Genomic DNA, 112589 nt, shown 5'->3' with positions numbered 1-112589 from the left:
CTCAACGATCAACCTTAGACCGAGGTTTTGGAGAGCTTAGTCCATCATGGGCTTTAATAGGAAATCAGAGCATCCTCATGGGGAGTTGATTCCTCAGCTGCAGATGTGGCGTTTGCAGGCTTGCCCCATGATAGGCCCATCAGTTTGTCATCTATTAGATAATCAAAAATGAGCTCTGCAGGTGATTGAACACTCTTAAATACGAATGTGTTGGAAACGACTCAAACGGTGTCGTCCCTATCTGGACACAGAGATGTGTTAAAAACGACGCAAATTGTGTTGTGTTCCACATTGTTTTCAGAGCGCATAGGGAAGCAGAATGAAAGCCAAATGTGAACATTCCATTCCGGTCTGACTTTTCCAGCCGTAGGAGATGGAGTTTCTGAAGTTATTTCCTCTCTGTCACCGTGTTTATATGCTGATTTATAATAAATGGGAGAGGATCTAAATGCACACAGATCAAAGTGCCACTGAATGCATTTACTACGAGGTGTTGCCCTCTTGTGGTTGTAAGGGGAACAACTCCTCAATTGCCTTTTATTTGGTCAGTTTTGGCATTCCACCAGTGGAGGCAGTCAAGGTTGTAAATGTTTGTTCTGTTGCGACGGCATGACTCTTCAATTAAGGGCCAAATAAATATTAGTGACCCATCCCTAAAATATTTGCAGAAGATATGACTAAAGAAAGCTAACATAAACATTGTGACTGTTAATTTCACATGCAAATTTTGTTTGGTCTAGCTTTTAACACGGATTTGCAGCACAGTGTAGCAAAACAAAATCATAATCCAACTCTAAAGATGATGAGTCTGCTGAGCACTTTAAATCTGCCACTTGACTGGGTTTCTGTTTGTGCCAATGCCAGGAAATAATAGAATATGCAATATTATGATTGAAGACGCTGCATATGCAAAAATGACTTCAGGCAATACCGAAGGACACTCCCAAGTGGAAAATGCGAAATTTATTTCAATTTCAGTCTTGTTGCAGTTGCTGAACCCAGCTAGACTGTCAGACAAAAACAACATTCTATACATTTTACATTTCTCTTCATAAGCTCATCAAAGCAAATGTAAGGGGATTTTTTTTTAAATACAAAAAGGTGGCAAATAACCTTTGAGATTTATAAGAACAAACAAGTAGTATATTGTGTCAATTACATTGTCAAAAATCAACCATTATCAATATGGCAGTATTCCCTTATGTAAAAGTATAGGCAGTAGACACAAGGTTAATTATGAAGAGCCTGCCATTGGAGATAAGCTCTGACCAGTTCATCCAAAACACGAGCAGGAATAACAACCTTCACAATTCACTAGGGGACATTCAAAGGAGGACAACTGCGCCTAAAATCATCCGTTTCGGTCTCCAATCCATTCTAAAGCACTGGGTTCCATTGGGCTACAGTCAACGTGTTGAAGTGCAGCGGCTCCAAACCGACACACGACGACTCCTAAAAAGAGTGGGTGTAAGCCCACCCACCATCAGTAGAACATTTCTCTATACACTCATGGCTTGCAATAATCTTTATTAAAACCTTAGGAACAATCGTTACACTCTCCATCTGTTATAAGACACACATCCCCGCTCTCTGCGTCTTTTAAAGTCTGTCCATCCAACAGGAATGACAGCAATTATAGCAGTCCATATTAAACACAACAAACACTGTCCACCTTTCAAGTATATCCCAGTCCACATCTTTATCCAACAAGGGTCTCTTAGGTTTAAAACAAAGCTACCAGTTTTAAGTGCACTCAAAATAACTATATTTATATTTTTAAAAAATCAGCATAATAATAACATTAAGAACGGTAGACCCTAATTACAATAGTAGTTATCATTATTTCAAACCTTCTGAACAATTCACAATATACATATGTAACCACGACAACCAGAATCCACCCCACCCTGAGTGCATCACCCCTGGTTTCAGGTTACACCCCTGCAGCCATAAAAATACAACATCATTTTGGTCATTTAAATAACAATAATAAGGATGGATGGAGCCACAATATTAATATTAATCATTACAGTAATAATAGCAATAATTACATCTATCATTTCAGCATATTCTCATACATGACCAATTCTTTGTCTTCACAGCCATCGTATTTAAAGCAAAATAGAACACTCTCACTCCTTCCACCTTTCGAAATATTAAGTAGTAAGAGCCACTTGCTCTTTCAAAGTTAGATTTAGAAACCCTCGGCTCCTGCTCCCCATATACGTGCAAGATATCTTCATCAGGATTCACGGTACTGTTGATGTCCCTCCTGAAAACCAAAACCAAACGCAGTGATTACTATTCAGACAGACAGCAAATGGTATTCATGGTTGAAGATTCTCAATGTTGTATGGTCACACTCAGCAAGCATACAGGTATAATCACAAAGCTTATAATTGTGTGTGTGGTAATTGCTGTGTGACTTGAGTTTGTGTGTGTGTGTGTGTGTGTCTATGTAGTGTTGGGTCTATGTGGTGGTGTTGGTGGTGTGTGTGTGTGTGTGTGTGCATGTATAAGGTGGTGTTGGTGGTGGTTTGTGTGTGTGTGTGTGTATAAAAAGGTGGCGTTGGTGGTGTGTGTGTGTGTGTGTGTGTGTGTGTGTGTGTGTGTGTGTGTGTGTGTGTGTGTGTGTGTGTGTGTGTGTGTGTGTGTGTGTGTGTGTGTGTGTGTGTGTAAGGTGGTGTTGGTTGTGGTGGTGGTGTGTGTGTGTATAAAAAGGTGGTGTTGGTGGTGTGTGTGTGTATAAGGTGGTGTTGGCGGTGGTGTGTGTGTGTGTGTGTATAAGTCTGACCTCAGGACAGGGCCACCATACACTGACGACATCTGTACAACTTGGGGTCGTGATTGCGGATATGATTCTTGACATTCTTCTGGCTGAAGAAGGTCTTGCTGCACAGCTATAGGAGGAGGACCGAAAATGACACAAGGGAATGACTGGAAGCGCTAACGACAACACATAAAAGACCCCCTTTCAAGCCTATGATACCAATGATAACACACGTGACCGCACCTCTTCCAAAGGATCTTGCGCTTTCCCAAAAGACAAATTCCAACCTATCCCCCCCGCTGATGATTTAGTAACGGCGCTACTTTTTTTGTATCGTATTTTTTTTGTTGAGATTGTAACCTTGACCTTGATGTGTGACTATGAGGAAGACATCCAGACTTTACTTTTTCAAAGACTTTCTCCCAAAGTTCTAAACTTTTCCTGGCCTGGAGGTGTGCGTGTGTGTGTGTGGGGGGGGGGGGGGGGCGGATACCTACTAGATAGGGTCAGTGCTAGGGTGAGTGGGGGGGCTACAGGACCCCGGGCCAGCACTGAGGGGGCTACCTATCAGATTGGGCCAGTGCTGGGGTGGGGTTACCTACTAGATAGGGTCAGTGCTGGGATGAGTGAGTGGGGGGCTACAGGACCCCGGGCCAGCACTGAGGGCTAGATCAGATCAGATTGGGCCAGTGCTGGGGGGGGGGGGGTTACCTACCGGACAGGGCCAGTGCTTGCCCTCGATGTGGCGGATTCGGTGCATGATGAGCGCGTCGCAGTCCCTGTAGGAGGCGCGGCACTGCTGGCAGGCGTGGGAGCCGCGCGGCGCCTGGGCACTAGGACCCCGCAGCTGCTTGAGCCGCGCCCGCCGGATGGACTCCAGCAGGACGGAGCGGCGGCTGTGCAGGGGCAGCAGCGCGCCCAGGTTCTGATGGGAAACACACGCACGCACAGGCCACACAGAACATCAGCATTAACATCACCGCACCGGAACAGCGGAGTTAAAGTTATTGCCACTTTCACATTACATTTGGCTGACGCTTTTTCACCAAAGCGACTTACAACATGGTAAAAAAAAAAAAAAAAGCTTTGAAGACCAATTCTAACAACAATTTTTACAACAATAAACAACAACCAAAATAAGGCTCATGCCACATTCGGGTCCACACACCTGTGAGTTAAATTTTATCAACCTACCAGGGACTGCAGATGGAAAATAGTCTTTGACTAAATCTGGTGCATTTACATGTTCCATTAGGACATGTTGATTAATGTACATTGTCCCTCTCTTAAATAAATAAATAAATCTTAAATGTCACCGATCCCACCCAATCTCTCTCTTTCACTTGTTTCCCGTCACTCTGTTCACTGTTCTATCAGATTCAAAAGGCATAAAAGCTCCCCAAAAATATATTTTTTTCACACCATTTTATTTGTGCAGACAAAAGAACTGCCTGAACCAAAAGAGGGGAACCTTGGGAAAAACAAACCATTCATGTTTCTCATCCATGGGCTATTCATGCTGAACCACCGTTACCAAGGCTTCTCTCCTTGTTACGACTATGGGGTTTAGGTATGACCACATCAGAATGACGTCTGCGTTATGTTTTGCGATCGAGAATAGACCTGTGCTAGCTGGAGATTTACGCAACCCTATTAAGAGTATAAATCACAGCAAAGCTAGAAACAAACAAACAAACAAGGATAAAGGGACGCTTTGGTCATACGAACATCAAATCAAGTAAAGAAATATTTGTATCTCCTTTTACAGCCAAAGCCTTAAAGTTCTTACACAGATCCCTCTAAACCTTAAATCTGAACACAAAGGCCCAATATTGTGGCAGAGGGCAACACAAACACTTGAGGTGGTTATTAGCAGTTGAAAACCAGACAATCTTCCCTTTAACAGCCGTCAACAGTCACAGTTCTGTGCTGTGCAGACACGCGATTGAAATGTTTGTCAAGAGATAAAGAAGCTTTGGGAAACTTTGAGAGCATGATGCTTCAAGAGTGTTGGGTAGTAGCAACAGCAACATCAGCCAATATAATGAAGGTTGCCATCTTAACATCAGATTAATAAGTGCTTGCTTGCATTTATGTGTAAGAGAAGTTCAGACCATAAGAACACAGCACACAATTAATATGGTGTCTTACCAAACATGAATACAGTTACTGTAGTTACCCCTGATAGTGCTTGCTCTTTGGAAAATCTGTTCAACTGCCTTAACGATATCAAAGGACAAACGATGACAAGGAACTTCCTATAACACAACTGAATTTTAACAAACAGGTCAGTAGTGTGGTGTAGGGTAGCGTTTTTCTGCTTAGAACTATTTCTAAATTAAAATCTCTCGCTTCTGGTAAGGATCTGGAAACAGTCATTCATGCCTTCATTACATCTACTGTAGGCTAGACTACTGCAATTCTCTCTATTATGGTTTAAAACACTCCACTGTTGCTAGGTTGCAACTAGTCCAAAATGCGGCTGCCGGATTACTGAGTTGAACTAGGAAGAGCGAGCACATAACTCCTGTGTTGTCCCAACTACTCTGGTTACCTGTGAGATTTAGAATAGAATAAGATCAAAATCTTACAATTTGTTTTCAAAGCTCTGAATGGTTTAGCACCACAATATATTTCTGATCTCATTAGACCTCATTCTAGCCTTACTCAGATCTTCATCCCAGCAACTTTATCTCCTTCTGAAAAGTTAATCTGGTTGTTCGTTGCCAATCTAATTGAGATGTCTGACCACTCATTTCCTTAAACCTCTGCATTAAGAATGCAAAGTCAGCCTAACATTAGATACAGGTGAATGTAGGCCAGTACAATCCAGTCCAGTAAAGTGGAAGTTTCAGTGGCAACATGTAGACCTGGAAATGAAGGAGAGCAGCTGCCAAAAACAGGGCTGCTAACTGACTCAACTAACACATTTTAAATTTCTCTCACACCACACATTTTTGCTTTTCGCCTACACTTCCTCTGATGCAGGCTACTTGTGAGTTTTGCATTAAAATGCCAAAGACATCCATTTATTAAGGCAGATGTAAGGTGGATTTAAGATATGCTGACAGCTGCGGTATGTATGAGTGACTCTTGTCTCAAAACGAAAGTGAACGAAAGTGTCTCCTTTATCAGGCAATAAATTACCGAATAGATTAATTAAAGAAATGCACCACACCACACCTTACCTTACCTTACCTTCTTATCTGATGTATCAGTAGGTTATCTTCACTCACATTGAGAAATGTCAAGAGACAGACTGACACAAACTAACTTTAGGCTACTTGTAAAGGTAACATGAAGCCATGCTTACAGAAATAATTTAGGAAGTTATACATCTTAAGAAATAAGGGAAAGTCACAATTCATTTTTACTACTTGCATACTTAGTATTTGCTATACCTTTTTCCTTAGCATGAAAAGCCATTTACTGTACGTAAGCATTGAGTCCCTTTGTTATGAACTTATGATGCTTGCAACTGTGCTCTGGTGCATCCTACAGTGTCCTTGGGCACCTGTCTGCCCGAGGCCCGTTATCCCGGATTACTCAATTTGGCTGAGCAGCCAGATCCTAGGAAGACTGTTTGTTGTTCCAACCTGTTCCATTTGAGAACGATGGAGACTACTGTGCTCTTGGGCACGTTCAATGCTGCTAAAATGTTCTTGAATGTATCCCGAGATCTGCATTTTCACATAACCCTGCCTCGTATCTCGTAATCTTGTGGCTTGGTTTTCACTCTGACATGCACCACCTTATAAAGACAGATGTGTGACTATATTCATTTAGGCACAGGTGGACTCCAATCCAGTTGTAGAAGCAGCTCAAGGACCAATAATAGAAGTAGGATGCAGAACTCAATTTCAAGTATCATAATAAAGGATCGGAATACTTATGCAAACCAAATATTTCAGTCTTTTATCTTTTTATGAATTGACAAAACACTACAAACACCTGCGTAGTAGATTAATGAGAAATAAATGAATTGACTCCATTTGAAGATGACAAACGTAACAAAATGTGGAAAACTTGGAATGGTCTAAAAACGTTCCGCTTGCACTGTATATTCTGGCCACTTGTATAGATTTGTAAAAATGAACAGGCAGTCTAAGGAACAATGGTTTCATTGTAGTCTTTTTAAATGACACCAACACATGGACTTGTTATTTTGACTGTTGACTGTTGTCGACTAAGGAGAAAAGCTTCTCCTGAAGAGTTAAGAGGAGAGTAATAATAGCCTTGCTGATATCCTGAGGAGGTGAACAATATTAAGCGATGAAGGCTGTGGCAGCACCAGCAAGACTTAAAACCTACTTTCACCTCTGTATATAACCTGGCATCAAGTTTACAACCAAATAACTTCTGCACTAAACTCATATTTGAACTATCCATACACACTCCAATTAACACGCACACACAAACACACACACACACACACACACACACTTTACCTTTGTGGGTTCTCTCTTCGTGTCGGACCTCTTCTTGGTGGCAGGCGGGCGGGCGTGACCTTGGGTGACCCTCTGGCTCAAGCTCCTCTCCGCCGGCTCCTTCTTCACCTTGCGCCGGAGAGCCTTGGTGCTGCGCTGGAACGCCGCCGCCGCCACCACCGGTTGCGCCGCCGCCTGCCCTTCCCGCCGCGGCCTCGACCTCGGCCTCGTCGTCGTCGTCTCCGCCCCTCTCCTGTCGGCCACGTCCCTCCGGCGGAGCCTCCCGGCGCCGCCGCGGACGCTCCCGTGGGCCGGGCTGCCGGGCGGCACGCTGGCGTGGGCGACCGAGCGGGTCAGGCAGATGTCCACGCTCTCCTCCTCCCTCTTGATGCCGGTGGCCGCCGGCCTGCAGAAGCTGATCAGGAAGCCGGGATCCAGCAGCTTCACCGGCAGCTTGCTCTGCCGCTTGCCCAGCTCCGGCGCCTCCTGGTCGGGTTGCGGGACCGACAGCGGGAGGGGGTCCGCTGGCTCTTCCTTGATGGCTTTGTATAGAGGGTGCTGCTGGAGACTGTGGTGCTGTGGGGCCCATTCCTGGCTCTCCTCCCCCTTTCCCATCTCCCGCAGCCGCCGTCTCACCTGACCCCTTGACCTCTGCGAACAAGACTTGTCCGAGGAGCCGGCGGCGCTCGACTTGGGCCGGCTCTGCTGCATGGCTATACTACACCTGCTGTTATACCGCTGCGTGCGTCCGGTCACGGGCAGCGACCGCGTGTGCACAAACCCGTCGCTCAGCGCGGACTTTTTGGCCCTGGGGGGAGGAGGCGTGAGAGACGCTCGTTGCCTCGCGTGGCCGGCGTTGCAACGCGGCGGGACATGGGCGGCGGCGACGCGAGCCGAGACTGGGCAGTCCACAGGCTCCTGTTTGACCTTGACGGCGGGCTTCTTCGGGGCTCCGGCCGGCCACTTGGCCGACTTGGCCCGGGCGCGCGACGACATCTCTCGGGCGCGCCGGTACTCCTGCGGCAGCCGGTCCTCCGGACGCTTGCACGGCGTGGGCAGCAGCGGCGGGAGGGTCACCTTGCTGCGGGTGTTCTTCACCGTGGACAGCAGGGGCTTGTTGCCGTGGGCGTCCGCCGCCGCCTTCTTCTTCAGCCTCAGGTCCTCGGGCCGGAGGAGCTCCGGGGGTTCCGCCTTGATCACCCGCCGCAGGAGCTCCACGCGGGTCATGTCGCAGAGCGAGAACGTCGGGTTGATCTCGGCCAGGACGCCGATGCTGGACCCGATGCTCGCCCCCGCCGCCAAATCGCCGCCTCGGCCTTTCGGTTTCCGCCGGGCGGTGAGCGAGTAATTGTTGACCTTGGGTTTCCGCAGCCGGTTCTTCTGCTTCCAGCCGGTGAGGGCGTCCGGACCGGGCAGCAGGGACTTCCTCTGCAGGCCCAGGACGCTGAGGAGACGGTACTTCTCTTGAGTCCGCGGGCTCAGGACCTCTTCCTGCGCGCGGGCGCCCTGGACCTCTTCCTCCACCGGCTCTTGCTTCACCTTCGTCGGCGTGACCAGCCCGGCGGCCACTTGGCTATCGACCGCCTGAATCTCAGGAGGACTACTGTGCCTGTGACTCAAACCCTTGGAGGAAGCAGCGGCAGCAGCGGCAGCAGCGGTAACAGCGGTAGCAGTGGAGCTGGTGCAGAAGGAAGAGCCCAAGCGTCTCCTCTTGCCCTTGAAGGAGCTGTCCAGCTTGGGCAAGAGCCGTCGCAGCGCGAGCGCGGCCCCGGGGGAGGAGCGGAGGAGGCGGGCGGGCTGTCCGCGCGCCGCCCGGGGCCGCGGAGGAGAAGTGCGTTTGGCGGCGGACGAGGACGAGGTGGAGGAGGGGGGCGCGGAGCCGGGCGTGGGGGAGAGGCTGCACGTGGACAGCTTCCTCTTGCTGGACGGAGACTTGAAGTCCAGCAGCTTCAGCCGGCGCGTGGGACTGCAGGGGAAGCCGTTCTCCTCGGGCGGAGGGTGGCCGGACTGAAGCCTGTTCTGAGGCTGCGGCAGGCCTGGCCACCTGGAGCACTCCCCTTCGGACTCGTCGGAGTCGTCCAGGGTTAGCTTAAAGTTGCCGTCGGCATGGTGTTCCCTACACTGAGCAGCACAGTTCCGGAATGGTTCTGCATGGTGATGGTGGTGGTGGTGGCGATGGTGATGGTGGTGGTGGTGGTGGGGGTCGTCACCATCATTCTCCTCGCTGCTCAGCTCCCTCTTTCTCTTCCACTGAAACGCGTCCGCTCGTTGTGCAAATGGAGGGAAGGTCCGTCGGCTGTTTGGCGACTCCAGAGGAGGACACCCAGGGGCCAGAGAGAGAGGAAGCCCAGGGCGGTGCACGGTCCCTGGGGATCCGTTGTCCCTCTGGATGGCTTTGCAGGCCTCCAGAGCAGGCCACATGCGGAGGTGTCTGGCCATGGTGGACACCTCGGGCAGGTTCTCAAGCTTCAGAGTCAGTGTGGAGGTGTAAGAAAACTCCAGCAAGGGCATGAAGCTCTCCTCACTGAATCCTGAAAGGAGTGCAGATCATGGTCAAAATGTGCAAAAGGGCCACAAATCCTCAGTATTTACATTCTTAAAGAACTTTACACTCTTGCATGTTGTTAAACGTGAGTTAAACATATCATGTCCAAGAATAAAAACTGACTTGAACAAATATGAAGCTGAATATTTTTACAGCATACAAAAGACCACAAGTGAAAAGTGAACATAAAAATAAATTGGCCATGTCTCACAAAAAAAGAAAAAAAACAAGGCAGGGTTACAAGTTAGTAAGCTGTCAAAACCACAGCAGTGCCTGGTGCTGTTTTTGAAGATCCCAAAGCACCTCTCTAACAAAATAAGTTGTAGTCTCATAGGGCAATACTCTGAACACACACAGAGACAACACAACACTATTTCCTTTCCTTTTGTTCCATTTCATGTTTTTATTAATAACCCGTTTGCTAAACTAAACCACTTTGGGTCATCTAGGGCCATCTAACAACACTGCTGCACAAACATGCCCATGCAGCCACTCATAACAGCAGGGCACTCTGTGTATATACAGGTGTGGTAGCAGTACCTGTGAGATCAATGTATGATTGTGGAACAGCAGCAGAGTCCATTTCAGTGAAGACTTCCTGGAAGTACTCGCTGACGGCAGCCAGAACAGCTCTGTGGGCAGAGAACGCGTGGCCACCGCCCGTCTTCAGCGTGATGTCACAGAAGAGCCCTGCCTCCTGTTGAGCCTTCAGCTTGTTCAGCACTTCCTGGCTGTGTGACGTCACGGTCCTGGACACACAGCGGTCCTACAACCACACCGGGAGGCAGGAAATGAAAACAAACAAACAAACAAACAAACAAACAGGTGATTTAAAGACTGGTCGTCGAGACAGCTGGTGTCTATGTTGCCATGACGTGATTTGAAGATTAACATGCAAATTCACACATGCTCACCACACACACACACACACACACACACACACACACGAAGAGGAATAGCAATGTCTTTCAGAATGAAAATATCAATTGAATAACAACAACAAAATGAGATAAATTCATAATGAACCATTAAAGCTCCATCACTTTGAGCCTCACCTCTTGTCTGTCGGGCTTTCTGAGCTTGCATTCCTCACACCCAAGGACGTAGTCCCTCACCTGAAGGTACATTCCTGTAGGGATATTTTACTATTAATCAAACCCATATATGACACAAATAAGCATGTTCAAGAACTCTGAAAGTCATGTTCAATGATGCTAAAAGCAGACCTGAAAACAAAGTTTAGCATCCAAATAGTTATTCTTCTGTGGAAAACCAGCCATTCATATACAGTAATCTGGATGATATGCTGATCAAATGCCTGGATAATAATCAACAATCTACTATCCAAAAAGGAATCAAAATGCTTATGTGAAGTTTATGTGAAGACACAGTAACTGTCAGGAGGATACTAATAAGTTTCTCCAACATAACTTTAGAATATTAAGTGAACAGAACTGACATTGATATGGTGCTAAGAGTCCTTAAGAGAGTAAACAAGTAGCCTACATGTTCCATATTCTGCATGCAATAGCCAACCATGAAGCACACGCATGCATGTTTTGGTGTGCATGTAGGCTACAAATCCTCTTTTTTCTTACACAAATTGGCACGGGACTTGTTTAAAAAACATGACAAACAGTACCTAGTAGTCAAAACAAATTTGACGCATCAAAGTGTCTTCACAAGAAAGACAGAGCTGGCGGAGCTCAACTGATAGTGTCCTTAAATAACCTATACGCGTGTCGGCGATAAATCACCGGATTTCCGACATTCCCAAAACATCTGGGGGACTTCAGGAAGTGGGCTAAGCAAGTAGCCATCCGAAAGAAGAAAGTGGAAGAAGGACTCTAGACTGCTACGGATACGCAGTAGCCTATACATGCACTCAGAAGTAGAAGTAGATAGAGTGCCATGGAAGTTGCCAGTGAAAAGCTTGTCGACCTTTCTATACCCTATACAGAAGGGGCTGCATTTTTTCCCTGACAGAATGGAACTGCGTAGCCTACACCGCGCATAGGTTACGAAACATATCGGCACTTACGGGTTCATCGTAGGTTCTGGCCAGGAAAAGGGGGGAAACAACACGAAACAAAGAGAAATAAACAATTTACCTTCCCACCAGTAGTGTTCTGCCACGAATCTGTATGTGTCCTCAAGGGTGTGGTGTCTCCTCCCCGGTCGCTTCTGATGGAAAGTAGCGATGGCGTTCAGTCGCTTCTCTTCGGCCAGCACCTCTCGGTACTGAACGAAACCCCTCTCCAACTTTTTGCGGTACAGAGAGCCGCCGATTTCTTCGAAGTACGGTGACGGCGGCGAACTGGCGTTGCCCTGTGCCGCGCGGACGCCATTGACATCTCTCACGAGCTCTTGTTGTCCATCCGCTGACTGTTTGATGGTGCCAAAAGTGTCATCATTAGCATAGTGCGTATTATAGGTACAATCGCCAGCCATTTTTGCCCGGTTCCTTTTTTGATGTGCTTCCTCTTGCCAGTGCTGGTTAACTCCGTCCGAGGAAAGGAGAAACCTATCTATTGGCACCTTCCTACCTTCGGATTGAAAGATGCTTGAAAAACTGCTTGCTACAAACTTTCCACCATCCAAGAAAGTTGGTGATCCACTTGACTCTCCATTGAGATGGCGGGGTCATAAATAGCCCCTTTAGGGACCACGAGCATCACTCCATGAAACTTTAACCATGAAACTTTAAAAAATTAATATGGCCTATCACATAGCATCCAATTACACCAGGGCTATGGTTAAACTAAATTGCAGGAAAAATAACCATGGCAAGAGTCAATGATTCAGCTCTTCAAACATTCAGGCTCCGATATGGCAATAGCCTACCAGGAGTAGGCTTCAATTCAAACAAATCCAGTCAAGTATAAGCTACATGGGTTATTAAAAAATTACCCTATAAGCCTTTTTTTTAAAAAAAATCACACAATACACTACAAAGGATATAAGCACCCGCCATCTCACAGAACTGATTACATTTCTTCTTGAGTATTCCTACATTTCCTTTGTGATGAACGAGAAAAACAAATCTTAGCTAAATCCAACAATAACACTGCACGTGCAGCACAGACAAAAGTCTGATGCTGCCTGTCTTCTTCAAGGGAGTCCACCAGAAACATTCAGCAGGATCCGGTGTGTTAGGCTACTGCATTGATTTTGGCACAAAGCAAAAGTTTGACGTTCAATCAATTTCCAATTGCATTTAATCCGTGGCAAAATGCTGTTGCGAAGGTATCATGTAATAATTCTGCGCATAGTCCATCCTCCCCCGAAGTGAAGTAGCCTTGGGTACCGCGCCAATGCTCAATGTAAATAAGTCCCGCAATTATGCCAGATAGATACTGGTTCAAGCGAAAGGGTTTACAACGTTCTGACACAGTTACAGGAGCGCAAACCAAACCATCGACAGAAGAGGAGGGCTGGGGGCAGTGTGCTGACTATCCAATTTCCCGCAAACAATTCCAATAGCGTGGGGATGTTGCCCACTGTCGAGAGACGGCTACCCTCTAGCTGTAACTTGGGATTTCTTTAACTCGGCAGCAACATGCTGCAGCTATCTATCGAGCATCGCGAGTTCAACGACCTATGCGCGAGAAGGTGTCTCCCTCCAAAACACGGCGCCGTCAAGGTGAACGAGCGGCCTCGGTTTGATAAGAAATCCGTGTCGTTTACCCCTCACGCGTCCAGTATCTCTCGCCTTTACGTGAGGCTAGTCAGATGATCGAATAATCCAATTTTTTAACTCGTAACCTTCTGTTGGTAACCAGATGTCAACCTAACATCGCGCTGACGCCCAGTGTCACTCCCCCTCCCTCGCTGCATACCGATTAGCAGACCTTTTAAAGAACTTTAGCTACCGGCAATCCGATTGGTCTTTGGAGCTGCCACTCTATTGATGCCTACTGTTTTTTTCTCCTAGGTTTTTTTTTTTGTTAGGCTACATCAAGATAGGTTGTTGACGTCAATGTTGCCTTACTTGTATAGGCTACGTCGAGTTGTTCTGTATGAAATGGCAGTAATTACAATGGCCACAGACGCTGTAAGCACTATCCTGAAACACATTTTTTGGCGAACATTACATTATATCAAGAGTCACGCACCACTAGCTTATTACGCGCGAGAATTACGTGTGGGCTGGGCCTATGAATTATAAGCACTGAAACGCAAACTCTTAGGCAATTAGGCTACTGTGTCTTAATGTAGGGTGGGCTGTGCCATATTCTCTTGGACTTGGACTTGGACTTGGGAAAGGTCGTGTGTCAGTGTTCATATGTTTCCAAACACTTAAGCAACATGTTCTGTTTTAATCACAGCAAACCTCTGTGCAGCTTTGGATATAGGCTATAGAAAATGTAGCCTACGCCAGAATAACAATTGCATTTTTGTGATAGAACAGCAAAAAAAGAGGGATAACGATGAAAGCATGTGTAGCCTATGTTACCTCTTGTTTTTTTTTTCTTTTTGTAGAGAAAGGAAGAAAACATATTGTATCATCTAGGTGGCAATGCCTCAATCTTAATGAAATAAGTACGGGATAATGGACGACACGCCGTGCGGTTATTCAAAGTTAATGCACGTTCTAGACGGTGATACGGCCCGACGCGAAGCGGAGGGACGTTCCGTCTAGAAAAGTGCATTAATTTTGAATAACCGCACGGCGTGAAGTCCATTATCCCGCTTATTCCACTGTTGCCACTTGCGTTGTGTTCGTTGCCGGTGCTAATTTAAATGTTTTAATCGCTAGAACTGTTTTGTTTGTAGAACTACTTTTCCCAGACACATTTCAACTAATTTCTCAAACTGCGGTTACTAGTTCTAAATGGATGGTTGCTATGGCCAAAAGCCAGTCGTTAGTTCTAATCTCTCGTTGTCAAGCTGGCATATCCCAAGATTCTGATGAACGTTAACTTTGAAAGATTGCTATTTTTCTTAGCCTACTGCCACCTAACTAGCTAAATGACACCTCTGTCATATGCTAAACGTTACTTAGAACGCAGGACAATGGGGAACTCAACCGAGCAGTGGAATAAAATGTATTAAATAGCTTAGGCCTAGACCTTAAGAACATCTTCCTGGGTTTCAATTAACTCTGGATAGGCTATAATTCAGTTTTTCATAATTGCTATGAAAGGAGATATGAAATAATGAACTGCTGTGCTGGGAGAAAATAGTCAATACATTATGATCAATATGTCACACAAACAAGACAGAGACTAACCAATCAGACTGTAGTTAGTGTAGGCTACTGTATTGCATTCCTGGCAGACATTTCTTTACATTGATTCCATGGCTTCTCATTATGATGGCATTCATGAGCTAGGTACAGCATGGTCTTGCTGAATAGTCTTTTAATCCCACAAAGTAAGTTATACACATTGATTGTTGTATTGATTATTGATTCGCCTTTATGGAAAGACCTGAAGTAGTGGTTTACCTTGACATATGCTTCAAAGAAAGCAGCTATCTACAGTCGGAATGCGGTGTTGCATCCTTGCAGTAAGAGTAAGAGTAGCCTAATCCCATGATGGTTAGGCTATCTAAATCTTGTTTTTTTTTTTTAAGACACTATGGAAAATTTCTCCAGCATCCCAGTCTTTCCCTGGACACTCTAAACATATGCTCAGTGGCTGCCAAAGCTGAAGATTTACAATGAGGCTGTCCACAAACAGGGGGCCTAGAGGGTTTGTACCTGTGGTTTAGTGTGGTGTGGTGTGGTGTGCTACCCTCAGTCATGCCCACATCATGAATATGATGTCATCAAAAGGGATACTGAGAGGGGATGGCTATAATTTCTGGCCTAGTTTAAGCCCCCAACTTCCAAAAAAAATTAAAGCACTGATGCTACTCATCCACACTATATCACACACCTTACTTCACGTCACAAGTAAAAAATCTCTATATAATACAGCTATTTTGTTCTCCCTCTTCCTTGATGGATATTCTGTTGCTTGGATACATTGTCATGGTCTGCTAAAGTCTCTACACAGTCGAATTAGTGAGTAGGAATTAGTGTCTGTGTTGAGAAATTCATGGTTAGGACAGGCGTGATCCTCACTCCATCCCATATCAGACATTGGGTTTCTAGCACTTCGTCTATTAGTGAAAAGGGACAGTTGTGTGATTTGATCGGCTGTTGTACTCAATTATCAACAACCTATAGCTGATAATAGTGGACTCTACCTTTAAAAGCGAGAGGATCTGCAGGTGATTCACTGCTTGTTACCATCTTCAAAGGCCAGCTCATGTGTGATTCAGTCCGACTGCATTTGTGACGGTCCATGCCTTGTGAAGAAAATCTGAGCTCACGGTCATTATGATTGTGCGTTTAAAAAGATACCACTGGCTTCCCACTTTTTGCATTCTTCTCACAAAACCTTTTCAGGCAATAAAGTAAACATGAAACGAAAGGTTGCGGGAAGAGTGGAACTTTATGGGGTACGAGTGTTTGATTTCAATACGGGATGAGTCACTTCCAGGGAAGCAGACTTACCCTCACACACACACTCCATGAGTCAGCCGAGCTCCATCCACGTCTGATGGAAGAGTCGTGATTGGTAAGGCAACAGGAATTTCCTGGTGCACTTGATGGAAGAGCCGTGGATACCGTGCACCACACCATAGCATTAATCTGAGGCTAAACTTTGCCCATGGCACTGATAATCCCCTTGAGCCTGGTTAGACCAGGGCTCAGATGCATACTGTTGAGATGACCTTTACAAGACAACATTAGGAATTAATAAAATTTGTGTTGGGCCATATCAGGTCATCTCTGCAGAGGAAATTAACCTTCAAAATTAGTTAATACAGAGTTGAAACGCTGGCCTCCAACTATATGTGACACCAAATGTAACATAACTTTTTCCATGCAGACATTAATAAATGCTTCACATTTTTAAATATCTTTTAATTCAGTGTCTACCTCGTGATGCGATTATCTGTGATTTATCATAGGCACAATGTGTGACACCATAAAATATCCCATTGGATTCAACTGGCAGCTTTATACACTCTAGTCTAGATGTCCAAACAGTCTGTTTTTTTTTTTATTATTATCGTGTATTCTCCTGATATATTATCCCATAAAGAGCTGCCAAAACATGATTCAAACTGGTTGGACATTACGGTACAATTCTTCCTGTTGCAATTCTTCCCGGGTAAAGATCATACTGGGCACTGGGTCTTCTGGCAAACAACTCTCCAGCTGACACTTCTCTATGACTTACACAGCTTGGAGGTGTGCCTCGACTTATATGGCATTGTCTTAGGAAAGAAAAAAGAACCAATACGAAGCTGACCAGAAGAAGTACCCACATGGAACTCTATATTTGGTTTTCAGTGTATAGTTTTGAGTTTGGATATCATCTCAGGGCAATGTACACTACATCCACACCAAATTCTGTCATCCATGTCTTTGCAGATCTTGCTTTGTGTACTGGTGCACAGGCATGTTGGAACGGGAAGGGGCCATCCCCAAACTGTTCCCACAAAGTTGGGAGCAAGGAATTGTCCAAAATCTCTTGGCTCCTTTCACTGGAAATAAGGGGCCAAGCCCAGCTTGGAGATGGTCCCTTCCTGTTCCAACATGACTGTGCACCAGTGCACAAAGCAAGGTCCATAAGGACATGGATGACAGAGGTTGGTGTGGATGGACTTGACTGGCCTGGCCTCAGCCCAATAGAACACCTTTGAGATGAACTAGTGGAGTGGGGACTGAGAGCCAGTCTCCTCGTCCAACATCAGTGTGTGACCTCACAAATGCACTTCTGGAAGAATGGTCAAAATTCCCATGAACACATTCCTAAACCTTGTGGAAAGCTTTCCAAGAAGAATTGAAGCTCTTATAGCTGCAAAGAGTGTGTGCACCAACATCATATTAAACCCAAATGGATTAAGAATGGGATGTCATTTAAGTTCATATGCGAGTCAAGGCAAGTGACCAATTTCTTTTGGCAATATAGTGCGTCAGTTGACAAACTCCTCATTCTGTCTACAATCAACCCTCTCTGTGTTATCCACTTGAGTCCATAGTGCACATGTTTCCGATCACTGGCAGATGTGTTTCCAAGGAAAGGCATCTGAACATTTTCCCATTTTCCCAAAGAACACAAAACAACTGCTGAACAAAAATGTAAATGCAAGACTTTTGCTTTGTTCCCATTTTTTTCCTTAGTCCAAATCAGATCATATCAACGGAGTTATTGCCTGGGAGATGACTGTAAAGGGAAGTGCTTTACTAAGGCCTACAGATTTGACAATGATTTGAACGCATTTCTGAACAAAATTCTAGAGAAATAAACCTTTTGTGCATTGAAGAAGTTTTAGATGTCATATTGCAACTCTTACAACATATTTACAATTTTGTTCCATATGCATTTGTGTAAAGCAAATGATCTCTCTGGCAATAACAACTGCCTGATATTTTGAATTGATTATAACCAGTTGTGACCCTTAATTTGAAATCATCCAGCAAAAGTATTAAGATTCGCCTGACCAGGACCAAGTTTGATACAGTTATCATCAGGCTACCATAAACTGCATTGAAAGTCTGATTGGTAAACTACCATTACAATAATAATAATAATAAAAAAAATACTTGCAGGTCATGTTATGGATAATGATTTGTTTAACACTTCAAACTAAGTTACTTATAGAGCCCCAATTTCAATGATAAGCAAAGTGCAAAGTCCAACTAAAGCTAATCTAACAACTATAGAATCATGTGCTAATCTCATCATGGAAAAGACACTTCAATGTTCCCATACCCCCACAGTGCGTCACGTGCGAGACCTTTGCCCGTTTACACACTTTGCATTTTGCCCGCCAAACAAATTAGGTTGTTTCCATTATCTTGAAAGCCACCTTTCCCAGGATGCTTCCAGACTTTTGGAGGGTAGTACTACAGATCATACCACATACTGTACAGTTCACACCGTGTTTGGCATCATTATACTGTGTTAATACTGTCAACAGCGATAGCATTTATTTAAGATTTACTTGAGCACTGCAACTACAATCAACCTGCACACCTCCTGGTCTTCAGAGTTTAACAGCAAATATCTGAGGTAATGCCAGTTGTCTATAATACCATCGCAAAATATGACAAAATATTCTAGGAACACCTTACATCAGTAGTTCCCAACCTGGGGTCTCTGGACCCCATTAGGGGTCGCCAGAGATTGCAGAGGGTTCGTACAGCCTGGGCTGAAATTGTGAGGTTACCAAAATTATATTTGGGCACATTAAATGCATAAAATCCCAATAACACACCCAATCGGATAATCAAAAGTCTGTATAATCCAAATTAAAAGATACTTTCGCTCCACATTTAAATTCATGCAGCTATTAATTGCCTCTGAACTTGCGTAAGCAACCCTCAGGTGGGGTTAAGCTAGGCATTGGTAATTCAGTCCCGGATTGTTGAATAAAACAATGTCTTGTGTGTGTATGCGGGTAGGAGTTCGGGTAGGGGGCCCTGGCTTGTCTTCGACACAGGCAAGGAGGCCTTCAAGGAAAAAAAGGTTGGGAAACACTGCCTTACATAAACCTCAACTGCAATTCAAACTGCATGCAAACATCCTTTCGTCACTGTGACCCAACTTGCTGTCTTTCAATGACTCACATGGCTGCAATGCCTGGATTGCAACCACTAATAGCAATACATGTTCATCCCGGCTTCTTCATTTCCAGTTCACAGTGCCCAATTCGACGTCACACTTCTTCTGGCCAGTCATGGTAAATGGACAGCATTTATATAGCTCTGCCATCAGTGTGGGAATGGGTGAATGTGAGGCATGATACGGGTGCCTCTCATTAGTCGTTTATATATCCTCCCTTCCTTCCTCAGTCCTCGTTCCCACTGATCTACATAAAGAATGATGGGGCGGCAACAATGCGGTAGTCTATCCAGTGTTAGTTATAGATCAGTGGCAACGAGCCTGGAGGACCGAGCATCGAGGATGAGAAGGGGCCAATGTAGAGGGCTTTTGGGTGCTCGCTTTTTATGGCTCCTGCGAGCACCCAAAGCCCTTGATATCAACATGCCTCATATGCACCCATTCCCACACTGATGGCAGAGGCTGCCAAGCCAACCTGCTCATCGGGAGCACTGGTCATGCACTTAGAGCCTTGTTTTATTGATGGCGGTGACAAAAGGTGAGGTTGGAGTGAGGTTGTCTTGGTCTGGTACTGTAAGGATATCTTGTATTATCAATATCATATATTTACGGTATAACTCTTTTCAGAAGGTACAAACAGTTACAGTAGCTTCCCACGGCTGGCAAAGATGATGCGATCACTTAGACAATCAGCTTCAAGTCTTAACATGAATTGACTCCAGAGTTGAGTTCTACAGCATATTTGATTTGCCTAGACATAACTGCGACTGATCTATGATGCTGACTTTTTTTTCTCCCTTTGTAAAGCCCATCCTATTGATTGGATGCATTTTGTAGACATACTGAGAGCAAAAATTTTCCAGAAACGTATATTTTGAAAATTCTTTTATATCACTTTGCAGAATATCAAAAATAAAAATGGTCCAGATAGACTGCTTAGATTTTTAGTATAAATGTTGCATGGGTTTTAAAGATGAGGACAGTGAATAGGGGGACCACAGTACATGAAAAAGGAACCTTTCTTTTTTCATTTTTGTGTAGACATCGACAAGTATTGTGTGCACATAGATATTATAATATATACAAAATGCTACCTTACAAAAGAAAACAGTTGCAGGCTTTAACGTTATAATGTAGACCGTAATAATGGTGCTCTGCACGTGTCTATATGTGTGTGTGTGTGTGTGTGTGTGTGTGTGTGTGTGTGTGTGTGTGTGTGTGTGTGTGTGTCCCACATCAACATGATAGTTGCTTGACATTTTAAACCCTTTCTTCACCTCTCCACTCAGAAGGATTCGTGTACAGTACTTTCATATAAGTGCACATGCAAGCACATGGACAGTCTTAGAAGAGGGCAGATGGTGGCATCGTTGAGTCTGAGTGGGAACATGAGGTACGCAGATCCAGAGGCCTCCGTCCGGTCTCAGCCCGTGCTGGGGTCTCCCTGGGCGGGAGCAGGGGCCGGACCCGCTTCAGCTTCAGGGGCACTGGATGCCTTCGGCTTGGGAGAGTCCGTCTTTGGGCGCTTGGACTCTGGAGGGTTGCAGAGAGGGTCACTGGAAGGGGATGGTCTCTCTGAAGAAAACACACACACACACACACACACACACACACACACACACACAGAGACACAGACAAACAGTTTAGCTGACAAAAGAATGAAAAACAATGGCCTTTAGTGACAGAACCTGCTCTGACATCACTTTAGCACTGGAACAATAAAAAACGCTGCAGTGCTTAAAATGCTTGATACACCTGTCTGGAGTCCCGCCCAAGTCCATTGGCATGACTCACCGTGTTTGGCCTTCTCGGTGGAGGAGGGTGTGATGGAACTCTGAGACGGAGCAGGTGATCGCAGCATGACCGAGGTCAGAGAAATACGCCTATAGAAACAGGAGCCAAAAGTCAAGAGTCAAATCTAAGCACAGATAAAAGCCAAATCAGCAAACCATGCTCATTCCCAGAACTAAACAAAACAATACGTTAGTTTACAGTGTATAATATTATGACCTATTTTAGTCAAATCCTTTGTGAGGTCACTGGATTTAAGTGAAAATATATCTATTGGAAAGTCTTAAAATTAAACAAGAGTTGTATTCGATCATTAAATTTGTTTGCATTTATCAAAATTTTATTTTCTGAAGATCTAAATCCAAATGGAAGTGTGAGATGATTAAGCTTGATGAAAATGCAGTCTACACTGCACCATCAGTGCTCAATTCTGCACGTCAACAATGGTTTCTTTCCTGACAACCACCACCACTTCCTTGTGGTAAAAAAGTTTGATATCAGCAATAACGAAAGTGCAAATCTACGCTTAAATGTCAAGCCCAAGAAACACTTGGGACAAGGCTAAAGAAGTACGCTACAAAATATTTGTTGAGTAGTTGAACTGTGCTTATACACTTGCAGATTAGTATATTACAAGTGTGTTTCTAATAAATCACTTTTGCACCAAGGCCCTAGAGATGCTTGAGAGCACCAAACCTTGAAATTAAGTAATTGTAATTAATTTCTAGATTTGTGTAGTGGAGGACCCAGACTCACTTCAGAAGCGAGTCTGATGGAACAAAGGCTACACCTCTTTACTAAGCCAGTAAATCTAAATTAACTGGACCAAAACTTACGTAGGTGTTGATGGTTTCTGCAAAATCAACTGAACAATTGAATTGTGGAGAATCGAATTGATTTAACCATAGCATGTCCATGTCGACAGAAGTTTAGGAACATTTAGGAACTCTAGCTAACATTGTTTGCCTTCAATCAGCGGAACATCTTTATCTGTAGTCTACTCAATCTAAGAGGCATAGGACAAGCTCAAGATGGTGATCTGGAGGGCTTTAAAGGAGAATTCTGGAAATTTTTCACTTGGATTTCCCGAGTACTGTCAGTACGGGGGAAACAAAAACCCTGAAAAATATCGGTTCTACCTAGCACGAGTTACTGCAGCCAGGCATGTTCCTGAACCCTCATATTCATACACACCAGGCCAGTGAAAGAGACATATCGCTTGTGTGATGTGTCTCGTCTCTGTTACTTGTTATATGTGCTGCAGAACAGGAACCTGCTGGAAATCAGCTTCTTACGGAGTCAGGCCTGTCTTAAACTGTAAGGCGGGGATCACACTAGCCAGCGGCAAGCGGCAGGTTTCCGATTGTTTTCTATGGTTCGGCAGCGGAACGGTGACACCGCTGGCGTAACGCTGGCGTTGAGCAAACTGGGAGTTGGACTTGGTTCAACTTTGAAGCGCAACGCTCGGCACATCACAATCAGTTCTACAATGTAGAATGTTTAGGTATTTTGACCAATCAGATGCGTCTAACAAGTAGCAGCAAAGATTGAACTTAGCAACGAGATTGAATGTTTTGGATGTATTATTATGGTCTGAGCGTTGCGTTACGCTTGCCGCTGCCACTTGCCACTGGCTAATGTGATCCCCGCCTAACCCTGTTACTTTTAATACTTTCCTGTATAATCAGTATGAAATGAAAAGAGACCTGTGTCTAATAGGGACTCGACTTTTTACAGTGTTTTCTACCATCCCAACTTCCTTCTCTTCGGTTTGGTCCCCATCCCCAAACTTTGCCTCGTAGCAACCTCACTGCATCACCACTGCAGTTCCGCACCATTACACCACATTTATTTTTAACTGGGAGGGTGGGAATGAGCATATACAGTCAGCTGTCAAGTCAGTCGACAGCATTTCCTCAACCTGTGCCTTCAGGGGCACACAATTGGCTACAGAGTCACTGAGGCAATGACTGGTGTTGTATACAGTACCCTCTCCATCATTCTAAGGACAATGCATGACAATAATGGCAAGAGCACTCAAAACATCACCGTAAAAAGCTAATATTTATATAAGTATGTATTATGATTTTTTCTAAATGAAATGTAGATATATACACAAGTCAAAAGATTTTAGCCTTTTGTTCTGTTTCGGCCTTAGCTTTGACCATACTCCTAATCTGGTCCCTCACCTCAACCATACCTCATTATTTCCCACTCTCCTTCACACTTCCTTGATTTTGTCCATCATCGGTTTTGTCTTAGGCTTTCTTTCTCTCGATAACACACACACACACACTTTCTCCCCTCTCTTGTCCGGTCTCGCAGAAGCCTACTGTACACAAGGACAGACCGGCCATTGTTTTAGAGCAGCGCTAGGGAACTCATTGTTACTGTTCGAGCGGCAGGGGGTCCAACGATCCCCCCAGCCCGGGTGTCCCTGGGCAGCAGACCTGGCCGGGGAAACCAAAACAACACGAGGAGTTCATTGCCAAGTCTGATCCTTAATCCTTTTCATTCACCGCAGCTCAGCTGCCATGCGCTCTGCCGACAAAATATATTTCTCAACTACAAAACCGAGAAACAAAAATGAAGTAGAAAATAGCATTTCGAGTCATATGGATGATCCTGCATCTCACTCACTAGTCTATTTCATTTGACAAATACTGGGCAAAAACAAGTGAAGTAAAGCAGACTTGAAAAAAATGAGAAACAGAGCCTACCACTTTTCACAATTTCTTGGTAAAAAGCAAATACAGCACGGTTTCCAAAAGGTTGGACATTGTGGATTGTGTTGCAGGCATCACATTCTGATATGTTGTTGTAAATCTCAATTAATTATATGATTTACACATATAGTTAATCAAATAGCATTCAGTTTTTTACACAACTTCCTAACTTTTTTGGAATCTGAAGGTTGTGTACACACACACACACACACACACACACACACACACTCGCGGTCGTGCACGGAACGTGAAGTTGGTTTTTTTTCATGATGCACGTAATACGGAAGGGAGGGGCAAACTAGCTCGGTATGTTTGGGATCTTGCTTCAAACACTTCAAAACACCCAATTGTAATGACGTCACCCACAATCGCTGACACAAACTTTAATACAGCAGCCGGAGAAGCTACTTCAACACGTTAAGATAACACAGTAAAATGTTCCTGGTGCTAATGATTAGAATGTCACGCCTACCTCATTTCACCTCACAATAATCCCTATACCTACTTACGGTAGATAACAACTCTCCTTTATGATAACCACATGCCAGTGACGAAACTTACATGCACTTAACATATTTTTATCAGTTGATTGCAACTGCTGTAACAAGGGTTCTCCTGAAAAGAACCAAATTTCACTGCCACTACCAGATACACAGGTAGTCAGATTTCATATAAAGAGGTCTGCTCATGCACACACATTTAGCATGAAAACAGAAAGGCCGGCTTCTCACCCAACCCCTTATTGGTCAATGGTCATGCACCTGCAATGCTAAGCTGCTTGCTTGGGACTGGAGTACGGACCATCTGAAACCAAGCCAACGTCATATAGCTTTATCTACTGTACCCCATCCTTGTGCTTTGGGAGAGCGAGTTAACCATTAGGCTTATATACTCTTTTATTAGTCTTCATAATTTTTCATGTTGTTAACCAAAGCCCTACTGACCAGCTATCTTCCTAAGAGCAGCTTGTTCAGCTGTTTCAACAACTTTGATAACTTTTAATTCAGTTTGATGCAAACGGTCTTCCAAATCAATGTGGAAAAAGGGAGGATGGGAACTGATAGGACTTTTGACTACTCTGATGTCATTGTCGATCAACAGTCAGATTATTCTAATCAATTCGGATCTTATCAATTTTCTGTGTGGCAAAGGTACTCCTTTTCAGCATCTACACAGTTGTCATTATCTCCAAGTCTGAATATAGCGTAGAATATACCTAATATCATTTAAGTTAGATTTTAAAATGTTAAAATAAATGGCAACGCTCCTTTTTAAGGGGATAGAACTTGGAAAAGATTTACAAAACTGATTGGAAAAGTAATAATCTTTCTTTTAAAAATGAACATGTATGGCTGCCTAGCCGCATTGTCTGCATTCAGTAGCCTGATGTATTTGTTAACCCCTCAGCTCATCCAATTTTTGCAAATGCAAACTGGGCTGTTTGTTGCAGTCTACTGGAAAATTATATAATATAAAAAATATACAGCCTGAAACTGCAACACCTTTATTTAGGCACAGACAAGTTCTATTACAGCTTCCGAAAAACACACTATAATTTAGTCTGTTCTACTTTGGTGGACTTCAGTCCCCTAACAGCTGCATAGAATAAGGTAAACCGCATTGGACCGCATTGTGTTTCAATTTCACTTTCTGCTCGAGCCAGAAAGAGCCATTTATCAAGGTCTGAAAAACATTGCAAAGAGGAATTCATAACGCTGGAGGTGTCCAGTTCCAATGGATTGAAAAATCTGGGACCAGTTCCACTCGATTACTTAGTAAAAAGAGTTGCAGCTGTAAGGCTTTAAATCCTCCATGTTCAAACTGTGCAAGCCAACTAGGACTATGCTCGAGATATTGATACTGCAATACATTGTGATCTACATGTAGTTCTTGTTGATGTATCCATGGACTGAAAATGTGATCAGGTAAAGATGTACCCTACATGCTCATCAGATCTTGATCATTTGCCAATATATACTCATCAACTTTATTAGGTACACTATGCTAGTACTGGGTTGGACGCCCCCTTTTGCCTTCTTTCTTGGTAGCAAAGATTCAACAAGGCACTGGAAACATTCCTCTTTTTTTTGGCCCATATTCACATGATAGCATCACACAGTTGCTGAAGATTTGATGGCTGCACATCCATGGTGCGAATGTCCTGTTCCACCACATTCCAAAGGTGCTCTATAGAGTGCTTAAGTGAAAATGTCACGTTGTCCGTCGTCCGTTCTATACAACCGAACTGCAAATGGCACTTTCTATTGCCTCACTGTGTTGTTTCTTTCAAAATGAAAACAAATCCATTTTAAGGGTATTCTTCTGGTGTATTAAAAGGAAAAGTTTGCGCTAGCATGAAAAACAAAGTTTATAATGTAACGGTAAGATGGGCAAATCTATTGATTACATAAAGTTACTTGGATATTGGATTGAAATCTGGCCGCTGTGGGGGCCATTGAGTAGTGAACTTATGGTCATTGTTCAAGAAACCAGTTTGAGATGATCGAGCTGTGTGACATTGCAGGCTATCCTACTGGAAGCAGCCATCAGAAGATGGGCACACCATGCTCATAAAGAAATGGACCTGGTCAGCAACAACACTTAGGTAGGCTGTGGCATTTAAACTATTGTGGTACTAAGGGGCCTGAAGTCTGCTAAGAAAATTTGCCCACATCCTAACACCACCACTAGCCTGAGCCGTTGATGCAAGGCAGAATACTGTAGATCCATGTGGTCATGTTGTTTACTCAGAATTCTGACCCTACCATCCGAATGTCGCAGTAGAAACCTCTGCTTCCTGTTTTTAGCGGACAGTGGTGACCGCTGTAGCCCATCTGACTCAGGGTTCCTCACGCTGTGCATGCAGAGATGCTCCCCTGTACACCTTGTTGTAACATGTGATGTGCTTATGTGAGTAGAAAAGAGAGAGTTCTCTGCGCTTCTGCAAACCACAACAATCCGGTGCAACCAGGGCAGGACAAGACAGTGTAGAGTACAAGAACGCCGAAACTCGTACAAAACACGTATAAATTAAAACACGTGGTTATTTGAGTAACCGTAGCCTTGCCATCACCTTGAGTCCAGCAGTCTGGTCATTCTCCTCTGACCTCAGACATCAACGAGGCATTTCCGCCAAGAGAACTGCTGCTCACTGCATATATGTGACCCTGTAAAGCGGAACCAGTCGTTTCGGTAAAATTTAGTAAATTAAGTTATTGTGCTCACGTGAACGGCCATAAACTAAGCTTTCCAACGATATGTATATCGAGGGTATTACACAAACTATCGCTAAGATAACCGCATCCAAAGTTGACATGGTTCTCCTGTCATGATATGCCAGAAGAGGAGAAATCACCTGTTTAAGCAGCGCGTGCACAATGGGAATGACAGCAAATGTGTTGAATCTTCGCCGGGTTTAACAGTCAAAACGTAGGTTTTTCAGTGAAATGCGTTCACGATATGAAACTGTAGACTGTATACAGCCGAATTATGCGAAAACATGAAATTCAACATTTTAACCCGGAAGTTTGTTATTGTTGATTTTCTCAAAATAACGATGTGCGCAAAACGACTGATTTCGCTGTGAATGGTCACATATTCTCTCTCTCTTTTTTTTAAACCATACCCTAGAGATTAGGGCTGAAATGATCTATGAAATGAAATACTATCATACCACGTTTGCTACCGTGGTAAAAGTTCTGTTGATGTTGCGATCACAATAGAAAGTGGACGAGACATTTTTGTGTTTACTTGTCAACTGTTTTAAATAATGCATTTGAGTGTGCAGCCTACACAATGCACAGAAACGAAAAGACCACCACCGAATTCACAGTCTAATTAAGAACCATCTGTGCTAGAGCCTTGCTAGAGACCCAATGCTAGGCGCACCATACCGGAAAAGCCAGAAGGTATCCACCTTATACTCTTGATAATACATCCTCATGATAGCGGAGTTGGTAACACAAATAATTGAATAATAATCTTCTTCGCATAGAGTCTGGCCTACATCCATTGGCAAATGTTTATTTCCTGGTTTGTGGACGCTTTTCTAAAGATTGAATTCATTGGAGTTCAGTAATGACATATGATAACCACGGGGGACACAGCGATAACAATAGGGTTGACAATGAAATGTAATCGCTCTTGGGAACGTCCTCTGTTCGCTGATTGGACGGAGATGCATTTGCCAGAGTAAACAAAGCTAAAATCGAGCTATACCAGACAGAGTATGAAGAGGAATGAAATTGAGCGGAAGTACGTAGTCAGGCGGGGGCCAGGCTAGTGCAGAGCACCAACCTGAGAAACTTCCACACTGAGGTGCAAACATCCATTTAACGGAGTATAATAAAACATACCTCTAGAATTAACTAGGTGACAATTGTATAGAAACTATAAAGATCTTGTTCACCCTCCATCTACAATCTCACAGATAACAGACACAACTAAGTGCCAACAGCCCCCCCCCCCCCCGCCCAAATAAAAGCTTGATCAGTAGGCCAAGCACTAGAGATGCACGGTACCTGGGAGTGGGCCCCTTGGCAGAGCTGCTGCTCTTCTGCTGCTGGCTAGTCAGTCCCAGGGGGGTGGAGGGAGCAGAGGGACCCTTGCTGTTGCAGGGGGTGGATGGGGTAGTCTTGGGGGTGCTCGGTGTCGCTGATGTTGGGGTGCTTGTCGCAGACACGGCAGGGGTAGTGGGGACGGGGGTTTTAGGGGTGCCTGGTGCTGTAGCAGCAGCAGCAGCAGCAGCAGCAGCAGCGCACGCTTTGGTTGCAGAGGCGGCAGGGGTGGTAGGGGCCGAGTTAGGGGCGCTGCTGGTGTTTTTCGGGGTGCTGGGTTTGCTCCAGGCTGTCGTCAGCGTGTTGAGGGCGATACGGCGCGGCTGCGTCTTGGCCTGCGGGTTCTGCGGCGTCTTCCTCTCCTCGGCGCGGCTGAGTTTGCTGGGCGGCGGGGAGGCCATGGTGGCGCCGGCGGAGGGGGAGACCGCGGCCGCTTTGTCCTTCTCCTGACTGGCAGGGGCGACGGGAGTGCGGGGCACTGACGACGCCGTCTTGCCATTGGACGTCCTCCGGCCCTTCTTCTCCTGGGCGGAGCCGGGCGTGGGGATCTTCAGGACGGGAGGCTCTTTGAGAGGGGTTCCGAGCTCGCCTTCCGCAAACGTGACGAAAGAGCAGTAGCCGTCTGTCGACGACACAGACAGGATCAAGCCATCTTTGGACCTGTAAGTGACAGACAACAGATACAATGTTAATGTCAAAATCAATTCATTTGTATAGCACATTTAAAAAACAACAACAACTGATTTAAAAGATAAAGAGTAGAGATGGGCTTTGAGATAGATACACTGAATACTTTCATTTAGCATTTAGACCCTTTGAGAAAGCCAACCTAAAAACAAACATTTAGGCATTGATAGAGAGTAAAAACAGAGTAAACACTGTTTAAGTGACTTGGACCTGGAATGAGAGGAATCGGAGCAGATATGCAAACAATGTAGAAACACAACAATGTTTGAGGAAGAGGTTGTCAAGTAATTGGGGAATGTATGCAAGAAGATCTATTTGTTTGAGAGGATACACCATCATAATCTTTGTGTTTTTGTTTTGGTTTAGCACCACACACACAGATTCCAAACCAACAGCCCACAGGTAATGAGGTTGCATACACAAGACTCATGTAAAACTAGACCCATCTCTGATTCATTTAATTATTTTTGCCCAAGTCAAAAACAAACAGGAGAAAATAACATATTTTTTACTTGGAGACGAGTCTAGCTTTACAAAGATTGTTTGTGCGCAGCCTCATAAATCTTTGGGTAGTTAGTTAGTTAGGAATATCTCAACTGCGTTTAGGGGGGAAGAATGACATGGTGAATGTTCAGTGAATGGGACTGACCAGCTGAGGTCGCTGAGTGTATGATAGTGTATGTTGGAGACGTAGCCAAATGGAAGAGTCTGCTGGGAGTCGTAGAAGAAGAGGGAGTCTTCCGACGCCACAGCAAACACCACACGGTACGGCAGCTGGAGGGTGTTTGGCAAGGGCTTGACCTCACCATCTGAAAGAGGTTATGAGTAAAAGAGAGAGAGAGAGAGAGAGAGAGAGACGGTCACAGATGCTTCACATCTGAGGTGGAAAGATTTGATTTGTGAACCCAAAAGCAGCTGTTAGAGACAACGATCATATTTTTAAATTTGTCTGCATGAAATGTATGAATGCTGTACAATGTCAATAACACCTATATTGGTCATACATTCATATTTTTGAAGTAGAAAAAAAATGCAGCCATCAAAATAACATTTAAGTGTAGACTATGCATCATTCAAAATAACATTTTGCCACAGTGATTTTCCTCAATCCCTTCTTTGCATCATCAAAGACCACACAAACCATTAGATTACAGTTAAGAATTCAAACTGTATTAAGTGCTAACGCAAAACCAGTATAGCGCTCGATCACTGAGCTGATCACAGCTTAACATCAAAGCTGGTTTTACCTCAAGGTCAAGCTAAGACTTCACTCTCCTCATGTAGGCTCATCAGAGCTTATAGTTAGCATGGTAGTGAGCTCGAACAGTGTATCCTAACTGCATGTGCACGAGCGACTGTCGTGTAGCATTGAATGCTCTCTGTCCATGCTGAATCCGTAAAATACGCCCTTCTCTGGAGTCATATTTCTCATTCAGAATAGCAGAGCAAGGTGAGCAACAGAAAGAAAATAGACGGGTGTCTGACAAAAGTAAAAAAAATGTGATGTGTACAGTTAGGGGCAGCTAGGGAGGACTCGCACTCAGACAAAAAGAAGTCAAGTAGGCCATTTTATGCCTTTATTGACAGTGACAGTGGAGACAGACAGGAAGTGAATGGGAGAGAGAGCGGGGGTGGGATCCGGAAAGGACCACGGGGCGGGAGTCGAGCCCGGGTCGCCGGCGTGCGGTGCAGGTGCCCCAGCCAGTTGCGCCACGGCTGGGGCCAAGTAGGTCTGTTTTTAAACTACGCATCTAATATTTTTTTCCAAAAAATTGTTCAGAGGCTTTTTTACCTAGACTGAGTAAACCCAGCCCGATCTGCTGGCGGTTGTGCAGCTCAGACTGGAAACCTGCACATTTATCTCCCCTGTTTCCTGTCCACGTTTGCTGGAACCAATCACGAACTAGCTTATCCTCCAGGCGCACCCTTGATCGTTCGTCTGATTGGTTGAGGGACGCGGACAGAGTCATTTGAACCATGCCCATTGATCATGCCTCTTATGCAGTAGAAATACAGCGTAGACTCCCCAGACTAACGTTTAATCTTAAAAGGTTGAGCTTAGTCTGGGGATAGCCAGGCTATTTTTTAACCACAGTGTGCAAAAGTGCAAACAAGTGCAAAGGTGCTGTGCAAACATTTCCGTCCATAGAGACTATCCTCCTTTTCTCTGAATGGGGGTCCTCTCAAGCTTCTCTCAACCGATTTCTTGACAACCGATTTCTTGATTTCTTGCGTAAAATGCAAGGCGCAGCTCAACTTAGTGCTTTTTTGATACAGTACAGTACAGTATAAGGACATTTCAATTGAAAACATATTATGTAATCAAACTGATTCTATCACCAACATGAGGCAAGGCATAGTGACGGTAACACTGAACTCAAGGATGTATTGTGAATTCTCACCTTCTCCCTTCTTTGTCCGTAGCTCATAGTAGACTGGGCAACAGCGTACCGCTAGCGTGGCCTTACCAGGACTGGGCAGGTGTGCCACCGGCCTATTCAAAATACAGACAGATTGATTTAGGGCAGTGGTTCGGGTACCACTGGTGGTACACGGACTCTCTGTTGTGGTACTCTGGGAGTCTCCAAGATGTTATACTTCATGAAGACAAAATAATCATTACAAATGATAGAAAATGATATATAATGAAAAATCGCTGTCAGTACAAAAAAAAGTGATTGGTGGACACAGGGCCTTAAAGCTGTAGGGCAGGGAGGCCCAAGTCTCATCATAGAAAACTATCCTGAATTGAACGGTTTAGTCGTCGTCTCATGAGAATACATCAGATTGACTTAAATCCTTTAGTGTCAACTAAAAAGAACCAGGACAAGGGGACGGGACAACTGCAGGACAACTTGTTAAGGGCAACAGAGTAAAGGAGAATACAGACAATGTAATAGCAGGCAAGATGAACACACATCCAAAAAGCTATTCTCACACAGGCGCACACACACAGACACACACACAGACACACAGACACACACACACACACACACACACACACACACCTTTTGAAGCTTTTCCTGGAAAACACATATGTGGTATTGGTGACATTCTCTCCAGCTTCCACACATCCCGCTGAGAACGAAAGAAAAAAACAATCCACACACAAGTCAGTACAAGGAGGTGACTACATTAGAATAATGCATAATGTGAGAGGATGTACGTATATATCCGTATGTCTGTGTGTGTCGTGTGTGTGTGTGTGTGTGTATGTATGTGTGTGTGTGTGTGTGTGTGTGTGTGTACCAGGGGCCAGGAGGAAGGAGCCGTCTGGCGTGAAGGTTAACCGTCTGAAGAAGGACTTCATGCTGTCGTCATGAAACATCCTGTAATTCTTCACCTATATGAAAGTGTGGGTCAAACAGGAAAGCAATGATGAGTAAGCCCCCCAGAAACAATCAAAGTCTTGGAAATAAATACGTATTCATGATATCCTGAAATCCTTTGAGTTAACGGATCCAAAACTGTCTACTACTACCTAGAAAAACGTTATATATCAAGATTGTTTTTTTTTTAAAAAAAAGACATTTTACATCTGTATTGCGTCACCCAGAAAAAAAGTGTAGTGGCCATCTGAGCGCGGTGAGGTTGGCGGCAAGATGCTTCCTCTAATTTGACGGAGCTGGCCCTAGCAATTCTAAAGAAAAATCTACGGTTGCATGATAACAACGGTCACTATCTGAAGGCTGATTGGTCACCATCTAATGGTCATAGCACACACCCCTACTTAATAACTGCTGGGTCTTCTGTTCACTCTCATATACCTAAGTGTTTACCCTACAATGTATTCAGCAGTGGTGCAGCGCCACGGCTGGATTTTCAGTGCCACTGCAACATCTTCACATGATCAGTAATGCTTGACGGACCCTAGCACCACTGCTGGAAAAGATTCTAGGGGAACCACTGTACCTGTATTTTTCCAAGTGAGCTGAGGCTGAGCACAGAGGAAAGGCAAGTTATGACATTATTCACAGGTTGGGAAAGGTGACTCCATTCTGTTGCTCAACAAGGGAGAACACGGGCTGCCAAAGCAGAGCGCTCACTCCTCAGACTGATCGCTGGAGCAGACAGGCAGAAAAGCGGCTAAATCTAGCAATTGCAACATATCCTTACAACCGTCGGCAGTAATCCATTGTGGTGAGCTTGCCTAGAAAGAGTCGGGAGACGGCGCTCAACTTCACATCATTAAAAATCCAACTGTGTGTGGTAGCCTACTAAAGACTGATAAGAAAACGATGGCTTTCTAACATAAAGACGCTGATGCATTTAAAGATGCCCCTCTAGCCTTTCATGAGCTGTACAAAAATGCATTGGGAGCGCCAAAATTCCAAGGCACACCTCACTCCGTTTGAGAACCATTGGTATAGATGACTAGCCTGGGTGTTCCCATCCTGCCTTGCTCAGTGATTTCATTCACGCTGCTAGAAACTACCGCCCTATTTTTTGTCTGAGATAGGGGACCAATCACAGAACAGGGGGGAAAGCAAGACAATGATGAGCTATGCACAGACGCATTTGATAGACATCCGTGGCGCCCAGTGAACGGATCTGGGCATTTTTTTCAAATACGAGAAAATGAACGTCTGGTTGCCAGACCACGTCTCATTTGAGAAGGCTAATAGATGACAGGATTTAGCAGGCACTAGTCTTTGGCGTCAACTCAAACACTTTGAGTTGACATTGATTTGAATGAAAGGGCCAGTCTAAGTCTTTACAAAAAGGATAAAAAGTCCGCACACCAGTCTAGCTCCCAGTGATAGTTTATTGAAGCAACGTTTCGAGCAGATGCCTGAGGAAGAGCGTACTGCTCGAAACGTTGCTTCAATAAACTATCACTGGGAGCTATACTGGTGTGCAGACTTTTTATCCTTTTTGTATGGCCTATTCTGAAGTTCCGGCACCCAGGTTGAATAGGATGTGCGTGGATTGTCTACTTTTTATCCAGTCTAAGTCTTTACCTAAAGTCAACCTGGGCCTGAACGCGAAAATCTGAGCCATATAGACAGTGCCACTTGCTAAGTGGACTTCGTGCTTTGAAGAAGAATACAAATACATCACAGTCATACTCTGCACTGAAATAGGGAATGCATCACAATAGATGTCAACTGAGTTGCCCACAAAGAGTTTCTTTCCATTCTGCGGAGTAAATCTAAGACTGTGCCCTTTGTGTATGTGGTGACAAGTTTCTATTAGTGAGACAAACCGCAGCTGCAACAAAATGTGTAATGAGTCATAAACTCACTGCATTGTGAATTGGTTTGAACAGACACACACACAGTCACACTCACAGCAGCAGCAGCCGATGTCACTCAAAACAAACGTGGGTGAATCAGGGATTAATAAGGTCTACAAATGCGCAAAAATATCTTCTACGTACCTCTCCCTCTGCTGCAGAGCTGGAGGCCATCTTGCTGATGCTGAAGGCCCTCTTTTTCAGGTGGGTATTAAACACACGCAACACTCTACATGAAAGGGCAGTAAACACAACAGATGGAAAGTTGTCATTTTCATCATATGCCGTTAAAGAGGCAGCAGGGAATATTTAGAGTTACATTATGGGCTCTGTGTTTTCTTTCAGCTGCATATTAAGACTATGTTGTGGAGGCAGTTATGTTGGTCACAGGGCTAAATGCTGTAAAACATTATCATCAAAGCATTCTAATCGCACAAATTAGACTATTACAGTGGGTGCCAACATTTTTTACTCTATCACAGGCTTGAATGTTGCCTAGGATGTATTCAGCAGTTAAATAAAAACACCTTGCCAGTGGCTAATGGAGGGTCTCTGTCAAATGCTTGGAGTGTTATGGGATTCAAGAAAAGAAACGCCTAAAAGTGTGCTGCATGTTTTACAATGCGATATCCAGTTTGCCTACCTGTCACAACTTAATGTGCAAATATACTGTCCCAAAGGATCCCAGGTCACACCCTGCACATAGCTTTTGTGGTCGTTGAAGATGCACAACTTCTGACCTGCATATAAGCATCATTCACACACAACATAACTTAGACAATGTTCAGACATATATGGCACAATGCAGAAATTGCATGCCTTTACACCAGGGGTCTCCAAACTTTTTTTCCTCTGAGAGCTCCTTTGACAAAATGGACATGGCTGAGAGCTTTTATGTTAGTAGTAGTACATGCCATGTATTCACATAGCTGATCTCCACCCAAAACCGCAGAGTAAGATTTGAATACTTTTTAAAGGTTCCTTTCAACTCATTTACCTTTTCTCTCTGTAGACACAGTGAATTTGATTTCATAGGAACTTTAACATGTTTTCCTCCCAGAGAGTTACTTAGATACAGGTGGGGAGCTACTGGCAGCTTGTGAGCTACTGTTGGAGACCCCTACTTTACACACACAGCAAACAGAAAAAAAAAAGTTTATCTATATACTGCATATTGCATTCAGAATAAATTAAGAAGCACACAAAACTATACCCTTGGTCACGTCCCACATGATGGCGGTGTTGTCCACAGAACCAGACACCAGGAAGTTTCCATCATTAGTCCAGGATATGTCATAAACATCCTCGATATGACCCCTACCACAGAGAAAACACAGACCGTCGTTAACACTGGCGTGGGCTGAGGGGGTGTAAAGGCATCCAGCACAGGAGGTATGGACAAAACAGGGAAGGATTAGAATAGGGAGGCGGAAAAACACTTCAAGATGTACTACAGCTATTAAAACCTTAAACTACATAATATGAGACAATTCGGGGAAAGTTAATCAGGTCCGGCTCACCTCAGGGTCTTTAGAACATTCCAGCTCTCCTTGTTGAGCTGTGAATCGTCTTCCTCGTAGAAGGCTGAAGCCTGCTCAGCCTCCTTGGTGTCATTAAGCTTCCACAGCAGGATGACGCCATCTGAGTAACCACACAACTCTCATTAACACACTGGCAAAAAAAAACGCTTCTTACTCCACTCAAGGAAAAACCACTCAGCACCAAACAATTCTCATGGATGTTATGACAATTGGCATGTTTATGGAAAACGAGCACTGAGCATTTTTCAATAAGGCTGTGAGACTTCAAAAACGACTTGGATCAGTAAACTCAAGCTAACAAACAATATCAAAGAGAAGTCCAAAAGGCGCGGGTATGCAATCAAATTTCCCAATATTATATATAAAGGGGAAGAGTTTAAAGGAATACGCCACCCAAAAATGAAATTAAGCCAGTCTCGGTCACCCCCAGAGTTAGAACAGTGAAAAAAACCCGGTTAAAATCCGTCCGGGCATTGTCCTGCTTTGGGAGCAGCGTTTTTAGCTTTAGCTTAGCACAGTTGCTGTAAATGAAGGGTGTCAGTTAGCACGTCCTCCAAAAAAGTGACTGAGACATCTAATATTTTTTCTAAATATATCTTGGGAGATGTGTGTTCAGAACAAGTACAAATAATGCAAAATTGAACGAGGCTATTACCTGGGCAGATATTTACTTGGAACTATATTCAGCCTCATCACAGGTGAAGCACCGCTAGTCTCACGTAGCACTTGAAAACTCCTAACTTCGACTGGAACTTCACGGAATGGGATTCAAGTGCTGCTGCATGAGAACCTTGTGCCTATCTAGCAGTGCGGGTAGGAATTGTTGAAATAATCAACCAGTTTCACAAAACCACATCACCACAAACTCACCATCTCCTCCAGACGCCAGGAGTTCTTTGTTGGGGCAGAAACGGACCACATTTACAGCTTTAGTGTGGCGAGCCAAATTGGACAGGAACTCCACAACGGCCTTCCCATCTGGACCCTTGTCTACTCGCCATATCTAGAATACAGGGGGAGGTCAAGGGTCAGTCCGATCTTTGAGTTAAAGACAGTAATAGGCTACTATTTCATAGTGGATCACATACTGCTGACGACAGCCAGAGGAGTCACTCAAAGCAAGGGCATCCAATGCTAAATGTGTACCGATGTTATCCATTTAGTATTGTTGTTCCATCACTTCAAAAATGTTCCCACATCTACATGCCCAATTACAATGTTGGTAGGGATTCATATAATCTGGTCAGGTGTGAAAAGCCATGGTTAATTCCTTTTCAAGATTATGTCCAAACTCTTCCTAAAAATGTATGGCATAGTATCACAAAATGATGTCACACACCTCTGCGCTACAGTCATTTTCTCAAAGGGCTGACTTACTTCTACCTTCCACTAGAGGTAGAATGTAAGGAAGTACTTTGTTACTGTACTTAGGTAGCAGTGTTGTTGTTAGTGGCAACTGTTTACTTTCATTCCCCTACATTTTAATACAAATATATGTGCTTTCTATCCGTCTTTTAAACACTGATATCTGTACTTCAAGCAAATAACTGCCAACATAAATTCAGATGAGCATCTTTGAGTTGAGTATAGAACGTGTGTACTTAAAAACAACAGAGCAACAAAACATACACGAGACACCCTAGGCATAATGCACTGTTGTCCCATCTCCATGTCTCCTTACCCTAACTGTTGTGTCCACGCCAGCGGTGGCCAGTCGGTCTATCCTGGCCTCAGGGTTCCTCTGGAAATCTAAACTGTAGACGGGCTCCTTGTTGTGCCAGGCGATCTCACAGGTTATCACCTTCATCCTTCCTCTTACTAAACCCAGAGGAAGCAAAGACAGAAGTTGACAAGGCGATGTGATCGACTTGAAAACTATGATAGGGACAGCACGAAAAGAAGTGTACAAAAAAAATACATTTAACAAAGCAATACATTAACCTACAACTAGCTAGGTACAGGCAACTTAAAATCCTCACATGAGAGGACCACTAACCGCGTTAACATTTAATGTAACGTTGGCTTAATCGTTGCTGATAAATAAATGATGTTGACGTTAACAAATAACAATTGCTTACAAATTGGGGTTTCATACATTATAGCGGGCTAGCAAGCTAACGGCGTATCGTTAACGTTACCTTACCTGTATGACATCAAAAATGAACGTTTCTGAACATATCCAGAAAACTAACGTCAAGTTACCTAACGTTATTTACCTCTACTTCAACAGTTACACTGCAAGCAAATAACTGCCAACAGAAACTCAGATGATCAACTTTGACTCAAAGTCAAATGGCTGTAACATAGCTTAGCCCTTGAATGAAAGTGATTAAAAAGCATCTCTGGATACATTAACTAGCTAACGTTAGCCTCTTCAGTGCAAGGTATAGCAGCTATTAGCTATGCATTAGCTAGCTGGCTATATCTTGCCAAGTAATACATACATTGCCACTTCAAAGCTCTTCAGGGAAAAGTTCGGTGATAACTCCAATACAGTCACAACAAAAATACTACCACGATAATTAAGAACATGAAAACTTAGCAACTGTCAAAAACAAGTGTTTGTGCTAACCTTGGTGTTCTCCGTTCTCAAAATGTTCACAATGCTGGTTGCCCAGCTAGCAAGTTTCCCGCTCTGATTTTCATTCGCGGTAGAAACAGAAGTGTCATTGGAGGACTACGTCATATAATATGGTCATAGCTGCGCAACTACAGCGCATTCAGAGTGGGCCGAAACAGAGACCAGCCCAATACTAGAAACATTGTTGATACATTTTTAACACACGTTAAGATTTTAAAGTTGCACTTCAAAAACATCAGAAACGCTGAAAACACATAATATTTTCAACTAATTTTATTACTGGTCAAGAAAAATGGTAATGAAATATATTTATAACAGTCTGAAATATGTAAAGTACCCTCAAGTTAACATCCATTTGTACATCAGGCAAACATACTTAATAATACAAAAATATCAGGGGAATTTACACAGAACTTAAAAAACCTGACAACAATAATAACTCACATGCCCGTGGACTAAAGGCAAAAGGAAAGCACTCAGACAGAGTCTAGAAATGCAGACAAACAAAGAAACGTACAGACTGATGAAATATTGAATTGGTTCATTTCTTGACAGCATGTTAACATCAATGACAAAAATGGCGTGATAGCACATTAACCAGTTGTAACTAAGATTTTCAAATTTCTCTTAAGTGTGTGGAACCCAAAGTGACTGATTTCTTCTGTGCGCTTCTCCATTTTACCTGTTAAGTTACACTCCAAAAACAAAATGAACTAAAACATAACAAAAATGTGCAAGGCACATCATTATCTCTTACATGATTAAAGAGATAGGGAAAAGGACAAATATATGCTTTTCACAATATTTAAAAACTTAAGAATAAAATATCTTATGGTGAAAGCTTATGTAAAACACTGGAACATTCCCAGTAACATGTTTACGTACTATAGACTTCAAAATAGATACCTGGTGGTAATGAGTTGTGCACATTTTATTGAACTTATTGAACAAGATAAAACAAAATTAACAAAGAATTCTTATCCACTGGATTGGTGACGATCCAAAATAAAATTACACTTTTTTAACTTCAGTACAGTAGTCAGTGCAAGTTCAGTTTTTAAATGTATAACAAACCAGTATGCAGCAGTACAAAAATATGTTTTTTAAATTATGTACAATATAAAAAAAAGGTACATTCAACAGGGTTATTTTTCTCCCATTTTTTTTAAGATATAAAAGGAAGCATGTCATTGTGAAGACTTTAAAAAGACTTGAGATTTGTTTATTGTTCTTTTTCTACCCCAAAACAGTTTTGGTTTAAACTACGTGGCATCAATCCCATTCTCACTCTGCGAGATCTCCTGGAGAACTTGATCCAGAATTTCATCGATGACGGAGCACTCGTAGTTAACTTGGTTAAGGTCAAGAGCAGGCACAAATGTGACCAGGAGGCGGCCTACACTTCGTCGAAGTTCACTCAGCCTGAGGAGGGAAGGGAGACAACAATAAATGGATCGTCGGTCACAGAAATTTTGTCTAAGATGTTGCGCTCTAGATGAAAGTCTTTTTAAACAGGTGCGTCAAACCAAAAGATATCAGAAAAAGGCAGGAAAGGTTCGCACTCTGAAAAAAATAGTAGACATAAGTCTTTGCTGAAGAAGATTTTTACTAAGGGTGAGCAGACTTTTCAGCCATTAGGCTATTCTCAATGCTCGCACTGGGTCTAAGATGACAGCGCAGGCAACTGTGTGTCCTTTGAGACTTGCCCTCTATTTTTATATAATCTGTATTTTGATGGGGAATTTTTAGGTCCAAAATGAGCGTCATTTTTGTAGACTCATATAGTCTCACAATATTTTTGTGCATTCTATGCATGTGGGTATTTTAAGCCATTATTTGCATTTGTCAGGACAGAAGGCAGCACACTGAGAAATAGAATGTGCCAGGAAGGATATTTGTGACCATTCAAAGCGAAATCAGTCGTTTTGCGCACAACGTTATTTTGAGATAATCAACAATAACAAACTTCCGGGTTAAAATGTTGAATTTCACGTTTTCGCATAATTTGACTGTATACAGTCTACAGTTTCATATCGTGAACACATTTCACTGAAAAAGTTTTGACTGTTAAACCCGGCGAAGATTCAACACATTTGCTGTCATTCCCGTTATGCACGCGCCACTTAAAAAGGTGATTTCTCCTCTTCTGGCATATCGTGACAGGAGAACCATGTCAACTTTGGATGCGGTTATCTTAGCGATAGTTTGTGTAATACCCTCGATATATACATACCGTTGGAAAGCTTAGTTTATGGCCGTTCGAGTGAGCACAATAACTTAATTTAATAAATTTTACCGAAACGACTGGTTCCGCTTTACAGGGTCACATTTGGAGTTTCTTTTTTCTTTCTTTTCGTGCATGTAGAATCACATAGCTGTTTTGTTACTTGTTTTCTCATGACACAAACTTAACAAATTTATTTTTTTTTTTTGCAAAAGTCCAACAGCTACTGCATGGATGCAAAAAATGCGACCATCATTGTGGGCCTAAAGTTAAAACAGATTAGTCATCTTCCACAAATGTGTTGACATGTTTGGGGTCAGACCAGTAGTCTTCTATATCTGTATTTCATTTTCTGACTTCGGCATTGAAACTGTGTAGAGATTGGACAAAGCTGTAAGCAGTCGCCACAACAGAACTTGCTAATATCTTCTAGAATTTTACGCCAGTTCCTGTCCCATAACTTGTGTTAAGTCACTAGCAATTAAGGATCCACAGCAGCATATTCCTAAAATGTTTTAAAAAATTTTTTGGAACTTTTTGCACTTCAGATATTTTATCAGGGAAATTCTCTACAGAAATGTGAACTCCACACATTCAAGGACGCAACAGTAATTTATGTGTGTGTGTGTGTGTGTGTGTGTGTGCGTGTGCGTGTGTGTTCATTTCGTACCTTTGCTTTTCCTCTTTGCTAAGCCGGTCAGAGCTCCCATGTGTCTGGCTGTCCCCCTGAACCTTCCTCTCTCCCTGGGTCTCCACCTCCATCCCACCTCCATCCTCCGTCCCGTTCTGCCGCCGCCGCTCGGACGAGTCGTTGGCCTGCACCTGGCGGCTTGGGGAGGACCCACTGGCCGCGTCCCCTCTCGCCTCGGCTGAACTCTGGCCCTGTGCGCCTCCAGCTGGGTCCCTGCTCCCATCTCTTCTCATCTCCTCCAGCTCTTTCTGCAGCTGCTCCATCCGGGAAGCCAAAGCTGCCTTTTCCACTTCCAGACTGCCCAGCTGTGAGAGAAGAAGAAGAAAAAAAAAAGTGTAAGAGAGAAAAAAGGAAGGTGTTGGCCATCGGCTGCAGTTACTTTAACTGACACTTGCCTGTTTAAAAGCAGCACTCACTGATGTACTTATTCTTATTGCACTCTAACTTTTTTAAGATTGTCCTAGAACTTTTGAGAGTTGCTTTATAAAGCTTTTTACCATGTTGTAAGTTGCTTTGGCTAAAAAGCGTCAGCCAAATGTAATGTAATGTAATATAATGCAAAGAGTGAGTTCTCTCTCACAGGTGTTCTCACTCCCTTTCTCTCTCTTCCTCTGTTTTTCCTCCTGGATCACAGGTTCTTTCTCTATCTTTATCTGCCTTTTCTGTCTTTCTGTTCCATTACATTACATTACATTACATTACATTTGGCTGACGCTTTTAAACCAAAGCGACTTACAACATGGTAAAAACAGCAATTCTAACAACAAAAACCACAATAAGTGCATCAATGAGTGTAAGAAGTGCATCAAGGAGTGCAATTGTAGTAGTGCTATGAGAGGAGATGTCCTCTGAAGAGATTAATCAAATCCGAAGTTTTGGAGAAGAGCATGATCACCGGTTAAGTCATCTTGTAGTGGTGACACAGGCCCCTTTTTTTGTCAACCAACCTAGTTCTACAGCTCGATGTCTGGAACACAAAATCTACATGCAGCTCTGAGGACAAAAAGTGTCCTCTATATAGTGTCCACTCACCTTGGATTTCAGGTCATCCCGGTCCGCATTGCACTGGTCCATCTCCCTGAGCAAGAAGTCCACCTGCAGAGCCAGTTCGTCGTCCACAACGTTAACCTGAGACGAGCCTGCCCCCTCTTCCTCTTTTTGCCCTTTTTTTGGCGAGCTGCTGCACCCTTCTCCTCTGTGTTTCTCTTGCCACCGTTTCTTCTCCTCCGCCAGAGCATCCCTTTCTTTCCGAACCTGCTCCAACTGTTGCTGGAGGCTTTCGAGATCGCTCGCGTCGCTCTCCGGCTTGTCGGTCTGGCACTCCTGATGGGTCACCTCTCGCTTCACAGACTTCTGGGAGAGCTGCTCCAGGTTCTGCTCCAGGTCCTCCACCTTGACGATGAGCTGGTGCACCTCGCTCTGGAACGCGTCCCTCTCCGAGGCCGTCTTCTCCATCATCTCCATCAGCTGGTCCTGCTGCTCCTGGGCCTCGATGAGGATGGCTTTCTCCCGCGGGGTCTGAGCGTCTTGCGGAGGCTGCACGGCTGCCCTTTCCCCCTCTCCGTCTGTCGGCGGGTCCATCTCATTGGCTTCGACCGCCGCCTCACCGATTTCACCGCTTCCTTTGCCGCCCGCGACCTCCGTAGACCCCCTCGCCTCGTTCCCCAGTGGACTTGCTGAGGGGCCCTCCTCGGCTGCAGCCACGTCCATCGGCGACGCCGACGCTGCCTCGTCCTCAGTTGCCTTCGCCGCCTTTTCTTCTGCGAGCGCCGACGTGCCTGCGTCCGTTCTCTCCGCCTCCGCCTCCTTCGCCCTGTTCTTCTCGCGGCCGTCCGCCGTGTTTTTCACCTCTTCCTTCTCCTCTTTGATAGCGGCGCTCGTCTCCGTCTGGGTGGTGGTGCTGACCTGCTCCTGTTGCTGTTCCGCGCTTGTCGAGGGCGAGCGGTTTGGAGTTGCCGCCGACGACGCCGCCGCCGCGGGTTCGGGCACATCCGGGGCCGCGTCGTCGGTACAGTCCAAGAGAAGCCCGGGCACCTCGGTGGTCCGTCCCTCCGTCTTCACTCGGGCGATGTCAAAGGTCGGCGCCTTGGGTTTGGGGGTGCTCTTCGTTTCATCGATGACAATGTCTTCATCCTCCTCCTCCTCCTCCTCGTCGTCATCATCGGGGATGACCACTGTGGGAACCGGGCAGGCTGCAGCCGGGGAGGACGCAGTCGCGACCTCTGACCCCGGAGAATGGCTGGCACGTGCTTGCTTTGCCTCTGCACTGTCGAGCCCTGAAGTTCGCCTCCTCTTCAGTCTAGGAATGAGTGTGTTTATTAGCATATGACTGCGTTTCTATGATCACAGATGTTTAGATTCATTACAAGTTATATGACGTTGTCCTTATGCTAGACAGACAGACAGACAACTTAATAACCCCAAAAGTAAAAGTCAAATTTCCAGTCGCTCAGTGCCACAATGGCACAGCTATAACCGTAGGAAAGCACTATATGCTTTTAGTGGGCTAAAATGAAGGAATGGCAAGGGGTTTTTGCCAAGACTAGTAGATGCAACCCTCTGGCCTGTAGGGCAACTAGCTACAGCACCCATACCGCACTGGGGTCCAAGTCCCAGGTTCAAGTCCAATCAGGGTTATTTCCCGATCCCACCTCATCTCTTCTCCCACTCACTTCCTGTCTCTCTCACAATAAAGGCAAGCAGCCCACACAACAGACTTAGAAATAAATCAATAAATGAGCGTTGTGTACCTGGATGGTGTGGAGAGGGAGCAGACACTTGTGATGATGGGCATCCCCTCGGAGGACGAGCCTGTCCAATCAGAAACAAGTTCAGTCAAACTCAAGAGCACAGGAAAACACCAATCATATAGGACCTGCCAAAGCACCAATCACACACGACCTGCCGGAGCACCAATCACACATAACCTGCCGGGGGAACCAATCACACAGGACCTGCCGGGGGAACCAATCACACAGGACCTGCCGGGGGAACCAATCATATGCAACCTGCCAGGGGAACCAATCACACACACGACCTGCCAGAGCACCAATCAGGGATCCTCTCAATCAGTCTCCTCTCACCTGTCTGACTGTGTCCGCCGGAGCTGCGGGGGGCTGTTGCCAAGGCACTCCTCTGGACGGAGCCAGCTAGCCTGGCAGGCAAATCAGTCTGTGTGGACAGATATGAGAATACACGCACGCACACACAAGCGCGCACACACACACATACACACACACACGTGAGCATTTGAGGTGAAGGTACATAAGCACTCAAGCCATCCATGATTGTCAAACAGCAACAGCAACGGAAACTCAGCCCCTGACTTTTTCTTCCAAAGTTTCCTAGCAGCTCGCTTGACGCAGACCACTTGAAGTAGACCCACTGACTCTCCTGTCATTAGTCACACTTGTCTTGTGAGTCTGAGTACAGCACTTGTGCCGTCAGTGCGACTGTGACCATCTTCAGCAGTGTAGCTCACTGTCTCCTGCTCCCCCATGCTGTGCCTGAGGCAGCCCTCGAGCCCACTCAACCCAACCCAACCCAACCCAACCACCCACCGAATTTCTGATCTGCTGGGTTAGACGTGCGTGCTGCCGTCGCAGCTGTTCGTTCTGCTCCTTCAGTCTGGATATCCTCTCCATCTCCTCCTTCTTCCTCGCTTCCTCCATCTGACAACACACAGACACACACACACACACACACACACACATACACATACAAGAATTAGTGCACAACCAGTCATTTTTTTTTAACTTCCTTCATCTGACAGTTGGATTTGTTAGTGCATCATGTGACACACGCATGCACACACACGCACGCACACGCACGCACACACACACACACGCACGCACGCCAGGGCTTGTGTGTAGGCTTGTGAGGCCAGTACTATTGGAACCCTCCCCTTTACTTGTGACCCAACTATGTTGTGTTCATTCAACAGAAACAGGAAAATGGCAACAGCAAGCATGTGTGCAGTACCAACACCAACACACACGCGCACACACGCACACGCACACACACACACACACACACACACACACACACACACACACACACACACACACACACACACACACACTTGTGACAGCAAGCATGTCTGCAGTAGGCCTACCTGCTGCCTCTGTCTCTCCAGCTGCATTCTGCTGTGGCGTTCACTGTGTGGAATAAATTGGGAGCAACGGTCAGGTTACAGTTTGCATTGTAACTTCATCATCAGCCTAAGACATGGACATGGCCCATCTATTTAAAAGACCCCATACACTAAAATCAGAGATTCATTTGGAAGCACCTTGTATAGGTTAGAAAAACTATTACTGAAGACATGGGGGGAGAAACTGGATAGACTACTAAACTGGACTAAACTGAACTGATCCAGAAAAGGCGCATTGGTAATGTGATGCATTCCCCACAGACCATAAGCGATCCTTAAAGGGATACTCCGTAGTAAAAAACACCCTGGGGTCTATTAATGCTTGATAACGAGTTTAAACTTTCGTTTGGGAGCAAATGAAATGACGCTGCACACATTGCCTTAATTCAGTTCTGATAGTCTCAAATCAGTGGGTGCATCACGCTATGAACATGCTATTTTGCAATGCACTACTAACCATTTTGTTGCTAGTGCAAATAAAGGTCTATCTGAAAATCCCTCTGATTAACATGCATTTGCTCCCAAACTAAATTTTGAACATGTTATCAACCATAAATAGACTTATCCGGAGTATCCGGAGTTGAGTGGACAGAGAAGAACAAGCCAAGTTTAGTTATGAAAATTAGTTCTCATAATTTTGAAACCTAATTTAATATACTTGGCAATGTTTTTAATGGTTCAGATTTGTCTGAGTGGTTCATGACAGATTTTCCTGTGGTGTGACAACCTCAGAACATATTATCTTGGTGTACAGGATAGTAAAGCAGAGGGTGACTTACTGTTGTTTGTAAGTTTTTGGGTAGGAGGCCTCATCGTCTGAATCAGCTTGTTCTTGTGGTACATGGCAACTCCTGAAAAGACAAACAAAGAAAAGAAAATGAATTATTGAGAAGAATACACAAGGTTGAGAGCACACACTATTGTAGCTTATGATGTGTATGGGAGTGGTCGGCGAAGCATTCCGTCTCAAGCTCAAGCCCATTAACAGTCTTTTGCCAGAATCGTGGAATGTGTCAAGAGAGTTTCATTATCAGCATCATAGTTGTTCCCACAAGGTTTCCGTTTTAACATTCCATATGTTACCTTAATGCAGTGGAACAAAACAGAACGTTCAAGGATTGGCTTTGTTTTTCTTGTTGAAAGGATCTACACAGATCATGCATTATGCGCAATATGTGATATGCATTATGTGCAATATGTGATATGCATTATGTGCAATATGTGATATGCATTATTATGTGCAATATGTGACATGCAATATGTGATATGCATTGTCTCTGCAGAGAACAGTGCTGATAAATAATTAACATCATGTGATGCAGCCTCCAATAGCTGGAAAGACTGAGGGATCCATTGTGCTTAATAATTGAGTTGTCTATTACCTCTCCTGGTAGAAGAATATAAGGTGTCCCTCTCGGTAGCGACTTTCAAATCAATATCATGTTCTACAACAGGGCTATTCAACTTCAATACAAAGTGGACCAGCCACTTTCTAAATTACAGTCTCAATCTGGTGATAAAGGCCTAACCATGATATGTTTTTTTTGTAAAAGAGCATCGGTAAAATGGTAAAACGTTTTAACCATGTGTTATTTTATTTTCCGAGAGTCAGATTGAATTAACGAACGCACACATCTGACAGCCCAGTAGGACAGGAGCAAGCCAAACGACAATGTTTACTTTTGCAGCCAATCACTGCTGTCGTTTAATTTTATGGATTATAACAGTCATGAAAGCCATATTTGAAGGCAGTTTACGGGCGGGTTTCACCTTAAATCCAACAGACTGCTAGTTGAATAGCCCTGTTCTACAACTACAAGCAGGCGATGAGGTTACTTTAGATATTTAGAGACTACATTTAGTTACTTAATCTTTTACTATCATATGATCCATGGACAGTAAATTGTGAAGTTTCGCTTTATAGTTGGGTGAATAAATGACGGGAAACACAGCAGACAATATGCCCTTTTGTTATTGCTGTGATGTCTCGCACAACACTTTACTAGAATCCCCACACATAAATAAATATTTTGGAAAATGTCATAAAATAATGCGAAGGGAGGGGTCACCTGAATTGCGGGTCTGGATTCAGGTGGCAGAACCACCGATCGGGGAGTCTGTCTGGGTCGATGCCGTCCGGGAGCTTCCTCCACTGCAGACACTTGTCACACTGGGCCCAGTTCTGATCTGGGCGCTTGCTACAAGAGAACATTAACAGAAAACAAAATGGTCATTCCCGAATTCATGCTCAATCCACACATGAGCTACATTCTCCCTCTGTTCTAATTTCATGATGCAAAGTCACTTACAAGGTGTCCTCCAAAGGAATTGTACAGTTAGGGTCTTCTTGGTCCCTCTTGTGCCGAATCTCTCTCCAGTACTCCTCAAGTTTAATCGCAACACTGTTGATGGTTTTCCTGCAAAAAGATTCACCCACCCCAAGAAAAATCAGAACGCTTGTGTCTTTATGAAAACAGAGGATCCTTATCGAACACAAACTGGTACACAGTGACGCTGCTGCTTGCTGACCTGTATTCATCCGTGTAGTCAAAATCCTGTTTGTTGTGAGTTGGTTTGAGGAAGTTGCACTCTATAACACCTATGACACCTACGCCTTTGATGTTGGCCTATGAGAGATACAGAAAAAAAGCTAGGTTAGACACGCAACACACAAGAACCAAGTACTGATGAAACCAACAGTAAGAAGAGTCGCCATCACCCACCTTGAGCTGGCATCCAACACGCTCGTACGCTTTGATCAGGCGGTTTTTATGGTACATCATCATGCCATAGTGATCTTTGCTTTTGGTGTTGTAGCCAAAGGTGATCTTGACACGTGCGTTCTGTGCTTAGGAGTTAAGGAGCAATGACCATCAATGTGATTCATATACCACAGCTACAAGTGACGCGCAAGATAACCCAAAATAAGCGGATGCCCTCGGTGACTAGCGGTCATCTACCGTAACATGTCAGACAAAAATATTTTTGATGATACTCGAGTCATTACTGGGTGCAGCCAGTCAGTAAAAATACACTTTAAACACACTAGTCAAATTTCACCTAAAAGGCTTTGATGAACGTAATAAGCCCGAACTCCAATCGCAAGCAGAAGCAGCGTGTGCTTCTGCAGGTGCTTTTGTCCTACATTTAACGGCTAAAGGATGCCGTGACCTGGCCCCATGGCCCTACGCGTCATTGGTAGCTACTATCCTCCAGTTTATCAGATCCCCAAAGCAATCGTTAAACCCTATTGTCATATAATCTCACTGTTTAACGCTAATCCCAGATATTCTCTACCACCATTCATGTCAAAGCATTAACAACCAACAACCTGCAACCATTAACAAAACAAGAAACCATGCGAAAGCATTAGTATCACAAATTTCTGAAATCGTCAGACAGCGACCAAGTGGTCAAAAGATACGTGAAAATTGGGCCTGTAGCCGTCATGCCGGCTGTACGCCAAGTTCTTGGACACGAGCTGGGTCTTGACTTTCTGTCCCCTGATGATGATTTGCATCCTTGGCTTCAGGTACAATATGCTAGTATATGCCTGAAACAACAATTAAAACAGCTAATCACATTGAAGAAAAGTAAATCAATAAATAGTGTTACACATCAAACAACATTACAACATATATAGCAAGAGATAAAGAGGGAGGTAGATGTGTGATCGGTCACAGTTCTGACTCACCCGCAGTGAGAAGTCACTTTCTGGGGGGGACTCCATCACCCGCTCTGGCCGTTTGTATGTTTCCCTGTTGGTTTCAAAAACAGTCGGAGGGATCCGTATGTCGTACCGATCTGTGTTGAAGTCAAACTCCATTTGCCCTGTCGTGGTTCTGCAGGACAGAGGGACACAAAGATGAATCACTCACTTCTCTTTGATCTGTTGTCCTTCCGACTCTTTGGAGCACCTAGCTCCAAGTCAGACATGCATACCTAAATATTATTTGACTATCTAAACCTTTTACTGAAATGTTCTGAATTTACATTTTCTTACTGGAAACTGACAGCTCAAGCAAGACGTAGGCATTGTGTGAAACATAAACAAATCAAATAAAACTGCAACTAACTGTCACTAAAGTGATGTAACAATGTGTTTGAACAAGTTTTTGTATGTGTACGGTTCACATATGCTCTTAAAAGTGTAAAAAAAAGTGTAAGAAGTGTAAAAAAAAAAAATGCTCCGGTTGGATAGAACAAAAACATAAAGCTGCGCCAGTGTAAAATGCTTAACTGATTCCAATGGAATTCACAGACAGCACACTGGCACACAGTGCAGATAGTGCATGCAGTCACGTTTTCTAGGTTGATGCTACATCTTTTTGGCTCCCTGTTGAGACGTAACCATGCATTCACTCATTGTGAATTGTCTCTCACTTTCTGAGGTTCCAGATGACGACGCGGGTTCCGGTGGTAGCCATGGTTCCGTGGGCGGTGATGGCGAGCAGCTCTGCATACAGTTCCGACTCGGTCTGGAACAGCGAGTATTTTAGAATGTCCTGCAAACTGGCTGAGTGCTCTGGCGCAGAATGGAGTGGTGTCAAAAGTCAAGGTTAAATGAGTAACACGGCACAAAAGATTCTGTTTATGTATATGTTATATACGTACGTATACAACAGTTAGCTACACTCAAACTATTCATTCATTTTTTTTTTTTTTTTTTTTTTTTTTTTTAGATTATTTTTTGGGCTTTTTGTGCCTTTATTTGGACAGGACAGTAGAGAGAATGACAGGAAGTGAGTGGGAGAGAGTCGGGGTGGGATCTGGAAAGGACCACGGGGCGGGAATCGAACCCGGGTCGCCAGCGTACGGTGCAGGTGCCCCAGCCAGTTGCGCCACTGCCGGGGCCAAACTATTCATTCATTTCTGATTGGACAAGAGGCATTCCAGAATGGGGATATTCCAGGACACCCCAACACGGATTGTTCACTACTAGTGATCACTCCAAATGTGAACTTCTCATTAATTCAAAATGATTTCATAATGTGACATTTGACAGTTATTGAGTGAGAAAATGGAATAAGATGAATGATTGAAATTGGAAATGGGAGTAAATGGAATTGGATGAATCTTCAATTTAGCATGAATATTCTGAAAAGGATATACTGGTTTGGTCCTGTGCGTCTGAAGGCAACGATGGGGACGACCACGTGATTGGCTCCTGTTTGTTCCAGGTACGTCTGAGAGAGCATTCCCACGCACATGGCATCCCGGGTCTTTGACAGCACCATGGCATCCCTCCCCAGGCGCATGGAGCCAGACTTGAAGCCGTTACCGTACAGACCGACGGGGACGTGGCCATCTATAGTCTGCTTATCACTGAAGCCAAAGCTGCAAGACAACAGTACAGAGACGAGTTAGAAAGGGCAGGGTCAATCAGGGTGCTTACAGTAATTTCCTGTGTGGATGTATGCCATGTCATTATTGTGAGAGAGGCTATGTCGTGGGAAATGTCCACTTTCTGAATCCAATTGACAATTAACACTTGACTATACTAATTAGCACTCTAGAACAAGACGTACGAAGGAGACGATGCAGACAGAAGATCTCTGTAGACTGTTGATCTTTATTCCCTCTTTCCAGTCATAGTACAGCCCAACCAGTTTCAGACCGACCGTCAAGACAACAGGGGGCTCCAGCTGGGGCCCCGATGAAATCCTATCCCAAACCTCTTTTAGCCAATCAGCTTAGAGCAACGGCAATTATAATGATGGAAACCCTCTCCTATTACATAATATTACATATACGCAAAGCTGTGTAGTTTTTCTGGTTCTCTACATTTTTATGTGTATGTAAGGAGGAGGGGTGTCTTATCTTGATCTACTGCATAACTGGCGGAGTCCCCCTGCCTTTGTCCTTTCTCTGATCCCCACCAGCCGATGAAATCCCCTCTCCCTTGACTGTCTAAAATGAGGAGTCTGGTATGGCGCTCCCCCCCCCACACGCCCCATCCCCTCCCCTGATTGTTTAGTCTGTTCTGCTCATGTAGTGGCCTTGAAGCACTTGCAGTAAATCAAGATGGCCCAGGAGCGCTAATAGCCAAGCAGCAGGCCCAGGAATGCTTAGAGCAAATGCAGTAGGCCCAATATCACAGCTTATGAACCATGAATGCATCCTGTCAATCATCCTGTCAATCATCCTTGGATGAGTGTTCCTGGTTTGATGTGACTCACCTCAGCATCTTGTGCATCTTGTCATAGCTCAACCCGCTTCCATTGTCCAAGAATGTCAGACAGTCAGTGTTTCTTATCCGTGTTTTATCGATCCAAAACTGTTTGGCACTGACATCTGGATCATATGCATTGTCTGGGAAAAAAAAGAAAAAAAGAAAATAGCACCATATCTCTGTTCATCTTCATTTCATTCGATTTCATACTGGTCTGGCACTTCACAATACACTGATGTTTCAGTGGACACGTTCAACTTATTGCAGTGTTGCACAGATTTGTCTGAAAGTGATACATGTTTGCATTGTAAGAATCAGCCAGCACTGAGCAGCACTGCAAGAAGTTGAATGCGCCAGCGGAATTTGACGCTACCGGAACACAAAGTAGGGCAGTGCACTGGCGTCAGAAACAGTCCTTATTATAACCTCTCTGTACACTGCACAACGTTTACAATACTCCGATTTGTCTGTAGGGGCCTTCTCAACACAACACAAGTCTAAGGCTATCATGAGCCTTGTAAGTGGTTTGAAAATATTGCTTTATTTTGAAGTGGCTCTATGCCCGCTGCAACAAGCCATTTTGTTGCTAATGCAAACAATAGCCTAGCTCAAAAGTCCTCGATTCATGCAATTTCATTGGCATCACCCTAGGCTCTCACTGAACCATCCCTTTAAATATGGACACACCATTTGACAGAGTAATAAATATATAGATATATAAATAAATGTACAGTAATAAATAAATAAATAAATAAACAAACAAACAAACAAACAAACTGTAGTAATTCCTTGTGTCTCCATTAAAATCCATCCTTTTTAATCTACAGCCTCAGGAGATGGGTATGAAAACTAGGTGTGTCCTCTTCGTTCAGTCGAGTTCCCTCCAGCTAAGCACCAGAGCTGAAGGAGAGAAGGAGACACACACGGCCTCTGAGCCAGACCACCAGCCAGCCAAGCTGCATCTGGGCAAACACGCCCACGGGGCCATCATCCACCGCGCCAGCCTCCAGGCAGCACTAGAGCCGCTACTCCTCTGCCAGACCACATACAGTAGCTTGCATAGGCCACAGAACAGGAATAGTACTGAGCAGTGCGGGCCATTTGAGCATCAGGCTATGGATTGAGAATCTGAGCAAATAAAAGGAGTGGGGGTGGGGGTGGTGGGGGGTGTAGCATGACGTCCTGAATGTATCCACGTGGCAAAGCTTGAAACAAAAGGCACCCATGCAAGTCACATGAATTCTGACCTGACTGTTCAGACAGTGGCCCAAATCAGAATTCTAGAGTGTGTGTGTGTGTGTGCCAGATTCGATGTGACTTCTGCTGATCACATGATTATGAGAAAATCATGAGTCACATTAACTGGAGAAAGGGAAAAAAAAATCAGACTTGTCCTGGCATTAATGGAATGTGAACGTAGCCTACCAAGCAAAGCTTCCTCACATCTTGGCTGCTTTCTCATGCAGGTGCTCCTAAGGGCTGAAGTGCACTTTCAAACATCCCTAGTTTTTATAGCCCGTTTCAATCTGCTCCTGGAGGGTTGAAACGTTCAAAACCAAACCAGATACTTTGAAATGAAATTGAATCGGCCTTTAAAGGAGAAATCCGATGAGTTTTCACATAGATCTCCCTTTCTCAAGGTCACCAAGTACTCTCGGTGTAGAAAAAAAATGAAAACAATCCGGTTTTACCAAGTTCGAGTTACTACAGCCAGCAGCTAACGCAGCTAGGCAGGTGCAGCACTAGACTCATGGTGGCATGTCTGTGAGCTCCCATCTACATGCCCACATAGCGCAGCATTGTAGCTGCCTGGACGCATTAGCTGCTGGTTGTAGCAACTCAAGCTAAGTAAAACCGGTTGTTTTCGCTTTTTTTTCTCTTCTCACACTGTCAGTACTCTGTGATATCGAGAAGCGGAGCTCCATTTGAAAACTAACAGGATTTCTCCATTAAGGTACCACTACCTCAATGTTTTTACAGAATTCTTGAAGATTTCATAGCACTCTACTCCTCTAACTAAATAATGACGGCTATCTATCTACCTTAAAATACCGTTTGTGGTAATGGAATCAGCTATGATTCTCTGAAGCATGAAATAAATAAAACTAATTTCATCACCAAGTCTCTAGTAGTCCTCTTCCCAGGAAGCAATCATATACCTGGTCTGTGTATTGCTGAGGAGTTTTCTGTGTCGAGTATAAATGAGTTGACTGTTTGGAGGAGAAATACTAAGGATGTTGTTAAAAGACAACCTTTCGCAGATCTTGACCTGAATAATACAACGGTCGACAATGAGTGCGTTGTGCCTACAACCACAAAAACCCATTTAGCGGGTGTTGACCCCAATACAGTGACCAACTGCATGCAATGTGCCCATGGGCACCCCTCGCATGAGCACGGCACTAGTTTAAATCAGAGTACACCACACTGCGCGTTTCCATGGCAACAACACCCAGGGCACCCTGCTATGCCCTGCAGGAGGAGCAACCCTTGACAGATGGAACACTCTGGGTGCGTGACAACGCATGACAACTTCTCTCCTACTACCACAGGGCAATAAACGGGATATCTTCCTTTGCAGAGGTGGACGGCTAATTGGAACAGCAATTAGACAAACACGTACCAACTTGCAAAGCAGGGAACCAGCTCTAAGTCCCTAAATAAATGAAACAATCACACACAGCTTTACTGTTTTTCCACCATGTTGATGGGAGCAGTTTCAACTCAGAAAAAGAAAAGGGCGGGGAAGCATCTGAGTCACACTGACTAAGTTATTTCTCAACTCTGGATTGTTCCAGAATTAGATGCGAATGGTAACAGAATACAGAATAAGAATAGGAATACAGAATGAGAATACAGAATAAGAACAGCAAGAGGGCTGGTAAGCAAGGAAAAGAAACTATAACAAAGTGTTTCACTGGTTTCATGTTATGTATTCAACATTAGTATTCCTCAATAGGCTGTACATTAGCAGGGAGCAATAGATGTATGTAACAGAAATTAGAAACCTTAACAGACTCGGACTCACCTACGAGCTCTGCAATAGCGCTGAAAGGCCAGGTGTGACTTGTGGAGTTTGTGTGCAGGAATTTTGGGCTGAGCTGTTTAGAGTGAAAACAAAAAAATTGATGCATGTTAAAAGAAAACAAACAAGCGACCAAAATACCTTTCAACATACACAAAAAAATTTTAAGTTTACTGTACAAAAAAGGAGTGAGCATAAATTTGGGCACATAGTGCTTGGATGCCAACAAACATAAGTAGGGAGGCCTAGGACCCCTAAAAAAGGCCTTAATTCACTCTCCACTAAAGTTTGTTTGCTGTTTGCTATTTGTGACTAAGTGTCTGGATCATGATGCAGTCACTTATGGAAAATTACAGGTGCCACGTTACAAGATATGGTGCAACCTGCACTTTGTCCTGCACTGGTCTTGGCATGAGAATTTGGCGGCAATTGGTGCTAGAGACTTGTTGATGCATCTTAGACACCCAAAACCTCAGACAGAACAATCTAAGTGTCTGAAGCTATTTCACCAAACCTACTGTATATAGCGGATTAAGCTGTGATCTGGCCTTGATCCTCTCCCTCAAAACTATAGAACGTTATCAAAGTTACAATTTGTATCAAAAATTCTAGGAAAAATAACTTCTGTCTCCCCTGGATAATACAATATGGTTCTGAAAGCATCACAGTACTGAGACAGCATTGTTGACCAATGACCTTTTAAGATCAGTTGATGATGGAATGTGCTCATAGGGCCCATCCAAACAACACTGTTCTGTTTAGCTTTTCTAAACCAGCAACGTTTTTATCTGTTAGACTTTGCGTCCAACAGATTAGGAGGCCGTAACCAATCTTTTTTTGAAAGTGAGTGTTTTTTTTCTTCTAAAAATAGGCATTTTCAACAGCAACATAACCCCACCCTGAACCCACCCACCACACTCAACCTGACACTCTGCTTGACATAACACACCAAACCATTACTTTGTCATAATCAAATGTTTAACTTTTCCCCGTCATGATTTCATGATTTCGGCGCGTGTTGTGGCATAGGCCTTTTGTGGCTAAATCAGAAGCACACCGCTAGCTTCACTTAGTGAAACATTAGCTTACTACAACCCATAGATATATATCTATGACTACAACCTATGACTAACGCATGCTAATTTCCCCAGTGTAACTTTCTCTATACTAGTCTAGAAGTCTAGACTTGCCAGGCTATCTCTATGCCAGACCTAATGCAAAACGTAAAAGCTTTTCCACATATAGCAGTCACATACCCCGCTATAGCAATACTGTCTATGTTTTCGTCACCGTCTGTGTCCTAGTGTTGGTTGAATTAAGACAGTGACAAAATACAGCAAATGAGACGTAAAGACATGGGATGAGGGGAAACCAGAATGAGGAGTTGGAACACCTGCAACGCAACAAACATTTTTCTTCCTTGTTTTTCCGCTGCAAATCAGTGCACAAATGACTAGGATAGCTTGTTTCTCAGATATATATTCATTTATTGTCAGTAGTACAGAGTATAATGAAATTAGTAGCAATCCACATGGCGCATTTACACAAAACAAGACGGCAATAAAAATACAAGTGTATAAAACTCTTGATTAAAATGCACATTAAAGTGCAGAATATATTAATTAAAAAAAGAAATGTTGGAACTATGAAACCAATAAAAAAAGAACAATAAGAAACAAATCGAAGCAGCTTATTAGCCTACACTTGGGGATCTTTTACATTGTTGGTAGTGCACTTCTGAATATTGGACGTAAAAGGGATATCTATTTTTGGAAGAAAAATATCCTGTCTTGTGCTTGGTATTGCGTCATTCCGCATATCATGGTCAATGACAAAATGCATTCTGGAGATCAGAGAGATCAGAGAGATCAGGCTCCCTCTGGTGAAAGATCTGATATGTGACCCTGTGTGGCTGATCAATCACGTCCAAGGCAAACCACAATGACTCCTAGATTCTTGATGACAAGATGTGTGGTGTGAAGAGTACAGCAGTCTAACAACTCTGGAAGTCATGTAGTAGTGTTCTCCCATGGCGTAACTTAACAAGGCCAGTCATCACCACCAGAGCCAATGTGCCACCTCTTTCTATGCGAACACAACTGATGCGCTCCCATGCCAGACGAGGACAGCTTTGCAATGTTGCCATTCATAACCTTCTCCACAACCTGGAGAAGGGGTCTGCTGGAGAGGGTCTTCAAACACTTCCTCATAAGGTTCCATGGGGTTTAAGATGTAGAATTGTCCTTACTGGTCTTACTCCTGCCCTGTGTTTTCTTTCATTTTCCCGCCGTTGCTTCCATGTATTTTCACACGTGAATTTTCGACAAACTCCTGATTGTTGGTAGCCTAAAAATGAAGACGCCCTAGTCTGGCTGGTCAGGCTAGATTGTTGGATGACCAGGATTTGAATCCGAGGAAGCCATCTTTCGTCTCTGACAGCTGAAATACAAATGTGATGCTGTTATTGATAATGTCGTGTCATCAGGATTAGTATTTTGGATAAAGAATCTCCTTAGTGTTTTTTTTCTCTTCTGGACTCTTTGTCCAGAATTAAAAGCATGCTATTATTCTGACTATTGCAATTCCCAATACCTTCCTCGTTTCCTTTCAAGCAACTTTGCCCTTGTTACTGGGTCTGCATTTGTGTTCTGCCTGTACTGATGATATTGGGATATTGGGATAATTGCACTCAAATATCTACTGTAAATCAAACGATGACCTTGATCAATAGTGATTCACCATTCATACTTAACATAGCATAAAGTGTTTTCTGGCATTTCACCAAGTGACATGCTGTTTGTAATGACAAGCTTTAAGGCAACATAAAGTGCAATGACAAAATGTATAAGAGATTAAACTCACCTTTATGGGAGACTTTAGGGGTCCTTCTGATGACGTCACAGCTTTTGTTATGGTAACAGTTTCAAAATGAAGAGTGATGTAGATACTGTGGTGATATTGGGTGTTTCTATGCACATACATTCCTGCATAATTTGACACCAACACTAGCTGAACACGTATTGTCCTGACCCTGCTGCATTCTAAAATACAACATGCTTACATCGCCTTGTTGTGATACAGGCTCTCTGCTGTAGGCTACCATCAAATACCATGCAAAGAGATGGCATGTGAAGATCAAGCAGGCCGCTAGCCCCATCTCTAACCAGCAAGAGAACCAAAGCTGTTTCCGTCTGACAGGGAAACGAAAGCGAAAGCATTTTATCCATTGGTCTGAGAAACCATTCAGCATCCCCCGGGTTTTTGAAACATTACGGGGCGACGTAGAAATGCGTCGTATGCGTCTTTGACAAAGGAAGATGAGAACCATTGGGCAACACCGTGTGTGACAAGGAAAATAATCCTCACGTCACCATAACAACTTAGCACATGACGAGATCTTCAGAAACGCCTCTTCTGCCAAACTAAGTTTATTGAAAGTTGAGAGAAATTAACGCTGGCAGACTATGCCACATTAACCCGGTAAATAACAACTTAAATTTGTTGTTAATTTGCTAGCCATTAAGATATCTCCTCTTCCGTCCGTAGCCAGCTAACCATAACGTTAACGTTAGGCTAAGTGTTTTGCAGTGATGGTTCTACAGTCACATGGTATGTTACTAATACAAATGACACGTGGAAGCGCCTCTTTACACAAAACAATAACATAATATCAAATACATATTCCACCTAATTGTGTTAAGAAAAGTCTTTGGTGTATCACTTACTGCGCTCAGAGGTATGCCCCGATCAGTCAGCGCCGCCATTTTCCCTGACACAGTTTTCTTTCACGCCGCGCAGGGGGAGGAGGACCGAGGATGGACTGGTTGGCGCAATCGCAGTCGAGAGCCCTGTTCCATCAGAAAAGAGAGAGATATAAAAGTGCCGTTGCGGTGTCGTAGCTAAGTAGAATAACACCGTGTAGTTGGCAACATGAGCAGCTAAGTGAATGAGTTATATTGCAACGAAATATGGCAATATTGAAGCATAGACATTTCGTGTGGTATGCACGTTTTTTTTGTAAAGCACTACATACACTGTCAGAGCCCGGATAGCTCAGTCGGTAGAGCATCAGACTTTTAATCTGAGGGTCCAGGGTTCAAGTCCCTGTTCGGGCGAAATTGTTTTGCGATATATTAATATGCTTGCAATGTTCAAAGCGGGTTGATTCTGCGAAGCGGTGAGAGCAGCATGGATGCATCGGTGCAAGAGAAGTAGTAACTTCGTAGCTATGCTGAGAAAATGGACTATGTTGATTGCAGACTTGAAGGCCGATTGTTTCTTCTGAAATCGAAAAACGGGATTTTCCACCTCCCAACAAAACCATATATTTTTGAAAGTCTGCCTGTGTAAAATTTGAATCTGAATGTTTGATTCAGCCCTGAGATATAATAGGGAAAGACTTGACAAAGAAGATGTAGGTCCAGAGGGCTTCGGCGTTCTAGGTCGAGGCTCTTTGGTTGAACGTAGGCTAAGTTAGTTGAGAAGTTTTGAAGAAATCCAAGGCACTCTTCGTCTTCATTAAAAAGCTTTTAATTAAATTAGAGCTAGTTCATAATTGAACAGTTTGCCAACATGTTTCGGCCTGCAGTGGCCTTCATCAGGGCTTTTTTATTATAGTGCATGAAAATGCACTATATTGTTCTTCCTAGGTTTCTTATTACAGTGCATGAAAATGCACTGTACTGTTCTTCCTAGGCGTCTTATTATAGTGCATGAAAATGCACTGTATTGTTCTCCCTAGGTTTCTTATTATTAGAGTGCATGAAAATGCACTCTACTGTTATCCGACATCTTCTTATTATTATTTTTCCTCTAACGTTTTTGTGCGCGCAATTCAGCTTCAACCGTTTAACGTAGAAACTTCATTCAAACTGCGGTGCGTAGGTCTTACTTAGGTGACTTCAGCTATGTATTTTTCAACTTTGTAACTTTTATACTTTTTGAACTATTAAATAAAAACTATTCAAATTTCCCCCATAGACTTAACATTGCTCATTATGACATCACGGCAGCAATTAGAATGTTACCCCAGCTGGTCAACCACCTGGGCACCAACTGTCAGTTTCTCTCAGGCTTTAAGCATACAATCTCTCTGAAGACTACACATATCCTGTTAAACTGTTTCCTCTGTCCACAACTGTTTCAAAATAAAAGTCCTCACTGCAATAATACACTATTAAATCATTTAACCATTGAAACTACTCAACTATTTAACTGTTCAACCATTCCAACTGTCAGTTATCATCAACTATGCCTCCAGTCAACTACATGAAACCTCCATGTACCTAGCAACCAACATAGCAACCATTAAAATCAAGCGTTTATGACCGTTTCCATAGCAACCAACATGATTTTACTACAGTAAATTCTTTATTCCTGATAGTGGCCACCATAGATACCCTATCAACAAATGTTTCAAAATAAAAGTCCTCACTAGCAAGTTAGCTAGTTAGCATAGTTAGCATTTTTAGCATAACTGCTAGAAATGATTAGCTAAGTTAGCTAATCAACCTGGTTACCATTGTTAGCATAGTTAGCATTTTTAGCATAACTGTTAGAAATGATTAGTTAAGTTAGCTAATCAGCCTGGTTAGCATTGTTAGCATAGCTAGCATTGTTAGCATTTTTAGCATAATTGCTAGAAATCGGTTCAGTTAGAACTGTAATGTTTAAGCTTTAAACTGTCTACCTTCACACTATCAGCTTTCTTTAAACTATGCAACCACCATGTTTACCCTAGCTACACCTTAGTAACTATATCTACATTATCTACTGTATCTATACATTTTTGCATTTTCATGCACTCGTAATTTCCCTGGAATTACATTCTCTAGTTATTAATCCAACTTCTTCTAACGCTCGCAATTCAGCTTGAACCGTTTAACGTAGAAACTTGACTCAAACTTTGCTACGTAGGTCTTACTTAGGAGACCTGTGCAATGTATTTTTCAACTTTGTAACTTTTATACTTTTTAAACTGTAAATTAAAAACTATTAAACATTTCCCCATAGACTTAACATTGCTCATTATGACATCACGGCAGCAATTAGAATGTTACGCCAGGTGGCCAGTCCAGGTGCAGCAGCTCTCTCTCTCTCTCTCTCTCTCTCTCTCTCTCTCTCAGGCTTTAAACTGGCTCTCTTGAGACTACATTTTCTGTTCCCCTGTATCAACGGTATCAACATAAGTCTTCCTAATTCCATCCAACTTTCTATCCACTCATCTTCTTCAAACCATTCACTCATCCACCCATTCTAAACAGTCTGCCTATCAACATCAATTAGACAATCTACATTCAACTTTGAAACAATCTACTCTGTCTCAGGCCTGGCTCTCTTAAGACTAGCCAGTTAAATTGATTACACCTGTATCTGTATCCACTACTCTCTCAGTAGAGAGCTGTGTCTCTCCATTCTACAAGAATATAAGGCACATTCCATCCAACTTTCTATCCATTCATCTTCTTCAGACCATTCACTCATCCACCCATTAAACTGTTTATCAACATCCATTAAACTCTCTGTCTATCAACATTAATTAGACGATCTACATTCAACTTTTTAAAAATCTACTCTGTCTCAGGCTCAGGTATCTCTACACTCTGGCTCTCTTAAGACTAGCCAGTTAAATTGATTACACCTGTATCAACTACTCTCAGAGAGCTGTATCAGTGTCTCTCTTAACAAGAATATAAGGCACATTCCATCCAACCTTCTATCCATTCATCTTCTTCAGACCATTCACTCATCCACCCATTAAACTGTCAATCAATATCTATTAAACAATCTGCCTATCAACATCCATTAAACATTCTGTCTATCAACATTAATTAGACTATCTACATACAACTTTTAAAGTATTTACTGTGGGTGCCTCTCAAGCAGCGTTTATATGCCCTCCCTCGCTCCTCGCTCCTCAATGATCTACATAAAGAAAGATCAGTGAGGATCGAGGAGCGAGAGAGGCCGCGTAAACACTATATGAGAGGCACCTTCTGTCTCAGGCTTTAAGCATACAATCTCATTAAGACTACAGATCCTGTTTCACTACTTCCTCTATCCACAACTGTTTCAAAATAAAGGTCCTCACTGCAATAATACACTATTAAATCCTTTAACCATTGTAACTACTCAACTATTTAACTGTTCAACCATTCCAACTGTCAGTTATCAACTATGCCTCCAGTCAACTACACGGAAACTCCATGTACCTAGCAACCAACATATCAACCATTAAAATTAGGCGTTTATGACCGTTTCCATAGCAACCAACATGATTATACTGCAGTAACTTCTTGTTTCCTGATAGTGGCCACCATGGATACCCTAGCAACAAATGTTTCAAAATAAAAGTCCTCACTAGCAAGTTAGCTAGTTAGCATGGTTAGCATAGTTAACATAGTTAGCATTTTTAGCATAACTGCAAAAAACATCAACTAAGTTAGCTAATCAACCTGGTTAGCATTGTTAGCAATTTTAGCATTGTAAGCATAGTTAGCATTTTTAACATTATTGCTAGAAATCATCAGTTAAGTTAGCTAATCAACCTGGTTAGCATTGTTAGTTTAAGTTAGCATTGTTACCATAGTTAGCATTGCTAGCATAGTTAGCATAACTGCTAGAAATCATTAGCTAAGTTAGCTAATCAACCTGGTTAGCACTGTGAGCATAGTTAGCATAGTTAACATTTTTACCATTACTGCATAAAATCAGTAGCTAAGTTAACCAATCAACCTGGTTATCATTGTTGCCATAGTTAACATTTTAACATGAATAGTAATCATTAGTTAAGTTAGAACTGGGAATGTTTCAGCTTTAAACTGTCTACCTTCACACTATCAACTCTCTGTAAACTATGCAACCACCATGTTTACCCTAGCTACACCTTAGTAACCATATCTACATTATCTATCTATTTTTGCATTTCATGCACTGGTAATTCCTTGGAATTACAGTGCATGAAAATGCACTGTACTGTTCTTCCTAGGCTTCTTATTCTTCTTCTTCTAACGCTCGCAATTCAGCTTCAACCGTTTAACGTAGAAACTTCATTCAAACGTTGTTGCGTAGGTCTTGCTTATGCCATGTGTGCTTTGTATTTTTCAACTTTGTAACTTTTATACTTTTTAAACTATGAATTAAAAAACGATTTCCCCATAGATTTAACATTGAGCTATTTCCCCATAGACTTAACATTGCTCATTATGACATCACGGCAGGAATTAGAATCTTACGCCAGGTGGCTGGTCACCTGGGCACCAACTGTCAGTTTCTCTGGCTTTAAGCATACAGTCTCTCAGAAGACTACATATCCTGTTAACTGTTTCCTCTGTCCACAACTGTTTCAAAATAAAAGTCCTCACTGCAATAATACACTATTAAATCATTTAACCATTGAAACTACTCAACTATTGAACTGTTCAACCATTCCAACTGTCAGTTATCATCCACTATGCCTCCAGTCAACTACATGAAACCTCCACGTACCTAGCAACAAACATAGCAACCATTAAAATTAAGCATTTATGACAGTTTCCATAGCAAACAACATGATTATACTACCGTAACTTCTTGTTTCCTGATAGTGGCCACCATGGATACCCTAGCAACAAATGTTTCAAAATAGAAGTCCTCACTAGCAAGTTAGCATGGTTAGCATTGTTAGCATTTTTAGCATAACTGCTAGAAATCATTAGCTAAGTTAGCTAGTCAACCTGGTTAGCATTGTTAGCATACTTAGCATTGTTAGCATTTTTAACATAACTGCTAGAAATCATCAACTAAGTCAGCTAATCAACCTGGTTAGCCTTGTTAGGATAGTTAACATTGTTAGCATAGTTAGCATTTTTAGCATTACTGCTAGAAATCATCAGCTAAGTTAGCTAATCAACCTGGTTAACATTGTTAACATAGCTAGCATTGTTAACATAGTTAGCATTTTTAACATAACTGCTAGAAATCATTAACCCTTTCATGCGCAACGTCCACATGCGTGGACAGTAACTTTAACTCTGTTTTCTACTTATTTATCATGTTGATATACACCAATCCACTTCAGGGCAGTTTTAGTAGGTCCTTGGCAATATATTAACAATATGTATCATCTTATATTTGGAATATTGACTGCTTGATGACATCATCAATTCAACATGAGTGACAGTAATGGCCATATGCTGAATGCTCCAGGCATATCTGTAAAAAGCTAGTACTCAAGAAGGCAAAATCATGTAAAAAAAATATTATGCTGTACAGGAGAGTGTGTTGAACAACTCTATGTTTTCAGAAATCAAATCGGATGTAAAATGGAGTTTGTAGACCCTAAAAAGCAACGGTCCACGTATGTGGACGTTGCGCAACAGAGGAGTTAAATGGGCAAAAATTAGATTTTGTAACTAGGACTTTTTTTTTTTTTTTTTTCAAATATGATTTTAATTGCTTTAAATGACAAAGAAACAAACATTTGGTAAACATATTTATAAATAATGACCTAATTACATGTGGTAATGCCAAGGTGGTATGGTAATATGAGGGTAGTAGAGGGGTGGGTGGGTAGTAGAGGGGTGGGTATTAGAGTACTAGAGGGGTGGGTGGATTAGTAGTAGAGGGGTGGGTAGTAGGGATGTAGTAGAGGGGTGGTTGGGTAGTGGTGGTAGTAGAGGTGGGTAATATGGGGGTAGTAGAGGGGTGGGTGAGGGTCGGTGAGCAATAATGGGGGTAGTAGAGGGGTTGGGCGGGTAGTATGGAGGTAGTAGAGAGGTGGGTGGGTAGTATGGGGGTAGTAGAGGGCTGGGTGAGTAGTATGGAGGAAGTAGAGGGCCATAGTTTCCACATTTTCTGTCATTACATTTTATTCTTTTTTACCCCTTTGTTGCGCACTGTCCACATACGTGGACAGAAACATAACTTCTATATAAAAGCATATTTTTAAAAAATTCCAACTGATTTTCAATATTGGGCTCATATAGAGTGATAAAATCAATACTAAAAAAATCTAGACACTTTTTTTCATAATGCGTGCATGAAAGGGTTAATTAAGTTAGCTGATCAACCTGGTTAGCATAGTTAACATTGTTAGTATTTTTACCATAACTGCTAGAAATCATCTAAGTTAACCAATCGACCTGGTTATCTTTTTTAGCATAGTTAACATTTTAACATACCTGTTAGAAATCATTAGTTAAGTTAGAACTAGAATGTTTAAGCTTGAAACTGTCTACCTTCAGACTATCAGCTTTCTTTAAACTATGCAACCACCATGTTTACCTTAGCTACACCTTAGTAACCATATCTACATTATCTATACATTTTTGCATTTTCATGCACTGGTAATTCCTTGGAATTGCATTTCTAGTTGCATTTCTAGTCTTTATTTTTCTTCTTCTAACGCGCGCAATTCAGCTTGAACCGTTTAACGTAGAAACTTCATTCAAATGTTGTTGCGTAGGTCTTGCTTATGCCATGTGTGCTTTGTATTTTTCAACTTTGTAACTTTTATACTTTTTAAACTATGAATTAAAAAACGATTTCCCCATAGATTTAACATTGAGCTATATCCCCATAGACTTAACATGGCTCATTATGACATCACGGCAGCAATTAGAATGTTACGCCAGGTGGCCAGTCCAGGTGCAGCAGCTCTCTCTCTCTCTCAGGCTCTTGAGACTACATTTTCTGTTCCCCTGTATCAACTGTATCAACATAAGTCTTCCTAATTCCATCCAACTTTCTATCCATTCATCTTCTTCAAACCATTCACTCATCCACCCATTCTAAACAGTCTGCCTATCAACATCAATTAGACGATCTACATTCAACTTTTAAACAATCTACTCTGTCTCAGGCTTTAAGCAAAGTAAGCAAGCTCTGTCTCTGGCTCTCTTAAGACTAGCCAGTTAAATTGATTACACCTGTATCTGTATCCACTACTCTCAGTAGAGCTGTGTCTCTCCATTCTACAAGAATATAAGGCACATTCCATCCAACTTTCTATCCATTCATCTTCTTCAGACTATTCACTCATCCACCCATTTAACATCCATTAAACTCTCTATCAACATTAATTAGACTATCTTCATTCAACTTTTAAATGATTTACTCTGTCTCAGGCTTTAAGTAACACTCTCTTAAGACTAGCCAATTAAATTGATTACACCTGTATCAACTGTCAGTTTCTCTGGCTTTAAGCATACAATCTCTCTGAAGACTACATATCCTGTTAACTGTTTCCTCTGTCTACAACTGTTTCAAAATAAAAGTCCTCACTGCATAATACACTATTAAATCATTTAACCATTGAAACTACTCAACTATTTAACGGTTCAACCATTCCAACTGTCAGTTATCATCAACTATGCCTCCAGTCAACTACATGAAACCTCCATGTACCTAGCAACCAACATAGCAACCATTCAAATTAAGCATTTATGACCGTTTCCATAGCAACCAACATGATTATACTGCAGTAACTTCTTGTTTCCTGATAGTGGCCACCATGGATACCCTAGCAACAAATGTTTCAAAATAAATGTCCTCACTAGCAAGTTATCTAGTTAGCAAGGTTAGCATTGTTAGCATAGCTAGCATTTTTAGCATAACTGCAAAAAATCATCAACTAAGTTAGCTAATCAACCTGGTTAGCATTGTTAGCAAATCTAGCATTGTTAGCATAGTTAGCATTTTTAACATTACTGTTAGAAATCATCGGTTAAGTTAGCTAATCAACCTGGTTAGCATCGTTAGTAAAGTTAGCATTGCTAGCATAATTAAATTTTTTAGCACAACTGCTAGAAATCATTAGCTAAGTTAGCTAATCAACATTTTAACATGAATAGAAATCATTAGTTCAGTTAGAACTGGAATGTTTCAACTTTAAACTGTCTACCTTCACACTATCAACTCTCTGTAAACTATGCAACCACCATGTTTACCCTAGCTACACCTTAGTAACCATATCTACATTATCTATCTTTTTTGCATTTTCATGCACTGGTAATTCCTTGGAATTGCATTTCTAGTTCCTCTTCTTCTTCTAACGCTCGCAATTCAGCTTCAACCGTTTAACGTAGAAACTTCATTCAAACGTTGTTGCGTAGGTCTTGCTCATGCCATGTGTGCTTTGTATTTTTCAACTTTGTAACTTTTATACTTTTTAAACTATGAATTAAAAAACGATTTCCCCATAGATTTAACATTGAGCTATTTCCCCATAGACTTAACATTGCTCATTGTGACATCACGGCAGCAATTAGAATCTTAGGCCAGGTGGCCGGCCACCTGGGCACCAACTGTCAGTTTCTCTGGCTTTAACCATACAATCTCTCTGAAGACTACATATTCTGTTCCCCTGTATCCTCTGCGCACAACAGTATCAAAATAAGTTCTCCTAATTCCATCCAACTTTATATCCATTCATCTTCTTCAAACCATTCACTCATCCACCCATTCTAAACAGTCTGCCTATCAACATCAATAAGACGCTCTACATTCAACTTTTAAACAATCTACTCTGTCTCAGGCTGGCTCTCTTAAGACTAGCCAGTTAAATTGATTACACCTGTATCTGTATCCACTACTCAGTAGAGAGCTGTGTCTCTCCATTCTACAAGAATATAATGCTGCATTCCAGACCTCATCCAAACGAGTGGGAGGTGGGACCTACCCTACCTGAAAGGTTCTACCTCCCACTTCAAAGCGTTCCAAGCATTTTGGAGTGGGAGGTTTAGAAAACATGGGTGACCGCCTAACGTTAGCATACCGTCGTAACGTTAGCATATTAGGCTAGGCTAACTGTATAACGTCATAACGTTACTTTCACAATACGTTGTATTCTTTGTTGACACAATTTTAAGTCATAATATGAAGAACAAGTTAATTACCGTGTCTAAAACAACCCTACCCTAAAGTTTATAGCGTATTCCTTGAAGTTACCCCTCACGGAGCATGTCTCCATGGGCGCCGCCATAATCCTCCCACTTCATTTTGTTGAGGTCGGGGCAGGTTGAGCTCATACGAGTTCGCGAGTAGGAACTCCCACTTCGACAGGCGTTCCAGTGCATCTTTCGTAGTTGGAGGTAGGATAAATCCCACATCCCACTAGTTTAAATGCTGTCTGGAATGCACCATAAGGCACATTCCATCCAACATTCTATCCATTCATCTTCTTCAGACCATTCACTCATCCACCCATTAAACTGTCTATCAACATCTATTAAACAATCTGTCTATCAACATCCATTAAACTCTCTGTCTATCAACATTAATTAGACTATCTACATTCAACTTTTAAATGATTTACTCTGTCTCAGACTAGCCAGTTAAATTGATTACACCTGTATCAACTACTCTCAGAGAGCTGTATCAGTGTCTCTCTTAACAAGAATATAAGGCACATTCCATCCAACCTTCTATCCATTCATCTTCTTCAGACCATTCACTCATCCACCCATTAAACTGTCAATCAATATCTATTAAACAATCTGCCTATCAACATCCATTAAACATTCTGTCTATCAACATTAATTAGACTATCTACATACAACTTTTAAAGTATTTACTGTGGGTCCCTCTCAAGCAGCGTTTATATGTCCTCCCTCGCTCCTCGATCCTCAATGATCTACATAAAGAAAGATAGAAGGGCTAGACTATCCCATTGTTGCCGCTCCATCATTCTTTATGTAGATCAGTGAGGAGCGAGAGAGAACGCGTAAACACTATATGAGAGGCACCTTCTGTCTCAGGCTATAAGCATACAATCTCATTAAGACTACAGATCCTGTTTCACTACTTCCTCTGTCCACAACTGTTTCAAAATAAAGGTCCTCACTGCAATAATACATTATTAAATCATTTAACCACTGAAACTACTCAACTATTGAACTGTTCAACCATTCCAACTGTCAGTTATCATCCACTATGCCTCCAGTCAACTACATGAAACCTCCATGTACCTAGCAACCAACATAGCAACCATTAAAATTAAGTGTTTATGACCGTTTCCATAGCAACCAACATGATTATACTGCAGTAACTTCTTGTTTCCTGATAGTGGCCACCATGGATACCCTAGCAACAAATGTTTAAAAATAAAAGTCCTCACTAACAAGTTAGCTAGTTAGCATGGTTAGCATAGTTAGCATTGTTAGCATAGTTAGCATTTTTAGCATAACTGCAAAAAATCATCAACTAAGTTAGCTAATCAACCTGGTTAGCATTGTAAGCAAATTTAACATTGCTAGCATAATAAGCATTTTTAGCGTAACTGTTAGAAATCATTAGCTAAGTTAGCTAATCAACATTTTAACATGAATAGAAATCATTAGTTAAGTTAGAACTGGAACGTTTCATCTTTAAACTGTCTACCTTCACACTATCAACTCTCTGTAAACTATGCAACCACCATGTTTACCCTAGCTACACCTTAGTAACCATATCTACATTATCTATCTATTTTTGCATTTTCATGCACTGGTAATTCCTTGGAATTGCATTTCTAGTTATTATTAGAGTGCATGAAAATGCACTCTACTGTTATACTGTTTATTCTTATTATCGATATTATTCTTCTTCCACACTTTTTGTGCGTTCAATTCAGCTTCAACCGTTCGACGTAGAGACTTCATTCAAACTGCGCTGCGTAGGTCTTACTTAGGTGACTTCAGCTATGTAAATTTCATCTTTGAAAACGTTATTGTTTATTTTATATGAATTTTTAAAAACATTTTTTCTCCCATAGACTTAACATTGGATTATGACATCACAATGAAGTCGTTAAGCAATTAGAATCTTAAGCCAGGTGTTCAAAGCCACCTGGCAGCAACTCTCTGTCTCAGGCTTTCTGGCTCTCTTAAAGAGTACATATCCTGTTCAACTGTTTCCTCTACCCACAACTGTTTCAAAATAAAAGTCCTCACCATTTTTGCATTTTCATGCACTCGTAATTTCCTTGGAATTACATCTCTAGTTATTTTTCTTTTTCTTCTAACGCTCGCAATTCAGCTTGAACCGTTTAACGTAGAAACTTGATTCAAACTTTGCTACGTAGGTCTTACTAAGGAGACCTGTGCAATATATTTTTAAACTTTGTTACTTTTATACTTTTTAAACTGTAAATTAAAAACTATTAAACATTTCCCCATAGACTTAACATTGCTCATTATGACATCACGGCAGCAATTAGAATGTTACGCCAGGTGGCCAGTCCAGGTGCAGCAGCTCCTCTCTCTCTCTCAGGCACACTGGCTCTCTTGAGACTACATTTTCTGTTCCCCTGTATCAACTGTATCAACATAAGTCTTCCTAATTCCATCCAACTTTCTATCCATTCATCTTCTTCAAACCATTCACTCATCCACCCATTCTAAACAGTCTGCCTATCAACATCAATTAGACGATCTACATTCAACTTTTAAACAATCTACTCTGTCTCAGGCTTTAAGGATACACTCTGGATCTTAAGACTAGCCAGTTAAATTGATTACACCTGTATCTGTATCCACCACTCTCAGTAGAGAGCTGTGTCTCTCCACTCTACAAGAATATAAGGCACATTCCATCCAACTTTCTATCCATTCATCTTCTTCAGACCATTCACTCATCCACCCATTAAACTGTCTATCAACATCTATTAAACAATCTGCCGTCTATCAACATTAATTAGACTATCTACATTCAACTTTTAAATTATTTACTCTGTCTCTCTGGCTCTCTTAAGACTAGCCAGTTAAATTGATTACACCTGTATCAACTACTCTCACAGAGCTGTATCAGTGTCTCTCTTAACAAGAATATAAGGCACATTCCATCCAACCTTCTATCCATTCATCTTCTTCAGACCATTCACTCATCCACCCATTAAACTGTCAATCAATATCTATTAAACAATCTGCCTATCAACATCCATTAAACATTCTGTCTATCAACATTAATTAGACTATCTACATACAACTTTTAAAGTATTTACTGTGGGTGCCTCTCAAGCAGCGTTTATATGTCCTCCCTCGCTCCTCGCTCCTCACTGATCTACATAAAGAAAGATAGAAGAAGGGCTAGACTATCCCATTGTTGCCGCTCCATCATTCTTTATGTAGATCAGTGAGGATCGAGGAGCGAGAGAAGACACGTAAACGCTATATGAGAGGCACCTTCTGTCTAAGACTTTAAGCATACAATCTCATTAAGACTACAGATCCTGTTTCACTACTTCCTCTGTCCACAACTGTTTCAAAATAAAAGTCCTCACTGCAATAATACACTATTAAATCATTTAACCATTGAAACTACTCAACTATTGAATTGTTCAACCATTCCAACTGTCAGTTATCATCCACTATGCCTCCGGTCAACTACATGAAACCTCCATGTACCTAGCAACCAACATAGCAACCATTAAAATTAAGTGTTTATGACCGTTTCCATAGCAACCAACATGATTATACTGCAGTAACTTCTTGTTTCCTGATAGTGGCCACCATGGATACCCTAGCAACAAATGTTTCAAAATAAAAGTCCTCACTAGCAAGTTAGCTAGTTAGCATGGTTAGCATTGTTAGCATAGTTAGCATTTTTAGCATAACTGCAAAAAATCATTAACTAAGTTAGCTAATCAAACTGGTTAGCATTGTTAGCAAATTTAGCATTGTTAGCATAGTTAGCATTTTTAGCATTACTGCTAGAAATCATCGGATAAGTTAGCTAATCAACCTGGTTAGCATTGTTAGTAAAGTTACCATTGCTAGCATAATTAGCATTTTTAGCATAACTGCTAGAAATCATTAGCTAAGTTAGCTAATCAACATTTTAACATGAATATAAATCATTAGTTAAGTTAGAACTGGAATGTTTCATCTACTGTCTACCTTCACACTATCAACTCTCTGTAAACTATGCAACCACCATGTTTACCCTAGCTACATCTTAGTAACCATATCTACATTATCTATCTATTTTTGCATTTTCATGCACTGGTAATTCCTTGGAATTGCATTTCTAGTTATTATTATTATTTTAAAGCAAGCTTTTTTCAGGCTTTTTCAGGCTTTTTTCAGGCTTTTTTTTTAAAGCCCTGATGAAGGCCACTGCAGGCGGAAACATGTTGGCAAACTGTTCAATTATGAACTAGCTCTAATTTAATTAAAAGCTTTTTAATGAAGACTATGAAGAGTGCCTTGGATTCCTTCAAAACTTCTCATATAGGCTAATAGGCCTAGGGAAACCCAAAAAACCCGATAAGCTATTCTAAGTGTATTACACACTCAAACTTCACATATGAAGACTTCGGTAGGCCTATAATATCTACCATGCTGCTTATTGGTAGGTGTCTTAAATTAACAAAGCCTTATATTGATATGATGAGCCCATTAGGCCACAAAGTAGATGACTACCATACAGTGTTGGGGAGTAACGCATTACATGTAATTGAGTTACGTAATTTAATTACAAAATAAATGTAACAGTAATATATTACAGTTACTGTAGAAAAAAATGTAATTCAATTACAGGTACTTTTGAAATTTTTCAAAATTACAATTTTAATTACATCTCAATATTGTCAGCAAAACCTTGCAAAGAATATTGTATGTAAAAATAACTGTTTCCCTCCACAGCCATAGTTTGATACGAGACCTTCTGATAGGCTCTATCACGTCTACAGCGCCATCAGCGTAGGCCTACTGTACATGCCTGCCTGTAAACGTGTTATGATTATCATTATATTATCCTCACAAAAAATGTGATGCTAATTCATGTATTGAATGCCCTTGCTGCCTTGTGCGCTTGTACAGAACTGCTCGGCAGCCTGTAGGCCAAGGGCGAAATCTTTGCATGGATTTGGGGACTATATATATCATTAAAAAATCCGAAAAGGAATCAAAAAGTAATCAAAAGTAATTAGTTACGTTACTCAGAAAAAGTAATTCAAATAGTTACACTACTATTACATTTTAAACAGGGTAACTTGTAACTGTAACACATTACATTTCTAAAGTAACCTTCCCAACACTGCTACCATACACCCCTAACCCCCTTTCAAACAAAACCATGCTTTTTTTGGATGGTTTGGATGTGTAAAATATGAATATAACATTGAACATTTTGGGTTGTGTCGTGGAAAAATGTTCCACTTTGCGAATCCAATTATTGCTAACACTTAACTATAAAGCACTCTGGAACGAGGCTTCCGAAAGAGACAATGCAGACAGAAGATTTCTGTAGACTGTTGATCTTAATTATTCCCCGTATTGCAATGATATAGGCCTACAGCGAAAACAAAGTTTCAGGCTTACAGTCAAGACAATAGGGAGAAGGTGAGGGGATCGTCCGTCCGATGATCGTCCTATGGCTGGGGGCCTGATTTTTATGCACCTGAAACACATTCTTTGCCTCCCCACCCGCATACTCCTTTTAGCCAATCAGTGTAGAGTAAAGTAGTATTGTCTGGGAATTTCTTGAGTTTTTGTGTCTCCCTGCTTTTTAGGTGTCAGTAATGCCATTACAATGATATAGATTCTCTTGGCAATTGTCTTCTTGACATTTCTATAATGGATGATTGTCGCTAAGTGGTTAGAATTGGGTGTAAGGTGAGTTGTCTGATGCCAATTATCTGCCTTTCATTATCCTGCCTCAGGACCCCGCCAACTGATGACACCCCTTCTTCCTTGACCATGTGGATGACCCCCAGTATGGCGTTTACCTCATACCGTCCTTCTGGTTTGTTTATGATAAATCAAGTTAGCCCAGAAACGCATGCAGCACATGCAGAGGCCCACTGGTGTTTGCAGCAAAGTAGCAGACACAGGAGCACTAAGATCAGATGCAGTCGGCCCAATGTTAAAGCTTGAACCACACTAGATCAAATGCAGTAGGCCCAATGTTAAAGCTTATGAACCACACTAGATCAAATGCAGTTGGCCCAAAGCAAAGGCCTTACTGTAGGTTTGGGAACATCAGATGTCAAAGATATCAAAAACACATAATGGACAAGTAATGTCAGACAAATTAAGAATAAAGACATCAGCGATTCACCACTATGCTGATGCTGAAGCATATCTGCAGCTGACGGCGTCGTAAAATTGCATGGTGTGCTAAGTGTTGTTATTGTTACACCCAGACTGTAATGTTGTGTCACGACTTCAGTGAGTGACCAAATGTCTGTGATGTCTGGATTTGTGTTATCAGGTATGGACAGCTTAACTACCATTTCAAATATGTTATTATGCTGACTATACAGTATATAAGACTGTCAACTTGGCACAAAGACTAGAGAATCAAAATGGATGTTAGAGCTGTGATAATATTGCTCATCATCGCAGTGCAATGTTTGGCTGTGCCCACTCAGGTAAACTCTCAAAACTGATTTGACAAATTTGTTCATTTTAGATTTTGGAAGCAAGGAATTAAACCGTTGTAATTGGTTCTGTTTACATAGAGGTCTTCCGAGATGAAGGAGAAGAAGAGAAGAATCCGAAGAAGACCTTCAGGTAATTGTCGCTACAAACACAAGACTGTTTTTTAATCACATGATGCAGTCATTTACTTGATTTTTTCCCCCAATGGTTAGATGGTTACAACATGTTCAATGAAATGACAGCCATGGATCAAATCATTGAGGCCAACGAGTATGAAGGAGGCAAGTATAAACATTTAGCCCAATATTTCCATTTTTAACTCAACTGAATTAAAAGAATTTAAGTGTGCAATTTTCATGAGTTGCTGGCAACTCTGCTTTGTTTTCTGCTTCTAGCCGAGCTACAGTGTCTACATTTTCATTTCTGCACAAACTCAACATTTCACATCAGCATTCCTCTTTTTTTCCTTTCAGCCACTATAATAACTGAAGGAACAACTTTGAGAGAGGGAGACATAGCTGTGTCCAATATGGGTGGAAGGACCTGCTTTGCCAGAAGCTGTTTGTGGTCTAAATCTGTGGATGGCCACGTGTACATAGCTTACTCTTTTTCGTCAGAATACAGTAAGTGTCAAAGTCAAACGATCGTGTCTTGGTGTAATAAAGGTGGACTTACCGGTGCATTTTTTCTTTGTAACTTTGAAGGTGAGCTGGATAAAAATACCATCATGCAGGGCATGGAACTCATAGAGGAAGACACCTGTGTTCGCTTTGTGCCGAGGACTCACCAGAGGGACTACCTGGACATCCAGCCGAAGTCTGGGTTCGTATCACCAACATGTCATTAGGACAGTTTCCTTTCCTTAACACAGCAGGTCATTGTTAGCTGTCAGCTGCTTCTTTATACCGGTAATTAAGACTATATGGTACTACTAATACTGATCCAAAAGCACCATATTCCAAATTCATTTGGAAAGACATTGAATACACCTTAAAATTAACGTTGAAATAGACATTGGGATATTTTGTGAAGTCTTAACAGAAAGTCCCAATGAAAGGCAGAACTGACAGCAACTGTACGTTTGTCCTCTCCAGCAGTTTTATAGCCTATATCTATAAATAAAAAAAAAAAACAATCAGCATTTTCTCCGTCGGATCAGAACTAGAACCAAACTACTGATCAGAATACTGAATACTGTTTAAAAACAACATCTGTGGTACAGGTGTTGGTCCTACCTGGGAGTACGTGGCGGAAGGCAAGCTCTGTCTATGCAGACACCAGACTGTATGTCATCTGGTGTGGCCGCCCATGAGTTCATGCATGCCTTGGGATTTGTGCACGAGCAGTCACGAGCTGATCGTGACAACTATGTGACCATCAAGTGGTCGAACATCTGGAAAGGTACAATAGAAATGTATCAATGGGAAATGTACAAGGAAGACTGTCATCTGTTTTGGTCATATGTGCATATTATTGTCATCATTGGCCGGGTTTCCCAAAATTGTTAAGAAGCTCTTAAGTGCTAAGAACTTCTTTGGAGCGTTGTAAGAATGTTCTAAGAACGCTCCTAAGAAGTTCTTAGGACTTAAAGGGATATTCCGCCATTTTTGGAAATACGCTCATTTTCCACCTCCCCTCGAGCAAAACAATCGATATTTACCTTGTTCCCGTTCATCCAGCCATTCTGTGAGTCTGGCGATACAACTTTTAGCTTCAGCCTAGCATAGATCACTGAATCGGATTAGACCATTAGCTTCTCGCCTGCTAGCTTCGTGTTTAAAAGTAACTAAGATTTCTGATAATTTTCCCATTTAAAACGTGTCTCCTCTCAAGTTAGAAAGTGCAATAAGACCAACTGAAAATGAAACCTGGCGTTTTTCTAGGCTGATTTGACATGGAACTACACTCTCATCTGGCGTAATAATCAAGGCAACTTGCAAACGTACCATAGGCGCAGTGATATCGTACGCAGCATCTGAAAATAGTCCCCATAGACATCAAGCAGTAGTAGTGCCAGTAGCTGCAAGTTGCCTTGATTATTACGCCAGATGAGAATGTAGTTCCATGTCAAATCAGCCTAGAAAAACGGCAGGGTTCATTTTCAGTTGGTCTTATTGCACTTTCTAACTTGAGAGGACACACGTTTTAAATGGGAAAATTACCAGAAATATTAGTCACTTTTAAACATGAAGCTAGCAGGCGAGAAGCTAATGGTCTAATCCGATTCAATGATCTATGCTAGGCTGAAGCTAAAAGTTGTATCGCCAGACTCACAGAATGGCTGGATGAACGGGAACAAGGTAAATATCGATTGTTTTGCTCGAGGGAAGGTGGAAAATGAGCGTATTTCCACAAATGGCGGAATATCCCTTTAAGAGCTTCTTAACGATTTTGGGAAACCCGGCCATTATTAGTAGTATTTCATAGCTTTACATTTTTTTTTTTGCTCCTTACAATCAGATCGTTTGCGAAATTTTGAGAAGTTCAAAACGAATAACCTGGACACTCCATATGACTATGGATCTCTGATGCACTATAGCATGTAAGTGTGTTTTACACTATACAAATTCCTCCATATACCAGGGAAAATTGACCTTATATTAATTGCTTTTTTTTCTCCATCAAGGTATGCCTATTCTGAAGATGGAGATCCCACAATAGTTCCAAAATCAAGCTGGAATGTTCAGATGGGTCAGGGATATGGCCCCAGTCGTATGGATAAAGTAAAAATTAACAGACTCTACAAATGTGGTTAATGGGTCCTTGTACACAAAAGACTGTCACATCGCCGGCTGTGTGTAATGGCATTAATGCTAACTGGCTGTGCTCTGCTGCACATATCTAGTCTGCATGCCTTATTCATGTATAATAAAGACCTTATAAGCTCTTGCAATTTTGCGGTAATATTTTTTTTAGAAATATAAAATACGCCCCTTATATCTTTGCCATATCTTTACCTATTTTGATTGACGTTCACGTACACAGACAATCAGACTAGTATTAATAAATGCACATGCTATTTTTTAGCAACATGATGTAAGACCAAATCTCTTGGGGTTCATTTTCAATGTGGGTACAGCTGTAATTTCATCAAAATGAGTTTTATTTTATTTTATAGTAGTAGTAGAGTAGGCCTAGTAGTAGTATTTCTTTAAAGAGTCACTGCACCCTAAAATATATTTTTTGATCTGTTGATTGATTGGAAATACTCATAAGTGTTGAACTGAACTATTACCAGGATTAATATTGACAAAAATCGTGTTTCCCGACAAAAGTAACATTTCGTCTGATTTTGTATTGGAGATATTGCTCTCCGCGCATTCTACAGGTTGAAACATGCCATGGCATGTTGGTCCAAAATGCTATTGGCATGCTGACGAAGTCCTGTACTTCTCGTCCAACACTACGTCACCGGGTCGTTACAAATTAGGAATGAAACGCCCCAACACCTGCTACCCTGATTAGCCTACCTGTGATAAGCCATGTTTGCAGCACTCCCAGATTGACACGAAATCACCATGGTTGATTGGTTGCAGCAGTGCTGCACTCCCTCTCCAAATTTCAGAACGTCTCGCCCATTTTGAAAGCCTTTTTCAGAAATGTGAAGTGGGTAGAGTTATGGGGTGAAGTGACTCTTTAATGACAGAACTTTCTTAAAAATCATCATTTCACATATTGTCTATTTATCTAAACTATCTCTGTATCCTCTGTTTTGATATGTTGTTCAACTCTTATAATCCCAAAAATCAAAAAAATCTTTAATTTAATTCAAAAACATTGTGCTTCCTTTATTTGTGGTTTCATTGCTCATACAAGAGTTTCCTTTTCAAATATCCATTTTATTTATCCACCATCTCCATAAAATGAGTTCAATCGTCCTGCAGAAATGATATGACATCATAGGCCATGTAACTACAGCCTCGGCATGATTACAGACCAGATTCAACACTATCATTTCATCGGTACAGAGGAGCCCAGGCAGCTGATGAACTAAATGGCCTGCGATTGGCCAAAGGATTAAGGTGACTCCCTTAAACGCACGGGTTCGATACGAACCTGGGAATAAGCAATGATTGGGACCGTCTTTGCAGTCACCCTTGTAGCGGTGACGGAAATTTGGACTTTTCCTTTGAAGGTAGCTATGAAATAAAGTGTTATATTATATTACAGTGACTTGCTAATGTTTAATTGATTAATATATGTTAGCATTGATGTGTGTTCACAGAATTCCTCCATGGTACAAGAAGCAGTACTGAGGGTCAAGAGAAGATACCCGGGTAAGTGACAGCATTCATTCTATTACCGTTTTTGCCCATTGCATGCACACCTTTTGCAGAATTTGGCTCATTATGGCAAAACCTGCCTACACACTAGAAGAATTAAATAAATTGAGATAAATTGTTATTGAAAAAAAAGAGACTTATGTGTGTGTTTGTGTGTGTTGTCGGGGTAGGGTGGGGGTTTTATGGATCCTGCCTTCTGTTCAGATCTGAAGTCCTTGTTGACATTGCAGGTTGCACAGTGTTTAAAACAAGTATGCTACAAGAAGTTTATTGGGGCTTTGGACTAAGCATTCAATTTTAGTGTGTAAGCAATGGACACAAACTGTAATATTAAAAATGGCATTTACAAACATGAAATCATTCTTTTCTGTAATAATCATATTGTCTTGAACAAAGTTACAAGAGTATTCTTAAGTAGGAGGATATGCTTCCTTGAGTAGTCATTGTAAAAGTCATTGCATCACATTGTGTTAATTTTGCAGGAATGTCTTTCGACCCTGAGGACATTAGTGTCATGGACATGATCATTATGGCAAACAGAAGTAAGTTGCACTACACTTGCATCAATGTCCTGTTGCAGAAATGTTGAATGCAGAAGGTTTCTTTCTCTGCTTCCAACAGGAGTGGGATTTACAGGACAACCCATGCGAGATGGTGACATAGCGAGCCCAAACATACGCAGTGCCCTAATTTGTCCAACTAACTCTTGCCTTTGGCCAAAATCAGTGGATGGATTTGTCTATGTGCCTTACATGATTTCTCCATTCTATGGTGAGTACATTTAAAAAAAAAAAAAAAGTTTTGCCATCACAAAATGAATTCGTAATAAGCTGTGAGATAAAAGTATTCCTATGGCCCATGCTCAGTATGCTTTGGGGTCAGTCATACATAAAGCATATTGTACAAGACCAGTGGGCTTATCAAGAGAGGTGATGATTTTCAGATGACATGGACAGGATCACGATAGAGACAGGCATGCTGGACATCTCGTCTAAGACATGTGTCAAGTTTGTACCTCGAACCCATGAGGCACACTTTATCGACATTCAACCCAAGCGTGGGTAAGAGCCTTTTCTGTTTCTAAACTATTCAAAAAATATATGTGACTTTCATGATTGTGTTTAAAACAATGCCTTGTAGTCTTGTCCATAGTCTTGCAAATGGTACATTTTCTTTTGACGGAAGAATTAGGCGACCATCACAAAGTGCTCATTTCTCTCCTGGTTCTCCTGCAGTTGCTGGTCCTTCTTGGGCAGGATTGGCGGCGCCCAGACTCTGTCCCTGCAGACGCCGGCCTGCATGTGGTCAGGAGTGGCCTCCCACGAGCTCATGCACGCTCTGAGCTTTGTGCACGAGCACTCGCGCTCCGATCGAGACGCCCACGTCAGTATCCTGTGGGAAAATATCATGAGAGGTCAGCAATCGGTTCCCTGCACCCTAAGATACATACTGTTCTATCAGATAATACCAGACGCAACTTGAGTGGTGGTTCTGCATGTAATTTCATGTTTATGTTTGAGTTTATGGACAAATTGCTGGTTACTAAGACTGTGTTATTTCTTTTTTGCTTACATGTCTGACAGGCCAGGCACACAACTTTCAAAAGCATAACACCTACATCAACACAGCGTATGATTACAACTCAGTCATGCACTATGGGAGGTGAGACCTGCCACACAGTGTGTGTGTGTGTGTGTGTGTGTGTGTATATACAGACTACCATTGTGCTGTGTAATTGCATATGCAATATTATGTGCCTGTGCCTGTGTGTGTGTGTGTGTGTGTGTGTGTGTGTGTGTGTGTGTGTGTGTGTGTGTGTGTGTGTGTGTGTGTGTGTGCGCACGCGAGCGCGCACCTGAGTTTGTCAGCATTACTGTTATGGTCCACGATAGATCAATCTAGGAAACCATGGCTGTATTTTCAGGTATGCCTTTACTGCGGATGGTGAACCAACCATAATTCCCAAACCAGACCCAAGCATCCCTATTGGACAAAGAGATGGACCCAGTGTATCAGACATTCATAAAATAAATGTCTTGTATAACTGTGGTGAGTGAAATTATCTGTTATCATACTGCCTGCTGTTGACTTTTATTAAATATGACATAATTAAATAATACATTATATGTTGTAATATTAATTATGTCACAATTTTAATAAAATTAAGTTTTAAAATATTATATTTACATCTACATCATCAAGTAAAACAAAGTCTTCCTTTTCTTTCCACTAGGTGGCATGGTATAACAAGGAAAAATCCTCATTTATTTCATGTTTAGCACTGGTAGTTTACACAAATGAAAATGTACCTCAAAATAAATTAGATTCTCTTGAAATTAAATAAAGCAGTAGAAATGATGGCATTTGAATGGCGTTTTGTGAATTCTTACATGCTAATGGTCATATCAATACCGTCATCTCTCAGTACAGTTACACCACCTTTATGTAATACATGTATTGACTTTTATAATTATATTTCTGCTTATCCCGATTATTTAAAAAAAAAAACATAAGTCAAGTCAAGTCAAGTCAGTTTTATTGTCAATACTTCACATGTGTTATACATACAAAGGAATTGAAATTACGTTCCCCGCTATCCCATGCGTAGACATACATCCAGACAAGACAGAACATGACACCACCAGGGAAGACAGGACATAACAACAGTAAAGTGCAGAGACATACAATAAAGTGCAGAGAGCTTAAGGCTTGTTCCAGGGTACACATATTATAAATAAAATAACAAGCAAAATAACAAGATACAAGATACAGTACAGGATAAGAGGTAATATTTGCTTTTCTTTGTTATCAGTGCAATTTTCAATAGTGCAAAACAGTCCTTTGGTGTATCTGAGTCCAGGGTGTGTGTGTGTGTGTGTGGGGGGGGGGGGGTCAGATCCCTAGACTCCAGCCAGTCTGAGGTTTCTGGTGGCTGGGGCTCGGGCTGAGGCTGAGGGAGTGAGAGAGTTCAGCAGTCTCACAGCCTGATGGTTGAAGCTGTTGGCGAGTCTGGCTGTGCGGGAGGGGAGGCTCCTGTACCTCCTACCAGAGGGCAGGAGATTGAACAGGTTGTGTGAGGGGTGATTTGCATCACTCACAATTGTGAGTGCCTTGCGGGTGAGGCGGGTTGTGTAGATGTCCTGAATGGAGGGGAGGGTTTCCCCTATGATTTTTCCAGCTGCATTGGCTATGCGCTGGAGTGATTTTTTGTTGTAGTCAGTGCAGCTTCCACCCCACACAGTAATGCAGCTGGTGAGAATGCTCTCAATTGTGCCCCTGTAGAATGTTATCATGATGGGTGGAGGGGCCCCTGCCCGCTTGAGTTTCCGCAGGAAGTAGAGGCGCTGCTGGGCTTTCTTCGCCAGTGCTGTGGTGTTGGTGGTCCAGGACTACATAGCTGGGTTTAGACTGAGGAATGCGTTTGGATTACTCATAAGAGAACGTCAGGTCGATAGATGTGAAAGACTAATTATCTAACTAACCATCTGTGCTATTCAGTCAGTGGGCATAATAGTTATGCTAGTATTTCAATGGATATGGTTCAAACAAGGACGCGATTGTGATGAGATTACCAAGGCATTGTGATCCGTTCAATCTAGATAATCTTGTTATTTAAAACACCCAGCCCTTCCCACTCTTCTCAACAATAATATTCAGCTTCTCTTTCTTACCCTACAAAAAGTAACTGTCTGGGGCAGATTTGCAGTAACCTTCGGGGTGATTTGTGGGAAACAAATGAGTTTACTAGAAAACATAGCCAGATGTTTGCCCATGTTGGCCGCTAGAGGCAAACTTTTGGCAACAATGAGAAGTTTGCCACTAGTGGCAAATGTGTTGGCCAGTGATTTGCCACCACGCTTAGCCAATAATGACAAGCTTACAGAGAACCTCACTGCATATGTTGCATATGACCTCACTGCAAATCTGCTGCAACTGTTCGACAAAAACCTGAAATTTAAGGGTTCTCTTAATGCACCAACACACTTACAGTGTATTTAAAAATAACAACCCCTTCACATATCGCTTTGATGACCAAAAAAAAATGTGTGTGTGTGTGTGTGTGTGTGTGTGTACAGACTACCTTCGTGCCTGTGTAATTGGATATGCAATATATGTGTCTGTGTGCCTACCTGTGGGTGTGTGTGTGTGTGTGTGTGTGTGTGTGTGTATGTACAGACTACCTTTATGCCTGTGTAATTGCATATGCAATAAAGGTGTCTGTGCGCCTACGTGTCTGTGTGTTCCTGTGTGTGTGTGTGTGTGTGTGTGTGTGTGTGTGGGGGGGGGGGGGGGGGGGGGGGGGCGTGTGCGTGTGCGTTTGTGCGTATGGATGTGTGTGCGCATATGTACAGACTACCTTTGTGCCTGAGTAATTGCATATGCAACATATGTCTGTGTGCCTACCTGTCTGTATGTCTTTCTGTGTGTGCGTGTACGTGTGTGTGTGTGTGTATGTGTGTGTGCGCATTTATACATGTAAATACAGCGCCCTCCACAATTATTGGCACCCCTGGTTAAGATGTGTTTTTTAGCTTCTAATAAATTCATTTTTTTTCCAAATAATATAGGACCACAATGAAAAAAAGCGTAAAATCCAACCTTTAATACAAGTGCATTTATTTAGAAGGAAAAAAATCCCACATTAAGAAATAATTATTCTTCATAAAATCACCTGTTCCACAATTATTGGCACCCCTAACAATTCCTAGGAAATAAATGTAATTAAAGTATATTTCTGTCATTTCTGTCACTTCTACAGTAGTTTACAAAGTCAATCAGAGTATGTAGGAACATTTAATTAGTAATTCTTAACATCCTGTTTCCCTGGGCTATCAATATGACGTGACACAGAGGCCATTTCTCTTCAACATGGGAAAGACAAAGGAACACACTGTTCAAGTAAGGCAGATGTGTGTCGACCTTCACAAGTAAGGCAATGGCTATAAGAAAATAGCCACTCGCACACCTGCCCATATCTATGGTCAGAGGAATCGTTAAGAAGCTTAAAACAACTGGAACAGTGGTAAACAAGCCTGGAAGAGGACGCAAGTTTATTTTGCCACCACGCACAGTGAGGAGGATGGTAAGAGAAATAAAAAAATCTCCAAAACTCACTGTTACAGAATTGCATCAAATGGTTGCATCTTGGGGTCACAAAGTCTCCAAAAAAATCATCAGGCGCTATCTACAGGCCAACAAGTTGTTTCTCACTCAAAATCATAAGCACAAACGTCTGGAGCGGTACTGGGCCTTCAACTGGGACCGTGTGCTTTGGTCAGATGAGACAAAGTTAGAGCTTTTTGGCAACAAACACTCTAAGTGGGTCTGGCGTAACAAAAAGATGAGTATGCAGAACAGCACCTCATGCCCACTGTGAAGTATGGGGGAGGATCGGTGATGCTGTGGGCCTGTTTCTCTTCCAAAGGGCCTGGGAACCTTGTTAGGGTGCATGGCATCATGAATGCTTTGAAATACCAGGACATTTTAAATCAAAATCTGATGGCCCCTGCCCGAAAGCTAAAGATGGATCGTCACTGGGTCTTTCAGCAAGATAATGACCCTAAACATATGGCCAAGTCTACACAGAAATGGTTCACCAGACACCGTATCAAGCTCCTACCATGGCCATCTCAGTTCCCAGACCTCAACCCCATTGAAAACCTGTGGGGTGAGTTGAAGAGGAGAGTGCAGAGGAGAGAACCCAGGTCGTTGGATGATTTGGAGATTTTGTGCAAAGAGGAATGGTCGAAGATCCCTCTTTCTGTTTTCTCTAATCTTGTGAAACATTATAAGACAAGATTAGGTGCTGTTTTATTAGCAAAAGGGGGTTGTACAAAGCATTAACATCAGGGGTGCCAATAATTGTGGCACACATGATTTGATGTAAAATAATTATTTCTTAATGTGGGATTTTTTTCCTTCTAAATAAATGCACTTGTATTAAAGGTTGGATTTTACGCTTTTTTTCATTGTGGTCCTATATTATTTGGAAAAAAAATGAATTTATTAGAAGCTAAAGAACACATCTTAACCAGGGGTGCCAATAATTGTGGAGGGCGCTGTATAAAAAAGATTTTGCTGCTCCCAAACTGATTAAATGCACAGACACACATCAAGAGGTGATGGTCTTAAAAGCCAACTGGAAATGTGTCTGTTGCAGCGCCCCAATAACTTTGAGCCTTTCATCACAAGATAGGCCCTTCCCACTGCATGGGGTTTGGGGGTAGTTTATGAGGGTTTCACACCTGTGCTCATGCCCCCACTCCAGGAAACCGCCCTGTACCATCACCGTTAAGGAACTTTCACGGGGGTGAAACAAGTCTTTTGAGTGGCCTGAAACTGCTGAGTGGTGTGTAAACGAGGCGTAAAATGAGGCACGAGTGGAAGACAACAAAGAGTGGCATTTTTGAAAAACCCAGCAAGTCAGGGGTTACTCAGACAAAGCTAAATTAATTATTAGGCATTTAGCTTGTTGAGTTGAGCTACACTGAAAGTACACTAGTGTATGTGTGTGTGTGTGTGTGTGTGTGTGTGTGTGTGTGTGTGTGTGTGTGTGTGTGTGTGTGTGTGTGTGTGTGTGTGTGTGTGTGTGTGTGTGTGAGTGTGTGTGTGTGTGTGTGTGTGTGTGTAGATAAAATAACTTAATTCTTAAAACTGAATCCACTATAAGATGAGTCTGAAACATAACAAAATGTGAAAAACTTGAAAACAGAAAACAAAGAGTTTAAAGCAAAATCTTAAAAGAAAATGTATATCTATGCCCCTTGGAGTCCATATTCACTGCCTTTTAGCCAGTATCCATTTAAGTATTTTAAACTGACTAAAAGGGTCAAACCCCATCAACAACATCACATTGTGCAATATCCTGCATCCCAAATGTGCACTGGCAATGTCAGACATCATTCTCCATATTAGAAGTCGCTGTGGCATCAGAATGAGTTTGAAGCCATTATTTTAAGGTGAAATAAATAATTGTGTTGCTTTAAAGAACCAGTGCACCCTGGTTTTGCATTTGCGAACATTACAATAAACCTTCAACAAAAAATAACAGAATGAGGCTGTTTCTTTGTACTGTAGAAGAGCCCTGTTTGACAAACCTCGGATGATGCGCTCCCCAGTTGTCTGTGCTCTCAGGTCGTTAGCGGGTGCTCTTGCAGAAGGTCATTGAAAGCCGGGTAATTCCTCTCCTGCATCTTTTCCTACGAATTCTTGTTACTTTCTTCTTTTCACTGTCCAGTGCAAGCAAGCTGTGAAGGAAGTTGAAGGACAGGTACAGAGAAAGATATGTGAGGAACATATAGCAGGACCAAAGAATCAGCATGATGTCAAAATCTTCATGAAATAGTGCTATGTATGAACTAAAACCAAAACCAAACAAAAATGCCTTAGCATATTTTGAAATAAAAAAGGTAAATAAAACAACAAGAACACTAAAAGCAGATCACGCAGTGGCTGGTGTCCCAAATCTCATTTCACTCTTTTGTTCCCAGTCGGTCTTTTTAAGCTGCTTGCACCAGAGAAATTGTAATCATGGGCCTCATTCATTTTTTTGGGAGTCATTGTTTTCTTCCCTGTTTTTCTGACACTAACAATGGATAGTGGAAGGTGGGACTTTACATTTCAATTTTTTTCATAAACCTCAACAAGCAAATAATTCGTTTTGAAGGAAAACAAAACAAAAAAACAGTATGTATCATAATGCCCCCCTCCCCCCAGACAAATGTCAATAATATAATGTGTGTGTGTGCGCACGTGTTTGACTGTTTGAAAAAGCTTTCCTCTTGCACTCTTGTGCGATTATTTAAAAACAATTTTTCCTTCAGGGCTGTCCACATTGGTGATGACCCTCACTGGAACACACTATCAAAACCATGTTGACAATGTCACAGCAGGATGGAATGACATGAGGAGTGCATGTCTTTTTTTTGAAGATTCTGTCTTTGAATGTTTTGGCTGAGCCAGGGGCAAAACAAAGAGGTCTGATGAAAAGTGAAGTTGACAACTGATAGGGAGTGTGCTCTTGTTACCTTGAATTTCTTCTCATTGTGATTGTGGATAACTATCATACTTTGCTCCTCAACAATGGGGCCCCTAATTTAAATAATGGGCAATGTGCAAAGGGTCTCGCTCATGAACTAAAGCTATCGTGTGACGTGTGGGAGCATTGAGTTGAGGTGCTTGTGTTGAGAATCTTACTCATGGTATTAAAATAACAAATAAATTGGGCCTTGTTATTGAATTAACCTTGGTGATACTTTGCACTTCTTCATCTTTCCAGTCTACAGAACATCATTTGTAGCATAGATACTTTTACCTGCACTCAGTTTGCCGTAGGAATGTATGTTTTACAGGTTATGGGCTTGGTGTATGTCACTTTCTGCATTGTGCTATCCATTATTCTAAGTAACCACACCAATGACCCCACTATGATGAATGAGTTTAGTGTTTGGTGAAAAAACATTGTGTTTTCCCATATGTGTGACAAGTTTGACCAGCAGATGTCCCCATCGAGCTATGATTCGAAAAATGTTGTTGGCCCTTGGGTGTTTCAACACCAGAGTGGCGATACTGAAATAATACAAAGTGTTGCTTATTATATGGATTGAACACTTCAGTCGTTCGTTAGTCTTCATTTATAAATCACAATTGTTTTGCAGGACTGCAAATATGAGCGTAGTAATACTAGTAGTAGGTCTAGTAACTTTCCATACGTGGTCCTGTAGGAGTCGCCTGCCTCCATTATAGTCACTGACCAATAGGATCACACAGATCGAGCGAGCTCTCCCTAGTAGAAAAGCCCAAGCTAGATTGCAGCACACGCGACCTTGGCGCAACTTGAGGCTACTTGAGAAGACCTACGAAAAGGCAACTGCCAAAATGAGTGACAACGAAAAGGAATTCGTCGGCCGGGTATGTGTGCTAAAATAAATTATTTAATAGTAATATAACGCTGTAAATGTATTTTTTCTGATCTTACCCCAAAACACAGTTATTCATTCGCGACGGAGAAGCTAACGTTTTAGGCTAGTTAAGATGGCTAACATTAGCGTGGTTGTAATGTTAACATTATCTGTGATCAACTGCTGTTCACAGGCCGTAGAGTTATGTGTAGAAATGAAGCTGAAATATTGCCGTTTGGAAATGAATGATGGGCTGTGTTGGTTATTTGAGATTTAGTGCGTCGGATTGTATTGGTTTTGGTCGAATGATTGCAAAATAAGTACATGATCGTCGCAGAGCAATTGCTTACGCTTGTCGCGAAATAATCGCTATCCTATTGTTGGCTAGCCATGACTAGCCAGAGAAAGCTAACGTTAGCAGCTGCTACTTCGATTCGCATGCTAACATTTCTGTCGGCCTCACATCGATCTGCTAGGTCGTAATGTTATACATTTATATTACAATGTCGACAAGACAACAGCCGACATTACGGTTTCTTAGTCCTTTGTTTGTTAATGTTAATTTGTATGAACCTATCGACAAAACTCCCTAGTCAACGACGCTTAACGCTACCGTCAATAGAATAATTTCTTAACGCCCTGGACAAGCAATAGCTGCTATCCCCGTGCACGAAGACGCTAAGAAAAGTCGAATGTTAACCTTAAAAGTGGGAGAAATCGATGTTATTTTATCGTCTCGTACGGTGTTTTTCTGTGTCCTGCTACTCCTTATCTTGGCGACGTTACAGATATAATTCCAGTTGGCTATTCGGATAAGCTAAGCGAGCGTGGGTTGGTAAAGCTAACACAGGCCAGGCTGTCGCGCACACATGTCTCAGTAGCAAACAATTGTGGTGTGACCTTTTTCCCATTTCTGATTCGTATGTACATAGCATCGCGTTTATATGTTGCAATTTGTTTAACCTTACCTTGCTCCCCAGTGGCGGCCAACTCCACATGCACGGAAGCTATAGGAAAACAACAAAACATCTGAATAATGGGCTTAAGGAGTTGTAGTCCTCTAAGGCGTCAGCAATGCTTAACATCTGTTAAATGCAGTGCATTTGCATTATTGGCTGAATGTCTAGTTTCATTGGGGTCTTATGGTTGCAATAATGTCTGTAGTAAAAACATTCTTTATCCTTTTCTTTTTGTTAAGGTTAAAGTTGGAAGAAGACAAATGTGGAAGAAGTCAAATATGAAGTTTTTAATCAGAATAATTTGAAGCTCGAGTGTGTGAAGCTGAATTTTCAGAATGCATGCTTGTTATGAGGTGGAAAGAAGCTCCTGTGTAGACTATGGGCAGTGTGAGAAATTGGGGAAGAGGATTGAAGTCAGAAATTTGAAGAAAGAAGAAAAGATGTATTTGAAGTAATGAAGTTAAGATCAGAAGTAATCTGGGATAAGATCACAGTGCTAAGTAATTATTAGTATGTTTATCCAATGCGTGCATGCAAATTGTTTTACACACAACTGCTAAGGGTAACTATAGTCCCATTAAATTGATAAATAAAATTAAAACGTTAGCATTAAATATACCGTGGCTTTTCATTATGCACACAACACATCTGTTTGACTAATGTTAGTCTCATGGAAACACCTGTTAAGTGTAACGATGATTTTAAATTCTATTTTGAGAACACACACTCAGCAAAAGTCAACGGATTTAACTTGTCTAAATAGTTGACAATGTTGATAAAGATGATTTACCCATCATGGGTTGTGCATGTGTTCCTGGGTCTAATTTCATGTTGGTATGGTTAATCCAGGAGTCCCGCTCTGCGTCTAGGAGTGTTAGCCCCAGGCGCTCTGGTAAATCTGCCAGCCGCTCGCCAGCACACTCCCCTGCCCACTCGAAGGAGGACTCCCGCCACTCCCGCTCGAAATCCCGCTCTCGCTCCAGGTCGAGGTCTAGGTGAGTACTGCAACTCAATTTGGAAATGAATGTTAAGAATTGTTTTTAATGTCCTGTAAGTGTTCACTGAAGTTGGACTTGTGATGGTAGGTTATAGTTAATGGATTTCTCATGAAGGAAATGAAGCTTGTGCCAATTGTTCCAGAGTTCATTGGGACCTGCAGATTCGAATACCATGGCTGGCCATGTTTTTACCATTAACTAGCCTTTATACAGTAATTTCCCGCATATAAGCCGCATTGTGTATAAGCCGCAGGACAGTGTTTTATGCCAGTTAAAAGAAACAAAACCATATTAACACTATATTAACTGCCCCCCTGTATTAACCTCTTAGTGGAAGAAATTTTGCAAAATCAATGTATAAGCCGTGGCTTATAGTCGGGAAATTACGGGTATTGCTTGCACTGCATCAGCTATGGGGTGTTCAGTGCATGGATACAGCAATTTCTATACACCAGCCCAGATTGAGTGGTCTGCTAAGCTTCAAGTTGATGACTGACAAAATCCAGAGGCTGATTTTAGTCATTGTTGGTTCACTCTGTCGGTATGTTCAGGCATGCAAACTCCTCACCTTTCGGCGAAATTCGCCGTTTTGAATCAAAAATAGGTGACTTACATGGTTCGTGCAGATCCGATGAGAAAATATTTAGGGGGGGGGGGGGTCAAGGTGAATTGAATGTACAACTGAGTTTAGAAATCATGCGAAGACGCTAACGCATCTTGAGGTGTTTCTAGAGCCGCATTTAAAACGTGTCTGATCAGCAAGGGATGCGTGAATGTAGCCCCTATGCGTTTAATAAACATTAGTGGAAGCTAATTGTTGACAAAGACGCAACGCGAACAGAAAGCGCACGCCAAGTATAGCCTCTGTTGTGAGCGCAGATAGATGCGTCTGAGATGTCAGGTGGAATATAGTGATTCTGGCGAGAAGAGATGCCGAGGGATTTCACAGGTGGGCTAGTTAAAACGTTCAACTTCTATTAGAAAAAGACGCTGAGATTAGTGTAGCAACGTAGCATAGGTTGTTTTAATGATGAAAGTTAGCGAAATTAGACAAACATGTAGACATAACGAGTTTTTTTGATGAAGAATGCGTGCAGTTTGAACCATCTAGATCGGCAAAAGGTGAAGCAAATAGGCAGACTTTATCAGTAGCCTATATCAAAGGCTAATGTGACAGTTGAATTAAATGCTCATAAACTGGGCTGGTTCGTTTTGTCCAGAGACGTAGTTGATTGACATGATAATGCTGTCTTTAAGAAAGTGGGCCCTGTTACTCGAAGCACACTGCGCATAGACCTTACGCAAAGCCTACGCAAAAGATATGCAACTCAAATGATTCGTAACGTAGCCAAAAACAAGTGGCGACTGCTTCGGAGCACACGTAACGCACGTAACCGCTTGAGTTATGTGTGTGACTTGCAACAATTTTCAGTAACACCCGGATCATTACGAGTTCATAAGCCGTAAATTAATTTTACATTTGATTGTCGAGTTACAGGAGGACCCTGATCAGTAGCCTAGTCTGTGCCTACAGGTAGCCTACAGTTTATATGAAGACAGTTCACATAACTTTATTGGTTGTTTAAACACACTAGCACAATATAGCCTAAAAAACACAATCTGTTGTAGCCTAGGCTGCATATTAAAACGTTTTAAAACAATTTGAAAAATTAAAGCCTATCTACCCTATTTTATATAATTATATTAGTTTGAAATAGTGTGTGTCTCAAGCAAGATTATTGATTACCTGGTTTGGTCCAACAAATATTCAGACTTTTCCTTATTCTGATAAGTGTCCATTAGGCCTATGAAATCATCAGAAATGTACATAATAAGTACATAATAAGTACATAATAAGTACATAAGCACAGAGAAAGAGAGAGATAGTAAGAAAGAAAGAAAGCGGGTCCCTCACACTTTGGAAGATTTGTTTTTATGTTTTTTTTTTGTTTTTTTTGGGGGGGGGGGGGGGGGATGTTTCCATTTTTTGTTTTAGTTTTTTCCGGTGGGGGGGGGGGGGGTTGGAGGCTCGGAGGCTCGGAGGCTCGGAGGCTCGGAGAAGAGTCTCACCTTTTTCACCCCTGACCAGTTTGCATGCCTGTATGTTGGTTCTGTAGTCAGTGTTGGGTAATTCCATGATTTGTTTTGGTTGGGGTTCGGCTGATAAGAGTTGGTTGCGATGATTTTACTTGTGTTGCATGCTCTTGCTGTGATGAGTAGAATTGCCATGAGAGAGAATGTGTCCATTCCTGATACTAGGGTTGCAAATTTACAGGAATTTTCTTAATTGACTGGATTTAAGCTGTATTTGAGTCACAGCAATTTATTTATTGGTGATTGTAGCGGTAGCCTATGCGACTTAAGGCTGTGCAATGGAACATAGACTATTGCAGGCTTTATCTGTGTTGGATAGCTGCAGCAATTCATTTATAATGATTATAAAATGAACATATCTGCATATTCTAGGGGTGAGATGTGAGGGTAATCGGGTTTGTCATTCCGGGTGCTGAAAATGCTCGCACAGATGGGACTGAGGTCCCGAGTACACAGAGCGCAGTGCCCATTTAGCAAGCCAATCGTATCGTGCTGATTTTCCACCAAGCGTGATTTGTGCTGTATTAAAAATGTGAGACCTTCATGATTATTCATTTAGTTTTGGAATTCTTCGGACTCATTTCTGAAAGACAATTAATTGATCATTGATTATTCACCATCAACCCTAATTCCTGATCTCACTTTAAGATGAGTGTTCATTTGAGTACACTTCTGGTGCAGTGTGTCAACATAACCAATTGAAGGCCAATCTTAGAATTTGTAGAAATGTCCAATGCAAGTGAAATGTTGAGTTTTGGTTGTAGCAGATCATCAGTCCGCAGTTCTCACAGTACGTTTGTCCCTCTTCTCTGCCTTGTCGTAGGTCTCGTTCTCACCGGAGCTCCCGCCGGTACTACAGCAGGTCTCGTTCTGGCTCTCGCTCTCGCCGCCGCCGCTCACGCTCCGGGAGCCGGGAGTATGGCCGCCGCCGCAGCCACAGCCGCTCGCCCATGTCCAACCGCCGGCGCCACATCGGGAACCGGGTAAGGGATCCCCAAAACCCCCATTCACCAATGCACCTCCGGGTAAGACCTCCACACGCACCCCGCTCACCAATGCACCTCACCGCTCGTCCACTTGTAGCGCAGAGTTAGAAGCGTGACTTAAAAAGATGCCCTGATAATTTGTTGAAGAGAAAACAGACGTACACAGAAGTGTTCTTTCACTAGTACAGGAAGTGCACGGAATGTCCACAGCATCAGTTGTTAGTGTTATGGATAGTTGCTGCACTGTGAAAAGCATTGTTCAAACCAGATAACACTCACTGATGATGGAAGAGCTTAGGTCACTCACTGATGATGGAAGAGCTTAGGTCACTCACTGATGATGGAAGAGCTTAGGTCATTCACTGATGATGGAAGAGCTCAGGTCACTCACATCTCATCTTATGTCTCCCTCGTCGCGGTCTCTCAGGCCAACCCCGACCCCAACAACTGCCTCGGCGTGTTCGGCCTGAGTCTCTACACTACGGAGCGGGACCTGCGCGAGGTGTTCTCAAAGTACGGCCCGCTGGCCGACGTGAGCATTGTCTACGACCAGCAGTCGCGCCGCTCCAGGGGTTTCGCCTTCGTCTACTTTGAGGCCAATGAAGATTCCAGAGAGGTAATCGCATTGGTAATGATGACTTTTTTTGAAAATTTATTGTGGGGTGGGGCTTGTTTGTTTGGTTTGGTGTGGCTGCTTTCTGTTATCACACATGTGGTGTAGGGACTAATGCTCTAATCATCAGTCATTCACAGTCTTGGGAAAAGTTGGTGGCGGTGAACTTAACATGAATGTAGCTTAAACGACTTACTGAATGGTGTGTTATGTTTACAATAGTTTCATTTTAATTAATTTATTTTATTTAGGTACAGCATATAGTAAGAGCTGTTTTGTTAATTATTCTTTTTAAATCGAGGAAGCTCCTTGACTTGGTGTGCTATTTTTCTAAATATGGTCTTGTTCTTATTCAGGCAAAGGAGCGTGCAAATGGAATGGAATTGGATGGTCGCAGGATCAGGGTTGACTACTCCATCACAAAAAGACCTCACACCCCAACCCCCGGGATATACATGGGAAGGCCCACATAGTGAGTTTTGATTTTTCATAATCTAATAATAAAATAATCTAATTAAAATGAAAGCTAAATAAACCAATTGCTGTTTAAATCAATTTGTTTAAGTCCTGCATTTACATGGAATACACATTTAACAATGTAGAAGCTCTGAGTTATATTGCCACTGTGTTGACATCACTGTGCCTTATTGTTTGGAACACCTGCACAGAAAAAAAAAAATTACAACTGGAGTACTGTCAATTCATAATTTTTTCAATTCATCAAATTCGGAACAGTAGTCGGATTGGGCAAAATCCGACTCCAATCGGTTGAGGAGTTTACATGAGGCATTTTTATTCTGATTGAGCCGTTATTCCATTTCTAATCGGATTAATATGTTCATGGAGCTGCTGTTATTTTTATTCCCTATTTTCGTCAGTTTACACTGTAACGTCTTGACAAATAAATGCATAGCTGGACATATGCATTGCATAGAAACGGCGTTGAACTAACCACCTGTTCCATCCTGCAGTGGCGCCCCCAGCATGTCCTCGTCTTCGCGATCGTCACGATCTTCACGCGAGTACGACCGCGGGTACGAACGTGGGTACGAACGAGAGGAACGAAGAGGAGGAGGATATGATCGTTATGACGATAGAGAGAGAGAATACAGAGACTACAGATCTTACAGGTAAGACGGAAGGAAGCATGAGGAATATTGATTTGGTTATGCTTTGTCTCAGTGTGAATGTCCCGGCCCACATTGCTCTGGAAAATGAAAGATAAGTTATGTTGATGCTTAAAACCTGACATTCTTCTTTTCCTCTTTTAATTTAAAGTAGACGGAAGTCCCCATCTCCTTATTACGGCCGAGGGGCTTACAGATCCCGCTCTCGCTCGCGTTCTTACTCTCCCCGTAAGTATAACGAAACTATTTACCACTTAAGTGCTTTATCTCCGTATACTTCAATCACAAATTGCCACCTTTTAGTTGGCCTAAGTATAACTAATACTCTACCCCCCCCCCCCCCTTTTTCTGTCTACCACAGGTCATTACTGAAAGAAAGGATAATGTGGTGATGGTTGCTTTACCCAGAAAGGATCAGTGGTGGTCTGTGACTTTTGGTGTTAGGTTTCATTCTTTAACTTTATGCTATCGTTTTATGTATCAGAGTATGCGCATGTAGTTCCAATCGTGACATCAGAACTGAATTGCTGAATTTTTGCACTCATGTCTCATGGAACTGGTTTCCCTTTGTAATGTAAGGCTTCTGTGAAGGTGTAGAGAGCACACAACCTACAGCTCTCCCGTTTGTAATGTGTATATATATTTCATGTAGCCTGTATTCACAGAATAAACTGCGTCTTTACACGTTTTACCCAAGTTTATTGGTGTCCTTTTGTCTCTGGTTTCAGGGTGTAGAAAGATCTACTTATACAGGGTGATTACATAGAAACTTAATTATTCATATGTGACCATTGACGACTGCATACAGATTAACACGACACTGAATTTATTTTTTTCATTTTCCCCACAATTAACAGATTTTTTTTATTGCATCGCATGCTGCTGGTACACATGAACTAAAACGAAGGTCATGCATGCTTGCCTTCTGAGAGTAAACTGGTTATATTCAGAATTTTCTGTTCAATGGATGTAGGGAAGGAACTCGATAAATATATTTGTGGCCAGTAGGCGGTGCTGTATTAATTCAGTCAATAATAATCTCATGGAAAGGGTGGTGATACTTTTTGTAATTTCTCAAGGTAAACAAGACATTGCTAATTGTGCTCTGAATATCTCTGGAAATCAAGGGAACCGGTCATCAAAGTCTTACTGATTTTGCAGAGCAGGAATCAGAGGAAAGGATAGCCAAATCGTTTTTGACTTGTCCAGTAGCCTACTCTACTTACAATCAGCTAATTGGAAGAAGTATGCCTAATAAATTAGAGAAGGTAATGCTGATATTTTTGTAGGCCCGTAATGACACCAAGAACAGCTCCTGGTAAGTGACGTATTTTAGTCACGACTGCTCTAACAGAATGCGCAATTATAGTAGGCCTATAGGCTTTCTTAAATTGCAGTCAAATAAGTCACAACGAATTCTAACGGCGTATGTCTTGTGTAGCATCAAGTATGTCATTGCCTGTGCATAGAGTTTTATTAGGGTACATAAACAGACATTATCCTCATTCTGATTGACAATAAATTAAATCAAAAAGTCAATGTTGGGCAGGTGGCTACGGTTTGCAAAACCATGGGCGTAAAGGTGTTTTATATTTTAATATGATTTACTTGCTCGCCTTTCAAACACTCCACAAGATGGCCCTAAAACGGTAGAAATCATTCAATGTAGGCTAGATGCGCCTTTTCCATAGGCTGTGTGGGCGTGCCCTTCTCTAAGGAGATTCCCCGAGTTTCCCCACTGCATAGGGCTTGTAAACTACAGATACTCTGCGCTCGGACCTCGGATGGACATAATCCTTTCACCCTTCAATATGTCATACATCGATTGAAGAGACTACGGGGGTGTGATGATTCCAAATAAGGTTGTAGTTTTTTTTCAATGGTCCTGAAAACCTTTGGGAATTTAGAGATATGCGGCGTCTCAATCATTCTAAACTATGTTTAAGATATTATGTGGACAGTAAATATGAGCTGTCATCACATTCCATGAAGAGCCTGATAGTGAATAGGCCTTCCTTGCGTTTATGTTTCTCTTTCACAACCCTACGTTGTAGGCTAGTCTAGGCTATAGCCTATCCCATCGAGATGTATCGTAGCCGAAGTCCAAATTTACGGGATCCTACAGTTCAGTTCTTACCTTGTTCAACCACTGGTTGAGAGACTCCTCAATGGCATGATTTGAATGAACTTCCATAGCGTAGGTAGGCCCTACAGAGCTCAATTTCACACTCTGATGTCTTTGGTCACAAATAGGCTACGCGTGCCCCTACATAAATAATATGATGCTGTATTCCGTAAACACATTCAAACTAATTTTCTGATGTATAAGAGCGATTTTATTTAGAGGCGGCGCTTGTTGGCTTCAGAGTAGCGTCGTAACGACACTTTTTTCAATCCCAGTAAAAAGAGTTTGACCAGGAACCGAGTTGTAGCTGGGGGTCGACTGGATCTGGGGGGTGATTGCTGCTTTTCAGCAGAATTTTCTATTTTATTTTTTATTTTCTTATTGTTTCATATTTTCTCGAATTCACTACTTCCACCGTAACTTCTCTACCAGGATTTTATTAGATCATGAACAAACTATATGTCGGGAATTTGAGTCCTTCGGTCACCGTCGAGGACTTGAAGCAGCTCTTTGGTGAGAGGAAGCTTCCAGTGGCCGATCAGGTCCTGCTCAAATCCGGCTATGCCTTTGTGGACTTCCCCGATCAAAATTGGGCCATTAAAGCAATTGAAACTCTATCTGGTAAGTGCATTTTCAGCTCTAAGGATAACAATACCGTAATGCATTTTATCGAGTCTTCACGTTTGTAGCCCTCTGAGCATAATTGGAAAAGAAAAGCAAAGTAATTGTGATTACCTTACCAGTATTCCGCTCGGGACTGTGCGCCGTTACATCAGCGCTCGAGTTCTCACAGATACGATGGACGCAAATATGTGCAAATTTCAAATCATATAGCAGCACTATGCACAAGCGAAGTGATAAGCGAAGCAGTGCCCAGCAGAAACACTCTTCACCTTTATTTTAGAAACATTCTATGTGTTGAATGGGGCTTCTTACCAATCAGCCATAGGAATGTATGGGATGGTCTGATGTTCGGGTAGGCATAATTATTTTTCAGTTATTTTTTATCTTGATTTTATTGAAAAGAACCGACCGTATTAACTGGAAAGAATGTGTCATATCCATGTTCCTATGATGTCTAGGTATGTTTTTACGAGGTGTCTTGAAGGTAGGTGATGGGGGTCCGGAGGAAAGTGCTAATAAACAGGTAGCTGGGGGGACGAGGTGAGATCCCAATTCTAAGCTGCGCCAGGCCACTCATACATAATAGTATCGAAAATGGAAAACACCTCACTTTGCCCTGGACGTATTTCGCACCACCAGAGCTTCATAAACATGATGAGGAGATGCATATGAGAGAAAGGCACATTCTCGTGGGTACAAATCTGTCCTCTTTGATGTTCCATTCTTTAAAAAAAAAGTATCCTCATTGCTATGTGGTTTGTGGGAGTGGAAAGCATGGCTGCCCATTCCTCATCGTGAGCTTTTAACTATGAGCTCAAACATTTGGCGCCGAATTTCCAAAATATGATTTCAAAACTTCTCGCCAATGAATATCACACGTTACACACCTTGAAGCCATGCTCTGAAGTGTTGAATGGTTAAACTAAACGCCTATGCCGTCATTTGTTCCAACAGTAATCTAGTCAAGTTCACGTTTTCCATCATATGGTATACCACAGCAATGCACTTGTATGTAGCTTAGGAGGAAATTTAGCTGCTACAATGTGAACATTGCAGTTCTGTAAATTCCTATCAGTCGGCCTGTTAAAAATGTTACATTAGGTTACGTATGATTAATGATACTGTCTGTTCCATTCCCCCCTCAGGAAAAGTTGAATTACATGGGAAGGTGATTGAGGTAGACTACTCTGTTCCCAAAAAACTAAGGTAATGTTATTGCTTAATTCATGTATTCCTTTACCATCTTGCAGCCTTCTTGCTTGTATTTCGCTGTGGCCTATTGCAAAACGTCTTGTCGGCCTGTGTGGAATTAGTCGCTGTGTCTTTGCCCCTGTGTAAGACACTGGCTGTGTGATGACATGTAGAAGCATTTAACATAAGGATTCGTAGGGTAATCATGTTCTATGCACAACGTAAACAAGCTTGTCGGTATACCTTATGTTCAGCTGCCTTTACAACAAACCGTTGCTTACGCAAGAGTTAGGCCAGTGCAGATCTCTCCAAACATGATGTGGCCTTTTACGCTTATATTGTTGGTGGTAATTTGAACGTCGTAGATAATTAAATGGGTACTGTGTATGAGCAATAGGATGTCGTTGATAATTCTGACATGTATATTGTAGGCGTGTAGTAGAATATTAGGCCTAATACGCTTAGCCTTTTGACCACCATTCAGTGAAAGGCCACGTAAAATGTAAAGCTAATTAAAAACATGAAATGTGGATTTTTTTTCTGTACATCGAGATTGCTTGTAGGCTATCCATATGTGTCATTCATGTGTGCGATTGTAGTCCTTTACACTCATGTTTATGAGACACTGCACTGCTATTGAAAAAAAAAGCCTGCTTTAGAACAACGATGGTACGTCGTATTAAATTGTTGGACAGGACATTTTGTCTGGGCCGTGAATCAACGTCTCTAGACTACTGATTGCTGATATGTCAGATTCATGTTCGACGGCTGTTTTAGCCCATGCGGTATGGGTTCTCAGTGCGTGACCTCATGGCAAATGGTTAGGCCTTGGTGGTCACGTGATTCCTCTCTGTATGTACTTCCTCCATGCACATGCCTGGGTTCGGTGATGGGGTGTAATGTATTAGTAGGCTTGCTAACGTATCAGTATGTAGGCCTTAGTCTGAGGTTAAGATGGGCTATAGGCTGTAAGAAATGCAAGTCTCGGCCGGGGTGTTTTTGTGAAGGCTTGGCCTGTCGGGAGACTGAGATACTGTTGTTGAAACAAGGGTATTTTTGTCACAATTAGATTTGACCCAGACAGTCATCAAAATGTCAATGCGTCCCCAAAATGTCTGACGTAATTGTGTACGTTTTAGGTGTTCTCTAGCAGCGCTGCAACCTATATTAAATGAAAGCCCTCGCATGTATTTACACTGTAGCTCAGTTCATGGAGATTGAGTTAAGATGGCCACAGCCTTGATGTGGAAGAGGCGGCCATGGTGGAGGAATAGCCTACGCCCCACAAGCCTCTCCCCTATTTTGCTTGCAGTGTGTGTAGCGACAGCACAGAATTAATAAGCAATAAATTGTGTGCTCTCCTTTACTTATATTTAATAGATTACGAACCATGTCGTTTCATATTAAAATTGTATGTTATTATTTCGTCAGTCAACAATGTATTAAATGGGTTTGTTGAGTATGTTGTTGTCACGGCAGCAACATTTGACAGATGCGTAAGAAATGGTGTGCGCTTTACGCAAATCTGGCCTACAGCAGTCAATTAGACTAATTAGGCTCACTGATTGGAACATTACGCTGTAAGATAGAATTTGTATGACTGGTTAAATTAGTGTTTTGTTACTGATTATAATTACATGATGCAAACAACTAACTTAATGTAGGCCGACCGAGACACTGACAGAATAGCGTGCGCAATCGGTTTTGGATGTCGCATTGCGCATGGGTCAAAATGAATACTCAGATTGGGAAAGTTTGTTTTACACAGTGCGTTTGTAATGTACCTATTCTGAATGTTGAGAACATGATCCAAGTTTGCCTCAGGTAAACAGGAAATATATATGACAAACGGGAATGTTATTTTTGTAAACATTATTCTGTTGCATTAGTACAGCTCCAAAAAAAGCAGGCCACCATCTTAAAGCCACGTGGCCTTAGACTCCATGTGTTAAAACCTGCATCTATTGGCTGCATCAGCATAATGTCCACTAGGCCTATCGCACAATGTTAAGCTGTGATAAGCTTTGATCAAGCACTATGACACATTGCTGTCTGTTCATATAAAGTGTCTTGGCTACTGAGAGTCGACATTAAGTTTGAAAAATTCTGCCTTAAATTCAGTTTGAATAAAATCTGGTTAAGTGAAGTAAGCACAAGCATACTATCTTAACATTTAATCCAATCATGACAGGAGCATGCAATTAAGTGCATTTAGAGACATGTTCAACATGTATATTTTTTTGTATTTTTACAAGAAACATTTTGTACAAGAAATATCCATTTGTGATTATGTTTTTTTTTTTTTTTTTTTGCTGCTCGCTGTGCATTTATCATCTTTTTTTTCTTTTTAAAATTACTTTAGAAATTATTTGAAAACGTTTTTGCATTGTTTGTAACTTTGCATGGTTTCAAGAACAAAATTCTGTGCAAACTTTATCACATTACAATGCATTCTGAAAGAGTCCAGCGAGAATATACACACATGTTGAACTACTTATCCAGATAGACTAGATATACAGTATGTGTATTGAGGAAACTTGTTTGCAAAAGTTTGAAACTATTTCAATGCATTTTTTTAACATGGCCGGAGTATTGATCAAATTAAATATGTTGAATAATGACAGACTAATTGTTTAATGGCTGATTATGTTGGAAATGGCATAACTACAGTCTCCAGTCTCTGTGGTACATGCTGTCTTTGTAAATAGGATTTTTCTTAATGCTTGCCTGAACAAATAAAGTCGGTTGGACAACATTTTCTGGTCGTCTTTTGTATAAGGAACAGATGCAGAGGTCTTTACCTTCTTGGGTGCTTTCTTGTCGTCTTTGCACTGTTTCGAACATTTGATGGTGGGCCTGACAGCACGTCTCGAGGAAGTATGCTTTGTAACATGGACTAAGTATAATAGGGGGCATTGGCACCACAGATGGATTGTATGTTTTTTCCCCCTGTGGTGCCTTCTAGGTTAATGATTGCTGTATGAAGGCAATGGGTTAACAAGTCTGATATAATCATATTTCATTCAAATCCTTCATTATATTTATCTAACCAGAAACATTACTTTATATCACTGTAGCAGACTTGATATGATTCCCATGTACTGTATATTAGTTGCAATGTCACTGAATCTATTAATAGGCTTGATAACTAAAATATTATAGAATTAAATCTTACAGTCATGCAGAACGAAACAAATTGTTAAATGCCTGCTATAATATTTCTGAAATGACTAAATTTGAGATTAAGCATTCACTCAGTTCAATGAAAGGAAACCGTCTATATGGAAAGTATTACTCTGGGAGCTGACGATGATTGGCAAGGTAGTGGAAATTTAAAGATCCCATTACTAATTTAACATTACTGTTGTCATATCTGTTTTGTCATAATTGTCCTTTATTTAACTTTCAGAATAGCTGAAATCTGTAAACAGAATATCAATGAAATTCCCAATTATCATTTAGAACTATTGTTGTAATTTATGGTCATGCAAATTAAATGTTATCATCCGGTAATGTAGAAAGTACAATATCGTTTGGATAAATGACATTTTGGATTAATTCAAATGAAAATGTGATGATATTGAAAAGAGAAAATTAGTTCTGTTATATATAAATGTGTACGGAACACCATGAAAATAGTATTTGATTGGTATTGTTGTTGTACAAATGGAAATGGCCAGATCCAACACACTGGACAGGAACAAACTGACAGTTTTTGATTTGTGTTCTCAACAGTCTATAAAACAGCCTTTGCTGGTTAACAAAGTGAGTGCAAGCATTTACAGTTTATGGCACCATTTATTAAATTAGATGCATACACTCCATTCCAAAATAAAGAATTGCATTTTCATTTGAGGTAATTGAGGTTTGTCAAAATATGACATTCCATTCTGTGGACATAAAACTAAATTGTTTTAGTAACCAATCTTAGCTAAAGAAGATAATTATATCAGTGCAGTTCAATAAAAAACAGACACATTTAAAGATAGGATCATATGTATTTGAACCCAAGCTGAGTATTGCATCCTCAGTTTTCCCGGTAATGTTCAGGTAATTGGTGTTTTTGTGTCTGGTGTATTGTTTCAGTAATGTCTTTTGTGAGCTTTTTAAAATAGATTGATTTGTGTTAAATTGATCATCGTATGATTACAAGTAATTCAACAGCTTTTTGTGATGTGTAGGGATGGAATATTTGTGCTTCTATGACACCTCATCTCTAGGAACTGATAAATAATCAGCTTGTAGAAGTGAATTTCTACGTCCTGAGATTTTGAATTCTCTGGACTGGCTTACTGTTCCATGATATGGTTGTAATGATTTCTTCAGTTAACTGAAATGGAAATTAAATATCAATAATTTGTTTATACATTTGGAAATTGGGAAACATTCAGTTGCTATGCTTTATGGTTATGTAAACCACCAAGTGTTTGTGAGTGTGTACGCCTGTGTTTGTGTTTACGTAAACAAGGTGTTGTTTGTTGGTCTGATAACAGTTTTCGCAGATATCATAGCTGCATCTCACCCATCAATGCTGAGTTTCAGTTCTAATCTTATACCACTTTTTTAAAGCACACAGAAGGTGTTGACCTCTTCTCTGCAGTCCATGAATGAACCTTTTTCTCTCTCTCTTGCTCTCTCTCTCTCTCTTGCTTTCTCTGTCTCTGTCTCTCTCTCTCTCTCTGTCTCTGTCTCTGTCTCTCTCTCTCTCTCTCTCTATCTCTGCCTGCCTATCTATCTGAGTCACTCCACACATATTCTATCATCTAGTTATGTGAGTCAGGATCCAAACGCTTGCTTTGGATCTGAAACCTTGAGCATGTGGAGAACTCTCATGCTGTAGACATAAATCAGTCAAGGTTTGTATTTTATATACAGTTTATTAGGTGGTATAAAACATTTGTTTGAAAGTCACTTTTAGCACATGTTATGTTTATCATAAACTTTTTGTCATAACTCTTGTGAGAGATATTAAAATTATTTAATGATGTATATGATTCTGGTTCTGTTTTGTATTATTGGGATCCAGGTTTGAATGTGCAATCTATGCTATTAAATCCCTTCTATAAGCATAACCACGCTGGTGTGTTCACTGGCTTGACACTGCAGAGGGGTTTGTCTCAAAATGGACTAGTGTGACATGGCGGCACAGTTGGAATGTACCATTGATTGGAACTTGATTTAGTTTTCTAGCAGAAATCTGCTAGGGCGCGGCTGTGCTTGAAGCATGGATGATGCACAGTTTATAGAACCTCAGTCAGTAGGTTGCCGGAGACTGAAATTGCGACGATAGCAATGAGTCGTTATCCTGTTTGCACATAGAATCTTCAAGTACATCCATCCTCTCATATTTCCAGTGACAACCCACTGCATGCTCGGAATCTCACTATGCCCTTTTTTTCATTCATTCGTTAATCCTTTTATCTTTACTACAGTGTTACGTTCATTGGGGAGAACAGGATTACCTCTGAGAGAAAGAGAGATTGCCTGCCTTACTGGAGCGTTGCGCTGCAAGCTTTGTCACTGTAAACTCACTCCTGCCTGCATAAATGAGGAGAACTGAGCATTTGATGAGCCACAGGTGTTCATCGGCTTCGTCCGTGAAAAGCATGGAGGCGCGGCATTAGCATTTTTTCATCACGCTTTTAAAAAGAATCATTCTTTACATTTGCACATTTACATCTAGTCGTTTACCTGACGCTTCTATCCAAAGCGACTTACAAAAAAAAAAAAGAAACAATTAAGGTGACATGGACATGGTCAGTGCAGCAACACGCAATACGTGCTCCTCGCATAGGATCAAGTGCCAGTTCTAGAGGAGGGGTAGTCCAGTGGTAAGAGCTAGATGCAGTGTGTTGTGTCCAGTTGTTGGTGGCGCTTTAGGCGAGGAGGTGCTTTCTGAAGAGCTCGGTCTTCAGAAGTTTTAAGGCCAGTCCAAACACAAGATCCGAGGCGAGACGAGCTGCAACATTCTAAAAACCAGCGACGTTCTAAAACTCTGCAACTAAGATTTGACATGTTGAATGTTTAGCGACGGCTTGCAACTGCTTGCAACTGCTTGCAACTTTTGATTCACACCGCCGCAACTGCTCTCCGCAACCGTCTCAGACCGTCGCGAATCTTCGGTTTGAACTGGCCTTTATGAAGATAGAGATTGGGGGACGCCCCTGCTCGGTGTCTGGCGACTTTTGAGGCGACGGGGGCCTGTCTGTAGCCCTGTCAGTAGCCCTGTCTGTCGCCCTGTCTGTAGTTCTGTCTGTAGCCCTGTCTGTAGTCCTGTCTGTAGTCCTGTCTGTAGTCCTGTATGTAGCCCTGTCTGTAGCCCTGTCTGTAGCCCTGTCTGTCGGGGCCGAGGGAGCCATCTCCACCCTGAAGGGAAGATCCAGCACTGGAGCGCGGGACGTTCTGTGGCTGAGGTGATGACAAGTCGTGTGTCGGCGCTGCATAATGGCAGGCTGTGAATCGTTAGCAAGTTATTGCTTCGGATTCATTCAGTCACACACATACACACACACACACACACACACACTCACACAAAGACACAACGCCAGCGGTCAGTAATTAACTTGGGCCGAGGTGGTGGGGTGGGGTGTACTTTGGAGTGCTGAAAGAGAGCTGGGTGAGAGCTGGGTGAGTGTAGTTTGAGTGTCTGTGCGGAGACCGACGAGAGAGCTGAGAGTTGAACGCGGGTGTTCGGGTGCCCGGCGCAAAGTGCCACCAGTCAGTAGGTGGGGTGGTGGGAACTGGACAGAGCAGAGGGCAGGACGACGTCAAGGGGGTGTTTTTTCGGAAGGCTGCGGAGATGGGAGGCAGCTGGACATGAGAGCTGTGTGTGTGTGTGTGTGTGAGAGAGAAAGAGAGTGTGAGAGGGCTTCGGGCTGTATCTGGCGGTGAGCTGTGTCCCACCTAATCTTTACCCTGCCTCACTTCCTGACAATTTGTCTGGGGACATTCAAATGTATGCGGCATGGAAATGAATGAATCTACTGTCCACAAGCCCAGATTGTAAATCCAGTGCAGTGATGTGGCCATACATTCCTCAGTCGTGAGTCATTGCATTGAGTACACTTGCCTTTTGCACTGACCACCTTCTGTGCGTGTGACGTTCGCTGTATTTTTCTGGACGTCTTTTCAAGAAGTGGCTGGTCCTCCGCTCACCTGACAAGCCACTATTTGCGCGGTTGGGGGCCACGGCTAAACAGACCCAGAGCTGTTTTCTTGACACGTTCGCACAAAGCACTCGAGAGTGAGGCAGCACCTCTCATCGAAGCGAAGCGAAGTGAAAGTCGCTCGAGGCGGAACAGCAGCGGTGCCCACACTGTGTTCCCTGAGCTCCGGCAGACGGGCACGCTGAAAGTCTTTTTGATTGACAGGGCCAAAGAGTGGTGTGGGTGGCACAGGGGCTGACGGGCACATAAGGTGCAGGGTGAGGGTGAGGGGGGTGGGGTGGTTTGGGGCATTAAAACAGGGTGTCGGTCGATGCCAAAGTGCTGGTTGAGGGGGCGGCGGATGCCCCTCCCGCAGATAGATGTGTGATCTCCTCGATGGTGTGCTGAGGACCTGACAGGGCAGCGTCAGCTTGATGCGGTGCTGATGACTTGTTTATGGGTGCCGGTGACGGGTGTTAATGTGTGTTGGCCAGGGCCATATGCTCCCAGTCCCCCGCATAGTTCAAGAGAGTCTCCGTACGGTCGTTCCTCTTTACCTTGACTGCAAATGTTATATCACTAAATGACTCTGAAGTTGCCTCTGCACACTGTGGGCTTGCATTATGTGCATGTACAAAGCCTCTGGTCACAGCACAGTAGTACACTAGGCATCTGTTAGATCGTGCGGGTGTTGTATAGGTCGGCTTATTGTCGATGCCTCCTATAGGTGAGATCACTGAGATGAAAGCAAGATGCACCCTCTGCAGTGCTGTTATCCCTATGGTTTCTATGGCAACCCCACCAGCAAGGTAGCAGAAGCTGGGAAGAGATGGAGCACTCTGAGCCCGGCTTAACCTTAGTCATCATCGGGGTTAAAACACACACACACACATACATAACACACACACAACTCGGAAACGGCTAGCTCTGTAAGAGAATATTAGGCAAGAAGATATGGAATCACCTGCCTTTTTCTCCTCCAACCATTTGTCATTGATTTGTCCTAACAGATTACGTATAAGGAGAAGGCGTGGGTGCTGCAATATCATAGTTGTTGCATGTGTGTGTGTGTGTTGGGTGTGTTTGTGTGTGTGGGGGGTGTGTTTGTGTGTGTGTGGGGGGTGGGGGGTGGGGGGGGTGGGATGGTTCTCTCTTGACATCTCCTAATGCATCATCTGAAGACGCAGCGCAGCACTCTGATGTCACCCACTCGGAGGCGCTCAGCTGGCCGCTCTGTGCTCCTTCTCTCCGGTGGCATTTTCATTCACAAACCCACTCAAAAGGTTCCATTTACATGTTAGTTCTCCATATGTATGGGTGGGGGAAAGAATGATCTCAGAATGAAGGGCGTGGGGATGGGGGGTGGGGGGGGACAAGACGTTCAGTGAAACCCCATGAGCCACAAGCATTCTAATCGCCGGGGAGAGCACAAGTGTGGGCATTGTTGTGATGGGTTGTGAATGGACCGCGCGCGGGATGTGGTCGGTGTGATCGGAGATGGACTCCAGGAGCCTCAATGAGACTCAGTGTGACGTGGTTGTTGGGAGCTTTTGGGAGGAGGATTAATTTTCAACGCAACGAATATTTTTTTGTGAAACACTCACGTTGTCCTGCTTCTTTTTTTTGTTGTTGTTGTCGTCGTTTGTTTGTGTCATGAAGTGCACCCCTGAGCTCCATCCAGTGTGGAGTGTCGCTTAACGGCAAATGGCATTCCTCCCTCCTGCATGCCGTCAGTGTAAATGTATGCATTATTATGGGATGCTGGTTGTGGAGATGCTCATGCTCATTTTACTGTGAGGGGGCAGAAAGTGCTCTGTGGGTTCCAGAGGCAACCGGGCTTGTTCGCGTCGCGAGTCGCGGGTGGGCATCAGGGCTTGATAGAGGGCACTGTTTCTTTGTGATCGGAGCAAGCCTGGGACCAGCTTGTTCAGAGGCCAGTGTTTCACACATTCTTTCTCCATCTCTCTCTCTTTCTCTCTCTCTCTCTCTCACTCACTCACTCTCTCTCTCCCCACCTCTTTCTGTCTCTCTTTTTCTCACCCCCTCTCAATTCAATTCAGTTCAATTAGCTTTATTGGCATGACTGATCATGCAATATTGGTAAAGCATTAATATAAGTAACAAAAGAAATAGTAGTAATAATACACTATTTCTCTTCATCTTTCTCTCCCTCTCTTTCTCTCTCTCTTTCTCTTTCTCTTTCTCTCCCTCTCTCTCTTTCTCTCCATCCCCTGTCACATTTGCTGCGACTGAGCCGACTCCTCCGATGGTCTCCCTGTGGCCAGTGGTCTGTGGGTGCATCCAGTGGACATCATGCTGATAAATATTTAGTCTCTGCAGTGCTGGGCCTGACAGGAGATGTGCATGAAGGGCATGACTCAGCAGGAACGGAGACCAAAAGAGAAAGAGCTTTAAAGGGAAAATAAGGCAAAGTGGGAGAGGGAGAATAGCTCGAAATGTGTTCTCTGATCAGTCACAGATTTTTTTTTTGTAATTTTTTTTTTACATCAGACTTCAGATGTAATAAGTGTCCTGGGCCTCAAGAGACCTTAGTTTCTTCTTGTAAAATTATTCTTCAGAGCGCCGACAAAAGCAAGGTCGCTGCAGTTGTATTATAGAAACAGTCTTCTATGTTGTTTTGCATTTTCTAACCCTGAGATTGATGGGTAGATGATACTACTTCATGTTTCATCATTGAATGGCTTCACTCTTAAAATGAATGTGTTGAAAACAACACATCTCTGTGTCCAGATAGGGACAACCCAGTTTGTGTTGTTTCCAACTCATTACCTTTATTATTTGTTACACAATATGTGTTAAAAACAACACAAGTTGTGTTATTTTCAACACATCTCTGTGTCCTGATGATGGGGACAACACAGTTTGTGCTGTTTCCAAAACATTCGTTTTAGAATTGTGTTAGATGTGGAGTCTGAGATGTAACGGTATAGACTGTGTGTGGAGTGTGATTGTTTTTATTTTTTTATTTTATTTCTCCTTATTATTACTTTTCACATTATGTGGTGGACACGTGAATATCCATCTTTTTTTTGTAAAGCTAAAAGCTGTCGTGTAAAAACATCATAGCACGGACAAGCCCATACATGTACCTGCAGAACTGAGCATCCTTCCCCCTCAGTAAGTGCTTTTTTAGCACTGTGTGAGGACTGGGTTTGATTTGGTTGCTTTGCCGTTTTGTGGCAGAAACGTCACCAGACCGATGCGATGTCCGTCCCTCCGCTGGGCTCTCACTTAACAGCCCATCGCCTCCTGACCACAGTGGTGCGCTCTGAAGCTCTCCAGCTCCTGGACAGAAGGGGCCGGTCAGCGGCCGCTGCGAGCGCGTCCGAGCGCTCTTGTCTGGGCTCACTGCTCGTCTCTGTCCCAGTCGACACTTTGACAGAAGGCGGACGCTCTGGCACTCGGTCGTGGGCACACGGTGAGGCAAAGTGTAGAGAGAGATTTGTCTGGCGAGTTTTGTTTGCGGTGCAGAGTAGATTTCAGTCGGTAGGCTCGTCGTATTCAGTGTGTGGTTTGGACGCAGAAGAGTCGCTCTCTCACACGGTGGCAAGAAACAATGACAACAGCACAAAAAAAAAAAAGGCCACCGAGTGTCCTTGAGTCAATTCATCCATCTGTTCTGGAGCCCATCTGCGCTCAGTCATTCACTGTTCCTCTCGATGCATACACACACACACACACACACACACATACGCATGCACCCTTTCTGACACACTTGCTCAAAACTGACAAAAAGTACACACTCACACTCACTCCCCCCCACAAAAAAAGAAATGACAAAGCGCCTTACTGATAAAGTGTGGCGACAGACATGTTGCTAGGTTACTGCGCTGGCCCAGTTGGCAGCCTGCGTACAGTACAGTAGGCCGGCGGAGGCGAGAAGCAGGAGGATTGGGTGTGTGCGTGCGTGCGTGCGTGTGTGTGTGTGTGTGCGTGTGTGAGTGAGTGTTTGTGTGTGTGTGTGTGTGTGTGTGTGTGTGTGAGAGAGAGAGAGAGAGAGAGAGAGAGAGAGATAGCAAGAGAGCGTGATGCTACTCCACTATCTGCTGTCTCTGAGGTCCGTCATCTCATTGCCCCTCAGCTCACCACCTGCTCTCCAAATGCATGTCCAAACAAACTCCACAGCATTACATGGCTGAGAGGGAGATAGAGTTAGAGAAAGACAGAAAGAAAGAGTTAGGGAGAAAGAGAGAGAGAAAGAGTTAGAGAGAGAAAGAGAGAAAGAATAGAGAGTCTCACAAAGAATCCTTCAGCAGAAACAGGGTCTGAAATTGAAAAAAAAAATAAAATCAGCATGCTGTTTTAAGACTTCATGCTTTGGCTGTGTGGTTTTCTACCAGTACGACGTGGATGAGGGCTATTTGCTGTAACTCATTTAAAAAAGTGACCATGAGGCAATTCTAGGAAGTGGCATGCCAAAGCAAAGTTTCCTCTCCTTTTGTCCATTGTAATGGTTCTGTCACTGTAATGGACTGTGTATCCCTATTGGAGCTGCCTATGCCCAGGATGGATGGCAGATCCCTGCCCGTTGGTGGCACTGCCAGGTCCTTTGTACGTATCCCCCGCATGAATGCAAATGCTGGAAGAGGCTCGGGATGGAGGGGAACGGGGGTTTGACTCAGCGACAGGAAAAAGGGACCACGCGCACACAGTGCTTTTAGAGATTACCTGGTGCCCCCGGAATCAGTGATGGCCGTGCCGTGGTGTGCGTTTAGAGGAGGCACCGTGTGGCCGAGTCTCTGAAGCTCCCTCCACAGGCCTTACCCACCCACCCTACCCCCATGCAATTATTTTAAAGATTAGACTTCAAGTGGGTCTTCATGGCAATCTCTCTCTCTCTCTCTCTCTCTCTCTCTCTCTCTCTCTTTCTCTCTCTGTGTCAGTTTCTCTTTTTCCTCTTTTGTCTTTTTTCTCTGACTTTTGGTAGCAGCAGTTGTCTGTCTCAGTATCTCACTGGTTTGTTCTTGATTTCGGTGCACAGCTCCTCAGTGGCACTACAGAGAGAGAGACAGAGAGAGAGAGAAACGCGCAGAAACAGGAACAAAGATATTTTCGTGCTGTCTGAGCGAGAGTACCACTTGTGCACTTTTTTAAAAGGCTGTGATTTGGAAAGTTCTTTTTTGGAAACGGATTTACATCATTTCGGAGAACACATTTAGCTTGCTCATCCTTGTGTAGCACGAGCGAGGTAGGGCCCCATGCTGACGTCCGACTTCTGGCCACTGATTACCGGAAATTAGACAGACTACATTTTTTGCTTGCCGATGTTAAAAAGTTGCTTCTTAGCTGAGTGTTCACTTTACACACGGAAAACTATTTGAACATTAAAACAAAGAATTGCCAATGCCATTACTAGTTACTATAGGCAGACATAGTTAACCACGTTTCTCAACAAGTCCAGTGTGTTATAATGGAACAGCTCAATATCATAATAAACTGAAAGAAATGAAGTGATTTTGCAGCTTTGCACCGCTCTTGTGTTTCTTGTGGATGCATTACCAGCAATTAGGCGGCAGAAACTAACCCTCAGAAAAGAGACTTGTTCCCAGGGTTGGGGTGGGTCAAGTTGCCCCTTAATGCAATCCGGCTGCTTTATACGGTAAGCGTCAGCAGCCGTTGGCCTAGACACTGACTCGCTCGCTCGCTCACACTTGGAGAAAGTCAAAGGGCTTGTGAGTTCATTTGCAAAGTGTGTTTCCTCTCAAGTACCATATCACATCTTTCCTTAATTCATTTCTCAGACTTGAGTGCTTTCATTTCTCCCCTCCTCGACTAGTCAGGTTTAGTCTCTGAATTTTGACACAAAGCTGAAGAAGTCGTCTCTTTCTGCGTACGGTCAGAACGGCAGCACGTAACTTCAGATTTGGAGGGTACTGGCTATGTGTGAAAGCCCCTGTCATTAGCCTAATGAGTTCCATGTCAGACAGATTCCATTTCTCACACGTAATGTACGCTCGTCAAGTTAGCATTCCTTTCAGATGCCCTGCCATTTTCTTTATTATTTTGCACACGTTTGTGGATAGAAGGTGATAAAAAAAGCTCTTTGAACCAGAAGGCATTTCTTATTCAAATGTCTCCATCCTTTTGGAATGGAAATAAGACATGCCCGTGATCACGTACAGAGAGACTTCTACGTGAAAAAAAAAACACTCTCCTGCTTCTCACTTTGGTTGGCTGGGATGTGATTGGCTTGACACTGTGACAGGAGGTGCTTTGCTTTCTGAATGGACATGGACTCAGAGAGTAACACATTTTCAAGTAATGGCACTCACATTTCATAACAGTTTTTTTTTATGGCGTGCGAGTGCCCTTGTTGCTTGATCCATACAGTTGTGAACTGTCTTGGAAAGCGCTGCTATCGCAGACTGGCTCAGTGTTTTCAGAGAGAGCGAGAGGCCTTCCAAGTCCAGTCTCCGCACCGTCGTGTTGGACCTTATCTCACTTATCGTTCTCAAATGAACACCTTACACCACATTTACTCCCGGGCCTCTTGGCCGTGTCTGGCTAGGGGCGATGTTGCCAATTGATCTTCTTTGGGACGACCTGCCTCTGAGCCAGAGTCCCGACGCGATCCTTCTCCTCCTCCTCCTCCTCCTCCTTCTCCTCCTTGCTGAGTCCTGCGCCTGTGTGCTGTGCTCGAGCGCCGGACCATTCCTCGGCCAGGGGATTTGGAGGGCTGAGCCGCAGGATTACAACTCGTCGCTGCGACGTGTGACCGACGGCTGTCTCAGCCACTCGCCTGCCACCGGGTAGGTTGCAGAGGCGTGACTTGCACTCTCCTCAGCCTATCACCTCTAAGGTGTTCCTCTTCCCTCAGAGACCACACCCACTTTTACTTTTTGTGTGTGTGTGTGTGTGTGTGTGTGTGTGTGTGTGCGCGTGTGTGTGTGAGAATCTAGGCACTGCCACCAATGTTCTGCACCCAGCGTTTAATTCAATCAAAGATGCTCAGAGACTTTCTATGAATGACTGGGGTGTGTTGTGGACATGTTTTTGTTTTTATTTTTATCACTTCCGTATCACCAGTTGAGTGAGTTTATTTATACTTCGGGGAAGTGCATGCACAAATCTGTGTGAAGGCCTATCTGCCGGCGAGAGCGGGGAATGCTAAGTTGATGGGTGTCAGTCGTCGTGAGTGATTGCTTGGGAGTTGGGACTCTGTGCATGCCTCTCACTGTCACTTTCTCTGTTGCTTGGAGTGTCAGCCTCGCTCACTCCCATGGCCTGTCTTCTAGAAATAGGCATGTGTGTGTGTGTGCGTGCGAGCGTGCGTGCGTGCGAGCGTGCATGCGTGCAAGAGAGAGAGGAATAGTAAGTAAATGTTCAGATACATTATATTATAGATACACTATCTTCCTCCTCTTCTTCCCTCCCTCCCCCTCTCTCTCTCTCACACACACAAACACACACACACACACACACACACACA

General features: G+C 42.5%; 7 protein-coding genes, 1 long non-coding RNA gene and 1 other non-coding gene across 15 annotated transcripts in view; 6 read left to right on the top strand and 3 right to left on the bottom strand.

Moving 5' to 3' along the window:
- Positions 1 to 936: 936 nt before the first annotated feature.
- si:dkey-229b18.3 (uncharacterized) lies at positions 937 to 13547 on the bottom strand. Its single transcript, XM_062534694.1, has 7 exons — positions 11854 to 13547; positions 10798 to 10871; positions 10283 to 10508; positions 7219 to 9728; positions 3486 to 3695; positions 2795 to 2900; positions 937 to 2272 (listed from the first exon to the last, which is right to left on the bottom strand). Exons 1-6 carry the CDS (start codon positions 12191 to 12193, stop codon positions 2796 to 2798), a joined length of 3465 nt encoding a protein of 1154 aa, XP_062390678.1. The 5' UTR covers positions 12194 to 13547; the 3' UTR covers positions 937 to 2272; position 2795.
- Positions 13548 to 20517: 6970 nt separating this feature from the next.
- chaf1b (chromatin assembly factor 1, subunit B) lies at positions 20518 to 38552 on the bottom strand. 3 transcript variants are annotated; one of them, XM_062534691.1, is made up of 14 exons: positions 38481 to 38552; positions 37590 to 37783; positions 36779 to 36911; positions 35888 to 36008; positions 35581 to 35684; positions 35011 to 35107; positions 34512 to 34596; positions 32381 to 32474; positions 32140 to 32209; positions 31534 to 31625; positions 29781 to 29940; positions 28409 to 29104; positions 21166 to 21254; positions 20518 to 20946 (listed from the first exon to the last, which is right to left on the bottom strand). In XM_062534691.1, exons 2-14 carry the CDS (start codon positions 37713 to 37715, stop codon positions 20795 to 20797), a joined length of 2019 nt encoding a protein of 672 aa, XP_062390675.1. In that variant the 5' UTR covers positions 37716 to 37783; positions 38481 to 38552; the 3' UTR covers positions 20518 to 20794. The 3 variants fall into 3 exon arrangements, with proteins under 3 accessions (XP_062390675.1, XP_062390676.1, XP_062390677.1); XM_062534692.1 differs by having other exon boundaries at positions 37590 to 37726; positions 38481 to 38542; XM_062534693.1 differs by lacking the exon at positions 38481 to 38552 and adding an exon at positions 38353 to 38447 and having other exon boundaries at positions 37590 to 37726.
- Positions 38553 to 38747: 195 nt separating this feature from the next.
- morc3a (MORC family CW-type zinc finger 3a) lies at positions 38748 to 58559 on the bottom strand. Of its 2 annotated transcripts, none has more exons than XM_062534688.1 (19): positions 58480 to 58559; positions 54758 to 54830; positions 51737 to 51869; positions 50668 to 50894; positions 49941 to 50100; positions 49252 to 49399; positions 48982 to 49110; positions 48281 to 48400; positions 48087 to 48184; positions 47867 to 47974; positions 47627 to 47755; positions 46337 to 46408; positions 45519 to 45561; positions 44965 to 45075; positions 44488 to 44575; positions 44155 to 44215; positions 42437 to 43703; positions 41384 to 41709; positions 38748 to 39911 (listed from the first exon to the last, which is right to left on the bottom strand). In XM_062534688.1, the coding sequence occupies exons 1-19, from the start codon at positions 58516 to 58518 to the stop codon at positions 39752 to 39754; spliced, it is 3492 nt and encodes a 1163-aa protein (XP_062390672.1). In that variant the 5' UTR covers positions 58519 to 58559; the 3' UTR covers positions 38748 to 39751. The 2 variants fall into 2 exon arrangements, with proteins under 2 accessions (XP_062390672.1, XP_062390673.1); XM_062534689.1 differs by having other exon boundaries at positions 49941 to 50097.
- Positions 58560 to 58796: 237 nt separating this feature from the next.
- Positions 58797 to 58869, top strand: trnak-uuu (transfer RNA lysine (anticodon UUU)). The gene has a single exon. It is a non-coding gene; the product is annotated as a tRNA-Lys (tRNA).
- Positions 58870 to 73998: 15129 nt separating this feature from the next.
- LOC134078627 (uncharacterized) lies at positions 73999 to 74378 on the top strand. The gene is made up of 3 exons (XR_009938843.1): positions 73999 to 74084; positions 74175 to 74226; positions 74307 to 74378. It is a non-coding gene; the product is annotated as an uncharacterized LOC134078627 (long non-coding RNA).
- A 193-nt stretch (positions 74379 to 74571) lies between these two features.
- On the top strand, positions 74572 to 76978 carry hce2l2 (high choriolytic enzyme 2-like 2). The gene is made up of 5 exons (XM_062534690.1): positions 74572 to 74717; positions 74799 to 74916; positions 75317 to 75495; positions 76555 to 76636; positions 76721 to 76978. Exons 1-5 carry the CDS (start codon positions 74624 to 74626, stop codon positions 76848 to 76850), a joined length of 603 nt encoding a protein of 200 aa, XP_062390674.1. The 5' UTR covers positions 74572 to 74623; the 3' UTR covers positions 76851 to 76978.
- A 1158-nt stretch (positions 76979 to 78136) lies between these two features.
- Positions 78137 to 80708, top strand: hce2l1 (high choriolytic enzyme 2-like 1). Its single transcript, XM_062534687.1, has 9 exons — positions 78137 to 78229; positions 78320 to 78371; positions 78860 to 78919; positions 78999 to 79148; positions 79321 to 79438; positions 79613 to 79791; positions 79961 to 80039; positions 80302 to 80426; positions 80611 to 80708. Exons 1-9 carry the CDS (start codon positions 78164 to 78166, stop codon positions 80622 to 80624), a joined length of 843 nt encoding a protein of 280 aa, XP_062390671.1. The 5' UTR covers positions 78137 to 78163; the 3' UTR covers positions 80625 to 80708.
- Positions 80709 to 87131: 6423 nt separating this feature from the next.
- On the top strand, positions 87132 to 94745 carry LOC134078623 (transformer-2 protein homolog beta-like). 4 transcript variants are annotated; one of them, XM_062534686.1, is made up of 8 exons: positions 87132 to 87287; positions 89086 to 89231; positions 92152 to 92311; positions 92742 to 92930; positions 93284 to 93399; positions 93899 to 94057; positions 94206 to 94282; positions 94416 to 94745. In XM_062534686.1, the coding sequence occupies exons 1-8, from the start codon at positions 87255 to 87257 to the stop codon at positions 94424 to 94426; spliced, it is 891 nt and encodes a 296-aa protein (XP_062390670.1). In that variant the 5' UTR covers positions 87132 to 87254; the 3' UTR covers positions 94427 to 94745. The 4 variants fall into 4 exon arrangements, with proteins under 4 accessions (XP_062390670.1, XP_062390667.1, XP_062390666.1 ...); XM_062534683.1 differs by having other exon boundaries at positions 92152 to 92353; XM_062534682.1 differs by having other exon boundaries at positions 92152 to 92353; positions 92742 to 92942.
- A 1730-nt stretch (positions 94746 to 96475) lies between these two features.
- The window catches only part of igf2bp2a (insulin-like growth factor 2 mRNA binding protein 2a), a 52602-nt gene continuing 36488 nt past the window's right edge, over positions 96476 to 112589 (top strand). Inside the window, exons 1-2 of the mRNA XM_062534681.1 lie at positions 96476 to 96800; positions 97949 to 98009. Of these exons, the coding sequence (XP_062390665.1) occupies positions 96626 to 96800; positions 97949 to 98009 (236 nt within the window). The 5' untranslated portion in view covers positions 96476 to 96625. The remainder of the gene's footprint in view (positions 96801 to 97948; positions 98010 to 112589) is intronic.

Source organism: Sardina pilchardus, chromosome 4 (assembly GCF_963854185.1).
Source record: "Sardina pilchardus chromosome 4, fSarPil1.1, whole genome shotgun sequence".
Taxonomy (NCBI): Eukaryota; Metazoa; Chordata; class Actinopteri; order Clupeiformes; family Clupeidae; genus Sardina; species Sardina pilchardus.
The sequence above is the reverse complement of the archived record's forward strand: the minus strand, read 5'-3'. Positions and strand labels throughout refer to the sequence as shown.

Bases quoted from the DNA above. Each gene is read 5' to 3' on its own strand.
- LOC134078623 (XM_062534682.1), top strand. From the start codon at position 87,255: ATGAGTGACAACGAAAAGGAATTCGTCGGCCGG. The intron at 92,943-93,283 runs GTAATGATGACT...GTTCTTATTCAG, and splicing joins CCAGAGAGGTAATCGCATTG to GCAAAGGAGCGTGCAAATGG. The intron at 93,400-93,898 runs GTGAGTTTTGAT...TCCATCCTGCAG, and splicing joins TACATGGGAAGGCCCACATA to TGGCGCCCCCAGCATGTCCT.
- chaf1b (XM_062534691.1), bottom strand. From the start codon at position 37,715: ATGAAGGTGATAACCTGTGAGATCGCCTGGCACAACAAGGAGCCCGTC. The intron at 35,108-35,580 runs GTATAGTTTTGT...GCTTATATGCAG, and splicing joins CATGTGGGACGTGACCAAGG to GTCAGAAGTTGTGCATCTTC. The intron at 29,105-29,780 runs GTCAGTCCCATT...TGTCACTTACAG, and splicing joins ACACTCAGCGACCTCAGCTG to GTCCAAAGATGGCTTGATCC.
- hce2l1 (XM_062534687.1), top strand. From the start codon at position 78,164: ATGATTGGGACCGTCTTTGCAGTCACCCTTGTAGCGGTGACGGAAATT. The intron at 78,230-78,319 runs GTAGCTATGAAA...GTGTGTTCACAG, and splicing joins TTTGGACTTTTCCTTTGAAG to AATTCCTCCATGGTACAAGA. The intron at 79,439-79,612 runs GTAAGAGCCTTT...GTTCTCCTGCAG, and splicing joins GACATTCAACCCAAGCGTGG to TTGCTGGTCCTTCTTGGGCA.
- hce2l2 (XM_062534690.1), top strand. From the start codon at position 74,624: ATGGGTGGAAGGACCTGCTTTGCCAGAAGCTGTTTGTGGTCTAAATCT. The intron at 74,718-74,798 runs GTAAGTGTCAAA...GTAACTTTGAAG, and splicing joins CTCTTTTTCGTCAGAATACA to GTGAGCTGGATAAAAATACC. The intron at 76,637-76,720 runs GTAAGTGTGTTT...TTCTCCATCAAG, and splicing joins TCTCTGATGCACTATAGCAT to GTATGCCTATTCTGAAGATG.
- morc3a (XM_062534688.1), bottom strand. From the start codon at position 58,518: ATGGCGGCGCTGACTGATCGGGGCATACCTCTGAGCGCA. The intron at 48,401-48,981 runs GTATCTTTTGAC...TCCTAAGCACAG, and splicing joins GCTACAGGCCCAATTTTCAC to AACGCACGTGTCAAGATCAC. The intron at 45,076-45,518 runs GTAGGCCTACTG...GTGTGTTGTCAG, and splicing joins TGGAGAGACAGAGGCAGCAG to ATGGAGGAAGCGAGGAAGAA.
- si:dkey-229b18.3 (XM_062534694.1), bottom strand. From the start codon at position 12,193: ATGGCTGGCGATTGTACCTATAATACGCACTATGCTAATGATGACACT. The intron at 9,729-10,282 runs GTACTGCTACCA...CACTCCTTTCAG, and splicing joins ATCATACATTGATCTCACAG to GATTCAGTGAGGAGAGCTTC. The intron at 2,901-3,485 runs GTAGGTAACCCC...CTCCTCCTATAG, and splicing joins GCAAGCACTGGCCCTGTCCG to CTGTGCAGCAAGACCTTCTT.